This window comes from Bos javanicus, chromosome 5, assembly GCF_032452875.1.
Source record: "Bos javanicus breed banteng chromosome 5, ARS-OSU_banteng_1.0, whole genome shotgun sequence".
Classification (NCBI taxonomy): domain Eukaryota; kingdom Metazoa; phylum Chordata; class Mammalia; order Artiodactyla; family Bovidae; genus Bos; species Bos javanicus.
In genome coordinates, this window is record NC_083872.1 from 103892351 (window position 1) to 104027806 (window position 135456).

A 135456-nucleotide genomic window follows, 5' to 3' on the forward strand; every position below is an offset into this window, starting at 1 on the left:
GCATTCAAATGGGTATATCTTTCTTTTCTCCTTTGCTTTTTGCTTCTTTTCTTTTCACAGCTATTTGTAAGGCCTCTTCAGACAGCCATTTTGCTTTTTTCCATTTCTTTTTCTTGGGGATAGTCTTGATCCCTGTCTCCTGTACAATGTCACGAACCTCTGTCCATAGTTCATCAGGCACTCTATCAGATCTAGTCCCTTAAATCTATTTCTCACTTCCACTGTATAATCATAAGGGATTTGATTTAGGTCATACCTGAATGGTCTACTGGTTTTCCCTACTTTCTTCAATTTAAGTCTGAATTTGGCAACAAGCAGTTCACGATCTGAGCCACAGTCAGCTCCTGGTCTTGTTTTCACAGACTGTATAGAGCTTCTTCATCTTTAGCTGCAAAGAATGTCTGATTTCTGTGTTGACCATCTGGTGATGTCCATGTGTAGAGTCTTTTCTTGTGTTGCTGGAAGAGGGTGTTTGCTATGACCAGTGTGTCCTCTTGGCAAAACTCTTTTAGCCTTTGCCCTGCTTCATTCTGTACTCCAAGTCCAAATTTGCCTGTTACTCCAGGTGTTTCTTGACTTCCTACCTTTGATTCCAGTCCCCCATAATGAAAAGGACATCTTTTTTGGGTGTTAGTTCTAAAAAGGTCTTGTAGGTCTTCATAGAACTGTCCAACTTCAGCTTCTTCAGCATTACTGGTCAGGGCATAGTCTTGAATTACTGTGATATTGAATGATTTGCCTTGGAAATGAACAGAGATCATTCTGTCGTTTTTGAGATTGCATCCAAGTACTGCATTTTGGACTCTTGTTGACTATGATGGCTACTCCATTTCTTCTAAGGGATTCTTGCCCACAGTAATAGATATAATGGTCATCTCAGTTAAATTCACCCATTTCAGTCCATTTTAGTTCACTGATTCCTAAAATAGCAACATTCACTCTTGCCAGCTCCTGTTTGACCACTTCCAATTTGCCTTGATTCATGGACCTAACATTCCAGGTTCCTATGCAATACTGCTCTTTACAGCATAAGACCTTGCTTCCATCACCAGTCACATCCACAACTGGGTGTTGTTTTTGTTTTGGCTCCATCCCTTCATTCTTTCTGGAGTTATTTCTCCACTGATCTCCAGTAGCATATTGGGCACCTACAGACCTGAAGAGTTCATCTTTCAGTGTCCTATCTTTTGCCTTTTCATACTGTTCATGGGGTTCTCAAGGCAAGAATACTGAAGTGGTTTGCCATTCCCTTCTCCAGCAGACCACATTTTGTCAGAACTCTCTGCCATGACCCATCCGTTTTGGGTGGCCCTACACAGCATGGCTCATAGTTTCATTGAGTTAGATAAGGCTGTGATCCAGGTGACTATATTGGTTAGTTCTCTGTGACTGTGGTTTTCAGTCTGTTTACCCTCTGATGGAGAAGGATAAGAGGCTTATGGAAGCTTCCTGATGGGAGAGACTGACTGAGGGGGAAACTGGGTCTTGTTCTGATGGGTAGAGCCATGCTCAGTAAATCTTTAATCCAATTTTCTATTGATGGGTGGAGCTGTGTTCCCTCCCTGCTATTTACCTGGGGCCAAACTATGGTGGAGGTAATGAAGATAATGGTGATCTCCTTCAAAAGATCCCATGCATATCCTGCTACACTCAGCGCCAACCCTGCAGCAGGCCACCACCGACCCACACCTCCACTGGAGACTTCTGGACACTCACAGGCCATTCTGGGTCAGTCTCTTGTGGGGTCACTGCTCCTTTCTCTTGGGTGCTGGTGCACAAGGTTCTGTTTGTACCCTCCAAGAGTCTATGTCCCAGTACTGTGTAAGTTCTGGCAGCTCTATGGTGGGGTTAATGACAACCTCCTCCAAGAGGGCTTATGCCATACCCAAGTTCCTCTCAGAAGAGGCTGAATAATCCTAGAGAATAAACCCTCCACCTACTGACATTCGGAAGTTTCTCAGTCAAAAGGGGAACTCCCAGCCCAATCAATTTCAGGGAAATTCACCAGGCAACAAGCCCTATTCACAGCCCATACATCCAAACAACTTTGTAATGCCTTGTTTGTATATGAAAGGATGACCAGCATCTTAAAACAAACAAAGTGAAAGAAAGTGAAAGTCACTCAGTCCTGTCCGACTCTTTCAGACCCCACGGACTATACAGTCCTTGGAATTCTCCAGGCCAGAATACTGGAGTGGGTGGCCTTTCCCTTCTCCAGGGGATCTTTCCAATCCAGGAATCGAATTCAGGTCTTCCGCATAGCAAGCAGATTCTTTACCAGCTGAGCCACAAAGGAAGCCTTAGAAGACCTAAAAGAGATAAACAGAAAGCAAAAACCCAGAGGGAAAAGGAAAAATACTGAGAAGAAAAGAAGAAATATAAACATTTAAAAAATCCCCCCAAATCCCTAATTCATGTTCTCAGAAGGTTAATATAACAGAGTTCATCCATGAAATCAAGAATGCTGTTGGCGGGGGCGGGGGGGCAGGGAGGGAAGAATATGAGACAGGGAATTCCCAAGCAGTAAAATGGTTAGGACTCTGAGCTTTCACTGCCAAGGCCACGGGTTCAATCCCTGGTCAGGATTCTGAGATTACACATTGTTAGGTAGGTAGAATAGGGAAAAGGAGTCCAAAATGGCGGTGGCCAAAAGACAAGGAAGGTCTGAGGACCAGAGTGAAGACTTCAGGCAGAACAAACAGAACAAACAGCACTCCTGGCTAAGCCCAATTTGCATAGGGCAAGCCCAGGTGGAGGAAAAAAACATATAAAAGGAGGAGCCAAAGCGCTTTCTCATGGACTCTCTCTCCTACGTGCGTGTGCTCTTTTCTCTCTTTCTCTCTCTCTCTCTCTCTCTCTCACACACACACACACACACTCCTGCTATCTTCTAAATAAAATAGAGCTGTAACACTGATTTGCCTAAGAGCTGTAACATGGTTTGTCCAAGACCCAAGAGCTGTGATGCACCGAGGGCTTTAATGTCCGTTGCTCCAAATCTTTGTTGTGACGAGACAAAGAACCAAGGAACATACACTCGCGTGACAACATGATGTATGGCAAGGCCAAAAAATAAAAAAGTTATTTAAAAAATATGAGACAGAGAAGCTCGGCCTCTCTGTACATTGGTGCCAAATCAATCCTGGAGGCAGAGTTCTGGGTGAAATAGAAAAGGATAGCTTTATTGTTTGTCAGGCAAAGGGAGATACACTGGGGTTCTGCCTTGAAAAACCATGTGTCTCAACTCCAGAGAAGTTGAGGAAGCTTTTTATGAAAGTGGATCAAAGGTGGGGTGTCTGATAAAGATTAGAATGTGAGCAGGGCTTTCACTCCCTTAATCTCACCTCAGGTGGTGGGTCTCCTAATCCTGATGAGTTTCTCTGATCCCTTTGATCTGGCCTCAGGTGGTTTCCTTAATTGCTTCTCCCTCAATCAAGAAACTGTTTGAATCCACCTTTTGGAAATCAGGGAAGGTCATGGAGGTTAGGGTCTTGCCTCCAAGAGATGGGGGACAGAGCTTCTCTGGTGGCTCAGTGGGAAAGAATCTGCCTGCCACTGCGGAAGACCTTGGATTCGATCCCTGATCCGGCAGGATCCCACATACCGCGGAGCAACTAAGCCTGTGTGCCACAATTCTTGAACCTGTGCTCTAGAGCCCGGGAGCAACCAACTATTGAGCCCATGTGCCCTATAGCCTGTGCTCCACAGCTAAAGAAGCCACTGCAATGAGAAGCACGCACACTGCAACTGGACAGTAGCCCCTGCTTGTCGCAACTAGAGAAAAGTCCTGAAAGCAACAAAGACCCCGCACAACTGAAAATAAATAAATAAAATTATGTTTAAAAAAAGAAATGGGGGACAGAAAGGCCGCCACACCATGCCCGGGAGCCCCACAAGGTCTGGCTCAGCCTCGGGGGGAAAGTACACGTAACTACTAAGGAATAGTGGGTCTTTGAGTGAATAGTTTCATAAAAGAACACCAAGTTCTAATGGGGATAAAGACTGGTGTACTAATTCCATGTATTAGTCCAGGCAAGTTAAAGCAGTAACTTTAAATCTTCGGGCTTCACAGATATTTATTTTTCATTCAAGCTAAACATTGAGCAAGAAGCAGGTTGCGTGGCTTCTTCTATCTTGGAACACTTGTCCTCCATACGTGTTACTATCAAAAGAGAGAAGTTTCGGAGTCATCCTGATCCTTCACCTCCCTGACCAGGAAATGACACTTCATTTCTGCATACAGTCCATCAGCCATAACTAGTCACAGGGTCCCAAGCTTACTGCCAAGGGTTGAGAGGCTGTAAATCCATACCTGGATATTGAGTGAACTCCAAAAAAACAGGTTTTCCACAAGTAGGTAGGGAGGGAAAGGAAAAGAGGGTAGACACCTCAGGGAAAAGGAGAGTGTTTTAAGGTGGGAGGGCTTCCCTGGTAGCTCAGAGGAAGAATCTGCCTGCGATGTGAAAGACCCCGGTTTGATCCCTGGGTTGAGACTATCCCCTGGAGGAGGAAATGGCAACCCACTCCAGTAGTCTTGCCTGGAGAATCCCATGGATAGAGGGGCCTGGCGGGCTACAGTCCACGGGACCTCAAGAGTCGGACACGACTTAGCAACTAAACCACCACCAGTATTCTTGCCTGGAGAATCCCATGGACAGAGAAGCCTGGCAGGCTGTATATAGTCCATAGGGTCGCAAAGAGTCAGACACGACTGAGCCTGAGCGGCTAACTAACTTTAAGATGGGAAGCCTTGCAGATAGTAATAGATAATAGAGGTCAAGGAGCCAGAGGGAAGGGAGTAGAAGGAAATACTGAAATTGATTAAAAAAAAAAAAAGGGGGAAGGGGTGGGGGGGGTGGCGCAGGGAAAAGCAGTCATAAGAAATGAGGGATTTCACTAATACATTGCTTATTTCTACACAAACACTTCCACTCTGGTTTCTAATTATCTTTCCATGTCGAGACACAGAACTTCCTGTGGGCAGGGGCTGTCTCAGCCATCTTTGCATCAAGGGATCAGCACAGAACCTGACTTACGTACGAAGCCTCCCACGAATGTGCTTAATTATAAAGAGGTCATAGAATCCCAATCTTCTCCCAATCAGCAGCTCATCAGCCAATGTAACTGGAGGAACAGGTGCTTCCTTAGAACAGTAGGAAGAATGAAGGGAATGTGGCCAATCAAGTACCTGAAGGGGAAGGTAAACAGGCACCTGTTGTGTCAAAGGAGACACAGCCTCCTGCCACACCGCCCCTTGCCTTGGAACACCAGAGGTGTGAGAAGGGGCAGACATATTACTGAGTTGGATATAAGGAAGAAACTGACTCCTGTTTTTACACAGGGTCTAGCAGACTGGATGCTTTAACAAATATCTTTTACGTATTCAGAAAATCAAAGGTTTTAAGGGTCTTAACATTTAGCCAAACACTTCAATTAGGCAAAATCTAGTAAAATTGAAGGTGAGCAAATGTTACCACTCGTGATTCCTCTCCTGGTTATAAACCCTAGAGGGGTGTTTCTAACACTGAGAATCATGAACTACTAGCAAGTAATGATATCAAGTTGGTGGATCCTGATTATTTTTTTAATGAATTAGAACAGAAAGTATCAGAGAACATATACATAGCATGGCAGTGTGTGATGTGTGCATATAGTGTGAGTACTACACGTATATGTTATGTAGTGTATGAACACGTGTGCATACTGGATAGCAACATGTTTCCTACAGTAGTTGTTGTTTAGTTGCTAAGTTGTGTTTGACTCTTATGTGATCCCGCAGACTGCAGCACACCAGGTTCCTCTGTCCGTGGGATGTCCCAGGCAAGAATACTGGAGTGCATTGTCATCTCCTTCTCCAGGAGATCTTCCCAGCCCAGGATCAAACCTGCATCTCCTGCATTAGCAGGTGGATTCTTTACCACTGAGCAACAGATCTCAGTTAACAAAAAAAAAAAAAAAACTTTGGAGTTACAGTCCGAGAGAAATTTTCACTGTTGCTTAAAGGAGAATGTCCACAGCAGCAATGTTTGTAATAAAAGAAATACATCAATAGGAAACAATCCAAGTGTTCCTCAACTTGATCATGAAAAAGTGGCACAATCATACAAGGCAATGTTAAATCACAATTAAAATGACTGTATTACAGCTACCTATAAAAACATGAGTCTGCCTCAATAAAGATGTTAATCATAAAAACAAGTTTCAAAATGATACATTCTGCTGTAATTATAAAGTTTAAAAGCATGCAAAACTATATTACAATTGTTTCTGGATATATACATTGTATAAAGTATAAAAATAGGCATGGGATTGATAAGTACCAAAGGAGACAGCCTCTGAAGGACAGGAAGGAATACACCCAGACTCAGCCGTGCTTATGTTTCAGATTTTTTTGACTGCACTAGGTCTTTTTTGCTCCCAGGATCTTTCATTCTCGTTGGGACACACGGGACCTTTTAGTTGTGGCAGCCAGGATTTACCTTCCTGACTGGGGATGGAACCTGGGTCCTTTGCACTGGGAGGGCAGCGTCTTAGACACTGGACCACCAGAGAAGTCCCTCTAAGGGGGAAATTATATTATTCTTGACTTCTCCGATTTTTTTTTCTTTTATTTTGTCTCCCCCTGAAGAGGAGAGAGGTGAACTTTAACACTTTTAAACTTTAACAACTTTAGCAGGTTGCTTAATTTCTCCAAGCCTCTGTGTCTGTAAATAACCGATTTCATAATCAACTAGGTGAAATAATATGACTATTTGTGTTGCATAAAGTGCAAAGTGCTACAGAAGTATAAGTTGCACTTGTGCAAGAATGCTCCACGAATTCCAGTGATCACTAAAAACTTGGTGTTTCTTTGTTACATATTCTCACATCACAGAACATTCTTCTTTTCCTTCAGAGCTCTTGCCTTCCCTTGCAATTAATTACACGGTCATTAACACCTTATATGTCCGTGCACCATCTCCACTCCATAGCTTTGGGCTCAGAGCCCAGCACAGGCCCTAGCACATTTTTGTTAGTCTGATCCGAACACTGGAAGTAAGAATGCGAAGCAAGGTGGGACGAAAGGACTTTTGTCTCCAATTTCTATCCTCTTTGCACTTTGATCTTGAACCTGTATTACTTAGTGACAAACTAGTTTAATTTTTAATGAAAAGCCTAACGGTTAAATCAGCGTAGCTTAATATCATCGCCTCTCGGAGGAAGGCAACGTTTTAATACAGGAAGTTACACGAAATCAAAGGAGCAGGTAGAGAGTGCTGAGGGCACCGGGGTGGTCCTCTAGATTTGGGAGGGAAGGCGGCGTGTCTAACGGTTCAAGAACAGCCACGGCGCCGTTAGGGGGCGCTCGCGAGGCCGCCGCAGGAATTCGCGCCCTCCCGTTACATGCCCCAGTAACCCCGGCGCGCCTGCGACCGAGAGTAACCTCGCGGTCGGGTGACAGCCCCCCCCCGCCCCGACTCTCGCCTGCTCCGTCTCAGCCAATAGGGAGGCAGCGCACGAGCCGGCAGGACTCTCGCCCGCCCCGACTCCTCCCCCGAGCTGTTAGAACTGAGTTGTACAGTCCTCCGCCGCCGGCTTCTTACTTTTCCAATCGCGGATCTGGTTCCCGGTTCCAAGCCCCGCCCCCGGCCTGCCCCGCGTTCTTTCTCGGGCCGAGTCACCTTTGCCTTACAAATATGAGGCCCCGCCCCCGGCCTACCTTGCCGCGTGAGGCCCCGCCCCCGGCCCGGGCTGACCAATGACCGGCTGAGCCCGGAGCCTTTGGGCGGGTCCGCAGCCAATGCGCACGCCGTGGGCGGGCTCCGGGCCGGAATTGGGGGTGAAGCTCCAGCGCTGTGCCCACATTCGGGGCGCGCGGAGCAGAGGGGTCCCTGGGGGACGCCCGGAGCTAAGATGGCGTCCGCAGCCGAGGGGGACATGGAAGCGGAGCTGACGAGGGGGCTGCTGTGGGGTTTCCAAGACCTGAGCCTTAACAAGTTGGCGACGTCCCTGGGCGCGTCAGAACAGGCGCTGCGGCTCATCATCTCCATCTTCCTAGGTAAGGACCCCTCGCGGAGTCCCCGGGGGACGGGGACGTGACCTCGCCCTCTTCCCGGAGCCACGGGGAGGGCTTTTTGGGGTGCGGGTGTCAATCCTCACACATACCAACCAGCTGTGAAGAGGAAGATGACACTATTCTGGAGTCTGGGGACACTGTACCTTCTTCACCTTTCCCTTCGACCCCTCTTGTACCCTTCTGGCCCCTCATTGGGCGCCACCACCCTCATCTTGTCATGCTCTGCCCTGTGTCCCTACGACCTGTCCTTATTTGTCTCTCTCTTGAGTTCTACTCTCTGTCCATGTGTACTGCTGTTATTAATATCAACCCTCAGACACGCGCGCTTCTCATTGGCAGGTATAGGCTCCCAAACTTAGATATTTTAGTCCTATGGACCCGCTCAGCCCCATACTCCATGCTTGCATATTCTGTGTCTCTTGTGTGCATTGCCAGCTTGTATTACACTCTCATCTTTTTGTCCCGTTTCTAATTTCTTCTTTTAACCATACTGCTTTTTCTTGTCCTTAGCCACCCACCTGTCATTTACCGTGGAATATTATTTTAGTACTGGGCTTGGAAAACAGGGCTGGCAACCCCTTAAAAACTATTCACGCTACCCCAAGCGTGTTTTACACACGTAGTTCAAAGGATGTGGTGTATTTGCATTTATGTCACAACAAACCGTATTGTAACTGGTTTATGGGCTTTTTTAAATGCATCCTTCCTCTATGGTTTTTTTTTAATAGATGAAGCAGCATGGCACAGTAAGAAAAAAAAAGTGTGTGGACTTGGAGGGCAAACAAATCAGTCCTGCTGCTCACAAACTAAGATGCTGGGTGAACCACTTAACTTCTCTGGGGCCTTTAGTTTCCTTACTTATGAAATGAGATAATAATGCCTATCTGATAGGGTTGCTATAAAGTCTGGTAGGAATTCAAAGGTCATAAGCTGATATTAAATATTTGAGTAGTTGGAAGGCTTTATGAAGGTTATGGGACTTTAGCTAGGAGAGTAGGAGTGGTGAAGAATTAAACAAGACTTGTTGGGGAGGGTGGGTGCAGGAGCAGGTCTGAACCACAAGAAATTTGAGATAAAGTTGGGCAGATGTGGAAAGCCTTAAATACTGGTAAGAAATTTGGAATTTATGGAATAGTCGGTAGAGACACTGATATGTAATATCACCTAAAGGGTGCTAATCTGATCTAGATAATGGGAAAGGCATTAATTCATATTTAAACAACCTTGGGTAATATCATTATCATTTGCTCATCACACATCAAGCCAAGATACTCTTTCTTTCTTCCAGATAAAGATCACTTTTACCCTCCCTTGTAGAATTACAAAATTTTAGACTTGTCAGGAACCTTAGATTGTGGAACTTACTTGCTGCCACCCAGATCTAACCCAAATTTATCAGTACTTCAATCTAGGGTTCTTTGCACCACATCAGCTTTGAACTTCCTACTTCTTCTCCCTTTTTCCAGGCCTAGTTATTTGTTGGGATTATAATTGACAATTAAGAGTGTTTACATTTCATTCATTAAGAAGCCAGCTGTTGATGTCTCAACTATAAATGGAGATTGTAACACAAGGAGCAACAAATTATAAGGGACAACCTGTTAAACGGAGCTGCGGCTAGAATTAGGCTTGGAATCTGTCTTTTTAGTGATGACATAATTAAATACAGCCTGTGCACTTGTAGTGGGCTACTGTGTACTATCATGGGGCATACACCTGTCTAGAAAGTTGTTTTCTCCATAGCTTACCCCTCTAACCTCATCCTGTCATTACCACCAAGCATCAAGGTAATAAAAACTTGGTATAATACATCCATCACACTCTTGAACCCCCTTGCCCATCCTACCATGGCCCACATCCCCTCTTCCTAGCCCACATGTGTCGTTGCCTTCAGTAACTCATAGTATATCTCATTTTTAGGTCAGTTGGGGTTCACATTGACCCCTAAATTGATCAGGGCTAAGTTTCACACATGGATATATAGGATTGTATTTTCTAGGTTTAGGTTACATACATACACAGAAACATACATTGATAAGCTTGTTGACAAGTACATGGAAGAAAGGGTGCATTTTTCTGGTTGTAAATATGCTTCTCCTACAAAAGTATCATCACTTCTGTGTATTGTAACCTAGAAACCAGTAGCCTTTCAGCAATGGAGTTCCTGAACCACCTCTCCTGGGGAACTGGGATACTGGAGGAAATCCTTGCCTGAGGTACCGAAAGGCCTGTAGTTAGAAACAATTTCTGACTCACTTTCTACTAACGAGATTAATTTTGGTTAAAAGCACTGAAATGCAGGTCCCCTGAAGAGTTGGGTATATCAGACATTCACATCTTAAGGGGATAAAATATGAATGTCTCACTGTTTTAGTTAGATAGTCTCATTACTGGTTCCCTAACATCTTTCCCTGTTTGAGTTGTGTGTGGATCTTGGTCTCTCCAGCGTTAGCCTTCAAACCTTTTGAACTGGGGCCCGTGGTGAGAAATAACATTTTACATCATGACCCAGTAAACACACAGATGTATACTTGCATTGGAAACAGAAGTTTCAGGAAACATTACTCATCCTGAGTATAGGTAGTGTGCTTAGCTATTTTCTATTTTATTTTTTAGTATCATTTACAACCTACTAAATTGATTTCAAGACCCACTAATGGGTTACAGCAAGCAGTTTTAAAACTCCTGAGTTAGAGGCTGTAATTTTTTATATTAGGTGCTGCAAGGAAAGGGTAAGTTTATGAGCACTTTTGCACTGAAGAATTTCAAACGGGCAGAGGACGCTGTCAAGAGGGGCATGTGTGTGTCTGTCTTGCATCTGATTGCCAGGAGTTTGGTGGAAGATAAATTTTGCTGTGAGCTCTGGTGCTGGCAGATGCCACTGGAAAACATCTCCGGTTCAACAACTCAGGTCTCCTCGTTCCTTAGCATAATTAGCAACATGAATTGTTCCAAATAAATTCAGCAAAATGTACCTGTTGTGGGTGAAGCACTGTGCTTGGCCCTGCAAAGGAAAGGGCAGTGGTACAGGATGAGTAATGGGGCTGGGCACCCGAAGGTATGACCTGTGGTCTGTTGGGGGCAGGGAACAGGCAGGTGATAAGTTCTCTCGTAACCAAAATAACAGGTGGCACTCTAAGTGGCGGCAGAGATTCCCAGAGCTTTATGAGGTTTAACGACTGGACCTTTAATGAACTTTGAAAGTTGAATAGGGTTTCAGCAGACTGAGATGGTGAGGAATAGGGACCAAGGCAAGGACGTGTGGTGACACATTCCAGGAACAGGAAGTGGTCCAGTTGGACTGAAGCAAGACCTAAGTAGAGAAGTAGTAGAAAATAGGACTGGAAGGGACTTCCCTGTTGGTCTAGTGGTTAAGACTCCGCACTTCCAGTGCAAGAGGTGCGGGCTCAATCCCTGGTCAGCAAACTAAGATCCCACGTGCCCCATGGCACGGCCAAGAAAATTCAAAAAAAAAAAAAAAAAAGACTGGAAATGTAGGTTGTGGATCCTTGAAAGCTAGGGGAAGAAGTGTGTGCTTACTGAAGCAGGTGATCAGGAGCCATCGCAGATACTTGAAAGGAGAGCGATGGGCCAGCACTGTCCTGGGAGCGGATCCAGGAGTACAGAGTAGTTTGGAAGATAGATTCTGTGACTACTTTTCATCTACACAGCTGCACGCACCAGAAACCCAGGAACCAGCCTTATCACCTCCCCCTCTCACTCTGCTCTCACCCCAGTCACCGAGTTCTATCAGCACCACCTCTAAATTGTGCCTCAGATACACTCCTTCCCTCCATCATCACAGCCACTGACCATCTGTCACCAGAACTGCCCGAATAGCCCCTGGACAGATCTCTCTAGTTTCTTCCTGTCCACTCAGTCCGTTCTCCCCGGCGCAGCCAGGGTGACCCAACCCCATGCCTCTCTTGGCTCAGCCCCCACCAGAGGTTCCATACATCCCTGGGAATCTCCCACTCCAGCCTTGACCTGAGCAAGTTCACAGCCTTGTGGCCAAGTCCTGATGCCATCAGAAAAGGCATCAGGCCCTTCCCACCTGAGCCATGGTACCTGCTGATCCGACTGCCAAGAGTGCTCTGTGCTCATTACCCACCTCACCGAGCCTTTTGCTCTTTCGGGCCTTGGTTCAGATTGCCACTTCCTCACAGAGTCCTTTCCTGCCTCTCATTTTAAGTTATGTGCCATGTTGTACTTTCTCCTCTGGACTGAAATCCCCTTCCGAATGAGTACCCATGCCAAAGCGTGATTATATATGTGCAGATGAGGGCAGCAATCGTTTTAAGTTCTGTTCATCAGTTGAATACAGTACCTGGCTTGTGGAAGTAAAGTAGAAGTAAAGTAAGAGTAAAGTAAATGTCGCTCAGTCATGTCCGACTCTTTGCAACCCCATGGACTGTAGCCTACGAGGTTCCTCCGTCCATGGGATTTTCCAGGCAAGAATACTGGAGTGGGTTGCCATTTCCTTCTCCAGGAGATCTTCCCAACCCAGGGATCGAACCAAGGTCTCCCGTGTTGTAAGCAGACGCTTTACCATCTGAGCCACCAGGGAAGATTTGTGGAAAGGGCCCAATAAATATTTACTGAATAAGTGAAAGTGTGGATGAATGACTTGGCAACTGATTGCCTGAGAGAGAAAGAAGTATAATAGTTGAGGGGTGGAAAAAAAAAAAAAACAAGCTCAGGCCTTCTGCCAGGGGAGCTGAAAAGGTGATGGTGACTTTCACAAATGTGGAGAGGTCAAGTGAGGGTTAGATGTTGTTCAGTGCCAGGGAATGACCTAGTTTTGGGACTGGCTTTAGGTTCCAAGGGCACCTCCAGCTTGTCTTGTGAAGCCTAGTCTTGAGTTTGAAAACAGTTGATAACGATTGATAATAGCTGGTAACAGTTGATAAAGATAATGGTTTTAGAAGTCAATACTGGAGAAGGGAATGGCTACCCACTCCAGCATCCTTGCCTGGAGAATCCCATGGACAGAGGAGCCTAGGGGGCTACAGTCCATGGAGTCACAAAGAGTCAGACACAACCCTGCTAACATTTTCACTTTTCAGTGGTATCATAACTGAATCAGGGAGGGACTGAAATGCCAGAGAGAATCTAGAGTGTGGTAATAATGGCATTGGTAGCTGACATTTATAAAGCGCTCAACAATACCACGCCTGGCTTGCCAATTACCCCTAAGTTATATACAGTCCTCTTATTAGCTTCCTTGTGCAGATAGGAAGCTGAGACCTCCAGCTCATACCCGTTTCTGCCCACCTCTGAAACCCCTGCTCTTTACCACCTTGGGACTGGGAGGAGCGTGTGGGATGGGAAAGACAAAGGCCCTTGGTATCATCTACTCTTTACATGACTGAACCAAGATGTAATCAGCATGTTAGGTACCTCTCAACAGCCAAAGATGGCATCAGCCAAATGGAGCAGATGGTCACCCCACCTAGTGCAAGCTCCTCCTTCAGGCTTGGCCACGACTGCGGCTTGGCTGGTAGACTCATCTAAAGTGGCACTTGCAGGTGAGGACTCATTCCTTGGAGCTTCAGAATCAGCACCACTATGGTTAGCGACCTTTAAAATCAAAGGAGGTCCCACAGTTCAGCTCCCTTTGGACCAGAGTCAGGCCTGACCCTTCACAACTAAATCCATCATTCAGGGCAAAAAGCTTTTTTTTTTCAAGTAGCAAAATGAAGAGCCCTCAGCTAGGCACGGTGGAAACTAAGCAGCATTAATGAGACAAATGAGACTTCTGACCATAATACAAAGCATGGTCCAAAAATCCTATGACTGTGAAGTAAGGAGATTGTCCTAAAGACTTTCAAGGTCTCATCTCGTCCCAAAAGGCTAGGTCCATTCTTCATTTTAGACTTTTATCTTTATTCTAATTCATAGCCACAAATTTTATCATAACTTAAAGCTTCCTGTTGGGGATTTCTTTTAAATATATTTTTCCAACTTTTTAATCTACACTCCAATATCTTATATTGCACAAAACTTCATGTTTGAATGCCAATATAACTTTAATGTCAAACAGAACCATTTTTTTGCAGTGTGCATGAGTGCTCAGTCACTCAGTCGTGTCCAACTCTTTGCGACCCCACAGACTGTAGCCCACCAGGCTCTTCTGTCCATAGAATTTTTCAGGCAAGAATATTGAAGTCAGTTGCCATTTCCAACTCCAGGGAATCTTCCTGACCCAGGGATTGAACCTGCGTCTCTTGTGTCTCCTGCACTGGCAGGTAGATTCTTTACTCCTACACCACCTGGGAAGCCCATTTCTTTGCAGAGACGTGTAAAACAGGGCCCATGAGATTCTATCCACAGGGTAATTTAACAAAGCAATTACATGCCCACTGACATGAAATCTGTCTGGGCAGCCATGGGAATTCACTGAAGGAGTTCCATCCAGCAGCCTTTTAAAAATGGGGTTCGGTCTTGAAAAAGGAAATGGCATTTCAGCTAGACCTTAAAAGGCACGGAAGATTCTAGTCAGGTGGAGATGGAAAGGGGAACTTTTCAACAACAAAGGATAATGAGCATGTATGTGGAGAGCAGGAAAAGTGAGGAAGACCTGAGGAACAGCAGGCAGTCCAGCTTGGCTGGGACACCAGAGGTTCCATAAAGGAGCTGCAGAGGAAAGCATGATTGAGTCTTCAGGGGGCGGGGAATGGGCTGGGGGCGGGGGGATGTGGTGGTGGGGGTGCTGTGTGACAGAGTGAGCTGGCAGGACAAGCATCTTTACAGACCTGCAGGCCTAGATGCAGATTTCTAAAATTAATTAAGATTAAATTGGGGGATTTCCCTGTGCCGGGGTCCAGCCCTGGCTGATCCAGGGTATTCGAAGGAGAGACGGCATAGGCGACTTATTTATTTAAATATTTATCAAAGATATAAAGAGTAATAGAATGAGGATAGCTCAGTGAGGAAATTCAGTGGAGAAAAGAGGCTGAGTAGCTTGGTTTATGAGGGAGACCAATAAAACTTCAAGACAAGAAGTCTGCACCACTTACGTAGGCCGCAGGCGTCCTTCCGTTCTCCCGAAGGAGAGGAGACACTGAGGCCTCCCCGGTCGGATCTTAGAAGCCCAGGCGTAATTAGTAAGCATGGTGGGTTCTGCGCTCCAGATGGAGATTCAGCCAGAGTGAGAGAGAGAGTGACATGGGGAGACCAAGTTTCGGTGAACAAGGCCCGCACTTTATTTTCCAAAGTAGTTTTTATACCTTAAGTTGTGCATAGAGGATAATGGGGGAAGGGGTGGAGTCATGCAAGGACAGCAGTTCCTGGTTCTAATCAAAGCCAGGCTTTCAAACTTATCATATGCAAAAGTTCAGGTGATTTACATCATCTTCTGGCCAGGAGGCCTGTTAACATTTTAAGAAACTTATTTTTCTCTAAAGGTGATTATTCCAAAGTCAGGAGCCACCCTCCAAAAGCATTAGATAAAGTTGCATTCCTATAGGGTAAAGGTGTGGTGGGCTCAATCAAGAAAAGAATTAACTCAAGGGTCCAAGGTTACAAACATTAAAGCTACTACTTACACCAATTATATTAATCAATACACTGCCAGGGACACAGCAGGTAAGGGATATGGAGACTTAGCAGCAAACATTGGCCCAACAAGTGAAAAACCCTTCACCAATACAATTTCTAATCAATCTTTTAACTGCTCAAAGGACTCTGTATTTAGACAGTTTAGAACATCTCATGCCTCTCACAGTTGGGAGGCTCTGAGTGATCACATGTGGCCAGAAAAACCTATTCAGGCAGGCTAGAGGACTTCCAAAGGAGTTTGTAGGTTGAAACACTATCACACCCAGGAACTTTATTAACTGGAGCTATAAGTTAACTCTTTTTTCAGAGAGAGGTAGTGGGGGACAGCCCCCCCTCCCCCCGCCCCCGCCAGTAAAGTCAGAGGTGTAGGTGAGAGCACAAAGCAGAAAGTAGGCAGACTCTGGTTTTGGGGGTAGATGCTCGAGAATTTCCAGGAGGACGCCTGAGGCTCGATCCCGCATTTGCGTATGCCGAGCCTCCTTCCTCATGACCTTTGCCACGGGCGGAGTTCCTCATGCTGGCTCCTGGCAGTGATAGAATTCTAGTTGAGCTATTGCAGATCCTGAAAGATGATGCTGTGGAAAGTGCTGCACTCAATATGCAATATGCACTCAATATGCAATATGCTGGCTCCCGGCATCCCTGGCCATCCAGTGATTAAGCACACATGCACAAAAATAATTGCAGCCACAAAATAATTACAATAAGATTAAATATGTGCCAACTCTTTCACCATCGACCAGTTACTGAGCTTCAGCCATCCTTTTCCTCATGTTCCCAAAGGCCAATTTGACTAAAGAATTGAGGTTAAGAGTTAAGCGCTGTGTCTGATACATATTTTTAAATTATATTTAATTAATAACAAGCAGCAATATTTTGAAACAATGCAAAGTCGACCTGCATTTTTTAAAATGATATAGTCATCGAAGAGCTTGCCTGTTTCTAGAGAACTGCCTAGGCAGACCCTTCGCTCTCATTCTGCTCTGGCCAAGTGTGAGAAAGAAGCGTTGTTCTGGGGAAGCTCTGAGGACCAGGTGAAATAGACTGTATCGATCCTTGGCCAAGCCTGACCCAGGATAGTTTTAAATAATTGTTCTCTCCCTTCCCTCAGTAGATATTCATCTCCTTCCTTTCTAAGGAGACTCCAAGTGTGGTCTTGGGACCAGCAGCATCAGACCTGCTAGGAACCTGTTAGGCAGTCAGGTTCTCAGAGGGACTAAACGAGAGACTCTCAGGATGAGGCCCAGTGATCTGTGTTTTAACAGCTGTCCATGTTATATGCTTCCCCGCATGTCTGAGGACTGCAGGCTTAATGTGTGGCTTCAGGTCCCTTTTTTGTAACAGTTGATGTCAAACTTGTATCCTGCGATCTTTGGAATAAACAGAATGCTCTCAGATTCTTTATAGCTTTCAGTTCAGTTCAGTTCAGTCGCTCAGTCATGTCCGACTCTTTGCAACCCCACAAACCGGAGCACACCAGGCCTCCCTGTCCGTCGCCAACTCCTGGAGTTCACCCAAACCCATGTCCATTGGGTCAGTGATTCCATCCAACCATCTCATCCTCTGTTGTCCTCTTCTACTCTGGCCCTCAATCTTTCCCAGCATCAGGGTCTTTTCAAATGAGTCAGCTCTCCGCATCAGGTGGCCAAAGTATTGGAGTTTCAGCTTCAACATCAGACCCTCCAGTGAACACCCAGGACTGATCTCCTTTAGGATGGACTCGTTGGGTCTCCTTGCAGTCCAAGGGACTCTCAAGAGTTTTCTTCAACACCACAGTTCAAAAGCATCAATTCTTCGGCACTCAGCTTTCTTTATAGACCAACTCACACATCCATACATGACTACTGGAAAAACCATAGCCTTGACTAGACAGACCTTTGTTGGCTTAGGTTTCCCCATTTGCTAACATCTCCAAATATTATTACTGAATCATAGGGTTAATGTACTAATGGCATTATTATATCATTATCATCTCTTGTCAGATAGATAAGCTCAGATTTCTTATCAAATAAGAAAGCTCTTTGATGACTATATTATTTTTTAAAATGCAGTTAAATTTTGTATTGTTTCAAACTATTGCCACTTGTTATGAGTTAAATATAATTTTAAAATTTATCAGATACAGTGCTAACCTCATCTTTAATAAAATTGGTCTTTGGGAACATAAGATACCTGATAATCTATTATCAGATAGATAATAGAGATGATAATCTCTCCAGGCCTTCTGTTGTGACCTGTAGCTCTAACAAAAATTAGATGCCCTCATGCAGTTCTAGGTGAATTGTTCTCCTCAAGCAGAGAGTTTTTAAGGTAGGGGCTGAAGGGTGTTGACATTTTCCCTGCAGTTACTGAAGACAAGGGCAAGGAGACTTAGGGCCCACCTAAAGTTCTCTTGGTGAAGCAGTAATAGCTGCCTAGAGACCTCAAAGCTTAAGATCTGTGTATCCCAAAAGATGCTGTATACATCTTTATTTCTCCCTGTTTTCAAAGCTAGAATGGGGAAGGTGGCAAGTAAGAAACTAAAATTAAGGATGAGTAGTTTCTGGATAAGGATTTCCTTTTGGCTTAAAACGGATGGCTTTTTATTTTATTTATTTTTTGGCTGCATTGTGTGGCATGTGGAGCATGTGGGATCTTAGTTACCCAACCAGGGATTGAATCCACACCCCCTACATTGGGAGCATGGAGTCTTAACCACTGGACCACCAGGGAAGTCCCTGGATTGCTTTTAAAATCTAAGTTCCTCCCTGTTCAAGGAGTGGCTTTGAACATAAGTGAGATTCGTGAAACTCCGGACCCCCTGAACAAAGGATTCCATCTGAGAACCTCATGTACCATAATTGTTAGCGATAGAGACTTCTGATGGAAATGTCATTGCATTCTAATTGTAGGGACCGTTTGTCAGAAAGCAGAGAGAAGTTCAGGCCAAAAGTGGTAAGACTCAGGTTTTGTTCTTGATTCGCATGAAGTCGAGTGGACAGTTTAAATACCCCACACTAAGCACAGGCTAAGTTTAAATTAACAATAAAAAGCTTTTGTCGATTAAAGATGCTTTCAGTATCAAGTATCTATCATATTGCTATGGCATTTCGATAAGAAAAGCATACATGGTCATACCTGCTACACAAAATTATAAGTGGTAAGATAGTAATTTTGTAGACAACTAAGCTCACTATAAAAAAAAAGAAAGAACTCATGTGAGTACGTTGTGTGCAAATCTGAGGAGGATATGAGCTCCCAGAAGGCTGAGCTCTGGTCACTGTGTATTTGTATTGCTGTAATAAGAAGTGGCTTCCATGTAGACGTGCTCAGTGGCTTATAGCCCTTGAGGTTTCCAGTTTCTGCTGTGATAGCGATTCTAAACTCAGATGGGCTTGGACACCATTCTGGATTACTGTCCACAAATATAATACTTCTGTTTGCCAGCCAGCAAGCAGAGGCCAGCTGGAACAGCGCCCTTCAAGGCTCCAGTGGTGTATACCTCAGACTCTGGTGGAAAAGATTGATTATAGTTGGAATACAACATACATGGCCCCAATTAAAAATAGTGAACCAGAAGGGCTACTAGGAACCCTCAGTCTTTAGCTAAAGAATAATTTGAACCCATGTTTTAGTTCTTCTTTAGTTCTTCTGATAGAAGGAAACAAAAGTAAAGCCTAGGAATTCCTATGTAGCATGCGTGCTAAGTCACTTCAGTGTCCGACTCTGTGCGACCTTATGGACTGTAGCCCCTCAGGCTCCTCTGTCAATGGAGATTCTCCAAGCACGAATACTGGAGTGAGTATACCATGCCCTCCTCTGGGAGACCTTTCTGACCCAAGGATCGAACCTGCGTCTCCTGTGTTTCCTGCATTGGAGGCAGATTCGTTACCTCTGAGCCACCTGGGAAGCCCACCTAGACAGCATGCACTTGTATTATTTATTCTAAGAGCCTAACAGTAATTATAGGGAGCCAGGTCATCATCTCACCAGAAGCTTCAAACTTCTTCAAGTCTTAATCTCGTTTTATATTTTTAAGGTATATATGCTTTTATTATATTCTAAAATACCTAACTTGGGGACTTTGCCTTGGCGGTCCAGGGTTAAGACTCCATACGTCCAATGCAGGGAGTGTGGGTTTGATCCCTGGTTGGGGAACTAAGATCCTGGCATGCCGCAGGGTGCGGCCAGAATAAATAAATAAAATACAAAATTTTAAATAGTTTTTAAAGTTCTTCCCAAATCTTCAGGTAATACTGAGATGCTGATAAAGAAATTGGATTTTTTTCAGCATGGATGGTCAGGGATAATGTGAACTTCATCAGAATTTTAAACTTTTTTGCATGAAAGGATACTATAAAGCAAGTGAAAAGAAATGAGAAACAGAAAAGAAAAAGAGAGAGACAGAAAATACTTGTAAATCATTTATCTGGTAAGGGTCTAGTATCCAGAATATATCAAGAATTCTTATAACTAAACAATGAAAAGACAACTCAGTTTAAAAATGGGCAAAGAATACGAATAGACATTTGTCTAAAGAAGACATGCAAATGGCCAATAAGCACATGGAAAGATGTTCAGCATCTTTAGTCTTTGGAAATGGAGATCAAAGTCATAAGGACATACCACTTCACACCCACCAGGATGGCTGTAACCAAAAAAAGGAGTAAACAAATGTTGGTGAAGATATGGGGAAATTGGAATCCTCATGGGTGGTTGGTGGGAACGTCAAACAGCACAGCCCCTGAAGAAAGCAGTTTGGCAGTTTCTCAAAGTTAAGCACGTATTATAGTAGGACCCAGCAGTTCTGCCCCTAATTATGTTACCAAAAGAGTTGATGTATATGTTCACACAAAAACCTGTACACACATATTCATCACATTATTATCATTGACAAACAATGGATGACCCAACTGACAAATGGATAAACAAAATATTAATATTCATAAAAGGGAATATTCAGCCATAAAAAGGAATGAAGTACTGATACTTCCTATAGCGTGGATGAACTTTGAAAACATGGTGCTGAGCGAAAGAAGCCAGGCACAAATGGCCACGTAACGTCTGCTCCCGTTTATGTGAGATGCCCAGAAGAGGCAAATCCATAAAGACAGAAAGTAGATTGGTGGCTGGTGGGGATGAGAGGAGGGTTGAATTGGGGGTGACGGCTGAGAGGTGTGGGGTTTCTGGTTAGCGTGATGGAGGTATTGGGGCGTTAGTAGTGGGTGTGGTTGCACAACATTGTGAATGTACTAAAATTCACCAAATCCGCAGACTTGAAGAATAAAGAGTGAGTAGGTATGCTCACAAAGGTAGAGAAACAGAACCCAACAAATATCCACAGCCGCTCGGATTCATAGGTTCAGTTAGAGGGTGTGATGCCATTGTCTTTTCTCCTGTTAGAATCCCAGCTGGTTCAGGAAGAGTTTATTGTTTCACTTGCTGGAATACTTGTTGCGAAAAAGAAGTCTCACCTGCTTTGTTTGTACTTACAAGCCTAGATTTGGCAACTCTTCACAGGAGGGAGGGAGGAAAATTACCAAGACAAGTTATTCGAGAGGGTTGTGTAAAGCTAATTAGCCACTTGGCAGCCTTGGGGCAACCCCTGGCCAGATCAAGTCACAACAGGAATGAAGAACTCCAGTTTCTCCACTGAAAACCAGCGCCAGGAATCAAAAGGGGAAAAAACTCAGGCTGCCGCACACTAATTCAAGATTTTTGAGAGAGAACCATGAAGTGTAAAAGCTGAGAAGCGGGGAATAGAAGACTTCAGGCCGTTATAACAGGGAAAGAAGAGGAGGAAGCAGTAACACAAGACATGAAAGATAAGAAGTAAGAGGAGGGGCAGACTGGACAGAGCAGAGAAGATGAGGCTGGGAGCTCTGCAGGCCTGGCCAGCCCTCCGCCTCTCTCTCTGACCTGTGCTGAGCCTGTGCTCCCAGCTGATAGACCTCTCTGGTAGGTGACTTCAGCACTCCTTCCCTTCCTGGACTTAAACAGGCTTCCTGGGTCTGAAATACTGAGTTGGCCCGAATGTTCATTCAGGACTTTTTGTAAGATCTTATGGCAGAGGATGAGATAATCGGACGGCATCACAGACTCAATGGGCATGAATTTGAACAAACTCCAGGAGATGGTGAAGGACAGGGAAGCCTGGCGTGCTGCAGCCCATGGGGTTGCAAAGAGTCGGACACCACTTAGCAACTAACTGACAATGACAACAAATGCCTAGTTTTGTTGTAGTGGCTGATTTTTTTTTTTTTTTAATAATCCAGGATTTGTAGAACCTGAAAATTCTATAATCTTGGTGACTTTAAGAAAAAGAATATAAAAATATCTTACATGTTTTATAACAATGTATGACCACATGAGCATGTTGCTAGTTCCCACCTCCACACCTACACACACATACACACCCAGGCCTCAAACAGACCCTTGCAGAGGAAGGGCCTCAGACTGAATGAAGCTGGGTGAACTTCGTGGCAAATCGCCTTCTTCCTGGGAGTTCTGGGGGCAACTCAGAGCTTTATTTTTGAAACTTGCTATAGACTTAATTTAGTTAAAATAGGATCAAGATGGGCAAAGGCCAAAATTTCCCACCCCTAGCTCAAGGCTAGAGGCTTGAGCCTGAGAGTGTATGTCTTAAAACTGGTTAAAAGAGCTTACTCAGATTTTAAGAAGTTAAGTATAGATAGGCTTGTATAAAATATTTGCTCAAAAAAAAATAAAATAAAATATTTGCTCATATGTAAATATTTCTTAAGTGGCCTCAAGGAAGTACATGTTTGATGCTTTTTTATGGATATTTTCTCTTATAATCTGCGCAACAGCCTGCAAGATGGCTAGTATTTTGCCTCTTGACTGAAAGAAAAACACACAACCTAGAAATGGCAAGTGCAGTTTTATTCAGGGCCTTAACTGAGGAACATAGCCTGGAAGACCGCCTCTCGGGTGGCTCTGAGGAAGGCTCCAAAGAGATCAGGGACGTATTAATATGTGAATGTTTCTTGCTTGGAAAAAAGCATGTAGTTGAGCCTCAGAGAGGCTTCCCTGGTGACTCAGACAGTAAAGAATCTGCCTGCAGTGCAGGAGACCGGATTCAACCCCTGGGTCAGGAAGATTCCTCTGGAGAATGCCATGGGCAGGGCAGCCTGTAGGCTACAGTAGGTAGAGTCACAAAGAGGTGAACACGACTAAGTAGCTAACACATACTTTGAGCATCAAAAGATTACTGCCAGTCACAAAGAGCAGACGTCTCAAGTTAATGATTTTAGTGCCTTTCTGTGTATGTGAAGACGCAAGAATCTGGACTCATTGCATCTGTCCCTTAGATATACATCTGAACTATCTAGGCCAGTATCCAAAGCACAGAAGCCTTTAAGTTTTTCTCCATCCTGAATTCCCCGCTAGGTATGCCGTTGGTGGGCAGCTGCAGTGGCTGCTGGCATGGTCCTTGAAAAACTGGAATGGGGGGGGGGGGGCGCCTTTCTTTACATCCCTACCTTAGACGTGAAGAAATCAAGGTACAAAGAATCTTAAGTGATTTGCCCAAGCGGCAAAGCTGAATTTCTCAACCAGATTACTCTTCATTCCTGAGTCTAGCTCCAATCAGATAATCTGGCTAGAAGTTGCCACCAAGTGGTTCGCTAATTTACAAAGATTTACAATATGATTTAAAAAACCACTCTCTGAATGTAAGCCTCAGGCTGGTATCTGCTAGGAAAGGTGTTTCGGTGTGTTCAAGTGCCTGAGGGTCAGCCAACATCTGTTGTCCTGTTCCACTAGTCAGCAGTGACTAGCAACTAGCCTGCGAGTCAACAGCCTTAACATTCTTTCAGTCTATAAATTTTTGTCATAACAAAAGAACTATGTGACCATTTGCACAATCTGTAATAGTACAGAAAAGACTGTAATTGTGCAGACAAACATTCACAAATAGTTCTGAGCATCTGATCAGGCTTGAGATAGTCCTGAGGGCTGGCCCCTGACCCAGGATGGTGGGGTAGGGTGGTGGGGTGCTGACTTTTCCTAGGCTCAGAAGCCAGTGAGTACCTCTTCCCGGTGGGGTCATACAAGGGAACGTGGCTTCAGGGTCAGTCTGTTGTCTCATCATAACATCATAACTTCTCAGCCTTAGCACCAGTTTGCACACACGATTGCCAGCTTGTATCGTTGGCGCTAATCTTAACATGGCCTTGCCTGTTAACTGCTAAGAGCCCCTGGCTTGAGTGCAACAATAAAAAACTGACTTTTGATGGGACTTTGGGTGCAGTTCAGGTTTAGGTTGTTTGGGTTAAGTGACTAAAAAAACTAATATTTCCTTTTTTTTTTTTTTTTGGTCACACCATTCCACTCGGCTTATGAGATTTTAGTTCCCCAGCCAAGGTTTGAACTTGGGTCTCAACATTGAGAGCACCAAGTCTTAACCACTGGACCTCCAGGGAATTCCCATTAAAAGAAAAAAAAACTTTGCAACCTTCATAAGAGCCTTTTTCCTTTCTCACAGATAACAGCCATTTACTAGTTTACCCTTAAAATGCCCCCTCTGTTCTTATTCTGAGGACATTTTCATCATTTATCCCTGAATTCTATTCTACAGTCATCAAAACGTTTAAGATACTCAGCTGGAGGTCCCTTTCAGAAATGAATTGCACCCTAAGAAGATAGGCAGGGAGCATCCCCAAGAACTGATGAAGAAAGAAAGAACAAGGAGTACCTAAATTTAGCAGAGATGAAGTTTTCAAATGGTTTTAGATAGGATGATAAGCAGACGTGGGCATGCATGTGTCTGTGAACAGATAATCAGAGATTAACATAGCCATAGCTTTAAAAGTGCACAGCTAGTGACCAGTGAGGCTTCCCTGGTGGCTCAGTGGTAACAAATCCACCCGCAGTGCAGGAGATGCAGGTTCAGTCCCTGGGTCGGGCAGATCCCCTGGAAAAGGAAATGGCAATCCATTCCAGTGTTCTTGTCTGGAGAATTCCGTGACAGAAGGGCCTAGCGGGCTACAGCCCATGGGGTCAAAACAAGTCGGACATGACTGAGTGACTGAACAACAGCAGTGACTACTGATGTATTTGCTGGCCTCCGCCAGGTGCCAAAGCATGAGACAGGAGTATCAGCATAGAAATCAAGTGATATGGGTTCTAACTGGGGCTCTGCTCTATTAACCTGAAGCAAGCCAGTTAGTCCCTTTGGGCTTTGCTTTCTTCTATCTCTAATAAAGGGTTTGGAGTCAGTGATTTATAAGGTTTCATGGGTTCAAAGAATCTGAATCCTATGAATAACCATTCAGCATGTGACTCAGCCTGAGCCATAGAGGACTGTTGGAGTGGGGCAGGTGTGTTATCACCTTGGCCATACCATCAATAAGGCTTAATCTGCTGAATAGAGACAGGACCATTGTGAACAAATTCCAGAGGTGAGCGTCACCCCACCTCCAGGTCCATAATGTCCCAGTGTTCCCCCGTCTGACAGTGTGGTCAGTAACCAATCAGTTACCTATCACCACAAAGAGCCAGAGTCACACAGGGCTTCACTCTCCTTCCTATCTCCATCCGTCTTGCTTTCCTCTGTATAGTTCTTCAGTATGAGGAATCTCCACTTTGGTGAAAGAAAACAAATGTGAATGGCAGTTCTTCACAGTGGAAATAATCATGATAAAGCTAGCATGTGGAAATATGTGATAAAAAATAAACTGTCAATACCAAATAAGCCGTTAGATGGCCACTTCCCTGGCCATCTAGTGGTTAAGACTCTGCACTTCCAATTAAGGGAGCGCGGGCACTATCCCTGGTTGGGGAGGTAAGATCCCACATGCCACGTGGCCAAAGATAAATAAATAATACAAATAAGCCATGTTCAAAAGCAGTCCTGTTTTATATTCTAGTCTGTGATTCTTAGGAAAATTGAACTGAAACTTGATCCTGAAAGTGGCCTTCCATTGTGCAAAGCAAAATACCCATTATCTGTGGGAACATTACATGATTTAGGAAAATTTCAGCATCCAGATGATATAAGGCTGAAACAGGTTTTTTCATCCATCTTTTTCAGCTAGAAATTCCAGAGTTGCCATAATTTTGTCAGTGAACTATCCCTAAGAGCAGTGATGGACAGACATAGCCTTTTGGGGGGGATCCGCTGTCTCCCATCCCTTTACCTCCGACAATAAGCATGAATTTTGAGTTTGAGATCAGTTTCAGTCATTTGACTCTAAGGAGCCCATTGACCCTGTGAACCAGATCTTCTTACAAGAGGTGAGGGTGAGTTGGCCTGGGCTGGGGGTATGTTACCCCATTGCTGAGGGCCAAGGCAGAAATGAGTAGACCGGAAACAGAGGTGATGAGCTCAGTTTATTTTTGGCTGCATTGGGTCTTCATTGCTGCACGGGCTTTTCTCTCATTGCAGTGAGCGGGGGCTACTCTCTAGTTGCATTTCTCAGTTTCTCACTGCAGTGGCTTCTTTTGTGCAGAGCATGGGTTCTGGGGCTTTCAGGCTTCAGGAGTTGTGACACATAGACGCAGGAGTTGTGGCTCCAGGGCTCTAGAGCACAGGCTCAGTAGTTGTGGCCCATGGGCTTAGTTGCTCCATAGCATGTGGGATCTTCCTAGCCCAGGAATCAAACCCATATTTCCTGCATTGACACAGGCAGATTCTTTACCTCTGAGCACCAGGGAAGTCCAATCCTCTTGATTTTTTTTCCCTATTATATAAAATTCTGACTCTGTCTGGTTTTCCAAACCTTCCTGCCCCGTCTTGTAGTCAGCCCGGTCTTGTGACATGACTGCTCCATGCCCTCTCCTGCCTCTGGGTCTTTAGTACATAATTCTGCCTTGGAACTCCCTTCCCTTGTTTCTTCTCTGCTCATCCTGACTTATCTGTTCATTACTGACCTCTTGTCTTCTCCAACCTCTACAACATTGCCATTTCCATCACTTAGCATTTACACAACATCATTGCTTGGTATTCTTTTCTCTCTAAAATGCTCCTTCAGAGTCTGAAAGCATCTCTTACAACTCTACCATAGTCTCCTTTTGCCTAATGCATTGCTGACCACATAATGGATGCTCAATACATATTTTATTCACTCCCTAGGATACAGAGTATTTGTTCATTCATTCTTTTATTCTCTCATCCAGTCAACAAATATTTTTGAGAACTTTTTTGTACCAGGAACTCTACAAGGCACTTGCAGTACAGTGAGGGGGGGGAAGAGACAAAAATCTTGCCTTCAAAGACCAATAAGTAGAATATACAGCATGTGGAAAAGTAGTAAGTGCCAAGGGAAAATAGGAAAGATAAAGTAGGAAAGAAAAACAGGAAGTGTGTGTTGGTGGCATACAGGGTGGGGCAACGTGTGCAATCTCAAGATACCATGGTCAGGGAAGGCCCCACCGATAAGGTGACATTTCAGTAAAAACCTGAAGCGCTGGAGGTACTTGAGCTCATGGGTGAAAGAGCATCCCAAGCCAGGAACATGTTAATGTGAGGGCTCTAAGGTTTGCACAAGTCTGCCATTCCAGGAAGGGCGGCCCAGAGTCAGAGATGAGTCAGAGAGCAGTGGGGGAGGGGTGAGCAGCTCAGTTTGGCATTCTGGTTGGACTTCAGCTCCTGCTGAGCAGAGCGTGACTGAATGCACTGGGGGAGATGAGTCAGGAGATGACAATTATAACACAAGCCAGGGATGGCGCCAACATGGACCAGGGGCAGAAGTGGTCAGATTCTGGGTTCACTTTGCAGATAGAATAAACAGGGTTTGCTGACAGATAGGGTTGCCTGGGGGAGGGGAGGGGGTCAGGAGCAGGGGAAGGTGGCAGGGCCTCAGCCTTGTGTGAGCAGAAGGGCTGAGCAGAAGGCTTTGCTGAAATGAGGAAGCCAGGGGAGGAGCAGGCTAGCTGAGAGAAGGACATCAGCAGTTGAGTTTGGGGCCTGTTACGTCTGAGGTGTCCCGTTAGGCGGGTACCCACTCCACGTGGCACACGAGTGTGAAGTTCAGGGGAGAGCCTCAATGGGAGGTGGACGTGCAAGAGCCGTTGGCATTCACGGTGTTAGAAGCCAGTCGGTTGAGGTTGCTGGGCAGGCCTCTGTTAAAGGAGAGGTTGATGCCATCTCACGCTCACTGAGCATCTGATATGGACCAGGTTGAAATATGAGCCAGGACCTAGATACTCTACTAGTGAAACTGAGGACCAAAAGCAGTAACTCATCAACCAGCCGAAGGGGACAGCTAGTAAGTAGCAGAACTGGGATGCAGGCTGTCAAATCTCATCTTAACCTCAGAGTTGGTGTGCTTCTAACCATCCAGTGCTTTAATTTAACCGTATGTTGCATTTTAGAAAAAGTGCTCTTGGCAAGCCAGAGTCAGTATCTTTAAAATAAATACACAATGACTCTTCTTTTAAAGTTAAGATGGGAAGAAAATCCCTCAGTCATTTGATTGTCACATGGAAAGAAGATTAGATTTGGAACCCCTGATACCACTTGCATCAGAATTTCTCAGATAAGACCTAGTTTACAGACTCCCTCTATGTGAATCTGCATGTGTGTGTGTGAGACTTTGTGACTGCTTACAATATGTTAGGCTGTGCTGACTATTTTATATGCATTATCCCCTTTCAGTTCAGTTCAGTTCAGTCACTCAGTCGTGTCCAACTCTGCGACCCCATGAATTGCAGCACGCCAGGCCTCCCTGTCCATCACCAACTCCTGGAGTTCACTCAGACTCATGTCCATCAAGTCAGTGATGCCATCCAACCATCTCATCCTCTGTCGTCCCCTTCTCCTCCTGCCCCCAGTCCCTCCCAGCATCAGAGTCTTTTCCAATGAGTCAACTCTTCACATGAGGTGGCCAAAGTACTGGAGTTTCAGCTTTAGCATCATTTCTTCCAAAGAACACCCAGGACCGATCTCCTTTAGAATGGACTGGTTGGATCTCCTTGCAGTCCAAGGGACTCTCAAGAGTCTTCTCCAACACCACAGTTCAAAAGCATCAATTCTTTGGCGCTCAGCTTTCTTCACAATCCAAGTCTCACATCCATACATGACCACTGGAAAAACCATAGCCTTGACTAAACGGACCTTTGTCGGCAAAGTAATGTCTCTGCTTTTGAATATGCTATCTAGGTTGGTCATAACTTTCCTTCCAAGGAGTAAGTGTCTTTTAATTTCATGGCTGCAGTCACCATCTGCAGTGATTTTGGAACCCAAAAAAATAAAGTCTGACACTGTTTCCCCATCCCCTTTAGCCCTTACAATAATCACTGGAGCAGGTCCTGTCCCCATTTTACAGATGAGGAAACTGACACTCAAACCACTATTAAGTGTCAATTACTGTAGGTCAACCCATCAGAAAATGAAGTATGCAGGGATAGCATGCTATGGGAGATCCAAAGACACAGAAGAACTTTAGGAAAGGAGATTGTGAACTTGTGATAGTTTTAATACAAAACACTAGTGTAAGGAATGGCAACTTGTATTACATAATGATTTTGCCAAATAAGTCTTTGTCCTAAGCACCATGTATTTAAGGCAGGAGTCCATAATGTGCAGGGTCATGAATTAATTGTGGTCTATAGTAACCCTAAAGAAGGAGACACTTGAACTGAGTGTTTTTCAAGAATGGGTAGGACTTCACTTGTTTAGAGGGGCAGTTGAAGAAGATCCCACCCAAAGGGACCGGCATGAGTGAAGGTCTAGAGATTAAAGACATAAGACATGTTTTGTTTGGATTTGGGGGGAGGGGGGCATTGTTGTGGTTTGTGTGTTTGGTTGGGTTTTTCTTTTTTTGGCCACACCACATTCCATGTGGAATCTTAGTTCCCTGACCAGGGATTGAACCCTGAAGGGCCCTTGGCAGTGAGCGCGCAGAGTCCTAACCTGTGGACCACCATGGAATTCCCGACACAAGGCATGCTTGAGAAGAAACTAGCATAGCAGTTAGCTAGAGGAGGAGGGTGGAGGCTTTGCCCAGAAATTTAATTTAGAAGGTAGACCTTGAATCTTGGACTGGGGGGCTGATGCTGTGTGGAGTGGTCAGGTAGAGTCACTGATGGCTTCTGAGCAGGAATGGCAGGGAGAGCCCCCTGGTGGAGGATGTCAGGGGATGCAGCTACAGGCAGAGATGAGGTTGTGGCAAGACTTGAAGGGGGAGCATTTGAGGGCCTTCCCTGCAGATGTAGCATGGGAAAGAAGGGGATGCGATGGTGGCGCGAGACATTGGAAAGGAGGGATGGACAGGATTTTGTGGGGGAAATCCCTGGCGGTCCTTATGGCTGAGAACTCTGGACTTCCACTGCAGGGAGCATGGGTTCAGTCCCTAGTTGGGGAACTAAGATCCTGCAAGCCTTGTGGTGTGGCCAAAACAAAAACAAACCAGGATTTGGTGACTAGATATGGGCACTGAGGAAAAAGGGAAGAGGCGGAGACAACTTAAAGCCTTTGAATGTCGCTGTGTGGCCCGGAGCGCAGTAACATCATTAATCAACCAAAGAAGCTGAGAGAAGCCTGATTCAGGGGAAAGCCCATGTCTTATTTACACAGAGTTAGAGATGGTGCAAGATATCAAACTGAAAATGCCCCACCAGGAAGTAGGAAATGTGGAACTGAAACCTGAGAGGTCAGGATTAAAGGTGTGAGGTTGTCTTTGGCATAAAGATCACGTTAAATTACATGAGAGTAGATGGGGTTTCCAACGAGACGGTGTGGACAGCATAGCAGAGGGTCGGGACTGACTCTGGAGGTCAGCCATGTTTAGGAGTCAGAAGAAAAAGCCTTCAGTGAAAGAGGCAAAGGAGAGGTTGGTGCAATTTGTCACCACCCTTTGCCAAGTCAAAGCTCAAAGCGAGTGGAGAGTAAGAGTGAACATTTAGGGATTTTCACAGGAGTTCCATAGTGCCACATCATCCAAGCCCAGGACTTTGTACTTTACTGAAGTATGGTCCACGGCAGATGGGAAATTTTAAAAACTGATCTGCACCACCAACTGAGAAGTGCTGCTCAGCCAGTAAGTGAGCCAAACAGTCTGCTCCGAGGTACATACCCAAGAGAACGGAAAACATACGCCTCGGGAATGTTCACAGCAGCCTTCTTCTTAATACCCCCAAAGTGGAAACAACCAAGATGTCCATCAACTGATGGTTGAATAAATGACGTATGATCTGTCCAAACGAAGGAATGTTATTCAGCCATAAAAAAATAACGGAGTGCTGCTACATGGTACAACATAAACGAACCTCAAAAACATGACACTGAGTGAAAGAAGCTAGATACAAAAGTCCACATACGGTATGACTCCGTTTTTATGAAATAGCCAGAATAGGCAAATCTGTAGAGTCAGAAAGTGACTTTGTCACCAGGGCCTGGAGAGTGACCACTAACACAGATAGGGTTTCTTGGGGGGGGGGCGGGGGATGAAAACATGCTGGAATTTAGACACTCCAGTGGGGACATTATACAACCTTATGAATATACTAAAAACCACTGCATCCTACACCGATGAATTTGATGGTATGTGAAATACATCTCAATAGAATAAGAAAAAAAGAGGGAAACTGATATCTCAAAACCAAGGACAGAGAAACTTTCCAAAAAAGAAAAAGAATATATACAAGGAGGGACTTCCCTAGTGGTCCAGTGGCTAAGACTCTGCCCTCCTGGTCAGGGGGCCCGGGTTCAATCCCTTGTCAGGGAACTAGATCCCACATGTTGAAACTGAGACTCAGTGCCACCAAATAAATAAATTAAAAAAAAAAAATACAGAAGGAGCAGTTGAGGAAAGGAGGGAGGAAGAAAAGCCTGTTGATTTAGAGTGCTTTAACCAGGAAAATTAAGCCAAAACACCATTCTGTGTCAGCATTTCTCCAAGTGTAGTCCATGAACTCCTATGGGTCCCTGAGAACTTTAAAGTTATTTTTCAGAATAAAATTAAAATGTTATTTGCTTTTGTCATTGGCTCTTGACAGGGCAGAAGCGATGGTAAAAACTCTGCTGGTCCCTAAGCATGAGTGAAGGTGTGGACACCAAACTGAACCAGCATACCCTACATTCTTCACCATGCAGTCGGTCAAGAAAGGGCAGAGCCAGGACTTCCCTGGCAATGCAGTGGTTAAGAATCCGCCTTCCAGTGCAGGGCACATGGGCTTGATCTCTGGTCTGGAAACTGAGATCCCACATGCCTGGGGGCAGCTAAGCCCATGTGCCGCAAGCAGAGAAGGACTCGAGCCCCAACTACTAAGTCCAAGTGCCACAGCACAGATCCAATGCTGCCAAAAAATAAATGCTAAAAAAAACAAGGTGGGGGGTGCACAAATCCATCCACTGCCCACTCATTGGAAAAGACCCTGATGCTGGGAAAGATTGAGGGCAGGAGGAGAAGGGGGGCAACAGAGGATGAGATGGTTGGACGGCATCACTGACTCAATGGACATGAATTTGAACAAACTCCAGAAGATAGTGAAGGACAGGGAAGCCTGGCGTGCTGCAGTCCATGGGGTCACCAAGAGTCAGCTACGACTGAGCAACTGAACGACAACCGAAGAGTGTCCTGGATGAAACATAAAATCTCAACCCTGAGTACATGTCTTTTTAACATTCTGTTTGAAGAAATGAGACAAATGCATGGAACACCCTCTGTCCCAAAGCAGAAGTGTCTCAAGGCAAAGCACCTGTGCACTGGCTCAAACTGCACAATGAGCTGACAGCTTCTCTTTCACAGAACACCATTTTCACGTGAAAGAACGACTGGCTGACATGCTGGTTATTTAGACTGGGCATTTGGCAGAGAGTTTCTTGGAAATGCGCAAAGTAAGCCTGTCACTTCAAGGAACATAACTGACAGTGTTTGTAATCAATGATAAATTTCAAGCTTTCAAGTGAAAATTTGAATTTTCCAAAACTTGTGTTTGCTACCATGAGCTAGACAACTTCCCATTTTATAAAGACTTCTCTGCTGAAAATCAATGGTAATACTAAGAAATGTGATTTTTTTTTGATATTATAAGGATGTCTCAAGATTGAAAGATCTCCCTAACTCAGTGAACCAATATTTTACCAATGACCAATGCACACTGTTAAAAAACCAGACCTGGCTAAAAGATCTATTCATAGTTCACGAGAGACCTGTGGATTTTAATGTAACAGTGTGAAAAGCTCATTGATAGGATTTCAAATTCCATATTACAACTAGCCTTTAAGAAACTACTTATTTGCTGAGTTTTGATTTTCTGTATGTTATCAAAGACGGAATATCCAAAATTATCTGAAAAGGCTATTAAGATTCTTTCCAGCTGTATATCTTTGTGAAGCCAGATTTTTTTTTCCATATATTTTGGCCTAAATGACATATTACAACAAACTGAATTCAGAAGCAGTTTTGAGCATCCAGCCTTCTTCTATTTAGCAAATGCCAGATATCTGTAAAAAAAAAAAAAAATCCCATTCTTTTCATTAAATGGTTTTGTTTTTATGTAAATTGTTGACTTAGAAAATATAGCTGTTTTCATTAACAGTACATTATTTGTATTAACGTGTAATAGGTTTATTTTTTTTCATGAATTAATAATTTTAAAACTTTTAATTTTCTTTTCTTTTGCCTGTGCCTCATGGCATATGGGATCTTAGTTCCCCAAACAGGGATCAAACCTATGGCCCCTGCAGCGGAAGGCTTTTAAGAGTGTAAAGTGATGCTAATTAACAAGGACCACCTGTATAGCACAGGAAGATATATTTAATGTCTTACATTAATAATAACCTATAATGGGAAAGAATCTAAAAAAGAATATACACACACACACACACACACACACATATAACTGAATCAGTTTGTGTATACCTGAAGCTAACACAACATTGTAAATTAACTCTATTTCAGTTTTTTTTTTTTTTCATGATTTTTAAAACAGCAGTGCTGAGACCAAAACGTTTGGCAGCGGCTACTGTATATATGCTGAGGGTGTTCTCTGAACTCTTGGTGTGGTGTTGGAGGTGGTTGTCATCTTTTTGGTACAAACCAGTGTCAATGCCTGGCTAAGACAACACGTAGCAGTTCTAGTTCTGTCTTCTTCCTCACACCTGCCAAAACATGCTCTGTTTTCTGTTCATCAAGGTCACATGAACCATTGCCTGATCAAACAGGGTCGTATCATATTCCCAGAGAGCCCAGAAATAGCAAAACAGGATGAGAGGCCAAGAAATCCATCAGACATGAATGAAAGCAGTCCATTTCTATTTCTTCACATGGAACTTCAGGACCTTTTAGGATTAATGAGTAATTTCACAACTCTTAGATCTCAGAGAGGGAGGAACTCCACTAGCGATCTCAGTTAATAGACCCGAGTTTCTGACTCAGACGGCAGTGGGGCCTGAGGAGACGACCCGCGACAAGCTGGGGAGGCCAGCTGGGTACATACGTTCCATATACCGGGATCCTTGAAGCCAGCGGTCCCCAACTTTTTTGACACCAGGGAGCAGTTTCGTGGAAGACAGTTTTCTCCAAAGACCAAGGCAGTAAGGGGTAGAGGGTGGTTTCAGGCTGACTCAAGCACATTTATTGTGTGTTTTATTTCTATTAATATTATTATTACATCAGCTACACCTCAGATCATTGGATCCCGGAGGTTGGGGACCCCTGCCTGAAGGGGCCAAATTCAGTGCCTCCCAGCAGTCTGCTGTAGGGTCACAGCATAGTGAGTGCCTTCCAGTCTGCTCTTGGCATGTACCCATTCTAGTTTGGGAATCCCGAGTTCAGGGTGCAGATTTTATCTTCAACCTTCGTCTGCTAACAAGTTTCTGCAGGGTCCTCCTTTATTATTTTTTTTATATTTATTTCTTTATTTGGCTGTGCTGGGTTTTAGTCGTGGCATGCAGTCTCTTAGTTGCTGCTTGTGGAATCTAGTTCCCTAACCAGGGATCAAACCCGGGCCCCCTGAATTGGGAGCACAGAGTCTGAGCCACTGGACCACCAGGGAAGTCCCCAGGGTCCCCCTTTAAACAAACAATCAAATAGAAGAAACTGTTCCAGTGTGGGGGCCACACAATCTCTAAAAAGCCTCCATACCGGGTTTAGAGAGCAAACCTCTGCCTGTTGGGTGCCATTCAGGAAAAACAGCAGCCCCCAGTCATCGAGCTCAGGGTTTTCTCCCCAGGACCTGCCCTGCACGAGGGTTTAGGAAGGCAGAGCTTCTCAGCCCCGGCTGCCCATTAGGGCCACCCAGACCTACTGCGTCAGACTAACGGGCGGGTGGGCGGGTGAGAGCTGCTTCTGTTGGTTTCTTTCAGCAATTCTTTAGGTGACTGTAGCCACTGTATCAAGCATCGGCTCCCACACAGCAGCACTGAGACTCAGAAGCAGCTTGTAGGATGACACCCTCCCCCCCAAACAGCACATCCCCGATGGGATGAATGGCAGCCAGGCTCCGAAGCTTGCTGAGCTGAGCAGCAGCGGGGAGCAGGGTACCGTGTTGACAACCAGCTCCAGGTTGTCACAGCAACTCGCCCAGCACAGCTCCTTCCTCCCCTTAGTGGCTTCCAGAGCCTGGAGGCGCCACTGTTCTCTCTGATGATCTTCCTGTCCTTGGTAACCTGGACTGCTGCACTCTTCTTCTTTTTCTCCCAATTACTCCATCTCCTTATTGATGCATTTCCTGGTGCGCAATCAGACTTCACCTGCATGGAACTCCTCACCCAACTCAACGCCCCACAGATACACCCAAAAATAGGAGACAGCGAAAGGGCCTTGAATGCCAGAACAGCTGTTACGAGAGCTGGGCACTAAGTCTGCAAGGAAGACACCAAGGCCTTTGTTCTTGTCTTAGGTCTTGTCTGTCTGTTTTGCACCTTTAAAACAAAGTTAAGACTTCTAAGGCCTGCTGGAAATTAGAAGTAGGAAGAGCGATTATTCTCAGCACTGAAAGATCAAGAAGTGACTATAGATCCCTGAATAGCAAAGAAAGGGGCAGAAAAGTACGGCAAATGGACGTAAGGACTCAGAATGCAGGACAGTGTGCGCGCACCTGGTAGGTCCTAAAGCCATTGTGCCTTTAGAACAGTTATGACCCAGACCACCAGGGAAATGTCCAGTTATATTCAGTTTAAGGAGGCAGAGTAATGCGTGTTGTGTTTTTTAATTTCAAGCATCCCAAATGATGAAGGGTTTCAGTGATTTCAATTGGTTAAAGGTTTTTAACCCTTTAAGTGCTTTAAAGGGTAAACTCTTAGCTGTCTGGAACTTTTTTATGAGTACTCTAGGTAATTAAGATCCACCCTATTTGTTGTTTTTGTTCATTTATGCCCCATTCCTAAAACATTAAAAATAAAAGATAAAAGATGTAAGGCATTTGGGTGTTTATATATACTTTCTAGTACCTGGGTCTGGTTCTTAGCAATTCTTGCTGCTCAGTCCCACAAAATTTCTGCCCACGCGGTACGTATGAGGCTTGTCATATTCCTTTACTCATTCATCTGACTGTGAAAGGGTCACAGTTGCCTCCCTCCCCTCGACTAGCAGCCCTACATCACTTCACCTTAGGTGGCTAGAACATAAACCATTCCATGCCACCCGCTCCCTCATTCTGTGCTCCATAAACAGAATGCTTGGCGTGTAGTGGGCACATAATAAGCATCTGTTGGATTAATGAATGAGCAAAGGAGCCAGTCATCACAGAATTATCTACAGAGTCAACTGTTTGCATGAAGCTATATATTTGATAAAGAGCCTAGCCCATTATGAGAGCAGCATCCGAAGGACACCAGTAGATCCTGCCACCGAGAAGAAGATAAATGTCTGATACACTGCTGTGTGAAAAAACTAGGGTACATAAGTATACAGGTTGTGATCAGAAGTTGTTTTATTATTATTATTTATTTATTTATTTGGCTGTGCTGGATCTTAATTCCAGCACATAGCATCTTTAGTTGCGGCATGTGGGATCTAGTTCCTTGACCAGGGATCGAACCTGGGCCCCCTACATTTGGAACACAGAGTTTTAGCCACTGGACCACCAGAGAAGTCCCTGTGGTCATAAGTATTAAAAAAAAAAAAAAAAAGGTCATGGGAAAAATAATTAGGAGAACATCAGCTAATGTATAACATGATTATCCATTTACTCATTCACTTAATTCAACACTTTATGTATGACACTCATCTAAGCCTTGCAGTTAAGCAAACTCACAACTATATCACCAGTGATAAATTACCTGCAACTTACAATTGAAAAGTTAAGAATTGCAGGGACTTCCCTGGCAGTCCAGTGGTTAGAACTCCAAGCTTCCACTGCTGGAGGCCTAGGTTCAACCTCTGGTCTGGGAACTAAGATCCCACAAGGCCCAAGGTACAGCCAAAAATGCAAGAATTGCAGCAGCTATAAACCATGACTAACTCAAGAACACTAATTATGCAATGACAGACTGGGTAAAGCATCCTTCCAAACAAAAGGAGGGACCCCAGCTCTCTACTCATGCACTACAGGAGGAAGGTTGCCAAGCCCGTCAGCCAGGTTTCATGATGTGATGTGAGGAACACTGGCTGTGAGTCTGCAGTAAAACAAGGCAACGAATTAATTTTAGTTTAGGACTACCCAGTGTTGTTGACCCTGTTCGCTAAACAACCCTTGGCTGTGCATCCTCAGTTCACGGCCATCAAGAGATCCCCTGTAGTTCAGTCGTAACCCTGGGACCATACCTTGAATCGTGGCTTCAGAAGATATTTTTCCAGCATACCTAAATGGATTTACTAGCTTGGGCAGTGCCCAGACCTCAAGTGTGTGAAGAGTACCCACCTACTAACTGCTGTGCAGCTGTGTATGCCAACAGCAACCCCGTCTGTAGCCAGGGACCATTTGTATTTATCCTCTTAATAATGTGACTGACAGTACTCTGCTAGTAATGGAATTATAATAGATCATCAAGGTATAAAATGGCATTTCTGGGCACAGTTGGGCACTCTCAGCCCCTTATATCATCTAAGAAAAATGCAAGAGAAAGTTCCTAGCAATATTTAATAAGCGGTAAAGGAAATGTGGTCATAGGACCCAGTTTGTATTGCCTCAATATAAAATTAATATCTCCCATGTTAAATTTGTATTTACAAAGAGGCTTCTTTTGATAATTAGGGGTGCTGTTGCTGTCTTTGCAGACATCCTTAGTTTGCATGTTTTCGTTCCTCTCTGGGCTGGGTGTTATGCCAGATCAACTTCCAGAACAAACCCGGGAGGGCACCAGGCACGAGTAACCCTCTATTGCTCTTTCTCCCCATCCAGGTTACCCCCTCGCTTTATTTTATCGGCGTTACCTTTTCTACAAGGACAGCTACCTCATCCACCTTTTCCACACCTTTACGGGCCTCTCAATCGCTTATTATAATTTTGGTGAGTGAACCTAGTTAGCACCACAATTACAGGGAGCCTGAGAAGGAACAGACCCAGACAAAACGTCCTGGAGGGAATCTAATGGAGAGGGAAGTTGTGATGCTCTGGGAGCAAAGAGAGGGTTTTATGGGCAGGAACACAGCTTAGCTTCTCCCTTCATGTACATTTCTCTCCCAGATAAAAGCATTTTGAGAATGGTTACCCTTACCAGAGGGACTTCCCTGGTGGCTCAGCGGTAAAGAACCCACCTGCCATTGCAGGGGACAAGGGTTCCATCCCTGGGTCAGGAAGATCCCCTGGAGAAGGAAATGGCAACCCACTCCAGTATTCTTGCCTGGGAAGTCCCATGGACAGAGCCTGGCGGGCTACACTCCATAGGGTTAGTCGCAAGAGTCGGACACGACTTAGTGACGAAAACAACAAAGCAGCCCTTACGAGTCGCCATCCACAGAGAGGCACCAGTTGTCTCTGCTGGAGCTAGAACTGGCCAACAGACCCAAGCAGTTCCGCCAGGAGCATCCCTTAGGCCCAACATCCAGAAATACAAGCGCTCCCTGGCAGTCCTGTATTTTTATACAGTTAATTTCCTTCTCTTCCTCCAAATCAGGAGACTCCTTAAAAAGAAGAAAGATCCAAATACCAAAGTTTTTTTTTTTTTTCTGTATATATTCTTGTGTTCAGAAGTGTCAGGAAGGGTGGAAATGCAAGGGGGGTTGGGGGAAAACAGGCAACAGTGTGCTTTCTGCTCCACACCCAGGAACCCAGCTCTACCATTCCCTGCTCTGCATCGTGCTGCAGTTCCTCATCCTCCGGCTGATGGGCCGAACCATCACCGCCGTGCTCACCACCTTCTGCGTCCAGATGGTAAACGTGTCTCTCCCAGGGCAGCTCAGCTCACAGCCGGCTGGGCTGGGGGCGGGGGAAGGACAGGGGCTGGGGTGGAGAAGAAGCCGTGGACCAGGAGATCCACAGCGACCCTCAGCAGCGAGGCTCTGGGTCAGTGTCCAGAGGCCCTGGGAGCGTCCCTTGCAGGCCAGCCCTCTTGACCCCGCCGTCAGGGCTCTTGAGCCTGTCGGGATTAGCGCAGCCATCTGTCCACGAGGGGAGTCCCTCAAAGTCAAAGCGGGAGACCCACTTGGAATGAGCTGCAGAATGTGAGCATCTACATTGTCAGTTTGGGGAAGTGCCCGGTGGTCCCGTGGTTGGGGCTCTGAGTTCTCACTGCTGAGGGCCCTGGGGCCAGGGTTCAATCCCTGGTCAGGGAGCTGGGATCCCACAGGCCATGCGGTGAGGCAGAAAAAAAAAAAAAATTAAAAAAAAATTTTTTTAATCCTTTAAATACTCAGTTTAGCCCTCACTTTGCTGAGAAACCTTGAGGACATCCCTTCCCCTTTACAGGTTCAGTTTCTAGAGCAAGAGAAAGGAAAAGTGAAAGAATACCTTGGATTTCAGAGCAGTGGGAGATGCACTGTAGTGATGGCGGAATAAATAAATACTTGCCCCTCTCCTAGGGCTACCTTCTGGCCGGATATTACAACACAGCCACCGGCACCTACGACATCAAGTGGACAATGCCACACTGTGTCCTGACCTTGAAGCTGATCGGTGAGTGGCAGGTCCCCTCTGGCACCCACGCCCCTCCCATCCTCCCACCCACCCTCAGTCCACTGGCCAATCCTGTGCCCCCTCCCTCTGCTCCACCCACACCTTCTCTCTCTGCTCAGGTCTGGCCATCGACTACTATGATGGAGGGAAGGATCAGGTAAGTACCCTGCCTCGGCAGAGAGGTGAAGGAGTTTAACCCAAAGGGAGGAGGATGGCTGTTATCATCAGGGGCGGGGCCTCCCCTCCCGCCCTCGGGCCGGGTGGTGTGATCACCATTTCTGACTGCCTGAGTCCAGCTCTTGCTCACAGCCCAGAGATCCGGCCAGGGAGGCCCTCAGAAGGGGGCAGCAGCCGGCCATGGCTGAACTTACCCCCCACACACCTACTTCCCCCTGAAGCACCAACTCCTCTCCATATTGTCATCCCCTCAAAGAGGTTCTGTTTGAAGAACCCAGTTCAGTGGGGCCCCAGGGCGGGGAGCCCTCACACTGGCTCTGAACACACTGAACTCTTCGTTCTCTTCTCGGCGCAGAAATCCCTGACCTCCGAGCAGCAGATATACGCTATACGGGGTGTCCCCTCCCTGCTGGAAATCTCCGGCTTCTCCTACTTCTATGGAGCCTTCCTGGTGGGGCCCCAGTTCTCCATGAACCACTACATGAAGCTGGCGCGGGGAGAGCTGACTGATGTCCCAGGGAAGATACCAAACAGGTAATCGCCCCCTTCATCAAGACCTCCGTCCAGGCCTCTCACCCAACAAAGCCGCTTCTGAAGTGACCTCCCAAAGGCCGGCCGCATTCTCTGCCGTGAGTCAGGCTCTCGCCCTGTGACCGGCGGCACTCCGTGCCTACTCACTGCAGGGAGTGGGCACTTGTCAGCTTGGGTCACTTCCCACCATCCCTCCGGACCCTGTGGTACAAACGTCAAAATACACTTTTATGCCATAGGATTTTGCCTGAAGCAGTCATGTCCCTGCCTTTAAAACCCACCTTCCCAGTTTAAAAAATGTTGATAAATACATCAAAATCTATGTATTTCACAGTCCCGTGGACTGTAGCTGGCCAGACTCCTCAGTCCATGGGATTCTCCAGGCAGGAACACTGGAGTGGGTTGTATTTCCTTCTCCAGGGGATCTTCCCCACCCAGAGATTGAACCTGGGTCTCCCACGTTTCAGGCAGATTCTTTACCATCTGAGCCACCAGGAATCAGGAAACTGATCAAGTTACCAGGCAGATCCCTTTGCTGAGAACTTTGGCCAGCCTGTCTGAGCATTGATCCAGCCAGGAGAGAAGGGAGCAGATCCAAAGCTGGGCTCTGCATCGGGCTTTCAGTCCCCACATAGCCCAAGCACACCGGGGAGACCCAGAGGTCCGCTGGACCTGAGGGGAAGCACCCAGACTCAGGGTTTGCATGCTCCATCCTCCTGCCCAGCTGAGGCAGTGCTCGCCCTCTAGAAGGCCAGAGGGAGGGGCCTCTGCCATCACCCGCCGTGACCCTGCTTGTCCCTTTCCAGCACCATACCTGCTCTGCGGCGCCTGGCCCTGGGCCTGGTCTACCTAGTGGGCTACACCCTACTCAGCCCCCACATCACCGAAGACTATCTCCTCAGCGACGACTACGAAGTGAGTGCTTTGTCAGCAGCAGCGGCACAACAGCACCAGAGATATTCAGTGGCCAGGCCAGGACCCCCGTAGATAGCTGAGAGGTGGGAGCACCACCCACAGTTGCCTGTTGGTTTTGCTGTAGACCTGAGAGTTGGCGTCCATCAGCCAGCACTGCACAGCCTTGCGGGCACAGGGCCATGCCAGGTGCGTATTAGCACCTCGACCTCCCCCTGCAGCTCAGCTTGGGCTCATTTAACAGCCAGGCGACCCGGCCAAGCCCCTCCAGCCCTGGGCAGACGGGCATTAGGAGCTCAGGACCCGGGGAGAGATGCTGGCTCGGCTCCATCTCCTTAAAGCCCCCAGCGCCTGTGGCCCAAGTGCCCCCACTCTAGGAAAGGAGGTGAGGCCCCGCTATCTCGGGGCGTCTCCGAGGGGTTCCCCTTGGCCTATTGCAGAGTAGTCAGCCGCACATGTGAGGGAGAGCAAGGCAGGGCTCCTGGCCTGGCGGCGTTCCTAACCCACCCACGTTTTCTTCTCTCAAGAACGGCAGCTTCTGGTTCCGCTGCATGTACATGCTGATCTGGGGCAAGTTTGTGCTGTACAAATATGTCACCTGTTGGCTGGTCACGGTGAGGAGAGAGGGGTGGGGTCACAGGGGACCACCTGCCAGGGGTGAGGGGTAGAGGGGGTGAGGTCACAGGGGATGAACGTGTTGGGGGATAGAGGGGCGGGATCACAGACCACCTGCCAGGAGTGGGAGCCAGGTGGCGGTGCGACACCCATGGCCTGGCTCCCTCAGGAAGGCGTGTGCATTCTGACGGGGCTGGGCTTCAATGGCTTGGACGAGTATGGGACAGCCAAGTGGGATGCCTGCGCCAACATGAAGATGTGGCTCTTTGAAACCACCCCCCGCTTCACGGGCACCATTGCTTCTTTCAACATCAACACCAACACCTGGGTGGCTCGGTAAGCACCCGGGGCAGGGATGCATCATCACTTCTTCACCTTTCCCCACTTCAGACGGACCCCTCCAGGCACTCTGACACCCCCAGCCATGCCCACTCTTGTCCCCAACTCAACGCCCCCAAAACCATTCCTGTTATGTTTCAAAAACAGAAACAAGGTAGTTAGCGGCCTGGGTACAGGGCTGGCCCACCCCACTCTCCGCTGCAGCCTCGCCACCAGGCAGGCCATCCGTCATCATCCATTGTACCAAGCAGGGCCCCCAGCTGAGCCTTCGTTCAATTTGTTCTCTGTCTAAACTGTGACTCATCAGCTTGGCTGCCTTTCATTCTAAAGTGACCGGAGCACACTGCCTTCCTGCCCCACTGGGGGCGCCAGGAGGCAGGATGGATCTGAGGCTCATCCTCTCTCACCCTTCTCTCCAGCTACTTCTTCAAACGACTCAAGTTCCTCGGAAATAAAGTTCTATCCCAGGGCCTCTCGTTGCTATTCTTGGCGCTCTGGCATGGCCTCCACTCAGGGTACCTGGTCTGCTTCCAGATGGAGTTCCTCATTGTTATTGTGGAGAGACAGGTGAGCCTTCAGGATGGCGGGCAGAGGGGGCCTGAGCAGAGGAGCAAGGTTGAGTGAGCCCGTTCCTTCCTCCCCAGGCTGCCAGCTTGATTCAAGACAGCCCAGTCCTGAGCAGGTTGGCCTCCATCACCGTCCTGCAGCCCCTCTACTATCTGGCGCAGCAGACCATCCACTGGCTCTTCACGGGTTACTCAATGACCGCTTTCTGCCTCTTCACGTGGGACAAGTGGATGAAGGTAGCCAGGGGCCTACCCGCCAGGAGGGGAAGGGACTGCTGAGAGGTCAGACAGGCGGCGGGGATGGGGACAGTTCCAGGCTGTCATCTACCGCGGAGGCTGCGTGTCCCCACAGGTGTACAAGTCCATCTATTTCCTTGGCCACGTCTTCTTCTTGAGTCTACTATTCATATTGCCTTACGTCCGTAAAGTGATGGTGCCAAGGAAAGAGAAGTTAAAGAAAATGGAGTAATTCCTGGTAAGTACACCTCCCTACAACTGAGCGTCAACTATCAGGTCACAGAAGACAGCCACAGACTGGGGTAGGGCGGGGGACGGGTAGTCCTGGGAAGATGGGGTGAACCTCACAGGGCCTGGCTCCCAGAAACACAGTATGGGGCACTGACTGCTCTGAGAGGTGCCCGGAGGGAGCTGGAAGGGCTGGGGCCCGGCGACCGGGAAGTGATGCCAACGCTTCCCGCTTTCTCCCCACAGGTGGCCCACCGCAGGACTGGCACACCAACAACCCGCCTCCCTTCGCAGCAGTCCTCCGCCCTGGAGCACAGAGAACCAGAAGCCCGGGTGTGGGAAGACGGGGCTCCCCAGCTGTGCCTCTGCCGCCGGCCACGTCTCCATTTGGGGCCAAAGGGGAAACTCTCGTGGGAGGAGCAGAGGGGCCCACGTCCCTCCTCTGGGCTCCCCCATGCACGTTGCCTTATCTCTTCCCCCTCTAGCCAGGAACTTGTGTTTTTCTTCTGCCAATTTACTATGATTGTATCCAAGCCGCTGCCTCCGCGCCCCCATGGGGGGAAGGGAGGGGCAAGGCCCCGCCTGCTCCACTTTTCTACCTTGGACTGACTGTACCACATAAAATCACTTCAGTTTGTTTGTTTTTTCACGGCTGGCGCCCCGGCTACTTTCTTTCAAACGCCCTCCAGGCGTGCCATGGCTGAAACAATCAGGGCTCCCTCGTTTAGGGCACCAGACTGCAAACACCGTAACCTCAAGGGTCTTCCTGAGGTCTGAGGGATTACACCAGGTCACAGCATTGCTGCCGAGTTTAGGAACTCTCAGAGGACAACCAGGTTTACAAGAACAACGTTTATAAAATAAACAGCAGGCTACAGCCTGGACTTCCGCAGACCCCGGTCTGGGTGCAGGGAGGGGGTCTTCCAGCAGTCGACTGAGGACGGGCGGGAAGCAATGTTCGCAGTGTCTGTTGGGACCAGGCTCTGCTGTCAGATGACCCCCCACGCTTCTTCAAAGGCAGTGGTGACTTTTGCACAGGTGAGGGCGGCAGAGAGCGGGTAGTTGCTGATGGACACCATCTTCTCTGTGTACTCCACGTCCACCTGAGGAAACAGCATCCGTCAGCGGCTCGGTCGCTCCGTCACAGGTTCAGCCCTTCTTTAGGGCAGAAAAACTGCCATCTCATAGCGCTGTTTACCACCAGTGTGGGCAAAGGATGGAGAAGGACTAGTTCCATGATGCACACCCCAGCGTTCCTCACAGGATGCGCCGGGGGCAGGAGGTGCAACCCCCTCAGCTTTTTCCTTACCCTCTACCTCCCAACTCCTAAGGATCATCAAAGATGCTGAGTGCTCTCGGGATTTTGTGCTAAGCTTCAGCTCCGTGAAGAATCTGAGAGTTGAGCCCAGCCTTACCTTGCCATGGGCAAAGGCCCCCACCACAAAGACAATGGGGTCACTGCTGGGCGCCAGCTCTCGCACATCACTGACGACCGGGACAGAAAAAGAAGTGCCAATTTTCATACACCCAACTGGGAAGTGGTCTGACACTGGATTCTTAATCACCTAAAGAAAATAAATAAATAAAAATCAGCCCCAGAAACATTCCCAGAACACCACCTCCAACCAGTAGGTAACAATACCTCACCTTCAAGAGCTTCTGGGGGCCATCAGCCGCTCGAACGCTGAGTTTGTGTAAAAGCTGAACTAGGACAGAAAAACAGAGTTCAGAGCTAGGTGGAGACGCAGCTTCTCATGCCAGAAAACCCTTAGGTGAGCTGGGTTCCACGTGTTCCGTGCATCCACACAAATGAGATGTTCTCAACAAGTAGCTGCCAAGCACGAGGCTGGTTGTGCAGTGACAGGCCCCCCTCCCTTCTCTGCAGCCGGGAACCCACGCACATGGGAAGAAAGTGCAGACCCCTGGTTCTGGAGTCACTCACATGACCCCTCCCCCACCTAAAAAACTCCACACTTTATTCCCCTTCCTCTTCCTCCCTCCATCAATTCTGCCAAGTTTCTCTCTCACCCATGAGGCCACAAAAGCGGTCAAAGGTTCTGGGAATTCGAGTCTGGGGGTTCACTTCAATCAGCACATTCTTCTGCGTGTGGATGTAAACCTGGAGCAAGCCCGCCCGGTTCAGGGGACTGTCCATCAGCATCAGTAAACTCTGAGGGAGGTGGGATGGAGACCAGGGCACAGTCAGGACAGAAAAGAAGCCCTACAGCTGCCTTACCTTCTGTCCAGAGGCCCCAGGGCCTGAGCTCCGCCCCCTGGAGTTACCTGGTGAGCTATGTCCGGCCTCACTTCCCCAGGGTCCCGGCCATTCTTCAACAACATGGACTTGTGCTTGTCACAGTTGAGCAGCTCATATGTCTTCCCCACCTGAGAACAGGGAACAAGAGCTGCATAAGCTGCTTTTCCCTGGAATGCCGGTTCTCAAAGAGGGGTCCCCAAACCAGCAGCATCTGAAAACTTGCTCAACAGTCAGATTCTCAGGCCCACCCCAGATCTATACATAAGACACTTGGGGTGGGGCGCCCAAATCCTGCAGGGGATCCTCTTGCCCACATCTTCCCCACGCCTACTCCCATCACTGATCTTGGAGGGAAGAGGGAGGAAGAGGGCAGCCTATGATTCCACACACTCTAAACTGGATCTAATTTTAAAACCTATGGGTATCAAGCAAAGCCAGTGAGGGGTTCTGGAACCAGGCAAAAGTTAGGTTAGTGAGCAAAAGCATTACATGCACACTGGGCAAAACATACATGGTCACTACCCTCAGTCTGCTTAAAACAAGCATGCACAATGTGAAGAGCTGTAAATCTGAACAGGAAGAAGTGTGAAAACTCGAATGAGGCCAGAGGTAGTGTAACCAAGGAACATTCTCAGAAGTAAAAGAAAAGGGGGTGGTTCCAGGTTTAAGCTGTGTGAGCAACAGCTAAAAGAAACAATTACAAATTGGAGCCCTCAGGAGCATTAGGGTGGTCAGTAAAAAGTTTTAAGTACAAATATAGTTTTGAAAGGCTAAGTTTTTATGTATCAATACAACATTTGTATGTCTGGCAACATTTTGAGCTATGACTCCAAAAGGTTTAGGGGAAGAGGCATATAGATTTTGAAATTAACTGAGTAAGTGACATAAAAATGTCACAGAGAACAAAAACAAAGGGCCAAGAGTTAGGTCCACGGAACACTCTTCTATGCATGTGCGTGCTCAGTTGTGTCCAACTCTGTGACCCCATGGACTGTAACCACCAGGCTCCTCTGTCCGTGGGGCTTCCTAGGCAAGTATATTGGTGTGGGTTGCCATTTCCTATTCCAAGGACAGAAAAGAACCTCTTGAATAGATGAATCTAGTTTTGACTCATTAGTAAGTTATAACCAAGGTTTTGTTCTTTTAATGGAATAGAACAGAAGACATCAGAGTAATTCAAATGCAGTCATGGTAGATAAAGGACTGAAACTTTCTCCTTCATATAGCTGAGTGTGCACACTGGCTCACCATGTAATTTTTTTCTTTTTATTGTGGGCTGTGGTTAATCTTGTAAACCACTAATTAGAATAATCAAAGAATGAATACCATGTGTATTCTGTAGTAGGTACTGGAGATATAAGAATTTTAAAAACCTTATTCTCTGTCCTTATTATAGCCTTGTAGTGGAAAAGACAACCAACCACATGAATATTTAATTCAAATTGTGATAAACATGAAGGAAAACTAAATGGTTCACTAAAGGATTATGAGGACCTGATTTATACCAGGAAGGGAATCATTTCTATGAGAGAGTAACACTTAATAATTGAAGAATGAGTAACGTAATAGACTCAATAATTGTCCCATGAATAAACATTAAGTAGGAATAATGAGGCAAAGAGCTGAGTAAAGGGTGCTTGCAGTTACACAACATTATCTGCAATGGCCTTACGGTCTAAGAGAACTTAGTGTTTTCAAAGAGCTTAGAGGAGGCCAGTGAGGCTGGAGGACAAAGAACAAATGGAGAGGGGACTTCCCTGGTGGCCCAGTGACTAAGACTCTACACTCCCAATGCAGGGGGCCCAGATTAGATCCCTGCTGGGGGAACCAGATCCGGCATGCCACAGTGAAGATCTCATGTGTCACAACTATGACCAAGCACGGCCAAATAAATATTCTTTAAAAAAAAGAAGAAACAGAGCAGGCTGATGAGGCTGGCAGAAGCACGAGGGACCAGCACAGGGGAGACAAAAGCTAACGGTACAGAAGACTTCCACCTTCGGCTTCAACTTCCGCAATGGGTTTTATCACCCTTGGAGTATCATTAATGACAACTGGCCTAATTTACTCTGGAGTATGTTCTAGAAACTTTAAGTTACCTACAACCTTTTCAGCTTCTTAATAAGTAACCTGAATCAGTAACAACTAATTCCAAGTGACAAAAGATTATTCTAAATCCTTTACACACATTAACTCCTTTAATCCTCCCAACAATCCAGTAAAATAGGTACAAATACCATCATCCCCACAGAACATACCAGGAAACGAAGTGGTTAAGTGAATCTGAGAACTAACAGGCTGGAGGGATGAATATGTGAACCTATAATTAGGTTAGAAATATCAATTATAGAAGAAAATGAAACCTGATTAGCTGGTCATTTAAAAAGTTTTCTAAACTGCAACCTTAATAAAGTGCCATGGTGGCTGAGGAAAGAAAGGTGGAAAAGAACTGCACCTAGATTACTATGGAAATGTACTACTTTTAAAGCACTTTCATTACAACCCCCCTGCAAACTATTAACTGAGTTCTACAAACTGACTACAAACTTTTCTCAAGAATCAGACGCTTAAAATAAGTGTAAGACCCTGGGTTAAAATTAAAGTCTGACTTCCCAACTTGTGCTATTTCTTCTGGCTCTACTCAATGAACAAGTTTAGCTCTAAAGGGCAAGAGAAACAATGTCAAAAGGAATGAGAACACTGCATAAAGATTTAAGACAGGGAACTGCCGGATTTATTTGGGAGAAGAGCCAAATGATAGGTAAAAATAAAGACGTATTGATAACCTGATCCACACAGTGTTTTGAAATGTATAGTAGTAATAAAGGAGAATCAAAACACTAAGTCCTTACAAATAAAAGGGTGGGCCGACTGAGCTAAAGGGCCTCTTGATGAAAGTGAAAGAGGAGAGTGAAAAAGTTGGCTTAAAGCTCAACATTCAGAAAACTAAGATCATGGCATCTGGTCCCATCACTTCATGGCAAATAGATGGAGAAACAGTGGAAACAGCAGCTGACTTTATTTTTCTGGGATCCAAAATCACTACAGATGGTGATTGCAGCCATGAAATTAAAAGACGCTTACTCCTTGGAAAGAAAGTTACGACCAACCTAGATAGCATATTGAAAAGCAGAGACATTACTTTGTCAACAAAGGTCCGTCCAGTCAAGGCTATGGTTTTTCCAGTACTCATGTATGGATGTGAGAGGTGGACTATAAAGAAAGCTGAGCACCAAAGAATCGATGCTTTTGAACTGTGGTGTTGGAGAAGACTCTTGAGAGTTCCTTGGACTGCTAGGAAATCCAACCAATCCATCCTAAAGGAGATCAGTCCTGGGTGTTCATTGGAAAGACTGCTGTTGAAGCTGAAACTCCGGACTGCTAGGAAATCCAACCAATCCATCCTAAAGGAGATCAGTCCTGGGTGTTCATTGGAAAGACTGCTGTTGAAGCTGAAACTCCAATACTTTGGCCACCTGATGCGAAGAGCTGACTCACTGGAAAAGACCCTGATGCTGGGAAAGATTGAGGGCAGAAGGGGACGACAGAAGTGAGATGTTGGATGGCATCACCGACACAATGGACATGGGTTTGGGTGGACTCCATGAGTTGGTGATGGACAGGGAAGCTGGCGTGCTGCGGTTCATGGGGTCGCAAAGAGTCGGACACGACTGAGCCACTTAACTGACTGAGCTACAGTAATTACCTTTCCCCTTTGCCCAGTAAATTTGTCTTAGGATGAACCGAGGAACGACGCGAGGGACGTAACCTTTCCTCTAAGACGACTTTTGGGGTTAGGGTTATCACAGAATCCTGGTAAATCAATCGGAAGCAAGGATGTGAGCGGCACAGAGATTCAAGAGCAAAGAAAACGAGTACTGCCAACCCAGGATGTTAAACGAAGAGGCAGTCGATTAGGCCACTCCTTCTCCAAAAGCATGTTTCACCCGTCTCTGCTTTCTCCATCCATCACCCCCTGAGCCCACCACCCTCACCACACCGGATCCCATCCTATCGATCCACTAGCTCTCCATCTCCTAGTCCGAGTGTACCTTGACTGTCTCCAGACTGGCTCCTTCCAGCACCACAATGAGCCTACGGCCTCCGATCTTGCTTCCCGCCCCAAGTCGGGGCCGCTTAGGTGCCACAGCATCCCAGTCCTCTTCCTGCTCCGCAGCCCGGCGCTCACGAGGTTGGAATGCACCACTGGGCGCAGCCATCTTGCATCCGGATCGGAAATTGTGTAACGTCCTTAAACCGGCCTCAAGCTCGCCCCAATCGCCAGCTTCCTTCCGTCTGCCATTTCGAAAGTGGGCGCTCAGAAATGGCGACGACTCCGGGTCTAGCGCTTGCGAAGCCTCTCTGGGAGGGCAGTGTTCCAGAAAGGGGCTAGACTTCCGTATACGTACTTCCTGTGCGCCAGCTCCGGTCCGCCGTGGGCTGCGGGAAGGGTTTAGAAAGGAGCACACTTCCGGTGCCCTTTCTCCCGCGAGCACCTGGGGCCCGGACCCTCGTGTGAAGGGTGCCATCCCTAAGCGGGAGCGCGGTAGAGACGGACCGGCACCCCCTTCTTACCGCCGGCCTCAGGACCGAACATGGCCCAGAACTTGAAGGACTTAGCCGGACGGCTGCCCTCCGGGCCCCGGGGCATGGGCACGGCGCTGAAGCTACTGCTGGGGGCCGGCGCCGTGGCCTACGGCATCCGCGAATCCGTGTTCACCGGTGAGCAACCTGCGCCCGCTCTCCGGACTCCCGCCAACCTTCCCTGGACCCCTTCCCAGCCCCACCGGGGCCCCGCGCTCACCCAGCCCCTCACCCCGCCCCACCAGAAGCTGGCACGTACTCTGAGCCCGGCCTGGACTGACCCCCACCCCTCTCCCTGCAGTGGAAGGAGGGCACAGAGCCATTTTCTTTAATCGGATCGGAGGGGTGCAGCAGGACACCATTCTGGCCGAGGGCCTTCACTTCAGGTAATGGCGGGCAGAGCTGACTGACCCTGACCCATCACCCTTGAACGTCGACCCACCAGTACCTGTAGTTAAGACTGACAGCGAGATTCAGCGCTGCCCTTTCCCCTTCTCACCCCATCTCCCCGAACAGTGGTGCTGCCCAAATCTCCAGCAGCACATACTGTTGTTTTCCGAAGGGAGAAGAAAATTTCTCCTTGACCGTGGTCATTAAGAGGAGGAGCAGGTCAAGAAACACGTGGTGAAGGAAATCCGGGCAGAACTAGTGAAATCGCAGCTTCCTAACCCCTATCCCTGTTCCCTCCCCTCCAGGATCCCCTGGTTCCAGTACCCCATCATCTATGACATTCGGGCCAGACCCCGAAAAATTTCCTCCCCCACAGGCTCCAAAGGTAGGTCTGGGCACTGGGGCGTCCCTGACAGTAAACACGGGAGCCTGGTCAGAGACTGGGGAAGATGGTTGTGTCAGATCTCTTGGGCTTTGGCTTCCACTTCTGCAAACAAGGTGCAATAAAAGCACCTGCTCCAGGGATTAAAGCAATACATTCTGGACATGCTGTGCATTTGCTCGTTTTCAACTGTTCCTCCCCCCTAGTGTAAACTGAGTAAGAGCATTATTTGTCTTTTGTCTTATTCACTACCTAGGTCAAAGCCTCGCTTTAAAACTTTTCTTTAGCTGTTTGATTTATTAATCTACTGGTACATTCTGTTCTGGGGAAACTTGGTCCCACCTATCCCCTAGGGCACCTATTCCCTCCTAGACCATTCACAGATGTTGTGCCTTTGAGATTCCCCAGATCAACTCTTACACAGACACACACACACACAATGAGGCAAGTAGCTCACCTGTAATGTACTTTTTTGCATTATCTTCAGTGAAGGTTTCTTAAATTCCCAAAACCCTAGGCCTTAAAAATGAAGGATTCACAAAACAGTCTTTGTTCTCAAGTCCTTACTGTCTAGTTCAGGAGACCGGTGGTAACGATACAGTGTAACAACTTTCAGTGAAGCATCAAAAAAAAAAAAAAGTCAGCATTTCTGGAGGAGGGGCCATGGGTAGAGAAGATTTGACCATGGACAGGTATGCACTTGGCCTGTGCTGAGTCACCTCTCATCAGCCTCCTCACTCTCCTCCGCCCAAGGCTATTCTGGGCCACAGGGCATTGCCCTAGGTAGCCAGGGAAGCACGCACAGGAGAAAATGCCTAGGGAGGGCGGCTTTGCCGAGAGGCCAGGTGAGCCCCCATAGCCTCGCCCAGCCACTTCTGACCTCTTTCTTAGACCTGCAAATGGTGAACATCTCCCTGCGGGTGCTGTCCCGACCCAATGCCATGGAGCTGCCCAGCATGTACCAGCGCCTGGGGCTGGACTACGAGGAGCGAGTGCTGCCGTCCATTGTCAACGAGGTGCTCAAGAGCGTGGTGGCCAAGTTCAACGCCTCCCAGCTGATCACTCAACGGGCCCAGGTCTGACTCCAGCTACCCTTCCCTCCCACAGCATCAGCATTTCCCTCCGAAGCCCCGCGTTTGAGCTTTTAGGAAAGGCAGCCCATTAGGAAAGGACTGTAACCTGAGGTCCCATCCACCCAAAAAGCCGTGCTGATGGCCCGTGTGGGGAACGAGGGCCGGGCCTGGTTAGTGTCAGGCAGGGAGGGAGAACCATGGTCTAGACCCGCACACACGGTTTTGGACTGACCGAGGCCTCTCCAGCTCGGCGGGCCCAGTGAGGAACTCTGAGAGCATCAGTGTGCCCCTGCGGTGTTCCAGAGATCTGGGATTCCCGTGGTCACGGCAGCACGCCTTCCTTTCAGTTCTCCGGCCCCCTCAACGCCCCTCTCCTGTCCGCCCCCGCCCCCCAGGTGTCCTTGCTAATCCGACGGGAGCTGACCGAGAGGGCCAAGGACTTCAGCCTCATCTTGGACGACGTAGCCATCACCGAGCTGAGCTTCAGCCGCGAGTACACGGCCGCTGTGGAAGCCAAACAAGTGGGTGAGTCAGGCGAGGGCGTCCGAGGAAGCAGGCAGGCGCGACTGGGTTCCCACCGCCTCACATCCCTGTGACCCCGATTCTCTCCCGCCACAGCCCAGCAGGAGGCCCAGCGCGCCCAGTTCCTGGTGGAGAAGGCAAAGCAGGAACAGCGGCAGAAGATCGTGCAGGCGGAGGGTGAGGCCGAGGCGGCGCGGATGATATCCTTCCCCAGAAGCGCCGCCAGCGCAGCTCTGGCGCACACCGCTCTGCCTCCCCCGCTGTAGGCTGGCTGATGAGACTTAAGGCGAATGCGACGCGTGCCCTTCGACCCCTGGGGGCGGGGGTTCCGAGTGGGATCTGAGAGCTTGGTGGGGCACCTGAGGGCTGGCTCCCCGCCATGAGGCAGATCAACAGCGCAGCTGGCCTTGCCTCCACGTCCACTGCTGCCTCCAGTTCCCGGCAGCTGCCTGCAGGGAGGCCGACAGGTGGGGCTGGGCACGAGCCACGTGAGCGCAACCTTGGATCTGACAGCCCAGGGGAGGGCCGAGCAGAGGGAGTAGGCAGAACCGGACCCGATTGAGATCTGGCCTCGTGTGGCCCCTTAACTGCATCCTGCTCACTTGGGAGAGGCCCTGAGCAAGAACCCAGGTTATATCAAGCTACGCAAGATCCGGGCAGCCCAGAACATCTCCAAGACGGTGAGTGTGCACACGTTGAAGGGAGGGAAGTAGAATCTTCCTTGTTCAGATTTCTGTTCAAATTGGCTTGTCTGACACTCTTCCTCTCATCAAAAATTAGTCCTCTGGGCTCCCCTGACCTTCTGTTCATGCCTCTTGTGGACCTAACCCGTCACCGTTGCTCGTTGCTTTGGTTCCCTGAGTGAGCACAGAAACCAGGGCGCTCATCCCGGCATCCCTATTCTAACCCCCAGGTGTTCCGTCAGTGGTTATTGAATTGCAGGGGTAGGAATCAAGGTCTTTTTTGCAAGACCTTGTGCAAACATTTGTCTCATTTCCTGCCCTGTAGATTGCCACCTCACAGAATCGTATCTATCTCACTGCTGACAACCTCGTGCTCAACCTACAGGATGAAAGTTTCACCCGGTGAGAGACAGGGCCTTCCCCTGGGTCCTCCACACAGATCAGGGGCCGGAGTCTGGCTGCTCGGGTTCTAGAACCTGTTCTAGCCTACTCATATGACCCTGGAAAACACCATTTCTCTGGATCAAAGTTAGAAAAGTGGGTGGTTGATAATTCCGACCTTGAGTCTCACAGGATTTTATGAGATCAAATAGGATTGTGTAAAGCGCTTTTCACCGAAAAGCAGTGAAAGATGATATTCAGTCCTTGTCCTGGGGAGCTGCTCTGGGGCACCGAAGCATGCTAGGAAGACAGAGATGAGACCTGGCAGTGGCTGAGGGAGCAAGTCTCTTCCTTCCCAGAGCCCGAGACTCCGGCTTCCAGCAGGCTTGCCTTTTTCTCGGGATGGAAGAGGGGGTTAGAGCTGGGTGGGGCCTGAAACTTGTCAATCACATGTACCTTTCTTTTGTCTTTCTGTGTTTCCTGTTCATGTGGTGACCTGGTGTTCTCAGGGGAAGGTAAGTAGTGGACAAAACCTTGTTGCTTGTGGGTTTTATCTCCCAGTACCTGCCTTTCCCCCACCAGCTCCCCTTTCTCACCATCCCACCCACACACCCGTGGCTGGGGAGGAGTGGGTGGCCTGAGATGCTCTGCCTCTCACAAGTGTGTTCCCTAATCATGTCACCATCTGTCTCATTTCCACAGTGACAGCCTCATCAAGGGTAAGAAATGAGCCTGGTGACCAAGAACTCTGCCTCCAGGGAGGAAGTAGATCTGTTTCTGCCCTGGTGTTTGAGGAGTCACTTGGGGCCCACCCCACCCCCACCCTGCTATCATGAGATGGTCCCTCTGCATCGCTCCTCCCAACCCTTCTGATGAACAAAGACTGACCACTTCTGGGACAATGACTTTCCTCCCTGTGTTGGCCAGGGGTTTGGGGACAGTGTGATTTCTCAGTGATTTGCTACGGTGTTGATTCCTCCCTCGTGGTCCGGAGGCGATAACCACCACCCCAGGAATTCTCAATAAATTTTTATTACTGAAGCTGAAGTCAAAGCCTCCCGGTGTTTGTTTGAGTGAGGTGTTTGAGTGTGGCCGGGCAGGCACGCATGAGGAAGCAAACATGCGCACGCGCACACCGCGCACTCCCGGGTCCTTCTCCGTCTTTGCCAGCAGGGGGCGCGAGGATGCTGGCGGGGGCAGGTCGGGAGAGCCAGGCCAGCTGCTCTCACCCTATAAGCCCGCAGAGCAGGATCCAAAACAGGACCAGGGTGGGAACCGCGGGCCTTGGGGTCCGGGCCCAGCTGCACTCCCCGCCCCGCCCTCCTAAACCGCATCTCCCCTTTGTTTACCAACATCTCCTTTTCTAAGGCCGGAGCAGCTGTGGCTTTGCTGAGCTAGACCAAAAATCTGATGATCCCAACAGGAGTTGCTTCCTTGGTAACAAGGCTCCACGCAACTATGGAGAGACCACTTGATCTCACCAGAGGGCTTACGTGCTCAAACCCCCGCCCTAAGGATCATGTCACCTGCCCAGGCTGCCCGCACTTCTCAGCCAGGGCTTGCCCTCTGGAGGTGGGCTTCACTCCCACAGCCCGGCCCCCACCCCCACCCCGCAGACCAGGCGCCTCCTTCTTCCTCGATGCTGCCCTCACTGAGTGAGCAGAGAAAGGAGCCCACTGGCTATGCCCACGTGCCACCTCACCCGTGTCCCATCCATTGTATTAAGGGAGACAGGGAAGAGTGGGAACCGGAGGATGGTTGGCACCTGGGGCAGAAGTGTGTGCACAAGTCAGGGAGGTCCTGGTGACCGGGTTAGAGAGCCGGGGCTCACCTTCAGCTGCTTCGCGGCTTCTGAAGAAATTAGATTAATTGCCCCCTGCTCACTGTCATGAAAGGGACAAGGAGACAGGGAGACAAAGCCCTAAGGAGCTGGGAGTTCCAGGGGAGAGGTGAATGAGCCAGAGTCCGGTCCACGCTTTCATTTCCCTCACATCCCCGAGGCAGGAAGGGGATGGAGGTGCCTGGAGTGTCCAATCCCCTGGGGCTCCGAGGCAGCCATTTTGATTCTTCCTATTGTTTCCCTTTCCTAGTGACTTCCCCCATCTCCCCAAGGGTAAAGGTCAGAGGTTGCTGGTCTGGAGGCCTCCGTAGTCTTCAGGCCTCCCTGAAGGTCATTGCCGAGGGCACCAGCCGGGGGCCATCTTTACCAGACAGTGTTAGGAGCTTCACCATTAGACCATCCAACACTGTGCTGGAAGATGGACCCAGAGCCGGTCACAGACATCCACGCTGGAGCTGGCCAGTCTCTCCAGGGACCCTGGCCTCGGGCCAGCTGAGGTCTCTTGAAGGTCTACCAGCCAATCCTAAACTCCAGGTCAGCTGTGGGTCCTAGATCCTCCAGATGACAAATCTCTCTGGGTTCGGGGAGGGGCTGGGGCCACTGTGTCCCTTCTGTGGGCAGCCAGCCAGCCAAGAGCCGCCTCTCTCAAGGCACCCTCCGCTCAAGAAGAAGGGGCCTCCAGGGCTGGGGGTGGGGGGAGATTTGGGAGTGGGGATGCCAGCAGCTGTGCGCAGGGAGCCCCTGAGGCGGTGGACGTCGCTGGCACTGAGACAGGGGCCTCCATCATTACCCGGCAGTATTAGAGACTCCCAACCAGCACCCAAACACTGCTGGGTAAGACGGGGGCCCCCACCCCGCCACCCATCCAGAGCCAGTCCTAGGCCCAGGCCCCCATCCCCCACCACCCGCGTCCCTGGGGACACTTCCGGGTGAGCCTGCAGTGGCCACCAGCCCCACCCTGGGTTGTTGATCCACTGAGGCCCGAGCAGAACTTCGGAAGCCCCCTCACCATCTCTTCTCCACCCGGAGCCCCTTCCCCACCACCCCCAAAGCCAGTCTCTGCCCCCACACACCAGCTCCCCACCCTCAAACCCCCTCAGCAGTCCCTAGCCTGGCCCCAGGACCCCTCTCCCAGTGGCCTTTACCTGTCACCAGGCCGCCTGGCCCCCAAAGAGCATGGGCCACGGAGAGCAAGGGGAATCAAGGCCCAGGATTCAAGGCCTCGGAGCCGCCCTGGCCTCCACTCTTCCTTCTTCCTTCTCTCCTGCCGGGCAGCGCAGGCTCCTCACCTGGGCCCCGCCCGCCGCCCCTGCGCACAGGTGTGTCCGCCGGCCATAGGCTGCACCCCGCTGCCTTAACCCCTTCCCTCCCAGTGCCAGCCACAGGCACCTCCTCCGAGGCCTAGTCACCCCACCGGAGGCCCCCAGCTTTTGCCACAGTCTCTCCTCTGATTCCTGCCTCCTTGGATCCGCGGCCTAGGCCAGGGAGGCCTTGTCGCCAGAACAAAGGACAGGGCTGCCTTTGAGCCCCTTCGCCTTCCTCCTTGGGCCTCACCCCACAGCCGCTCCTGCCCCCCGGCCAATCCTTTCCCCTGAGTCCTCTGCCAGAGATCCTGAGGTCAGAGGGGACTCAGCTCTGCAGGGACTGGGTTCAACCCCCACCCAGAACATCCCAGCCTGCGGAGGGCAGGGGGGTCTCCGAGGGGCACCTCCCTGTCCTCACCCTTAGTGTTGGGGCCTCTGCCAAGAGTCCTGAGTTCCTGGCCAGGAACCTCTGCACTGACCCGGCCAATTAGAGTTCTGAGGGCTTCTGCAGCCCTGGGCGCAGTCCCCCGCTCCACTCTTCAGAAGGACCAGGCACCTCACCAGGGAGAGCCACCCCTGGGCCCACCTCGAAGCCCAGGAGAAGCCAAGTCCCAGCCTCCGGCAATTAGCCCAGGGCGGTTCGAGGGTGTGGGACCCGCCTTTCTTTTGTGCAGCTCAGTTGGGATGAAAGGGTTGCTGGGAGAGGGGCCCTGAGGCGCACAGGTGATGCTCCACCCTCGCACCCCCTGGAGGGTGACGGCTCCAGGGAGCTGAGCTGCCTGCCGAGTTGCCCAATCCCAGCTCTCGGCCTCCACCTTTGTTTGTGTGCCTGCTAAGTTGCTTCGGTGGTGTCCCACTCTTTTGTTGCCTGCCAGGCCCCTCTGTCCATGAGATTCTCCAGGCAAGAATACTGGAGTGGGTTGCCATGCCCTCCTCCAGGGGATCTTCCCGACCCAGGGCTTGAACCCAAGTCTCTTATGTCACCTGCACTGGCAGGTGGGTTCTTTACCACCTGGGAAGCCCACCTTTGTTTGTTTCCTTCTTAATTCTTGTCTACTTATTCTCTGTTTGTGGACTGTTTCTGGGTTTGCCTTTCCCACCAGTCTCCTCAATTCCACAATGACAGGAACAATCAGATCCACCATCTCGCCCCACCACTGCTCCAGTGCTAGGGACATGGGGACACTCAGTACAGAAATTGTCCACTGAGCAAATGACCACCCAGTCTCAGCCGGCCCAGCAGCAGGGAACCGGGCATTACCGAGTGGGGTTCTCTCAGGCTCAACTCCCCAGGAGACCAGCACTTTCAATCAACATAAAGCCTTAACATGAAGCAGGAATCATTGTTGTCCACTGCGGACACACAGAAAGTGATCAAAAATAAAACTAGGGAAGCCTGGTGGCTCAGTGGTGAAGAATCCACCTGCCAATGCAGTGGACACAGGCTTGATCCCTGGACGAGGAAAATCCTACATGCCACAGGGCAACTAAGCCCATGTGCCACAACTACAGAGCCTGTGCACTAGAGCCCAGGAGCTGAAATTACTGCACTCACACGGTACAACTACTGAGGCCCAAACGCTTTAGGGCCCACGTCCCGCAACAGGACTGTCACAATGAGAAGCCCACACACAGAAACCAGAGAGTAACCCCCACTCGCCACAGATAGAGAAAACCCCTAGCAGCGATGAAGACCCAGCACAATCAGATATCAAATAAATACATTATTTTAAAAACTAAGACTCTGACCAAGAGCCTAAAGGTAGCAGTGGCCCCAGGAAGGGAGGAGCCAGGAGGTCCTGAGAGCACCAGGCGTCCAGAGGGCAGGGACGGCAGGCGGGTTGGCTCTGAGCCTGTGCTAAATGGCCTTGATCCATCTTCTTAGCGCTTGGACCTAGAAGTCAGGCCAGAGAATGTGGTTGTGTCCCCCTCAGTGTGACCCCGGCTGCATTTCCAGGAGTGCAGGCTCTGGGGCCCAACGGCCTGAGTTAAAATCTTAGTTTCACTGCTCAACAGTCCTGTGGCCTCGAGCAAGTTATTTAATCTCTCTGTGTCTCAGCTTGTCCCACTGTAAAATCGGAATGATACAGGTACCTCGATTCAATACTTTTAGTCTTGGTTTTGTTCTTTTTTTTGGGGGGGGGGGTCTTGTTTTTTACATTTTTTTTTGACCACGCCACATGACCTGTAGGATCTTAGTTCCCTGACCAGGGATCTAACCTGTACCTCTTGCACTGGAGGCTCAGAGTCTTAACTACTGGACCACCAGGGAAGTCCACAATGCTTTTAGTCTCTTAAACCGCACCTGACACATGCCAAGGTGTCCCAAGAATTGGGATTTCCCTGGTGGTCCAGTGGTTAAGACTTCATACTTCCATGGCACGGGGGCCCAGGTTCCATCCCTGGTCGAGGATGTAGATCTCACTTGCTGCAATTAAGAGTTCACCTGATGCAACTAAAGATTCTTCAAGACCCAGTGCAATCCAATAAATACAATGTGTTTAAAAAAAAAAGTGTGATGAATTATTGTTGCCAGTTATATCGTCATCCCTGATCTCAGTGATCTTCACAACCACCCTGGCAGGATCACCCTCCGCTTTAAAGAAAGGGAAGAGACAGCCAGACCAGGCCCGTGCTCACACTGGCCTGTTAGACTGTGAAGGCTCCCTGCCTGCCTCCCCCTCCCGCCAGGCACACAGAGTTAGAGACCCACACACAGTGACCTAGAGGCTTTATTTACAAGAGGAGACCGGCCTGGCCCCACCTGGGGCCTTGCTGGGCTATATACAGGATCCCAGGAGAGGGAGGTGGGCACACGGCCATTTAAATTACAATAGAATGGGGGAGGGGTGTTGCTCCAAGGTTCAGGCTGTGGGTCATCCACTGGAGGCCTCTGCAGAGACCGGGCTGAGGCTGCAAAGGGAAGGGAGGAAGGGATAAGGCGGGGCTGGACCTGGAGTGGGGGACAAGACGCAGGTCTGGTGGGGTTGGGAAGGCAGGGTGAGGCCACAGCTGCCCCCTCTATCCAGGGCAGAAAGACCAGCTGGGAAGCCCCAGGGACAGGCCAGGGAAGGGCCGTACCATGGCCGCCCCAGGATGAGCCCGGCTCACTTCCTCTTCAAGGAGCCCTTGTTCTTCTCCTTGTCTGCTGACCGCTGTTTCTTCACCTTCTCCTCCTTCTTGTTCTTACTGTGCACATTCTCATACACGTCCTCCCTGTGTCTGCAGGGCGGGGCCAGCGGGTCAGGAGACAGGGGCAGGGTTCCCCAGCACCAGCCTGGGGTGACATGGGGTCAACCCATCTCACAGGTGAGCAAACTGAGGCCAGGAAAGCAAGGACACCAGCCCTGACTGTGTCCTAACACTAGATTAGAAGCTCCTCGGGGCAAAGGCTCCACCTCACACATCAGTGTACTCAGCTCAGGCCCCACGTGGAAGGGCACTCAGAAGACACTTGTGAATACAGGTTGTAAGAACTAAGCTTATACTTGAACCCGAACCTCCCTGGGAAGGAAGGTCCGGCTAGGCAGGAGCCACTCACTTAGAGGAGGTGCGGGAGGCCTTGGCGTGGGCGTTCTTCATTGCTGGCGGGTAGGTGATGTTCCCGTATTCCGATTCCCGGCCCTTCTGGGACTGCGGGGAGAGGTGTGGTTGGGAGGCCGGTGGTCCCAGCAGCACCCCATGACGCCCACTGGCCCCCTCAGCCCAGCCAGGCCCCTGCTCTGCTCGCACCTGCATGACCTCCAACTTCTTCTTGGTGGTCTCGATGAACTGGGCGATGGCCACGTAGATGAACTTGTACTGAGCCTCCGTCTGCACCATGCCCGAGCGCTGGGCCCGCACCATCTGGATGGTCTTCTGGATGTCGATGTCACAGTCCAGGCCTGGCCGAGAGGGCAGCCGGATGTCAGGCCCCAAGCGGAGGCGAAGGCGGGGGCTGCTCTCCCACCAGACCCAGCGTCCCCAACCGGTCACCCTCACCCTTGGTGGAGATGCTCTCCATGAGCATGTCGATGACAATGATGGTGCCCGTGCGGCCGATGCCGGCGCTAGGGAGAGAAGGGGCGCGTGAGAGGCCCAGCCCTCATAGGCCGGGAACCAGGGGCTTAAACGGCGCCGGCAGGGGCGGGGCTTAGGGAGCGGGCAGAAGGCAGGGGTGGAGCTTAGGGAAAGGTCAGTGATACAAGCTGCTGGAACCTGACTGGGTCAGTGCGGTGGGGGTGGGGCAGGCAGGGTAGGGGTTTGCCCAACTCTGCACCCATGCTCATCCCTCCAGCCAAGGGATTTGGGGGGAGAGCCTTGCACACAAGTGCTAAGACGCTGCTCCCCGATGTCCATCCCAGTCCTTCCCAGCCCCACCGCCTGCTTCCACTTCTCCCTCTTGCCCCCACCACCTCAGGAGACCTGGGACCCCATCCCACCTGTCCTGCCTACTACCCTGGCACCCTGGCCTCCCGGGCCCTCTCCCACAGCTTTGGCCCGAGCCAGGCTGCCCTCTTCACATGAGGACCATCTTTCTGTAAGGCTGCATCTCCCTTTTTCTTCAGATCCTGACAGCAGGGTGAGGACAGTTCTCCCGCCTGCGGGCCACGAGGCCACTGGGCTCAGGAGACTTGGGGAGCAGCTAACAGGAGGTCTCCCCTCCTCCCCACCCTCTGCTGCCACCCCCTGGGCACACAGACCCCAGCAGCCTCAAGACCCCACAGAGACCCCAGTTTCACCTCCACCACTAGGCCAGTCAGGCCGATGCCCCAAGTCGCACTGTCTAATTTCAAACCCAGATTGTTAAAAATAACACCCTCTCACCCACTTCCTTCCTGTAACGTCTAAATTAAGGCCATGGGGATTTCAAGAAGGTGGGGGGGGCGGGCACAGGCAGCCGGGTCATTCTTGGCGATGGGCCTGTCCCTGGAGGTAGAGTCCCTGAGACAGCACGTGGGGGGTACCTCCAGGCTCACCCCACCCAGCCCTGCCCCAGGACACACAAGAGCTGGTGGACAGAAGGAGGAAGTCCTTGCCCTCAGAGCCTGGGTCACATGGAGGGAGCAGGAAGGGAAGGGAAGGAAACAGACCCCCGTCCCCACCACGGGAGATATAAAAACATGAACGACCCCCCTTCTGGAGCATTTACTGTACTCCAGACACAGTGAGAGGGTTTCACGTTTGCCACAGCCCCATGAAACATTGACTTTACAGATAAGGAACCTGAGGATCAGAGACATGAAGTCATTTGTCTGAGATCACACAGCCAGGGAGTGGAGGAGCTGGAATTTACAGAAGCTACATCTGTCCAGCAACCCCTGCCTATCCCCTCCCCTCCACCCAGACCAGGCGACCTGCTGGGGCCCCTGCTGCTCATTGCTCCCTCAGCTCCCCAGCTTAGCAGGGTCTCCCGAACATGAACATGGGGAGCTCCAGTGGACCTAGTGGTGCATGAGCCGAGGGGCTGAGCTGGGGGCACTGGCAGGAAGGGAGAAATAGGAGTGGCATGAAGAGGCCTCGGCACCCCTCCACCTCATGGCTGCAGACGGTAAAGAGAAGAGTTGGGAAGCCACACCGACCCCAAGGAGAAACACCGTGGGTAGGCATGTGTGAAAAAACAGTAGTGACCAGGACCTGGGTCTACCGTGAGCCCTGCTCCAGGTTCCCCCCACGGACCAGCAGTGACCTGACAAGAGGCTTGGCCCATTTCCTCATTTGCACATGGCAGGTTGAACTAGACTGGACCGGATGCCATATCTCTATGGAGACTCCCCATGCCAGGCACAGGCTCAAGCCATGGGCTTGGTTCAAGCTAAGTTCCACCCGTGGGTCTGGAAGCCATCAGGGAACCCAGAAGAGGTGGAGGGCCTGGGAGGCTTTAAATGCATTCTCGTGTAATTCGCTTACAACAGTGCAGGGCGCTTGGCAGTACTCACTTGCCAGCTACTACTTGGATTATTATCACCGATATCATATCATTGTCACTCTCACCTGCAATGCACGATGATGGGCCCTGCGTGAGGCAGACTCTCCTGCCGCTGGTTGATCTGGTCCAGGAAGCTGAGAACACCCCCAGGCTCACTGGGGACCCCGTGATCAGGCCAGCTCAGGTACTGGTAGTGCCAAATCTCCCGAATCAGGTTCTCCTGGGTGGAGGACATAGGGTCAATGTGCCCTGCTCCCCAACGTGGCTTCATTCTATCCAACCCAGAAGAATGAGCGTGAGCAGGGCCCCCAGCCTGGGGCAGGAGCAGGGGACACTCACATTTTCCAGCGGGGAGACCTGTAAGTTTCGGAGTTTGTACTCAGTTGTGTCGTGTTCCCCGCAATTGGTTACGGTGTAGGGTCCGTAAACACGCTGACTGCCCACTTCTGGCCAGTATGGAACACATTTGTTCTGAAAAGAGAGGGGGCTGGGGATGTAAGGCACAGAGGCAGGGCCTGAGTGCCCGGTGCTGGCCCCGTAGCATCTGACAGATGAATGGATGACCTGGCCAAGAGTCAGAGGCTTAGGTCTTGTCTCAGCATGCTCCAGGTGGTGAGACCTGATCAGCCGTTCAACAAGTCATTCCGCGCATGCTGGCTGGTATAGGCCTCGCACCTGAAGCCGCACCAACCAGGCTGGAGTGCCAGACACAAGTAAGACACAGCCTGGTGCGCCAGTGCCTCCAGGAGCTCACAGAGAGAAGGGTGAGCCAGGGAACTGAGCTGCTGAGGAGCCCGGGGTAAGGGGGTGCAGGCAGAGACTAATTCTCTCTCTAGGTAACGGAGGAAATCAGGGATGGCTTCACAGAGGAGGGAGCATGTGAGCCGGGTCTTTAAAAACAACGAGGAGTCTGTCGGGCAGAGATAGGGAGGAGAGAGGAAGTCACTTCCTAGGAGAAATGAGCTGCTGCAGAGGCACAGAAACCTGAAGGAGCCTGGCAGGTCAGAGGTGAGGGCTGGAGGGTAGCCACCGAGCCTGAGTACCAGGGTCCTCGGGGGGACAGCCTGACGCAGAGGTTACATACTTCTGCACAGGTCACAGCCACTCCAGGGCAAAGGGTGCCGTGCAAGGGGGCAGCCTGCCCATGGGGGTGACAGTTTGGGACCGACTTCAGAGAGAGTAATGAGGCTGAGTGGAGAGGAGGGATTACTACCCTGAGGGGGATGGTGGGCACAGGGCGGGGGGACACTTAAGGGATGGAGGCCTCTGGAAATCTGGGTCTGGTGGTCAGGGGAGTCCCACATGGGAAGCAGAGACCCAGGAGTTATCGTGTACTCAGATTTCTTTCTCAGTTCCCCAAGGAGGTCGGGCCCTTGCCCTCCGAGGTGCCCCTAAGTGTCTCTCCAGCTTAATGGTGGTGGAGTCGTCCTGGGGGTGGGGGCAGCGCGGGGCTCAGCCTACCCGGCCCTTCTCCACCTCCCGGGTGGTCATGACAATGACGCAGGTGTTCTCCTGCCACACCATCTGCCAGAAGTCGTTGACCGTGGCCTCCAGGCAGCCCTGGCTGGCGATGTAGGTCTTAGCGTTCTCATCAGGGCCTAGCAGCTGGTTCTGGACAGAGTGCAGAGACGAGCAGGGCTGTGAGCCCCTCATCCACCCACCCACTCACCCATGGCAACAGCTCTGGCTTCACCCGATGTCTCTGGACCCAGTATCCCCAGGAGCCGGGGTCCATTTCCCGTCCCCACCCCACCATGACCGGCGAGCACACCGACCTTCACATAGTTGGCGTTAATGTAGTCAGACCCAGGGATGTTACTGTCGCGTCCCTGCAGGACCACTCGACTGTGGTCAACTGGGAGTGGGCAGAAAGGATGCAAGAAGGGCCTGGGTCAGAAACCCTTCTTGAGCTCCCAAGCCATCCTTGCCCAGAAGCCCTGTGGGCAGGCCGGTGTGGGGGACCCACATGGGTTCTCAACCCATGTGGGCTGGAGGTTTCAGAGGAAGAAGGTGGTGGGGTGGGGTATGAGGGGATTCTCTGGGAGCCTGGAGGAAGGGGGGATGCCCTTGTGGGTGGGGGTCCCTCATAGAGCTGGGGAAGGAGACCGTCTGAGATGGGGGGAGGTCAGCTAGGGGAGAGGCATCTCCTGGGTGAGTGGACGCTGCCTGAGTTGGGCGCGGGCTGGAGGCTGCCCAGGGTGCTCACACGGAAGGATGTTCTTGTAACGGTTCTTGCTCTTGTTTTCTGGCCGCTGCCCTTCCAGCCGCTGGTGCAAGTTTTTCACCTCCTGCTTCTGCAGACTCTGTGGGACGAGTTGGGGAAATGGAGCCTCAGGCCCAGGAGAGGGGCATCCATGGGTGGAGAGGTCATGGGGCAGACTAACATGAGGATGGGGAGCGAGGAGACGGGATCTGTCTGGGACCCCACGCCCTTCACCCTGCTGGTCCCATCACAAACCTCAAACTCCTCCCAGAAGCCGGCCTTGGCTGTCTCCTCTGACTCCTGCTTCTTGTTCAGTTCCAAGACCCGGTTCTCAATGTCAGCCGCGTTCACCCTCGTGGCATAGTATGGCTGGGGTGGGGGAGGCCAGAAGTCAGCCGCTTATAGAGCTCAGAGGCTCAGGGAATGGGAGGAGGCAGCCAGGCCTACCCCTCACCTGCCGTAGGTAGACGAAAGCGCCGGAGGCCTCCTCGATCCCCGTCCTCTTGAAATGCTCCACCAGGTCAGTGAGGCTGTCGAAGGTCTCCGAACCCCCCACTGTGTAGCGTCCGCCCTGAGGGGCTCCAAGTCAGGCCACCTGTCTGCCTGCCTGGACCCCGAGCCTTGGACCAAAGCCCAGGCTGCCCCTCCCCAAGGGTACGGCTGTGGGCACAGAGGGAACCCCCAGCGGGGTGCCTCCCTGGTGCCCAGAGGCCTTACCTCACACATGACTTTGATATGGGTGACTCTGAGCGGGGAGCCGGGGCCAGCCTTGGGCTGGTCGCTGAGCACGGACAGCACAAAATCTCCAGGCTGGCTGAGGCTCTCACGCACAAGGAAGGTCCAAGGCTCCCCCTTGGCCTGCAGCAAAGTCTCTGCCTGCCCTCCAGACATGTGGCCATGGTACCACCTAGGGAAGACGGCATCCGGGGAAATGAGACTGAGGCCGGGGGCGGGCGCTGGGCAGACGCTCAGGGAGGGGGCAGGGAACTTGGGCCCCTGCCATGTGCTGAACTGAGCTCTGCTACATGCTCTCAAATCCGCCACTATGAGTAGGTCCGTCACTCTCACAGAAACCTGAGAGGTAGGTACTACCCATTCTGCAGATGAGGAGACTGAGGCTGGGCAGTTGCACACTGGCCCAAGGCCCCAGCTGATAAGTGGCAAGCCTCAGGACTTCTAAGCAAGCCCACCTCTGCAAGTTTAAGACACAGGCAGAAAGGCAGCCACATCCAGAATGTTCAGAGGGGAGAAACCCAGGAAGGGTCTCCATGAAAGACAGGGCTAGGAGAGGGAAGCAGAAATGCAGACGGAGGCCAAACCACAGACAGCAATGGGGTTGGGAGAGACGGAAGTCACAAGGGAGGGGAAATGGGGAGAAGTCCCCCTGGGGGTCGGGAAGGTGGACAAGCCTGCGGGGTGAATAGTGGTTTGGGGGCTTTGGGGTTCCCCAGGTGATGTCACTGAAGGGGCTGCTGGGGTTCAGTGTTGGGGGGGGAGGCTCGAGGGGCTCAGAGGGGCAGAAAGCAGAACTAGGACCTTTCCCCACAACACACCCCCTTCCCAGGAGGAAACTGTAGCCCCACAATGCCCAGCCCCACAGGAAACCACGTGATGGAAAAAACACAAAACTCCTTCTGGGGAGAGAGTGAGAAGTGAGGTTGTGAGGTTTCCTCAGCCCAGGGACAGGGGAAGGGGGGGCATTTTCCAACCGCAGGAATGGGGGGAAGGAGGGAGGGGGCCAGTCTGTCCTACCCCGTCGTACTTCAGCCCAGAGGAGACTGCAGCTCGGAGACCTCCAGAGTCCCCAGCCCGTGCAGGACCCCTGGGCCACCATATCCCACCACTCAGGGATAGATCAGGGCCCTCAAGCAGTGGGGAGGGGGCTAACCCTCTTCCCCCAGGCCCCACAGGATGAGGAAGTCTCCATGCAAATGTCAGGCTGACCACAGGCAAAGAGCTAGCCATTGAGGGGACAAATGCAAATTCCCCCCAGAGGAGGGGCAGCTGCCAAGGCCAAGAACCAGAGCAAACCAGAGCAGAGGTTGGGATAAAGAGCGTTCCCCACAGGTTCCCAGGGTCAAGGGTGGATCCAGGCCTCCTGGCGTGGGGAACCAAAAGCCCCTCTTTAAGTCAGCTGCCCTGGTCTTGAGTCCCTCTGTCCCTGACCTCTTCCAGCCACAATTTGAACCCTGACCCCAGGCCCCAGGGGGTCCTCTCAGCTCCATCCCTCTTGCAGTTCCATCTTCAACCACCCCTGTATCCACCCATCCTCTGGCAGCAGCCAGTAGGCCGGACCCTGGCTGTGGACAAGGAGGAGGCCAGGTCATGAAGAACCTAAGAGGATCTGGGCAGAAAATCCCCATGAATGTGGCAGGTGGGGTGCAGGAAGAGGGTGAGAGGCAGTGAACACCAGGGAAGGATAGACACCAGCAAGGGCATCCAAGTGCTTCCCTCCTAGGGGAGGCGGCTTCACCAGAAATGGATCTTTGGCTGCATGTTCATGGGGAAAAGGGTCTCCAGGGGTGGGTCTGGGGCCTTTTCCCCAGCCTCATCCAGTTCTCAGTCTTAGCCAGTGACTTGAATAAAATACGGTGCAAGCTGGGAGGCATGCATCTCAGAAAGACCGAAAGCTGAGAGAATCCAGGTTCAGAATCATTCCGACAATCGATGCACAAATACAGGACAAGGACAAGTGGCCTTGGCCCTAGGAGTGTGCAAAAAAATCCCCCATAACAACCCAGAGTTGTTCAGCTGCCCTTCCCCTAATTATAGGAGCTATCATGGAGAAACAACTGGAAAATGAGACACCTCCCAACCCGCCCATAAAATGCAGAGTCTTTGGGTCTGCGCACACTTTGGGGAGACCACCTGGGGAGTAGCCAGCCCAGTTCTGGGGACCATATCTTTGAAACCAGAAAGATGGGCGGGAAATGCTTAGAGTATTGTCCTGTGCCCAGCTACAAGGCCCTTGCACCCCTATGACAGTTTTCAATGATGTGGGTCTGGTCAAGGGACTAGTCCAGCACTAGCCAGCCCCAGAGGGCAGACCCATTCTCAGGGGACACTGAGATGAGGCTGCGTGTCCTCATACACGCTGACCCCTACGCTCCTCCTCAACCATAGGAACCCGTGCTGGGGAGGGAACAGTTACAAGAGGTCAGATTCCATCTTTCTAACAACAGAGCCAGCCATTTGGGAGACACAGCCACGAGGAGAGGCCTCTCTGGCAATGGTAGGGCCTGGGGCGCGGGTGCACAGGGACCCTGGAGAAGGGCCAGGCAACCTTCTCTTGCTTCCTAGGAGTTGATGGAAAGGGAGCCCATGGATCACACGGGGGGAAGAGGCCCAAGGCGAGGAGGACAGCCCACTTCTCGGTGGGGCGGGCCAGGGAGCGAAGACCCTCACCTCTCACTGGTGGGGTCTGAGCAGTTCAGCGGGTACTTGAGGTGGATGATAGTGCCGTCTCGGTCCTGTAGAACACCCTGCTGCTGCGTGTAGTACTCCACCAGCTCCGTCAACGTTGCGAACTTCTCCCCTCCATACAGATCGTAGAAGTCCCCAGAGTTCTGGATCCGAATATGAGTCACCTGGTCCCCAACCCTGCAGGGCACCCAGTGGAGGTAAGGCCAGTGGAAGGGAGAGTGGAGGTCGGGTGGTGGGGGGCGGTGGGGGTCCCGGGCAGGGTTGGGGTGGATACATCCAAGGGCCTGGGGAAGCGAAATGAGCAGCCAAGGGCTGGCACCCCACCCCTGGCTGGAGCCGCAGGCCACCTACCTGACGGAGAGGGAGAAGTCACCCTGGTTCTTGCGGCTGGGCCGTGCCAGGAAGCTTCCGTGGACCCCTCGGCCCTTGAGCAGGGTCTCCGCATCCAGCCCACTGAGGTCTCGGTGAAACCACCTGGGGGCCGGGGGGCTGGTGAGGAGAGGCCCCAGGGCCCTGGGGCACCCTGCCTCCTGCCTACCATGGGTGCCCGGCCCTTACCTCACCATCCTGGGGTGCCCGGGGCGGGGAGTGGGGTGAAGGCTTGCAGGCAACGGGGTGGTGCCGCTGAGTCTGGGCAGGCGGGGGACGCTGGGGCCAAGCTCTGGCAGCTATCAGCACCCGGGCCACCTCGCCACCCAGCCCCGTCCTGTCCTGCTTCTGGGGCTGCCACTCCACTGGCCTGGGGCAGCCGGCAGGGCGGGGACAGGAAGGGGCGCGGCCGACCCCTTGGGGGAACTCACTCACTTCTCGTTTTAGGGCAGAGCAGGGAGAAGCACGGGGTGGCGGTGGGGGTGGGGACAGGACCCGCTTCCCACACGCCTGCCATCGAAGGCCTGAGGAGGGTGGCCCTCCGCACACGACCACCCGAATAAGAACACACGTGAGCCTCCAGCGCCCTAGGCCAGCTCATGCTTGGTCCATAGGAACCCACACAGTCACGCGCCATCTCTTCCTGGTCCATGCAGCCTTCCCTGGTCCAAACCAATAATAATGGTGAGGGTGGCAACTATCATTAGTAGAGTCTGCCCAGACAACAGGCACTGTGCTGGGCAGTATTTACCTGCCTTATCTGATATGTCCTCACGGTAGCCCTGTGAAGCAGGTACCTTCATTATTCCCATTTTCCAGACAAAGAACCTGAGGCTCTGGGCTTGAAGGCAGCTCGCCCCAGGGCCACACGGTCAGTAAAGCAAACCAGAGTGCAAACCAGACGGCCTGGCTCCAAAGCTAGTGATTTTAGCTACTATATGCCAGGCCTCAGGGCTTCAGAGAACAGAATAAGAAGTTAAATAAAAAGTTAAGGGACTTCCCTAGTGGTTCAGTGGTTAAAAATCTGCCTTGCAATGCAGGCAGGCATCACAGGTTCGATCACTGGGCAGAGAGCTAAGATCCCACATACTTTGGAGCAACTGAGCCTGTGCCACGACTAAATCTGTGTACCACAATGGAAGATCCTGTGTACTGCAACTAAAACTGGACATAGCCAAATAAGTAAGTAAATTTCAAAAAAGAAAAGAAAAAGTTAAAAAGGTTGGGGAGGGTGGCACTTCCCTAGGGGTCCAGTGGCTAAGACTCTGCTCCTAATACAGGGGGCCCAGGTTTGATCTCTGGTCAGGGAACTAGATCCCACATGCTGCAACTAAGACTTGGTGCAGCCAAATAAATAAATAATTTAAAAAAAAAACTAACAGAGGTTGAGAGACTCTTCCAATCAGGCCAAAGTGGGAGCGGGCAGTTTCCTAACTGTTTAGGCTGGGCAGATGCCTCTTAGAAGGATAGAAACCCTCCCTCGACACACACATCTGAATAGGTGCCCTGGGACAGAGGGCTGGACAAAATGACCCTGGAGCAGCCCTGTCCAACTGGCATCTTCCCTACTTCTTGTCCTCGGCCTTTGGGCCATCCACCATTCCCCAACCCTGCAGTCAGGTGAGAAGCAGAATGGGAAGCAGGTGGGGCCAGAGCCCCCAGCCCTATGGATGGATCCACTGGAGTCTGAACTGTAGGTTCTTGCTGAGGGGGTCTGGTCTGAATCCAACGGAGCTCAGGACTCTGACCAGGGGCCTGTCTCCTGGGCTGCAGAGGGGCACCCAGATCTGGCCATGGCCTATTCTTAGGGCCCATTCACCTGGGGAGTCCCTAAACACTAAAAGCTTGTGATACTCCATCTAATTCCAAATACAAACATACCGCCAAACCAAAGCAAGAGGAAAGAAGCCCAGTGCAAGATACACAAGAGAGGACTTCCCTGGGAGTCCAGTGTTTAGGACTCTTCCAGTGGTTAGGACTACAGACTGCAAGGGTTCAATCCCTGGTAGGGGAACTAAGATTCCACAAGCCCTGGGGCACAGCCAAAATTAAAAAAAAAAAGATACACAAGAAACCCTGTGAGTGGATTCCCTAGGGAAGGGACCAGAACGGGTAGCTGGAGGAAAGCGCTGGGAGGGACCTTTCCTTCTCCCTCCTTCCACCGTTTTTTTTTTTTTTTTTAATATTTTTGTATTTATTACTTATTTAATTGGCTGCACCAAGTCTTAGTTGTGACATGCACGATCTTTGAGCTTCATTGCAGCCTGCAGGATCTTTAGTTGCTGCATGTGGGATCTACTTCCCCGAGCAGGCATCTCTCCCAGGCCCCCTGCCTTGGGGGCCTGGAGTCTTAGCCACTGGACCACCAGGGAAGTCCCTTCAGTCCACCTTTTTGAAGACTGTAGCATAGGCATGTCATCCCTTCATTAAAATAAGTATACTGACTGGGAGATGGCAATTTCTGGGATAGCAGATCTGAGTGGTGTGTACACAGATGAAGTAAATGTGATGTTCAGTATTCAAGCACATCATGTATGCTATGCCTCAAAAAAGAAGGAAAAATAAATAACAAACTATTCAAGCCCAATGAAAGTCTATTTTCTTATGTTGGCTACTTTATCATTTTTTGAATATCAATTCACCGCCCTCCCCACCCCCAGAAAGGATTTCTGGAGACCCTGCTTGATCTGTTTATCTCATGGTCTAACACTGACTACCTCTATCTTAGGCAGTAGCCCTGAAAGACTATGAACTCTCCCTCACAGCAGGGGGCAGGAAGAGAATGGACACCATCACCTCCACTACAGGGGCCCCTCACCTCCAGCACAGGAGGTCCACAGCTGGTATGGCTCACCTCCAAGTGGTTAAAACTTAGCACCATGTCTCACACAGAGCATGTGTCAAATGACCACATTCATCCAGACCCATGTACATACATGGTCACAAGCCCAGGTCCAGTCCTACCCATGCACACCCTGCTTGTCACGTACAGATGAGTATACACACACATGAGTGCACGCACGCACACACAAGCATCCACTTAGGCACACCCAGTCCCACTAAAGGCAACCTCATCACCCAAGTCCATCTACACATGCACATAGTCAGGTGCAAACACCCACACGTGGACACATCATCCCAACCACCCACAAAGTTGCAGGTCCCTACGTAGCACCCAACACCCACTGTACAGTGGCCACAAGCCGCTCTCCCTCTGGAATTTTAAAAAAGAAACTAACTAGGTACCCAGAAACTCATGAAAGAGACAGGAATTTCTCTGAAGGGTGTCAAGTCAGAAGGCAGACAGACACTGGGATGGTATGTACAGTCTCTACTGTCCCTTGGCAGGAAAATAAAGAAGAAGCACCACCCTTCCCTTGGCGTAAGTGCTCTGGAGTTCACAGAGCGCTTGCACACGCACACACACACACTCCCATTTGGGCCTCAGACATCCCTCAGGGCTCAGTGGTTGTGGCCCACGGTCTTAGTTGTCCCTCTGCAAATGGGATCTTCCCGGACCAGGGATCAAATCCATGTCCCCTGATTCTTAACCACTAGACCACCGGATCTAGGAATTATTTTCCCCATTTTTTTTTTTTAAAGGGAGGTAAACAGGCTCAAGGAAGCTGAAAGTTAAAAAAGTAAGGGCCTACTAATTCAGAAGAGAAAATTACTCACTTGGGAAGCAAGGAGATAAAGGCAGAGATGAAGATCAACGGGGATGCAGAAAGACAGGCAGTCTGGAAGAGCAAACAAAGTAATCTCTAGAAAGCTCTTGAAGTTCCCTGGGCCTCAGTATCCCTACCTGATAAATGGGTTTAACAATATTTCCCAAATGCTGATATAAAAAGCCAATATGAAGTCAGCTTTTAGTATGAACAGCATTTATGTGACATTATTAATGTATATGCCAACCCTATTTAGTAGGTCCTGTTAGCCAATTTTATTTTTATTTATTTATTTTTGGCTGTGCTGGGTCTTCCCTGCTGCTTGTGGTCTTTCTCTAGTTGAGGTACATGGGCTTCTCAGTGCTGTGGCTTCTCTTTTTGCAGAGCACGGGTTCTGGGGCTCAAAGGCTCAGTAGTTGTGGCCCAAGGGCTTAGTTGGCCTTCAACGTGTGGAATCTACCCAGACCAGGGATCAAACCCATGTCCCGTGCCTTGGCAGATGGATTCTTAACCACTGGACCACAGGGAAGTCCATGTTAGCCCAACTTTAGAAACAAAAACTAAGGCTCAGAGAAGTAACTGGACCAAGGTCACAAACTAGGAAGGGGGTAGGCAACAAACCAAGGCCGTCTGACGTCTGACAAGTCCACTGTCCTTCCCACTGCACCACTCACTGTGGGAGGAGGAGGCAGGGTGTGGGCACAGCCCACGACGAGGCCGGGGTGGAGGGGCTCCTCCCTCAGAGGCCTCTGGGGAGCTGGCACGGGACCCACGAGCATAGTGCTGGCTGTGAGCCGGGCCCTATGGCTGAGCTGAGCTGCTCTGAGAGGCTGGGACCCTTGGCAGAGGGTCTCACAGGGCTAGCCTGAGGAACCAAGGAAGGATTCTTTCTCAGGAAAGGACTTGCCAACCATCTGGCAGGAAAATGATGGAGGCAGGAGCATGGAAGGGATTGGGGACCAGAAGACCCAATGAGAACCTTGACAGCAGGGATCTCCTTGGCGGTCCAGTGGTTAAGACTCCTCCCTCCCAGTGCAGGGGGCTCGGGTTCAACCTCTCATCAGGGAACTAGATCCCACATGCCACAACTAATAAATAAATATATTTATATATAAATAAATCTATCAATAAACAAATTATTTATAAATAAATCTACCAATAAATCATTTGTTTACACATAAATTAATAAGTAATTTAATTATAAATAAATCTATCAATAATTTATAAATAAATATATCAATAATTTCTAAATACATTAATAATTAATAAAATAAATTTTTAAATAAATTTTTATTTTTTTAAAAAAGAATCTTGACACTGGGGCTGAAGGAGACAAGGGGTGCACTGAGAGCAAGTGAATATAAGAAGCAAGAACTTATTGGACTTGGGGTGACCAACCTACCAACTCACCAAGACGCCCAGCAGGTCCTCACTGTAGTATCCAAACACCAAGAAGGCCCCACGTGACCCAGCCCTCCTCTGTCCTCACTGGCCAACTCTGCCTCCAGGCACCATCATTCAGTTTATTCCCACAGTAGGGTCTTTGCACTGGCCATTCCCTCTGCCAGCAGCACTGGAGCCTGATTCTTCCTCCTCATCCAGGTCTCACCTTCTGAGTCACCGACTCAGGAAAGCCCTCCCTGGCCCCTCCAGCCAGTGATGCCACTGGCACCCCAGTCCCTTATTAGCATGTGAAGCTGGTTTATTTTCTGGGTAACACTTCTGAGACCCGGCAATTATCCTATTTAATGGGTTCCTTGGGCAGTCTGTCCCCTTCCACCTGCGTGAAGCTCCGTGAAGGCAGGAACTGTGTCTCTCTTGTTTGTTACAGTATTGGCAGCACCTTAAAAAGCACCTGGCAGAACTTCCCTGGCTGTGGTTAGGACCTCACCTTCCAATACCCAGGGTGTAGGTTCGTCCCTGACTAGGGACCTAAGATCCCTCCCACATGACTTGGGGCCAAAAAAGCAAAACATAAAACAGAAGCAATATTGTAACAAATTCAATAAAGACTTAAAAAATGGTCCACATTAAAAAAAAATCTTTAAAAAAATTTAAAAACTAAAAAGCACCAGCATACAATAGATACTTAACAGTATCTGAATGAATTGATGCAGAGGAGTGAAGGAAAACTGAGGGAGATAGGAATGAAGGATTTGGGACATTTAGTGGCAACAGGGCATCTTTCTCAGGTCTGCCTTTCAGATTTGTAATGTTTCAGGTGACATTCAGCTCCCTAGGGAACGTGTCCTTAGCAGAAGACAGAAGCAGGGGACCAGAAGGCAGAGAAAGAAATTTGGTGAGAATAAATATGCATCTGTCAGGGAGAAAGTACTAGAGAAGGGGGGTGGGTCAGACGGTCATGAACAAGGCTGGAGTTCTGGCATCTTGTGGGGGAAAAGTGACCTGGGGAGGGGGCAGGGGCAGGTCGCACTCATGGTCATGCACCTGTCAGGAATGAGCAGGATCCCCGCCCCTCCCTCCCGAATGAACAGGAGCCCCCGTTACCCAGATGGAGCAGGGGACTTACCCATGGGACAGCATTTCCCCAGAGGGGTGGGGAGTCCCAGGCAGAAGGCACAGGGGGCGGGGTTGAGCCCCGTGGCGCAGCTGTGCAGGGGCCCAAGCCAGGTGAGGAAGAATGCTCAGAAACCAGCCACTTTCCTCTCGATGCTGCCCGCCAGGCCACAGGCACCGCGGGGACAAGCCCCTGGACTAAATAACCCCGGAAAAGGGACAGGTGGGGCGGAGCTGGCCTCAGCAGCTGGCTTCTCCCTCCAGCCCCACTCAGCAGTCTAGCGCCAGGCCAGCACTGCCTGCCTGTCCCCCGCCTCCCTCCCTGGGGAAGGGAGGAGCCACCTGGAACTCCACCTGGCCCGCCAGCCAACCGAGCCGCAGGAAGCTGGGTGCTGCGGGCAAAGCCCAGGAAGTCACCCTGGCCAAGAGGGAGCACCAGCCAATGGGGAAGTCTCCAGGAGCACAGAAGCCCAGGGCCCTCAGGAAAAGTCCAGAAAGCCCCACTGCTCAAAGGGGGTGAAGGCTGTGCAGGCCACCCCACCCAGGGAGGTTGAGGGGCCGGCCCATCCTCCCACTCTGCAGTCTACCCTGGAGCGGGTCCAGCCCTGAAGGAACACAGGAAAGATCTGGACAGGGAAATGGGACAGCCTGAAAGGCAAGAGAGAATAAGGCGGGACATAGAGGTTGTCAGGGTCACAAAAAACAGACATCAACACTAAGTCACAGGCACATTTATTATACTGCGGTACAATTAGGTCTTCCCTTCCCCAGCAGTGTTATGGGAGGGCCAGCCCTCAGGAGGCGGCCACGCTGCCACCCGAAGCAGGCCCGTGGGGCGGCAGGGTCATGGGCGGCAGGAACAGAGCCTTCAGCTTCCCCGACAGGCTGGCAATCTCGGGATCCTGTGCTTCGTAAGACTTAACAAGGCGGGCAAACTTAAGAACACCTGCAAAGGGGAACGAAGCATCAGTCCACATCCACAAGGGACGGATGTGCCCAAGATGGCAGGAGGGAGCAGCTTGAGCTGGAGTGGATGGCTGCTTCCCCTCTGGCCAGGTAGCTGTCTTCAAAACAAGACCCAGGCAATGCCCTGCGTGGTCCGGATAAACTATTTCCTGGTCTATACCAGGCACGACCGGATGGCATGCAGTGAATGAATACATCCCAGAGCAGTGTGCTTCCCAGGATCAGATTAACCATTTTAGCAGTTTAGTCACAAGAGCCCAAAGGATGCATACCCACCAGAACGAGATGGCCAGTCTATAACCAGGACACAGGAGGATCATGGGCCAGCTGGGCGGAATCGATAAACATTCTTGGAGAACTCGGTGATCTCACCCAAGAAACTGAACCCTCAGATTAGCCAGCCCTCAGATTAGCTGAAACACTTTGGGGCGGGGGCTGCATAAGTGTGTGGTCATATAGACATCTCACTAAAAGCCATCAAAATGGGGCTCATAGGAAGTTCTCCTGTGGCCTCCAGCACTGGTTTACTAGCAGAGCCTGATTTCTCATTTTAAAACGGAATAACAGTATAATTAATGGTAACGACAACATGCACTTAACCTCTCGGCTCAAGTTCACAGCAGACCCTGGGCTCTGAGCGCCAACACTGTTAGACTGTGGCTGCCGCCGTGTGGCGAGAAAGGGGACGACGGCTCAGGGACCCAACAGATCCATCGTCCTCTCCTCGACCCAGTTCACCGCCGACCCCCGTCCGACCCACCTTCCCCATCGCAGCTGAAGCCGTAGGCTTTAATAACCTCCTGCTGAATCTGCGTGGCCACGGGCAGCACGAATTGCAGCATTTTGCCCATGTCGTTACACGCGTTGTCCCGAGCCTCGTCCATGCGAACGGCATTCTCCGGCGCCGAGAACGCCTGGATCACCTCGGCCAGGACCACTGTGCACGGATGCAGCCCAGGGAGGAGTCGCCGCCGCGAGTGGGAATCCGAGTCCGGCCGACGCGAGCGACAGCGCAAGGAAAAGGGCAGCGGATTAGTGAACTGAAGCCGTAATAACCCGATAAATTCGGCCCCCGAATTCCTCGCTGAAGGCAAAGAGGCCCCTCTAAAAAGAGGATGGTCCCCGCGCGCCCCCACTTCCCAGCGAATGCAGTCACACCTCTCGCCCAGCGCCCTTCTCGAGAAAGGAGCCCACCCGGCAAATGGGAGGCTTCTCACCCTTGGCCTGCTCGGCGCTCAGGGCCGCGGACTGAGCCGAGGCGGACGCCATGGGACAAAAGATGCACGTGCAGCAACGACAAGCTGGCAAGAAACGAACCAGCTCCTAGCGCGGCCCTCGCAGCGAAGAAGGGAGGCGAACGGGAAACTACATCAGACAGAGCCGGAAATTTCCAGACAAGAATCCCAACCTCCCGGGTCTTCTCCGCCAAGAACGGACTAAACACGTAGACCAAAAAAAAAAAAAACCCGTATCAAAAAAAACACCAAGTTTCTCACCCAAATATTATTCTATTGTTCATAAACACTTGTGTGGGAGGGGCTTTCCGGTGCAAACCGGAAAGCCTGCTAGACAAATTCTAAAAGAGCTGTAACACTGCAGGCGTAGCACCCGGAGATCGCACGGCATAGCCACCAACCCCGCTGTCAGTGAGGGTGAGCCCCGACGGCCGGTTCCTAGCTCCTATTGCTCTACAGATAACGAGGCAGACTGCGACTTTCGGAGGGGAAGACCGTGTTCTAAGGAACTCTCTTAAATCCTTCGCGGCTCGAGTTTACGAACGGTGGATGGGGCCCTATGCAAATGACCCGATGCCGATTGGCTGATAAGGAAGCCAGTCACGCCCCCTTTAGTTTTTAAGAACGCAGACAAGGCTTCGCAGCAAGAGCTCGGCGGCTCCTGCGCTTTCCTAAAATGGTCTTGCGTCGAGGTGTGAGGTGACGCCCTCTAATTTCCCTTCCCTTCTGGGCGTTTGAAATTGTCCCCCCACTCCCTCTCCCCGCAACCTTAGGGTGGTTAAGACACCTGGGTTCTAAACTTATTGCAGCCACGCCCCCTGCACCTCCGCTGTATCACCATTTCTAGCTACTCAACCGAAAGGATTCGGGTCCCCGGAGGCTCCTAGCTGTGGGACCAGTGGCAGAAACGCCTCCCGAGTCTGCGTAGTTCCCTAGAGCTGTCCTGGGCCGCCAGCATTCTGACTGCCCAGCTTTGGGGAAAAGGGTCGGGACTTGCCCCGGCACCCCCTTATGGCGGAGCCAGGGCTCCAGGACCCCGGGTTCTTTTTGAGTCCCCTCTCCAACTCGCCAGGGTCCCTACCCACTTCCGGGCTGGTCTCTGGGAGGTCGCACGGCTTTCTCTCAAGGTGTCACTGCGCGGAGACCCACACCCCCACCCACGCCCCACAGCCCACAAAGAAACAGCCACAGACATCTTCCTGGGGAGTCGTGAGGATGTTTTTGTTTGGTTGGTTTCGTTTGGGATGTTCTTTAAAGAGCGTCATATAGATATTTATATATATAAATTATTAATGTGGGGGAGGGGCAAGGGTCATACATCGCAGTGAGGGGGCGCACACGGGGCGGGGGGGGGGGTGGCGGCTGGGGATGGGCAGGGGCGGCACACGATGCTACGCAAAACAGCCACAGCTAACAGATGAAATAATCACACCAGGGGTGGGGGGCGGGCAGCGGCCACGGGTGGGGGCGGGGGGCTGGACGTAGGGGAGGAAGAAAGTCGGGGGTCAAGGGAGAGGGACCCGGTCCAAGATACTGTGCGCTTTCTGCCCCCCACCCACCCCCTCCCCGCCTCCGCACACCACAGGAGCCTCGGCCTTCCATCTGTCCCTTCCTCCCTCCTGCCCAGAAGCCCGAGGCCCGGGGCCTGAGCCGCACCCCGGAGGCTCTGAGTGGCAGGCGGGGAGAGAGGCCTCCTTGGTCGAGGCAGGGGCACGGTGCTCTCTCGATCGCAGGTCCTACAGCGGCTTGTCGCTTTCCTTCTTCAGGTGACTGGGGGGAGAGCGGGCAGAGTAGGGGGTGGGGGGGAGAAAGACTGAGGTCCATCCTGACCCGGCCCCGCTCACTGATGGGTCCCCTCCCGCGGGGGCCACACCCACCCCTGGCAGGCTGGGGTGCATCCCCTCCGCCGGGCCCCCTCCGGTGGGTCCCAGGCACCCTGTGGTACCTGTAGTAGTCCTCCTGGGCGGGCAGCGGCACACTGTGCAGCGGGTGATGGGCGTGCAGCCACTGCTGCTGCTCCAGCGCCAAGCGCTGCAACTCAGCTGACTGTGCGTGCATGGCCTGCAGCTGGTGAGCTGCCGACATCGGGGCAGAGAGGGAGGCTGGCAGGTCCCGGTATGGAGCAGCTGTGGGCAGGAAGGGCAGGGGCCACATGACTGATGAGGTACTCAGGTGGCCAGACACTGTACATACAGAAGAACCGCAACTAATCAACTTAGGTGACAGCCAGTCCTGCAAGCTGCCAGAGGTGGTTAGGATCCAGGCCTCTGAGCCTGACCCTAACATCTGTGCCTCTCAGCCAGGGCCTCCGCCGTCCAGTTTCCATTCCCAGTTCCTCCCGCCACCTCCTCATCTCTCCCCAAGCCCAATCAGACTGATTCCAGCACCTAACTTCCTCTATTCTTTCGAGAGACTGTTCCCACCCCCAACCTCCATCCTTACCAAAGAGCTGGTGACGAAGAACTTCGTTCTCGTGCAGAGGGTGAGGAAGAAGGGGGTTGGGGAGGGTCCCAGCTGGGTAGGGGATCCGGGTAAGGTGAGACCCTGAGGCCAGGGGATCAATGAGAGGGTGCACCGAGGCAGAGGCTGGAGGGTAGAGAAGAGGAAGGTGTCAACAGAAGGCAGGTTTGGGGAAAACCATGCATTTGGGTGAAGGGCTCCATGCCTGGGAAGAGAGGTGGACGATCAAACACAGGGTGATCCAGTGAAGCAAAAAAGGCACAATGGAGGGGCTAGGGGTCTGGGAGATGGACAGGGGAAGACCCTACTGCAGGAGGGACGGACGGACGGATGGCAGAGGACAGGAGATTCCAGTTCTCAGAGGGACCTGAGGAATAGGGAGTGGACTACCGAGAGGAGATGGAAGAGAAAAGGAAGTTTAGGAAATGAGACAGAGAGGAACTTAAAAGACAGCACAAGGAGCCTGGAATGAATGTGATTGTAAGGCTAGATGGGGGCAGTGTTCTGACAATTAGAAAAATGGTAGAAAGACTCATTGTGGGTAAAGCTCATTGTCACTTGTGATCCCACAACCTGAGCCACAGGGCTTTCTAGGTCACAGATCTGTAGATTCGGAGAGGAACATGAAACACCTCTGCCTGGATGGAGAAAATGGCAAGAAACAATAGAGCTGAACCCAGAGAAGCAAGGAAATAGTTATGAGAAGGGCTCAGGGACAGAGGCTGTGAGGGGAGGAAGGTCGCACTCCTTTAAAGGTTTCCACCTCTGGCTTCTACCATGGGGTGTGGGGGGAGACGCCAGACCTGAATGGGGCTGAGGTGTGGGGCAGGGTCTCTGCAGTAGGGCTGGGGTAAGAGGAGACAGGCTGGGGAGGCAAAGACCAGGGCAGCAATCTCAGGAGAGCGGCTTAGGCCAGACGTGGGGTGCGAAGTCCAGGCCTGAGCAACAGAAGCGCCCAATGACCTGCCAGGGTGCAAGGTGATCTCAAAGGGCCTGGCCAAGGACAAAGGAGTCTCACCTGCGTGGATGGCATCCTGCTGGTGGAGGTGCAGGTGCGAATGGATGTGGGAGTGCTGGTGGTGATGGGGGGTCACGTTGAGCATCTGCAGCCGCGCCAGTGGGTCATTGCCCAGGGCGGCCACCCTTTCTGCATGCTGCCTCTCAGCTGCCAGACGCTCCGCGTAGGACATGTCAGGCCGCAGGGCGGGCCCAGCTGCCAGAGCTAGACGTTCTCTCTCCAGCGGCCCCAGGCTCGGATGGAAAGGAAAAGGGTGCAAGCCCGGGGGGCCAGGCTGCAAAGCCAGGCCCCCGTGTCGGGGGAAGGGATCCAGGCCTGGCCCAGGGACCCCATGTAGGGGTTCCAGCTCGCTGGGCTTCACCTCAAAGCCAGGCTTGAGGCGGTCACGCAGGTCTCGTTCACGGGCTTCCCGCTCCCTCTCCCGGGCTGCTGGGTCACTGCTGTACAAGGCCGGGACATTGTAACCCAGGAGCCCCGGGTCCACTGCCCCCAGGGGCACGTAGAACGGATGGTTGCGATTGCCAGGAGACATCACGTGGGGCCGGGCGTATTCACTGAGGGTGCGTAGGGCTGGAGTGTCGGGGCCCAGGTAAGGGGGCACTGTAGCCACAGCACTGCCCGGCTCAAACGGAGGGCGATGGGGCACTGGGCCGAGAGATGGGCACTCCACTGGAGCACGGCCCTCCTGAGCCAACTTCTGTGGGACACAGGGAGACGCGGGGTCAACAAAGCAGGTCCGGGTCCTCAGCTGCTAATTTGTCTCAGCACCTGAATGCCTAAAGCCTCAGCTTACTGTAACTCGGCCTACCAGGGATTTCCCAGACCCTTCTCTTCCTGCGGAGGAGAGATGCTCTTCCTACGATCCACGGGTACTCTGACCTGAGCTTGCCTTTCTTTTCTTCAGCCCAGGGATGCAATTCCTGCCGCTGGAATCCTCTGGTCTCCATTTCCTGGGTTGCCATGGCTCCTCCTGTCCGACAGGTGGCGCATGGCCCCACCCCCTTGAAACTCTCTGAGTCGCGTAGAGGGCGGCCCCGAGGCGGGAGGCGCGCACAGTGACGCACTCACCACGCTGCGTTCCAGCTCGCGCTCCTTCTCGCGCTCGCGTTCCTTCTCGCGCTCCCGCTCGCGCTCGCGCTCCTTTTCTTCGCGCGCGCGCTGTTCGGCCTCGCGCCGCACCTTCTCTACCAGGTCGGCCCGTTTCTTGGCCAGCTTGGACCCCTCCAGCGGTACGAAGTACAGATCGCTGCGCGCGCACGAGTTAAAGCCGCGGTCCAGGTGTTTGTTGAACCTGCCGGGCGCCGAGGTAGCGCGCGCTCAGCCCTGCGAGCAGCACCCCCACTGGCGGCCGAGAGCAGGGCCTGGAGTACTTTGATAAGCATCACACGAACGGGGGACCCATCCCGCGCTCGCCACCCCCAACCCCCGCCCCGGCACTCACCTGGCCGACTGGCTGGCGTGGCTGGGCACATCTACCACCTTGGGAGGGGGCGAGGGGCTGCGGGCCGGGGGCACCGGGCTCTCGGGGGTCTCATATTCCTCCGCCGGCTCCTGTTTGATCTGCGTGGCACTCAGGGGCGGCCCAGAGGCAGGGGCCGCAGGCGGTGCGGGCAGGGACGACAGGCCGGAGGGCCCCGCAGGCGGCAGCGGCCCTGGCCCCACGGTGGGCGACCCCGGCTTGAAGGTCCCTGGGCCTGCGGGCGGCGAGGCGCCTCGGTAGCCCGGTGGGGTCCCCGTTCGGAAGGAGGGCGGCGACCCCGGCTTGTATCCAGGTGGAGTGGCTGTCTTGTAGGCCCCTGGGGACGGGGCTCGCTTGCCATACGGCGGGGGCCCAGGTGGGGAGGCTGTCTTGTAGCCTGCTGGCGAGGAAGCCACTGTGGCAATGACCGTGGAAAGTGTGGCCGAGGAAGTGGTGACCGGAGGCACCGGTGGAAAGGGGTAGGGCGCCCCTGAGGGGCCCTGGGAAGGAGAGGGGTGTGAACCCGGGTAGGACCCTTGAGAGGAGGAAGAGGAATTGGAAGAAGAGGAGGTTGGGGGTCCATTAGGACCTGCTTGGCTGTAGGACACCTGGCTGTGAGGTGGGGGCAGGTGTGCTGGCCCTGGTGGATAGGGTCTCAGAGACCCCAGGGAGGGAGACATGGCATAGGGGTGTGCATGGTGGGAACCACCGCTCTCCAGGGGGTGAGGATATGCTCCAGGGGGAGGGGGCCCAGAGCCCCCATGATGTGGTGGTGGTGGTTGCTGCTGCTGCTGCTGTTGCTGGTGGTGGTGGTGATGTGTTGGGGCTGATGGGTGGGCTGTGGACTGGCCTCCAGCTGAAGGAGGGAAGGGACCTGGGTGGGCACTGCTGTTGGCTAAGAGGCGGCCATAGGGAGGAGGTGGAGGGGGACCCTGGCTCCACACAGCCTGGGATGGAAGAGAAGGCTGCGTATACTTGGGGGGCTGATTAGAGACAGAGAGACTGGTCGGGGGAGGGAAGGAGTGGGGATAACTGGGCAGTGCCTGGGAAGCGGGGTACTGGGAGGCAGAGGCAGAGGCAGAAGAATTGGAAGAGGCGGCTGCTGCAGAGCTGCTAGTAGAGGATGAGTAAGGATACCTCATTGTGGGGGCAGGGGCTGAAGAGGACGCAGGGGGCAGAGGATGGGGTGAAGGAGCCAGAGTGGGCCCCTTCTCCGGGCCAGGAGGAAGTCCACCCATGCTCTGCCCCATGGCATGGGGGGAAGGGAGATGCCCAGGTAGTGGCTGGGCCCCCAGGCCAGGAGGAGAGGCCGATGCATTGTTAAGGGGTCGCAGAGCAGGTGGGGGAGGCAGGTTTGGTGTCACGTGGGGGAAGGAGGCTGGTGGTGGCGCAGACGGTAGGCTTCCACCACCGACTGGAGTGTTAGGTGGCTTCGTTGGGGGAGCACCACCAGCCCCAGAGCTTGATATTGAAATGGGGGTGGTGGGTGGGGGGTGCTGCTTACCCCCACTAGGGGCCCCCACTGAAGAGGCAGCCCCACTCCCCTTGGGACCCAGTGGGGGTCCAGACAAAACTCCCCCACCAGAGCCCCCAGGGTAGAGCTGTGGATGAGGGGGAGGAGCCCCTGGAGGAGCCTGGAACATCCGAGATGTGGGGGGCTCCATGGGAGCATGATATCCGGTGGGTGTCACAGAAGGGTGGGGTTCAAAGCCAGGCTCTGGCTGTCGGGGGGTGCTGTCAGGTGGTGGAGGGGAGGGAGGGAAGAGTGGAGGTGGGTGATAGGGGCGGGCTGGGCCCTGGGACAGGCCAGAAGACGAGTCGGAGTCATTCTCCACGCTTCCAGGGCTGTAGATGCTAGGAGACGTGCTCCGGTTGTCCTGGTCGATGTCCCTGGGGTCACTGCTGCCATCGTCATTGAGGCTCCGCCCATCCAGACTGTCCAGATCGGAGGGAGACTGGGGCCGGGGCAGCTCCTGCTGCACAAGAGGGAGAGCCGTGGTGGCCTTTGCTTTTCCTGCCTCCCCTGGATTTGGGGCCTTGCTGGCACAGAATGATTTCCCATCCACAGCACACCACTGCACCACAACAGGAAGAGTACTTTTGCTAAGCCCACCGCCTGGCCTTCTGGGGATCCTCCATTCTCGCAGTCTCTCCGCTGCTCCCTAGCAGGCATTCGAGTTCCCGCAGGGCAAACCAGTTCCTTCCTCAGACATCCATCTCTAGCATCTCCTCCCATTCCACAGCTGAACCCAAATCCTTATATTCCACCAGCCCATCTGCCATCCTCTCATCTCATCTACCCTTCTAATTAAACATCCCAGAAACCACTGGTTCTTAAAAAGACTGCTTCTGCATGCTCTACTTACTCGTTCCTCCTACTGAGACTTCTCACCCTGGATCTCCTCCCCAGACCCTGCCTGAAAACCAGGCCCTAGAAAGGGAGAGGCTAGAATCCCCCGTGCTCTACCCATTCCTCTTTGGCACTGCCTGGTCACCTGACACTCTGACCAGAGCCCTAAAGATCTGACACATCCAGACAGACCACTTCCATAAGCACTCGGATAAGACTATTCTCTAATATTGCAGACAAAATTAAAGTAAGAATTGTGAGTGAAAGAAAGTTTGAGTGAAAGAATGTCAAGAAAATGGGTCATGATGGCGACATGGGTCTCCCACCTCAGTTTTGGTCTTTTTTGGTGCATTGGTCTCCTCACTTTCGCTCTCTGAGATCTCTTCACTCCGGCCCTGCTTGCTGACCTTTGGGGTGGAGGCTTCCTCTACTCGGGCTTTCTGTTAGAAAGAAAATTCCTATCTTGTACTTCCACCGGTGCCCTCGGCCAGACAGGAAGCTCCCCCCAACACACACATACACCATCAGCCCCAGTGCCCGGGCATCCTGTGGCAGGACGTGGGGACAGAATACCTTGGCCGTCTGCCTAGACTTCTCGGCTTTGCCATCACTGCTGGACGTGCTGACCCCGCCAGGGGAGGCCCGGCCCCTCGGTCTCAGCTCTTCCCGGGGCCCAGGGGCCTCTTTCTTCCGTCCACTCCTCATTGACATCTGAAGGAGAAGGAAGTGAGCAGATGATGTGGTTTTCTACATTACACCTCACTTCATCCTGTGCCTTCTTTCTATTCTCCTCCAGTGGCTGTCGCAGAAGGATGGGGTTCAAAGCCAGGCTCGGCTGTCAGGGGAGGAAGAAAGGAGGGAGGAAAGAGTCGAGGAGGGTGGCTGGGGTGAGCGGGGCACGGGGACAGGCCAGAATCTTCCCTGACCGTGGCCTTGTGTCTCTCATTTTTCCTCCTACTCACTGAGTCTTTATTCTGTCGTGTCTTCATTCTTCAGGCTGTGGAGACCCCATTCTCCTCTGCCCGGGCAGCTGGATACAGAAACTTCTCTGCTTCACCCTAAGTTCCCCCCAGCTACGGCCTGGGAAGCAAGAAGCAGGCTCTCCGAGTTTTCAGCACCTGGAACTTGCAGGGCCTGTCTGCAGTGAAGCCTGTTGGAAAAAGACCATCAGAGTCTCCAAACTGGTGAACAGAGTCTGAAGGGGGTACTGCTGCACTTGTCAAGGGGCTGAGTGGGCAGCCCAGCCATGACACACTGCTGGCTTGCCCATGGGCCGCTCCAGCTGTCTGTAAGTGAGGGAACCTCTGCTGGCCATGTCATCCCCTTCATCTCTCTGGAAGGCAGAAAGCGCAGAAGTTTCTATGCGCCCCAATTCAGGAGATCACACTACTTCCCCCTTGGAAATACATGCGCACACGGAATTCCACAAAGCCTTACAAAAGGAGCACAAAGAGATGTACCTGAAATATAAGCTGATTTATTGAGTGCCTTATGTCAAGCCCTTAGTTGACATAAAGCCCAATTTCATTTCATGTTTACAACCATCCCTGAAAGTGAAATTCATTCAGTCGTGTCCGATTCTTTGCGACCCCATGGTCTATACAGTCCAGGGAATTTTCGAGGCCAGAACGCTGGAGTGGGTAGCCATTCCCTTCTCCAGGGGATCTTCCCAATCCAGGGATCGAACCCATGTTTCCCACATTGCAGGCGGATTCTTTACCAGCTGAGCCACCAGGGAAGCCCAACCCTATAAAGGATTTAGTCATTATTCCCATTATATAGGTGAGGAGACTGAGGATCAAAGATTGTGATTGTGACTTGCCCAACTTCACGCGATGAGTACACAGTGAGGAACTAGAGACAGTGCCAGAATCAAGCCCCATCCCCCTGACTTCCAAGCGCATGCTCTTTTTTCAGTATTTAGCTATACTCTCATCAGAAGTTGGTGAGGAGAATTCTCAGAAGGCCTAGATCAGTCTCTGAGATATGAAAAGAATCTTTCTTCACATTAGAGTAGGTGGGAGAACAATGTCCCATTCAACACTGCAAAGGCGCGCAGCCCTACCAATGCCAAGACCAAACTGAGGTGTCCCCAAAGTGCTGAACTTCAATTCTGAGTCTCATAAGCCCCCGCTCCAGTGCTTAGGTCCCCTAAGCCTGGAGGAAAACTCAGAGCTTTCACTTTACCAACCAAATCAGTGGAGATCACTGAGCAAACATTCTGAGTTTATACATAAGTAAGCCTGCCCTCCCATCTGGTTTAGACAGGGGCTCCCAGCTCCTCATAGCCCATCTATATACATCTATATGTTTCCGTATATATCCATATCTACACAGTCAGCAATTTTCATTTACACTTGTGTTTCCTGCTAAGTGTCACATCTCTCCATGTTACTTACCATAAGAGCTTTTGAGAGCAAAAGTACTATCTTCTTTTTAGTTATTTTTGGTTGCTGCAGGAGGGCTGTTGTGCCCCGGCTTCTTGTCGCATTGGCTTCTCTTGTTGTGGAGCAGAGGCTCAACAGTTGTGGTTCACAGGTCTAGTTGCTCCATGGCACGGGGGATCTTCCCAGACCAGGGGTTGAACCTGTGTCCTCTGCATTGGCAGGCAAATTCTTAACCACTGGACCACCAGAGAAGTCCCCAAAAATACTATTTTCTTACTGTTTTCTTCCTTTCTATATCCCTCGCAATGTCCAGTACATATGGGTTTTCTGGTCTCTTTTTACTACTGACCTTTAAACCCACTGACTTTAGCAGGTCTTCTCGAATGAAGTGCTGCTGGCCTCGGTGGGAACGGAGCAGGCTTAGCCACCTACTCTGAGCTGAAAGCCCTGGCTATGGAAACAGTATTTCCACTATGCTGTATAGTGGAAAATACACTGTATGCTATAGTGTATTTTCCCAAGGAATACAGAGTAATTCCTTCTCACTCACCTCCACTGAACCCTCCTGAGGCATGCAGTGAGGGGTGAGCCTAACTTTTCCAGGAAACTTACTAAAAATCTACTTAAAGTCACAAAATAGCTGGGTCAGAGCCCAGGTCTGAGCTTACAACTGATGCTCTGCCCAGTCTCCCAGCCATTTCTCTTCCACTACAATTATTACCACATTTTTGAGCTGCTGTGTAAATTGATTTTCTAATACTGTCAACCCACCCCCACCAAAACCCAAAGAACAAAACCCAACATAACAAAAGGGGGAAACAACCTTAACAAAAGCACAAGAGAGATGATAGTGACTTGTGTGTCTTTTGGCAGCCCCTATAAAGGAGGGTACTTGTCTTCCTATCACAGAACCATCTTCACTGTAGGTGAGTCAGGGAAAGGCAGGAATGGAGGTACCTGAAGAACAGAGCAAGCCCAGTGTGCCCCTCCCTCAGCTCAACTTTTAATCAGTTATCTGATAAAATTAGCAATGGGTAGCTCTGAAGAAGAAAAGCAGTCATAAAAGGGTAGGTGACCCTGGGGAGGAGGAGTGGCAGAAGAAAGGAGGAGATAGGGTTGGGTTATACATAAATTCCTGAACAGGGAGCCTGTTTTAGCACCTACAAGCTGAGCTAACTACCTTCCTTCCTGCTCTAGTAGTCTGTCACTGTAAGTCCAATTTATAAAGCACCTACTGTGTGTCTGCAAAAAACTAAGCACCTTCACCTTCAGCACCTTACTGCAAAAGTAAAATTATAAAGGCCAGACTGGGGAGGGGGAAATATGAAAAATAAGGAAAAAGAGCTCTAAGTAAGAACAGGAAAAGAAATTAAGGGAGAAATGTAATAGAGGTCAGAAGGAATACACTCGAGGCACAAGGCTTTCTAGGATGGGCTTGCAGGGTAAATTTCAGGAACGCAGGCCCAGCCCCCACCATCGTTCCAGAACTTCCAGACTAACAAACCAGTCCTAGATAACAGTGCAGCCCAGACCAGCAGATAATAAGGTAGGGCCTAAGCTTCAGGATCTACAGTTGTCACTGGGACCTCAGATACCATCTTATCTGTGACCCTTCGTCAGTGAGGCCAGGGCTCAAAGAAAGAGAAGTGACTTGCCCAAGGTCACAGTTACTCAGAGGTGCAGCCAGGACTAGACCAGGAACCACATCTCCTGGCTCCAGTCCTGAAGCCCACCACACCAGCTGTTCCACAGCCCTCTCCCCTGGGCCACTCTCACCTGGGACGGGCATGGAGGGCCTAGCCATGCTTACAAGGTGGGAGAAATAGAAGGTCGAAGGCTGGCTGAGGGAAAGGGTCACTATGGACACAGTCTGGGAAAGAGGAAAAGGAATACCTGGGAAGGAAGACTCAAGTTTAAGAAAAGGGAGAAAAACCTGCACGAAGAAGCAAAAAGACTACTGTATACAAAAAGTCCCGGGACTTGCCTGGTGGTCCAGTGGTTAAGAATCTGCCTGCCAATGCAGAGGACACAGGTTTGATCCCTGGTCTGGGAACTAAGATCCCACATGTTGTGGGGCAACTAAACTTCATATGGGGCAACTAAGCTTCGTATGCCACAACTACTGAGCCTGAGCACCCTAGAGCCTGTGCTCCACAACAAGAGAAGCCAGCAGCAATGAGAAGCGGGCACACTGCAACTCAAGAAAGCCCGTGTACAGGAAAAAGAGCCCGCACGCCACAAAGAAGGCCCAGCGCAGCCAAAAATAAATAATATATTTTTTTAAGTCTCTAATAACGAACTGCCAAGGGTGGTATAACTAGGACCAAGAGCGTTTCTATCCTCCCACCATGCCTAAGAGGAAGGACTTGAACAAACACACATGATCTGCAAGGAATATGTCTACTTGTTCCCAAAGACACCTGGATGGAGGATGGTGGAGGCCCCGAGGAACCTCCTCTCCACCAGCAGCACCAGAAACATCCTCCAGAACTCAGCCAAGAGTCCCAAGGACACAGTAAAAACCTGAGGCCCCCGTCAAGATTCTGAGCCCCCATCTCTTGGACATCCCACTGGATCATTGCCATGGCAACAAAATGGCAGACCCTACCCCTCAAGAGTCCATCCCAGGGGTCCATCTGTCAGCCACTCCCCTTCCAGTTGCCAAAGCAACTCCAGTCCTCCGATGGCACCCTCAGGGAAGGGAGCTTAGAGTACCTACCCCAGTAGAGAGAAGTGCGTGCACAAAGGGAAATCTTTGAGCACAAAACAGTAATCAAGATCCACCCCCTCTTAAAGAAACCACAGCTAGAGGGGCAGTGGGTGCTCTGGGGATCTGTGGGGTGGGGGTCACAACTTGTTTGGAGTGCCTGTAAGATTGCCCAGTTCACTCCAAGCCACCCTCCCAGAAACCGTTTCCCTCCAAGTCTCCCTCCAGGGGTCCTGTCTTCCTCATCACTTGCAGGAGGAACCACACTGCTGGGGCCCCACATGCCCCTCTCCAAGAAGTACCTACGCCTGGAATTGGAAAAACAGGGTCAGAGGTGACCCGGAGTTGGGGAAAGAAAACTGAGTCACAAAGGCATCACCTTCCCACTTCTACCCCAGAATACGCCGGGTTTTTCTTCTCAAAGGCGGCCCTCTCGGAGCGAGTCCCGGTTTCCCCAGGTTCCAATCTCCTCCCTCAATCAGCTACAAACCCTTTCTATCTATCTACCACACCCCTTCCCCATTTCCCACCTCCCTTCTATACCTGGCACCCCGAACCCCGGGCTCTGACACCCGGGTTCTGGGCCTTCGGGGCTTCTCCTGGAGTCCTCATGCTCCACCTCGCTGCCATCTCTCCATTTCTTTTTACCTTCGCCCAAAGCCCCCTACCAGGCACCCCGTTTTTCCTCCGCCAAACTCCAACCTCGGCGTTCCTCTTTGGGTCTCGGGGTCCTGCCTACCCTCCTGCCCCATTGGCCCTCCTCCTGAGACCCTCCCACCTCCCCCTACCTTCCAGATCCTCCAAGTGCCCCGACCCCCTTCCCTCCTCGGGGGCCGGCCCCACCCCTTGAGCCCCCAGCCTCAAGCCGGGCATTGCCCGCAGTGGGGGACCAGATCGGAAAAATAACAAATGGAGGCGGCGGCGGCGGCAGCGGGAGGGGGAACTGGGAAGGGTGGGGGTGGGGAGCCGCGGACCAGAACCCCGGCGGGCCCGAGGCCCAGGCGGCAGCAGGGCTTACCTGGTTGTAGCTCGGGACGGCTGGCTGGCTCCGAGCGGATTCGGGGCTCCGGCGCCTCCGGGGGGCGGCGGCGGCCGCTCCCCCGCCCCCCTCTCCTCTTCCCGGCTTCAGTCGCCGCCGCGACGGCGGCGGCGGCGGCCCCGACCCCCCCGGAGGGCGGCCTCCATCCCCCCTCTTACCCCACCTGGCCCCGGTCGCGCGCCGGCCTCCGGAGCAAATCCCGATCCCTGCTCTCGCTCGGCCCCTCCCCAGGCCCGCCGCCTCCCCAGGCCACCCGGAACGCCCGGGCCGCGCCACCCGCCCCCGCCGCGCCGCCGTCCGCCCCCGCGGCCCGGCCGGCTCTCCGCGCGGCTGCGACCCGCCGCCTCCCGCCCACCGCCCGCGCCCGCCCGGCGCAGCCCTCACCGCCGCTATCCCCGGTCCCCTCAGGCGGCCTCCGCCCGCGGCCTCCGCCCCTGCCCGGCGGTCGTCTCCCTCGCCCCTTCTTGGCCCCTCCCCGAGGCCGCCGGTACCCCCGAAACGGGTCCCGGCCCCAGGCCCCTGCCCGATGCGGGGCTGCGGGCGGGCGGGCTGGGCGGCGCGTCCGGCGACTCGCACAGGAAAGCGGACGGCGAAGGGAGGGAGCTTGGGAGAGGGGGATGGGAGAAGGGAGGAAGAGGGAGAAGGAGGGAGCGCGGAGGAACGGAGGAGAGAGGGGCCGGGAGGGAGCCGCGAGGGAGGGAGCGCGAGGCGAGCGGCGAGGGGGGAGGGGATCCGGAGAGGGGGAGGCGCCGCGCTAGCTGGCCGAGACCGAGGCCGAGGGGCCCGGGGCGCGGGGAGGGGTGCGCCGAGGCGGAATGCGGGGAGCCCGCGGTCCTGGCGCGGAAGAGGGCTAGGTGGGGAGGGGGCCGCGGGCCGTTATGGGGGAGGCTGGAGAAGTTTGGGGGGCCTAGGGGTGTGTGGCGGAGGTGAGGGGGGAGGCTGTGGGTGTGTGGCAAAGCCGCGGGGATGGGGTGAGGTTGGAGGGATGGAGCTTCTTGGGGGCAATGAGATGTGACCAGGGGAAAGAAGCTTGGGGTGACAGCATCTGTGGCAGACACATAGCGGAAGAGGTTTGTTGGTGGGGGGTGGAGGCAGTTGTGAGAGAATGGGATGAAGTTAGGGGTCCTAAGGAGGGGAAGAAATCGACAAGATGGAGACATATACGAGAGGATGGGTTTCTGAAAGAGTGAAGAGTCTGTGGGTGATGGGTGTTGGGGAAAGAACAGAGAACATAAGAATTTGGGGGAGTGACAAGTCTAGAAATGTCCTGTGGAGAAAGAAGGAAAACTACAGCCTTAAGAAAGGATGAAGGAGGTGGGGCTAGATGCAGATTCCAAGGGGCACTGGGTTCTGGGTGGGAGAGGAAGGTGGGAGACTGGGATGGCCGGATTCGGGGGTGCGGAGCGGGTTCTGAAAGAGCTGGGGAGAGTTTCTTGGGCAAGACAAGGGCGATAGAAGGAGGGGAGGAAGTAAAGACGATTAGGAGGAAATTTAAAAGAGCAGTCTAGGCCTTTGGTGGCCCTAAGAGGGAAAGTCCGTGAGGAGGACAAGCTGGTGGACATGGGAAGGGAAAGCAGGAGAAGGCAACGGTAGGAATGAGTAGGACAAGCTGGCAGAGGGAAGACGTTCATTTATGGAAGTGGGACACCCTCCCCAGGCCCGATGGCTGGCGGTAGCTCCATTTTCCATCTCAAATCTGTCCGAAGTCATCACTCACGGTACTTGGGGGTGGGGGGGTCGGGTGGGGACTAGGCTCCGTGTGGAGACAACCTCAAGTGCCTGATTATTCTAATGTGGAGACCATTCCAACACAGACTCTCTCCAGGGAGCCTCTGCCCCTGACAGTCCCCAGCCACTCCCAGTCTTCAGCCAGGAGGCTAGCACCCCCGGTCCACACACACCCCCCAGGGTCTCCTGGGCTCTCTCCCTGCCCCAGGCCAAGCAGCATCATCTCTCAGGACAAAGGACACCAAGACGCTGGGTGATTTTTGGCAGCAGAGATTGGGAAGGCCAGAGAATGGGAGGGAGGCAGGCTGGGAACCGGGAAGAGCTGGAGCTGGAGTCAGGATTGGGAGCCCTCGCTAGCACTCCAGATTTGGGGCGGGGATGGGGTAGTTGTGCCAGCGGGCTGGCTTGAGGCTGAGGGTGGGCCCTGAAGGTGGGATCCCCACCACCACCCAGCCTCCAGAGAAGGAAGGAGACTGGTTATGGAGCAACTGGTAGATTTTACCTCCTATTTCCCCAGGCCCAGCTCAGCCAAGCTCTAGGAATACCCAGAAGTGCTAAATAGATTCTGTGCACCCGGAGCCTGAGCAGGAAGCCTTCCCTGGCCTAGGAATGAATTCCCACTCTTCAGACTCTTGAATCAGCTGGCACTCGCTCTATTACCCCAGGCCCACCTTATCCCTCAGGGTTTTCTAGACAACTCCACCCCGCCCATCCACTGCCCACTGCACCCTAGGAGGACCCCAGCTCCTTCTCCCCACCCCCAACTTTGCTCGAAGACTCCTCCTCTCCCCGAGGTCCCCCCTCCCCATTGCTTTTCCTCTCTCTCTGCACTACCCAGCTCAGTCCCCCACTGGGCCCTGGCCCAGGCTCTTCCCAACTCCCTTCCAGGCTAAGCCGTTCTGCTTCCTTTTTTAACCACTAAGGGATCGGCTAGGATGGTGACATGTTGTTGTTGCGTCCCTAAGTCGTGTCTGATTCTGCTACACCATGGACTGTAGCCCTCCATGTTCCTCTGTCCGTGGGATTCTCCAGGCAAGAATACTGGAGTGGGTTGCCATTTCCTTCTCCAGGGGATATTCCCAACCCAGGGATGGAACCTGTGTCTCCTCCTGCATTGCAGGCAGATTCTTTACCACTGACCTGGATGGTGATATATCTGAGCCTAAAAGAAAAGGAGAGTGAAAAGAGAAGCCAGGGCCTCTCCCCTCCAGATCCTCCCCGACCTGAGGACTGGATTCAGTTCAGCTTCAGGGAGCATCACACACACCCCACCATCATTGGTCACCCCAGCTCCCCCTCTCTGGCCCCATCTCCCCACAATCCACCAGTTTCCAGGCAACGGCACATAAGGAAAGTGGAGAGAGGGGCCTGGGAGGCCCAGGGAGGGGGAGATGTAACACAATCCACCCCAGTACCTGAGGGGTTTTGGTGGGGAGAGGGGGAGCCGCTGAGAAGGTGACAGATCAAGGTAAGAGGGCAGAGCTTGGGAAACATGGCTCCAGCCAGGAGTCAGCCTAGGAGTTACTGAAGAAAGGTGCATACAATGGGCCCCAGAGTAAAGCGTGGGGTGCCCCAAGGGAAACAGAAAGGGGTACCAGGGGACATGGGAGCAGGGAAAGCTGAGATGCCCCCGCTGGAACGAAGAGGCACAGAGGTTGGGGCAAGAAACCCTTTGGCTGAAAAGGGCTGAGTTGTCAGCGATACGGGAAAGAAAACAGAGAAAAGGGTCTTGCCCATACAGAGGTGGAATCCTCTTCCAGTCCCGGAGCTGGGCAGAATGGCAGAGGGGGCCCAGGACCAGAACTCAGAGTAGAAACCGAGTGGGAGGCCCACAGAGGGAGCAGCCTTGCAGTTCCTCCCACCCTCGCTTTGGCTCCGGTGCTGTCGGCCTCCTGCAGAGCCCTGGCTCCCTCTAGTGGCCGCAGCTCGCCACCACTCGGGCCAGGTAGCCGAGCCTTAGACGGTGGCTCAGTGGTAAAAAAAAAAAAAAAAAATCTGCCTGCCAATGCAGGAGATGTGGGTTCAATCCCTGGGTTGGGCAGATCCCCTGCAGGAGGGCATGGCAACTCATTCCAGTATTCTTGCCTACAAAATCCCATGGACAGAGGAGCCTGGCAGGCTACAGTCCGTGGGGTTACTGATTCAGACACCACTTAGGCACCAAATAACAACAAAGAGGGGGCTCATCCTCCCCCTGCCCCCAGGTAGTTCCTGCGTTCCTGTCTCAGAGCTGGGGCTTTGCTGGAGCCAGAGTGTGATAGTGGGTCTCCAGTCACACACTGGCCCCCTGCTCACAGGCTCACCCAGCCAGGGGCCTGTTGATCACCCCAGGTCCTGAATTTCCAGTTTACTGGAAGTTACCTGTCCTCAGGCTTCTGCAGCTTGCAGGGGGCGCTGCCCAGACAGTGCTGGCCCATCCCAGGAGCTCCAGGACTCAATCTGGGAGAGGCCTTATACACTGGAGGAGCTCCCGTCCCCAGCTCCATCACCTCTCTGGTCAAGGGCCTTGGTGAATCTGCAGACACTTTGGATCCCATTCTCCAAAAATGTGCACACACACAATGTTTGATATTTTTAGGAATTCTTGGACCCCAGCCTAAAAATCCTAATTCCCCCCTGGGGAGGGGAGAGGGGGGAAGGCAGGCCAACAAGCTCCCACCTAGCCAGGGAAGTATAGGCAGTGCCATCCTCCTGACCTTATTTGCTGGATTGCTTCCTCTTTCTGTGCCCTCTCCAGCTTTTTTTTTTCTTTTTGGCTGTGCTGAGTCTTCATTGCTGCTCGGGCTTTTGGGGGGGCTACTCTCTACTTGCGGTGTGTGGGCTTCCCTTGTTGCGGAGCACAGGCTCTAGGTAGGCGTGTGAGCTTCAGGAGTTGCGGTTCCCAGGCTCTAGAGCACAGTCTCAGTAGTTGTGGTGCACTGGGCTTAGTTGCTCTGTGGCATGTGGCATCTTCCTGGATCAAGGATCAAACCCGTGTCTCCTTCATTGGCAGGTAGATTCTTTACCACTGAGCCACCAGGGAAGCCCAGCTCTCAGCTTTGCTATCCAGTTTTACCACTTCTAGGAGCTCCATGTTCTCTCCCTCTTTCTCTCTTACTAGAGTAAGACTCCTCAGACACAGGAATGCACGGTGACTCAGACTTTAATGGAAGTGTTCATTTCAGCGCCACAGAGGTGCTGGCAGCTGTGAAACATGGCACGGGGGCAGCTGGAGGAAGAACGGGGAAGCTAGGGCTGGGGGGAGAGGGACAGGGGACAAGTCCCCAGGTGCACAGCCCCACCTCTGGCCCAGGAGCCGTCGCTGAGGCCCCTTTCTGCTACCCTTCCAGTTCCAGCAGGACCCCCACTCCAGGCCATCTCAGAACCTACAGTCACGTGAAATACAGACACGTGGTTCCCCCTCCAGTCAGGCCAGTTTTCTGGCACCGGAGTTATGGCGAAGTGATTCATTAACAAGATGAATGAAAAATAAATAAACGAATAAATAATACAGTGGAGCCTTAGACCTGGCCTGAGCAGGCAGCCAGCCCTCCCCAGCACTCACACTCAGCACTGCCCAGTTCCTGCTTCATAAGCAGCCTGGAAACGTGGACTCGGCGCAAAGCACACACAACACACGGCCCCTCTACACACCTCGACAACCAACCCAGACGCTCCACACAGACCCCAGTGAGTCTTCTGTGAATCCCCTTACGGTCCTCAGTCCATGGCCAGTTTTCAAGGAGAGAGAAGAGGAAGGAGGGAGAGGCGGAGAGCGCGGAACCCAGAGGGTGGGAGCGCGGAGACAGCAAGGCTGGACCAGCCAAGGCGCAGCACAGAGGGTCAGCCGAGCAGGACCGGAAAGGAGGATCCAGGAAGAGGACGGAGTGAGGGGGGTCCAGATCTCCAGGCAGGGAGGGGGCTCACAGCACACTGGGGTTGCGGAAGTTATGTCCCGCAAAGCGAGCTTCATCCCCTAGTTCTTCTTCAATTCTGAGAGAGGCGAGTCAGAAAGGAAACAGTCAGCGAAGCAGAAGGACCCTGCTTCTCTTCCCAGGAGTTCCCCTGCCACATCCTCCAAGCCCCTCGCACTACCTCCTCCTGGGGCCTGGCCTGAGGGAGGGCATTCCCTGGCTTTCCATGGGCCGTCAATCAGGCCATCTGTAAACCCATCATTCAAAACCAAATACTTTCTGGATGTCTACTGTCCTCCAGGCCCTGGGCACTGGAGACAAAACGGTGGCCAAACATAGCTTGTGACTCTCTGAGCCCTGGGTTTCCATTCCCTGGACTCCCTTACCTCATGAGCTGGTTGTACTTAGCCAGACGCTCAGAACGGCACGGGGCACCAGTCTTGATCTGAAATATCCCAAAAGATAAACAGCTCAGCAGCCACCCCTTCACCCCATGAAGGAGAGCTCACACTCCTTCGAAATTGCCATGATGCCCACAAACACCCGGAAGGAGAGCAACCTGAGCCTAGAACCCCCCCAACTGCACAAAGGGCTCCCTGGCGCTCACCTGGCCTGTGCACAGCCCCACCACCAGGTCAGCGATGAACGTGTCCTCAGTCTCTCCGGAGCGGTGACTCACCATGACCCCCCAGCCGTTCTCCTGGGCCAGCCTGCACCTGCATTCGGTGCAGCAGCAGTGAAGCCCAGCCCACACGCTCTCCCCAGCCCTGACATTGGTCAAGAAACATCTGGAGGGAAGCTGTCCGGGGTGGGGGTGGAGAGAATCAGGGGGCATGGAGGGAGGAGAACCAGGAGAGCCTCAGGGCTCCCTGCCTCCTCCTGCACTTGTGGGCAAGGCTGGAGTGGGGTGCTGGCAGGACACATCCTGCAGAAACGGGTTGAGTGGGGGAGGGCCCAGAGGCACTCACGCTTGGATGGCTTCGGTGACTGAACCGATCTGGTTGACCTTCAGCAGCAGACAGTTGCAGGCCTTCTCCTCCACCGCCCGCTCAATTCGCTTGGGGTTGGTCACTGTCAGGTCATCACCCACAATCTGGATCCCCACATTGGCTGTGAACTTGGACCAGGCCGCCCAATCGTCCTGGTCAAAGGGGTCCTCAATGGAGACCACTGTTGGGAGAACAGTGAGGGGGCTCCGTCAGGTGGGAACGCCCCCGCTTAGAGTCCCTGCATGGACAGATTGGATTCCCTGGCCAACTCAGCCTCCTGCCCTCTGAAATAAGCCTCCCCTGACCCATTCTTTTTCTTTAATATTTTTTATAATTAAATTTATTTATTTTTAATTGAAGGATAGCTCAAACAGTGAAGAATCTGCCTGCAGTGCAGGAGACCTGGGCTCCATCCCTGGGTCGTAAAGATCCCCTGGAGAAGGAAATGGCACCCACTCCAGTATTCTTGCCTGGAGAATTCCATGGACAGAGGAGCCTCGCGGGCTGCAGTTCATGGGATCACAAAGAGTTCGACATGACTGAAGGACTAATACACACTGCTCTACAATATCTAGTTGGTTTCTGCCAAACATCAACATGAATCAGCCATAGGTATACCTATGTCCCCTCCCTCTTGAACCTCTCTCCCACCTTCCTCCCCATCCCACCCCTTAGTATTTTATTTATATTTATTTTTTATTTATTTGGCTGTGCCTGGTCTTGGTTGGGCCCCCTGCATTGGGAGCACCTCGTCTTAGCCACTGGATCACTAGGGAAGTTCCCCCTGACTCATTCTTATCTTGATTTTTTCACAAAACCTTTCAAAAAAAACAAGGGTTCAGAAACTTTCTCACAACCTTTCTTTGCATTTTCCTGTTTTCTACCAGGAGCCCCTCCTCATGGCTATTCGAAACCTTTCATTCTGCAGTTTATGCCTACTTTCTCTTGCTGTGTCTCAGGAAATGGAAACCAACTGCTTCCATTCCAGGGATAAGAGTCACTGGCAGACCTGGGGAGGGTGCTTCAGCTCCTCCTCACCCATACAACAGTCCAGCCCTGTTCAGCATCAGTTTTGTTTTGTTTTCTTTTTTTTTGCTGAGCTGGTGACTTGTGGGATCTTAGTTCCTAAACCAGGGGTTGAACCTGTGCCCTCGGTAGTGAAAGCACAGAACCCTAACCACTGAACCACCAGGGAATTCCCCAGCATCCGGTTTTATCAACTGAACATCCTGAACTGTGCTCGTTCCAGTCACCCTCTCACCGTGCCTGTGCTGTGCTGTGCTTAGTCGCTCAGTAGTATCCGACTCTTTGTGACCCCATGGACTGCAGCCCCCAGGTTCCTCTGTCCCTGGAATTCTCCATGCAAGAATACTAGGGTGGGTTGCCATGTTCTCCTCCAGGGGATCTTCCCAACCCAGGGATCGGACCCAGGTCTCCGGCATTGCAGGCAGATTCTTTCCTGACTGAGCCACCAGGGAAGCCTTACTATGCCCAGGTCCTTCCAAACCCGCCCCATGACCCCAGCAGCTTCAGAGATTGTGACTTTAATCAGGATTCAAAGCAGATGGAACAGATTCATCATGGGTTCCTGCCCATTCACAGGACATCCAAAGCCCAGCCTCTGCAGGAGACCCCTTCACGCCATCCCTGGTTCTCAGGCTCTTCTCAGGACATCTCTACCAAGCACCTGGGTCAGCACTCATCAGGTCCAGAGTTGCCCCCAACACACCCCTGCCTGCCCCCTACCCTCCCCCGGCCACAGCCCTTGCTCTCACCAGGATAGTCCCTGACAAAGTCCTGGTAGAGGGCCCCCAGCTGGTCCCCGGTGATGTATCGGGAAGGATCAGCAGGAGACTTGAAATCCAAGTCATATTTGCCATCGCGGTAAAACTCCGAGGCGGCAACATCCATGCCAATGACGATCTTCTCTGTGTAGCCAGCCTTGTCAATGGCTTCCTTCACCAGTTCCAAGGCTGGGGATGGAATACAGCAAGGTCATCAGCAGGAAGGGTGGCCAAGGAGGAATGAGAGGAAGAAAGAAATTCAGAGCAGAGGTGGAGGGCTGTTGCTGGGGAGAGTTCTGCTTAAGGTTGTTTTGGGGTTATTCCCAGGACTGCGATGAGCAGGCCACCTTCTAGGAAGGCATGGGAATGGAATTCTGTTAATAACAGTTTGTTTTCTTTTTTAATAGCTATCATTTTTTGAGGGCTAACTTTGTCACCTCAGCGCTTTACACCTATGATCTAACCTCCTCACAATGAGGCTAAGAGGTAGATGCTGTTGTTATTCTTGTTTTACAGATAAGAAAGACAAGCACAGAGACTGTTCAGAGAGCAAGATCACCAGAAGTAACTCTTCAAGTCAAGGTTCACATCCAGGCAATTTGGCCCCCAAAAGTTAACTCTCAGCCACGACCTGCCTGTATAGTTTCTCTTCACTCTAAAGTTTCTGCCAGGGCAGGGAAAAAATTAGGGATCCTAGAGGCCTAAGAGGTTGGGGTGGAGATGAGATAGATTTGGAGTTCAGGGTATCTCATCAAACTAGAATCCATGGTGAGAATGGATCCCACAGGTCACCTGGACCACCTCCCAAAATCCTCTAGGGCTCCCATGGGAACTTGCAGATACTGACACATCTGGCTGGGCAGGTAAAGGTGATCCTCTTAGGCCTGCACATGAATTTGTTAGGCCCTCTGTTACCCACTCCAAGGACTGGGACCTTGTAACTCAAGGACCCTCACACGGTCTCCTGGGGACCCAGTGAAGCATGTGGCCCTTCCTGATGTCCTGGAATGGAGCAAGACGGAGCTGGGAGTAGGGTCTTGGTCTCACCCTCACTGTTCTCCAGGATGTTGGGGGCAAAGCCACCTTCATCCCCCACGTTGGTGGCGTCCTTGCCATACTTGTCCTTGATGACGCCCTTGAGTGTGTGGTAGACCTCTGCCCCAAGTCGCATGGCATCCCGGAAGCTCTCGGCCCCCACTGGGAGGATCATGAATTCCTGCATGGCCAGCTTGTTCCCAGCATGAGAGCCACCATTGATCACGTTGAAGGCCTGGGAGCCACAGGAGGACAGAAAAAGTCACAAAGCTCTTCCCTCTCCACCCCCAGGAGTGTAAACCCAAGAGCCCAAACTTCCCCCAGCTTCCAGACTCAGAACCCTCCATCCCGTGGTCCCTGTCCTCTCCCTACAGCTGCCCCAATCACTCTCCTCCCATCAGTCCTCCCAAGGCTTCATGCTTCCTCCTCACCCACCCCTGGGAGAGGCACGGTGCTCACCGGCACAGGCAGGATGAGGTCTGAGTTCCCGGCCAGCTGGGCAATGTGTCGGTAGAGGGGCAGTTCCCGCTCGGCAGCCCCTGCCTTACACACAGCCAGGGACACACCCAGGATGGCATTGGCCCCAAACTTGGCTGGGAGATTATAGAGGAAGGCACTGATCAAACATGTCCCCTTCCCCTTCCAGCCCTCAATTTTTTTTTTAATAGCTAGCATTTATTGAAGGCTAACTATGTCACCTAAGCACTTTACACATGTGATCTCATATACTCCCCAAAGGAGCCATAAAGGAGACCCCCCCCCCAGTCCAGTAACACCTCATCCATCCTATCCTGCAAGTAGCAGGGGGCGGGGTGTGATCAGAAAGGGCAGCAAGCTGCACTTCTTGTAACCATCCCTGAGACCAGACTTTCTGCCACCAACTCCCCCCTCCTTATGCTGCAGAGTTCTCCCTTCTGTCTCATGTCACTCCCTCCCACTGGAGGAGGCTACGAGAAGGGCTAGTCCTCGGGCTCTCCTTCCTTCCTTCACTTCTCAGTCTGTTCCACGCCCCTCTCCGCCCCCGCCAAACCCACTCTCTCCCAGCCCCTGCTTACACTTGTTCTCAGTCCCATCCAAGTCCAACATCAGGTTGTCCAGCTTCTCTTGTTCTACCACAGACAGACCCTGTGAGCAGAGGCCCCATCACCAGGAGCCAGGATGGAGGCTGGACCCTAAGACACCTAATATAGGCACCCCTCCCCCATCCACACACAGGCTCACATCCACCAGGGTTCCCCCAGGTTCCTGTGATAGCGGCCTGTCTGGATTAGGGGACTCAAGCCCCCATGGGAGCGGGGCCCCCTTCCCTCGGTAACCATAACTCCCCAGAGGTGGCCCTTTCTCCCTCTTCATCCCCTTCCCCTAATCCAGGGCTCCCTCCAGGATCCAGTCCCCACCCCCAGCAAAGAGCAGGCCTCACTGAGCTGATGAGGACTGGGGCAATGGTGGTGTTGATGTGGTCCACGGCCTTCAGGACACCTAGGGAGAGGCGGAGAGGTCAGGCCAGGAGGGACCAGGTAGAGGAAGGCATCCAGGAAGAGGGCTGGGGATGGGCATGAGGCCCCCAGCAGAGAGACAGGGAGCCCAGAAAAGACAAAGGGACTCACCTTTGCCCAAGTAACGCTGTTTGTCCCCATCCCTTAGCTCCAGGGCCTCGTAGATACCGGTGGAGGCTCCACTGGGCACGGCAGCCCGGAAAAGACCTGGGAGGGGAATGCCGCAGAAAGAGAAGGGAGAGAGAGGACAGCACAGGGACCTGGGATTCCTTCAGCTTTGCAGCTCTGCACTCCTGTGGTACATCCAGCTTGCTCCCCACACTGCTCCTTAACACACACACATACACACACACGGAGGCAGATACACAAGCCGTGGCCTCCTCATCCACCCAGTTGAGGTCCCACACACACAAGGAGGATACCAGAGAAATGGAGCTTTGCAGGCGGCACACACGGTGTACACACAAAGAGCACACACACATGGTGCACACACACAGCACACATGGTACACACACACAGAGCACACACACACACAGAGCATACACATATGGTGCACACACACACAGAGCACACACAATAAACCAGCACACAGAGACTGGCTTATCTCGGCTCCCCTGGACAAGGAAGGTCTGCTCCCAGACTCTAGGCTCCTGAGCCTGGCCCAGCAGGGCACCCCCACTGGGAATCCTCCCATCCCAGGCCCGTACACCCAGCTCTGGGGCTGTGGGAAGGTGCCCATTACCTTTGGCAGTGTGGAGATCCACCTCCACCGTGGGATTCCCACGGGAGTCCAGGATTTCCCGGGCCCAAATCTTCTCTATGGACATGATGGCTAGGATCTCCTTGGGTGGCAGGGAAGGAAGGAGAAAGATAAGAGGCTTAGAGGGGTGGAGCCTGAGATCAGTGGGAGGGGCCAGAGGCTGGGAAGCTGGGAGCGACAGGAAAGAGGTTACTGCAGTGGGTGGGGGGTGGGGAGGAGTTGGGTGCAGTCGCCGGCGGTAGAAGGGATCCCCCCGCCCGTAGGGAGAGGAGAAGGTCAATGCAGTGAGGAAGGGGAGGTCACTGCAGTGGGGGGCGGGGTATGATCAAACGACGAGATGGGAGGACACCGCAGGGAGGAGGGGAGAGGCGCGGCAGTGGCTCCCTTGCCCCCTCAGCAGTTCGGCCGCCGGCTGGAGGGGTGCCCCCAGCTCTCCTCGCGGCGGTACGGCCGCCAGGCTTGCACTTCTCCTTTAGCGTCAAGAAGAGCACGGGTCGTCTGGGCAGCGTGGGGGGGCCTCTCCTCCAGAGCCCCCATCCCACCCAAGCTAACACCCCAGCCCCCACTCCGAGGTCCCAATCTCCCTCCAAACGTGTGTCCCGCCTGTTCCCGAGAGATGTAGACGAGTCCGGGGCGAGGGTCCTCCGTCTCTGGGGTTGCCGTGGGCAGGGAGAAGGAGGGGAGACCGTGCGGAGGGGCAAAGCTGGGCTGGTCCTCCCTCGGGCCCTGGACAGACTCTCGGCTCCAACCCCCCTTCCCCGTGCGGAGGAGAGCGGCGCTGTAACGGGCGATGAGAGGGCGATGCAGGGGAGGAGGGGCCGTGGGGGTCTCGAGGAAGTCTGGGGATGCTGAGAAAGGGTGAGGGAAGACATCTCCCCGATGCGCGTCTAGGGATGTGCCAGGGGAGAAACGCACAGTCCCAGGAGACCCCGAACGCTTATCTTCCACGGAACCGGAGGGGCAGAGGGACACAGGGAGGGGGCTGCGAGGGTGGAGAAAGGCGCAGTGAGACACACGCAGGTGCGGAGAGGCCTGGCGCCCGCATGACTAGGGGGCGACGGCCTGAAACCGAGAGGAGCCGCCCGGGGAGGACGGGACAGGAGGCGCCGGGGAGGCGCGGGTGGCGGAGCAGGTGCGCAGAGCGGCGGGGCGAGGGATGCGCGAGGCCCGGGAAGAGAGGCGGGGGCGCGGCGGCGAGGGGAGGGGGCCGGAGGGGCTTCACCTCGGGGCTGCGGACCCAGCCGGTGGCGGTGGCGGCGGGCCTGGCAGTGGTGGCGGCGGCGGCGCAGAGAGAGCGGGAGTGGCGGCGACGGCTGCGGCTCCCGGGCGGCGGGCGGCGGGCGGGCGGGGGGAGGCGCCGATAGGGCCGGGCGGGCGCATGTGACCCGGAGCCCCCGATGAGTCAGGAGCCGCCGGCGGAGGCGCACGCAGGAGCGCGGATGGGGGCCCGATGGGATGGGGCGCCGATGGGATGGGGCGGGGAGGGCTAGAGGAGAGCGACGTGGGAGGGGCTGGGGACCACCCAGGACCTGGCCCCCCACCGCCCACGCGCGCTCAGACCTACACCCAGTACCCCCTGTAAAGTAACAGTCAGCTTCACGCCACTGATCAGCCAGGAAAGCCCACAAAGGACTCAAGTGTCTCAAAAACCGAATTAGACACCAAAGTATCCCAATGTCTCTTTATTGGAAAAGCGAACTGTTCCTCACACCCAGGCTGCCGCCTCCACAGCTCCTCCGCAGATTCTTCACGCAGCACCCGGGGCCCATCGAGGCCTGGCTCCCTCCAGACCTGCCCCCCCGGGGCTGCTTGCCGCCTAGTCACCGCTGCCCAGATGCCTGTGAGGAGCCTGGGCGGTACGCTGTGATGAATTCCCAGGTCTGGGACAAAAGTGGGCATCTTCTGTCTCCGGATGAGGGTGGGTGTAAGTGTGGGGCGCCCCCTGACTGGGGTCTTCTCAGTTTTGGGGGCCAGCGTCCCTAGATCGCCTGGAGGAAGAAGGTAGAAGCCAAGCCTCTGGCCACCCGCACCCCCCCACGCCCCCCACCTGCACACCCCGCCTCTGCCCCACTGAAGTGCCAGCTGCCACCCTTCCCTGGGCTCACAGCCTCTGTCTCTTTCCACCTCCTTCTGCCCTCCTATCCACCTTCTGCCCCTGTCCTGTCATTTTTAGCCTCGGCTCTTTAGTGCAGGATTTTCCTCTCCCGCCTTCTTCCCTAGGCCCAGTCCTCAGATGCTGCCTCCAACCCACCCCACCAAAGCCCCTGACCCAGCCTTTCCGTCAGGTGTGGTTGCCCAGCCACACCCTCATCTCTGCCTGCTGCCCCATTCTCGGGGCTTACTCCTCAGGCTTTCTGATATATCACCTCTGCCTCTCTCAGCTCCTCCCAGGCCCTTCTGGTTCTTTCTCCTCCCCGTGAGACACCCATGACTCCTAACCCAGGTCTCCCCAAGTCTTCTTGCCTCTGCCTTCCCCAGCCAACTCCTCCCTACAACAGCTCCTCAGCCGGTTTTCCTGCCTCCCCACCCCCTTCCTTACTGTCTTTGGAGGCCAGGGGAACTGCTAGGTGGATGACTGGTCCAGTTCTGACTCAGGCTCGACCTCAGCCTCCTGCTCCTGCTCCTCCTTCATCCTCTGCCGGATCTCATCGGCCTCAGCCCGCTCCTCCTCCTCATAGAATTCCTTGTCCAGGCGCTCCAGATGAGCAATCTGCACCAGGGCTTCCTGGCGGTAGTCGTTCTCATCGGTGCATGGGTTGTCCAGCAGCACCAAGGCTCGCAGCCTGGGTAGGTCCCGCAGCTTGGCGAGCTCCCCCAGGTCGGCCACCATATTGCCCCTGCCGGTGCAGGCAGGAGGGGTTCACCAGGGAACGTGGGTGTCAGAGGCCAGCTGCCAGGCCTGGGGCCTCGCGGGGGAATCTCCCACGGGACTCCGGTTCCTCTAGAAACATGGCCTCCGTGGACTGGCTGGATTTGCTGCAGACAGAGGTGCTAGGCAACCCTGCTCCAGTCTGTTCCGCCCTGGGGAACCCTCAGTGCCACGGTCTATTCTGTAATGTCTCATGTGTCTCCTTCTGGAACAGCAAAGCTAGGTCTCAACCCTGTCTTGTAGCTGGGGACGAGGGAGGAATCTCCCTTGCAAGGATAGGCTTCCGTCTAATCAGAGAGGGTAGACGATGGGACCAGAACCAGCGGAGAAGAAACTGGGCTCTAAGCTCATGGAGACGGTGCTGTCTGGGTGCTCCCACAGGAAGAAGCCCAAAGAATAAGCTTCCCCCCAAAGCGCCTCATTGTACTGTGCATGCATACATGCTCAGTGGCTTCAGCTATTCACCCCTCAGTGGTCCACCATCCCTGTTTCAGCTACAGACATTTTCACGATCACCCTGAGGGGTAGGTCTTAACCTCAGCTTCATTTTATAGGAAACTCAAGTGTGTGTTAGTCACTCAGTCGTGTCTGACTCTTTGCGACCCCATAAACTATAGCCCACCAGTCTCCTCTATCCATGGGATTTCCCACCAAGAATACTGGAGTGGATTGCCGTGCCCTTCTCCAGGGGATCTTCCTGACCCAGTATCGAACCTGTGCAGATTCTTTACCACTGAGCCAATGGGGAAGCCCCCATTGTATGGTACTCTGTTTATGTTCATGCTCTTGGCTCACAGTTTTGTGAGATCAGGCTTAAATGTTTCAGCCCTATCTCAAGGGAGGGGCTGAACCATGCACGGTGCTTCTCGTGTGGAGTGTAACATGCCCTGTGTGCTGGACTGTCCTTGTTTTCAGGTCTCTGGCCCCAGAGGCACCTTCCAGTCACTGAGACAAACCCTCCGTCCTACACTTACTTCCAAATACCCCTAGTTAATAGCCACTGAGGAAGGTCCATTATCCCTATCTATATCATTAACTGCAGAAGGAAATGGCAACCCACTTCAGTATTCTTGCCTGGGAAATCCCATGGACGGAGGAGCCTGGAAAACCATAGTCCATGGGGTCTCAGCTAAACCAGCTTAGCATGCATACCATTGACAGGCAAACAATACGCCCTCCACTGTACCAAGATGGCACAGGTGGCACAGACCAAGATGGCAGAGCTAATTCCAGGAGTCAGGGCAGGACTCTGGGCTTCAAGGTACATCCACCACTCCTTACTCAGAGACTCTCTTTCCACTGCCATCCTCGAAGAGGATTTGGCCTTGGTGACTAAGCAGGCAATTTCCTTACATCTTTGCTTAAAGATTACACACATAAAATCCCCCATCAGACAGGAGCTGCTGCAGTAAAGTCTCGCCTGATCCTCAGTGCTTTTCCATCTATTCTTTTTTTTTTTTTTTCCATCTATTCTTTTAATGACTCCCCTTGCCTCAAATCTGAGCACACCTTGTGTTTGAAATCAGTATGGGGCCATCCCTTACAGGGGAGACTCAGGAAAAGAGAGGCTGGAAATCGAAAGGGGAATTGGGGCCCAGGAGATGGAGAAGAGCAGTAGAAACTTATATGGGATGGAGCTAGACTGTGAGTCCCTTGAGAACAGGAACCATCTCTGATTCCTTCAGACGGTTCCCAGCACAGCACAAGGCCTGGCACATAGCACCTTCTCAGTATGTGAGTGGAATGAATAGGATTCTGGAGTCTCGGGCTACAAAGTGCTGCATGCAATTAAGGCTGATGCAGAAGACAGTCAGGAGAGGAGGGATGAGGATGGAGGATGAGGGGAGAATCTGTGAGAGGACTGGAACTGGGGGACTAGGACCAGAGGACTCCAGGGGTAGGGGCGAAGTGGGCCTGGAGGGATGCATACCTTAGGTTGAGGTACTGCAATGATTTCATTTCCTTGGAGAAACCACTCAGAGTCTCAATCTGGTTGTCTCGAAGATGCAAGGTAGTGAGATTGCTTAGGTTCTCCAAGCCTTCCACCTTCTTCAACATGTTCTGGGCCTAGACCCAGGATACAGTAGATAGATTGGGAAAGGGGGGCAGCGGGGAAAAGGAAGAGAAATCAGAGAGACGTGGCAGGGCTTCCCTGGTAGCTCAGTGGTAAAGAATCTGCCTGCCAGTGCAGGAGACATAGATCAGAGAAGACCCCACATGCTGCAGAACAACTAAGCCCACCTGCCACAGCTACTGAGTCTGTGCTCTAGAGCCTGGGAACCACAACGACTGAGCCCAGGCACCCTAGAGTCTATGCTCCACGACAAGAGAAGCCACCACAATGAGAAGCCCTTGCACCACAATTAGAGAGTAGCTCCTGCTCACCACAACTGGAGTAAAGCAATGAAGACCCAGCACAGCCAATAATGAATTATATGTGTGTGTGTGCGCGCACGCGCACATGCCAGTCACTCAGTTGTGTCTAACTCTTTGAGACCCCATGGACTGTAGCCCACCTGGCTCCTCTGTTCATGAGATTCTCCAGGCAAGAATACTGGAGTGGGTTGCCATGCCCTTCTCCAGGGGATCTTCCCAGCCAGGGATCAAACCCAGGTTTCCCGCATTGCAGGCAGATTCTTTACTTAGATTTGCAAAACAGCAAATCTAAGAGGTAGAGAGGGTGAGAAAGGGGAGTGGAGGTGAGTAGAGTTCCATGTAAATAGTAAAGAATACAGGAGAAGCTTTCAACCAACAGAAAGGTTAGCAGTAAACCCTACTATCCAGCCCACCACAGCCACCTCTGATGAAGAAAATGCTTCAACCCACCCCCACTACCTCCCAGCCCAAGAGCCTCACTGCTCCACCAAGGAGACATGGCTTCAGCAGCATTTTGGAATGAAGAAGCTCAAGGGCTTAAAAGACTAGACACAGGACCTTCCCTGGTGGTCCAGTGGTTAAGACTTCCAGCACAGGAAACATGGGTTCGAGCCCAGTTTGGGGAATTAAGATCCACATGCCATGTGGCCCAGCCCCCGCCCCCCAAATTAAAAGACTAGACACCTAAGTGGCCTCCTTAGCCTGATGCCTGTACCTCAGTTATGCACATGGTGTCCCAACCTATATCAAAGCAAACTGTCTCTATGTCATCCACACGTTGTGTACTATTAGCCCTGTTAATTGGTGAACACCTTGTCTATTTGGATTTTGCATCCTCACAGCATTGGGCACCAAGCAAATGCTCGGTGTTTGGAAATAATGCCAATTATCATAAGGATGATGAAGTTAGTAGGTGAGTCCACTAGAAGCCAGGCTTCCCTGGTGACTCAGTGGTAAAGAATCCACCTGCAGTGCAGAAGAGGGTTTGATCCCTGGGTCGGGAAGGAGGATATATCTCCTGGAGGAGGATATGGCAACCCACTCCAGTATTCTTACCTGGAAAATCCCATGGACAGAGGAGCCTGGCGGACTCCTCTGTCTATAGAACTGCAAGAGTCAGACACAACTTGGCGACTAAACCACCACCTTCTAGAAGCTGGTATCCTGGCCCCCAGGACAGTGCCCCCTTTCCAGCACCCACCACCCTGTGACCCAGGGCGCTACCAGGAAGAGGTTCTTCAGCTTAGGGAGGTTGATTCCCAGGGTGCTATTCAGCTGGTTCCCCCGAAGCTCCAGCGTGTGCAGGCTGATCAGTTTTTGGGGATCCAAACCTGTCACCATGTGGATGCGGTTCCCTGAGGAGAAGGAGGGTGTGAAGGGTTCAGAGGGCCACCCCGAGTTTTCAGCAATAGAGCCTCTGCATCATCTTCTCTAATGCCAGGTGGATACGAGGAGGGCCAGCTCCAGATGTAACACCCACAGGGCCTTGGGGCGATGGTCTGGTGGCCCAAGGGTCTGAGGGATGTGCCCACCTAAGTCTTTGAGGCATGAATGAGGGGTGCCCCACAATCCATACAGTTAACTCCCTCTCCTCCTTCAAGTCTTCACTCAGGTGTCAACTTCCCAATGACATTTGTCCTAGCCAACTTGTTTGAAATCTCCACCTCCCCCCACCCATTTCCTTTACCCTGATCTATTTTTTCCATTGTACTTTTCCCTTTTTTTGTTGTTCTTTTTTAACGCTTATCTCCTTTTAACACGCTTTATAAAAATTTACTTATTTATTGTGATCGTTGGGACTTCCCTGGTGGTTCAGTGGTTAAGATGCCACACTTCCACTCAGGGGCACTGGTTCAATCCCTACTTGGGGAACTATGATTCTGAATGCTGCATGGTGCAGCCAATAAATAAATAAAATTAAATATTGTGATCATCGATGATTGCCTGCCTTCCCCGACTAGAACGTAAGCTATACAAGAATAGGGAATTTCTTTGTTTTGTTCACTCCTATATCTCCAGCACATAGAACTGTCATTGTGAACTGCCACGGGTGTCTGAATGAGTGAGTGAATAATGTAGGTTGCTATGTCGCATAGCCAAGGTCCATGCTGCCCACTGCTATTGGCCCCAGGCGAGGAAGGAATTGTGGGAGGCCCATCCTAAGGCCCCACCTTTGAGATCCAGGCTGGCCAGACGAGGATGAGAGATGCCCTCTGTGTCGGTGATCTGGTTGTAGGCAAAGCTGGCAATCTGCAGGTAGGGCAGTTCGTTCAGCCGGGCACTCCGAAGCTGGTTGCCATCGGCCTTGAGCCAGAGCAGGTGGGTGAGGTGATTGAGTGGGGACAAGTCTGTCAAGTGGTTTTCAGAAACATCCACGTAGCGCAGATGGATGTAGGAACGCAACAGGTGGATGTCTGTCAGATCCCTAGGAGGTAGTAGAGGCTGGCTCAGGGTTAAGAATCCAGCAAGGGCTGTTAGAGGTGCTAAAGCAGAGGGCAGCGTGAAGATGGCTTAAAGTGGAGAGAAGAGCGACTGACAGATGGGCGAGGCGGGGAGGGGAAGGAGAAGGTAGGTGGGTTCTCAGCCGTAAGCAGGCACCTCGTGTCTGTGAAGGGCTGAGAACCGGCACTCTGGAGGACAAGTGAGGGAGTCCAGCTGGAATCTCCACCCCACCCTATCCCCTTTACAGCCTCCAATGCCGCAGGCCAGCTCTGATGCAGGGGGTCACAGTGTCCTGAGAGGTAGACTCTCTCCTTCCCTCCTAGCTGGCCCAGGATGACAGAGATCCAAACTCAGCCAAAACACCCAGGATGGAGGGTGAGAAAGGAGACTAGGTCCCACAACGCTGGCCTGCTTCTGGTCCCCCATAAACACACCTGTCTTTAATCTCCAGCTTGACGTAAGCATGAGCCAGTCCATTACCCGTCTTGCAGAGCAGAGAAAGCCCTTCTTTCATCATGTCCTCTGTGAGGGGCGTGGATATCCACTGCAGGAGGAAGTGGACTCAGGCATGCCTTTCCAGCCCAACCCCAGCCCCTAACCCCAGACCCCTCCGCTTCCAAGTTCTCACATCCTCAGACTCCTCTCCCTCCTTCCTGTAGTCCTCCCACTCCTCTGTCTCCTTCTCATCATCTTCCCTTTCCAGATCATCCTGGTCTGTTTCAAAGTCTTCCAGGTCATCTTCATCTGACATTTGTCTTCCCTGCTGAAGGCTCTGGAGTCAGATCAGGCTGGGTCCTTGCCCTGAGAGAGATGATCACGGTGTTAGCCAATGCTCCCTCCTTCACCTCCATTAATGGGTACCCCTTCCATCACCCTATCACCCCCTAGATCTCTTGCCAGCCATGCTTCTTTCCTCATCCCTGTGAACATCGCATTTTGACTCCCAACCTCCACTTTATACTTCCCACCAAGGATCCCTTCCCCTTGGATGCTTTCCCAGACCCCCACGACCTTTTCTGCCCCTCTCAGTGGCTCCAATTCCTCCAGCAGCTAGTTGTCCAGCTTCCTGGGCTCCCCTTTCGCCAGTTCTTCCCACTTCTGCCTGAAGCCACCTTCTTCTCCAGAATCCCCTACCGACATCTCATCTTCCCTCCCTTTCCATCCCTGACCCCTGCTCCAGTCCTTTCTTCTAACTCTTCCATCCCACGTTTCCCTGTCCCTTCCTGGACACCAGCCGGTCATGCAGGCTCCAACCCTCCCACTCAATCCTCTTTGGCAGAAGGGACACAGACCCTGGTTCTGCTCAACCAGAAGCTGTCGTGGAGAGGTCTGGCCCCGAGAGAGAAGAGCTGTCTGGTAGAGGACAAGGGAGAAGGAGGCGTTGTATACTGCTGTTATGGCAACGGGGGACCGGGCACTAGGCTCCCGCAGCTGGCAGCCGTTGAGAGGACCTGCGAACTGAAAATCCGCCGAGAAGCCTGTGGGCCAGTGGTTGCCTGGTGACGAGCCCCGGTTCCCAGTCCTAGGAACCCGGATGGGGCGCGGTAATTGGCCCAGGGCTAAAAAGCCAGTGGGCGTGACTTACTTAGTATACTGAGGGGAGGGGCAGAGGGCGGGGCTAGCCAGTAAGTCACCTGAGACCTTAAGGAACGAGACTACCTCTATGCAGGAGTATTGTGAATTCAAAAGCAACTCATTCCCTGAAGCAAAAGGTGGACAAATACCAAGAGCTAGAAATACCCAATGCCAAAGAATGCTCAAACTACCGCACAATTGCACTCGTCTCACATGCTAGTAAAGTAATGCTCAAAATTCTCCAAGCAAGGCTACAGCAATACGTGAACCGTGAACTTCCTGATGTTCCAGCTGGTTTTAGAAAAGGCAGAGGAACCAGAGATCAAATTGCCAACATCCACTGGATCATGGAAAAAGCAAGAGAGTGCCAGAAAAACATCTATTTCTGCTTTCTTGACTATGCCAAAGCCTTTGACTGTGTGGATCACAATAAACTGTGGAAAATTCTGAAAGAGGTGGGAATACCAGACCACCTGACCTGCCTCTTGAGAAACCTGTATGCAGGTCAGGAAGCAACAGTTAGAACTGGACGTGGAAAAAAAAAAGAACTGGACGTGGAACAATAGGTTGGAGTACATCAAGGCTGTATATTATCACCCTGCTTATTTAACTTATATGCAGAGTACATCATGAGAAACGCTGGACTGGAAGAAACACAAGCTGGAATCAAGATTGCCAGGAGAAATGTCAATAACCTCAGATATGCAGATGACACCACCCTTATGGCAGAAAGTGAAGAGGAACTCAAAAGCCTCTTGATGAAAGTGAAAGTGGAGAGTGAAAAAGTTGGCTTAAAGCTCAACATTCAGAAAACGAAGATCATGGCATCCAGTCCCATCACTTCATGGAAAATAGATGGGGAAACAGTGGAAACAGTGTCAGACTTTATTTTTGGGGGCTCCAAAATCACTACAGATGGTGACTGCAGCCATGAAATTAAAAGACGCCTACTCCTTGGAAGGAAAGTTATGACCAACCTAGATAGCATATTCAAAAGCAGAGACATTACTTTGCCAACAAAGGTCCGTCTAGTCAAGGCTATGGTTTTTCCTGTGGTCATGTATGGATGTGAGAGTTGGACTGTGAAGAAAGCTGAGCACCGAAGAATTGATGCTTTTGAACTGTGGTGTTGGAGAAGACTCTTGAGAGTCCCTTGGACTGCAAGGAGATCCAACCAGTCCATTCTGAAGGAGATCAGCCCTGGGATTTCTTTAGAGGGAATGATGCTGAAGCTGAAACTCCAGTACTTTGGCCACCTCATGCCAAGAGTTGACTTGTTGGAAAGGACTCTGATGCTGGGAGGGATTGGGGGCAGGAGGAGAAGGGGACAACAGAGGATGAGATGGCTGGATGGCATCACTCACTCGATGGACATGAGTCTGAGTGAACTCCGGGAGTTGGTGATGGACAGGGAGGCCTGGCGTGCTGCGATTCATGGGGTCTCGAAGAGTCAGACATGACTGAGCGACTGAACTGAACTGACAGAGAAATACCAAGGTCTGGTTCCCCCACCTTCTCATAGGTCCCACCCATTGATTATTTTCAAGTAGACTTTTGGCAGATGGCTTCATGGAATGGAAGGTTCCCAGGCCCAATGTTATTTTAAGCTCTGTGTTGGAGTCTTGACAAATCTGCAATTTACTAGCAATTTATCAGCAATTTACCTAAGACTCCACTTTCCCATCTGTAAAATAGGCTTACGGGTACCAACTGATAGAGATGGAGTAAGAGTATGACTTATGCTGAAGCGCTCTATGGATTGCTGAATCCAGCGTGGGGCCATTCTATCCTCATCATTTGATGCAAACCTTTTGTGTGATATGAAGGGAGAAAATCCAACAGGAGCCTAGGATAATAATCCTCATCCAACACAGTCATATAAATAATAATCGAGAGATTTCCCTGATGGTTCAGTGGTTAAGACTCTGCACTTCAACGGCAAGGGGCACAGGTTTGATACCTGGTTCGGAAACTAAGATCATTAACATCATCATCATCATCGACAAGAACCAATACAGCCACACCCAGGCACTCAAGCCTGTGTGACTTGAAGGAGATTGCAAAGAGAGGTTGAGATGCAACAAATATTTCTGGAGCGCTTGTGCCATACATCACGCGAGATGCCTTTGCAAGTGCTACTGAATCTCCACCCCAGTCCTGTGAGATAGCTACTTGGGAGAAGAGGAAACTAAGGCTAAGGGAGATTAATATTTATGACACAATTCCTACCTAGGGGGAGGGGGGATGTTATCAATCCTGTAGAATCTGATGTGAATACGGCAAGGTCACAAGGTAAGATGCCATGTGATTGTTAACTTACAGACTATAGAACAGGAAAAGCGTCTGATGGAGATTGTGGTGAGTTGAAAATCAGGAAATATCACCTCCTGCCCTGGCCTGTTCACTTAGTATCATGGTACTCCTTGTTGTTGTTGTACAACTCTTTGCGACCCCGTGTACTGCAGCACGCCAGGCCTCCCTGTCCCTCACCATCTCCCAGAGTTTGCCCATGTTAATGTTCATGGCATCAGTGATGCCATCCAGTCATTTCATCCTCTGATTCCCTCTTCTCCTGCCCTCCATTGTTCCCAGCATCAGGGACTTTTCCAATGAGTCATCTGTGCACATCCTATGACCAAAATACTGGAGCTTCAGCTTCAGCATCAGTCCTCCCCATGAGTATTAAGGGTTGATCTCCCTTAAGATTGACTGGTTGATCTCCCTGCTGTCCAAGGGACTTTCAAGAGTCTTCTCCAGCACCACAGTTTGAAGGCATCAATTCTTTGGCATTCTTCCTTCTTTATGGTCCAGCTCTTAAAACTGTATGTGACCACTGGGAAGACCATAGCCTTGACTACTTGGACCTTTGTTGGCAGAGTAATGTGTCTGCTTTTCAACATACTGTCTAGGTTTGTCATTGCTTTCCTGCCAAGAAGCAATCATCTGATTTCATGGCTGCAGTCACCAACCGCAGTGATTTTGGAGCCCAAGAAGAGGAAATCTGTCACTACTTCCACCTTTTCCCCTTCTATTTGCCGAGAAGTAATGGGGCCAGATGCCATGATCTTAGTTTTTTTTAATATTTAGTCTTAAGCCAGCTCTTTCACTCTCCTCCTTCACCCTCATCAAGAGGCTCTTTAGTTTCTCTTCGCTTTCTAGCATCAGAGTTGTATCATCCACATATCTGAGGTTGTTGATGTTTCTCCCACCTATCTTGATTCCAGCTTGTAACTCATCCAGCCTGGCATTTCTCACGATGTGCTCAGCATATAGGTTAAACAAACAGGGTGACAGCAGACAGCCCTGTCGTACTCCTTTCTCACTCGTGAACCAATCAGTTGCTCCATATAGGGTTCTAACTGTTGCTTCTTGAGCCACATACAGGTTTCTCAGGAGACAGGTAAGATGGTCTGGTATTCCCACCTGTCTAAGAGCTTTCCACAATTTGTCATGATCATGGTACTAGCAAGGTTTTAAAGTCAAAGTCACCAGGTTCCAAACTTACTGTACCACTCAATAGCTGGGTGCCTCAGCACATTATATCATTCTACTGAGATTTCATTTTCACATTTATGAAATAAGGATAAACATGTCCACCCCCAAGGAGTGCTGCTGTTTAGTTGCTCAATCATGTCAGACTCTTTACGATCCCATGGACTGTAGCCCTCCAGTTTACTCTGTCCATGGGATTTCCCAGGGAAGAATACTGGAGTGGGTTGCCATTTCCTTCTTCAGGTGATCTTCCGGACCCAGAGATGAAACCCATGTCTCCTGCATTGGCAGGTAGATTCCTTACCGCTGAGTCACCAGGGAAGACCCTTTTTGATAATAGCCATTATCAAACAGCCACAAAATTATTATTTTAATTTGTATTTTTGATTGTCAGTGACTTTTTTTTATTAATATATGTCTATGTATTTGTTTGTATTTATTTTACAAAATTCCTTTTCATGTCCTTTCTCATGCTCCTGAGTCATTCACTAATTTTTAAAATTGCTTTGTAGGAGCTCTTTATGATTTGAATAATAATTGTGGTGGAAACTGCCAGTTGCTTACCTGATATGCTTTCTTCGCTTCTTTCTTACTAACAGAACTGTTCTTATGGAGAAGGAAAGGGCAACCCACTACCATCCATGGGGTCGCAAAGAGTCAGATACAACTTAGTGACTAAGCACGAACACCTAACTTATAAACAATACTTGGTCATAAAAAAATAGCCTTACCTGTGTCAAAATGTGTAATTCTTCAGCTCTGTGGTGTCTGCTTTACTTAAAATTGATTGGAAAAATTGTTTTAGTCTTTTTGTGTTTAATCATATAAAATGTTTTTTAATGTGTGCAGATATGAAGCACATAACTTAATTATTTAAATATTGTTTCAATCCAGAATATTTAGGTAATATGGTTGTCATTAATGATAAATCTTGCTGAAATAAGTTACAATTTACTGCCACTAATAAAACATCATAGCAATATTAAAAAAAAAGAACTGTTCTGAAATAGTTTATATAAATGAAGTTTTACACATGCAGTTCTTTGTGTTTGGCTTCTTTCATTCATGTTTTCAAGGTTCATCTGTATTATAGCTCATATCAGTACTTCAGCCCTCTTAATTGCTGAACAATATTCTATTGTATATCTGGTTTATACGAGATTTTATTGTATTTCTTCATTCATCAGTTGATAGACATGTTCTTTCAATTTTTTGGCTATTATGAATAATGCTACTATGAACATTCATGTAGAAATTTTTGTGTAGCTGTATATTTTCATTTTTGTTAGTTATATACTGAAATAATATCAATACAAAAATAATACTGAGTATCAAAATATTGAACTCTATGGCAATGGCAACCCACTCCAGTACTCTTGCCTGGAAAACCCCATGGATGGAGGAGCCTGGTGCGCTGCAGTCCATGGGGTCTCGAAGAGTTGGACACGACTGAGCGACTTCACTTTCACTTTTCACTTTCATGCATTGGAGGAGGAAATGGCAACCCACTCCAATGTTCTTGCCTGGAGAATCCCAGGGATGGGAGCCTGGTGGGCTGCCACCTATGGGGTCACACAGAGTCGGACACGACTGAAGTGACTTAGCAGCATGGATGTGAGAATTGGACTATAAAGAAAGCTGAGGGTCAAAGAATTGATGCTTTTGAACTGTGGTGTTGGAGAAGACTCTTGAGAGTCCCTTGGACTGTAGGGAAATGCAACCAGTCTATCCTAAAGGAAATCAGTCCTGAATATTCTTTGGAAGGACTGATGCTGAAGCTGAAACTCCAATACTTTGGCCACCTGATTCAAAGAACTGACTCATTTGAAAAGATCCTGATGCTGGGAAAGATTGAAGGTGGGAAGAGAAGGGGACAACAGAGGATGAGATGGTTGTATGGCATCACCGACACAATGGACGTGAGTTTGAGTAAATTCCGGGAGTTGGTGATGGACAGGGAGGCCTGGTGTGCTGCAGTCCATAGGGTCTCAAAGAGTTGGACACGACTGAGCGACTGAACTGAACTGATGCTGAAATTAATGGATTCCAAAGGAGGACATGATTCTTTGCCACATTAAATATTCATTCATTCATTCATTAAATATTTACAGTTTTGGACTTCCCTGGTGGTCCTTTGGTTAAGAATCTGCCTGCCAGTGCAAGGGACATGGGTTCAATCCCTGGTCCAGGAAGATTCCTCATGCTCCTGGGCAACTAAGCCCATGCACCACAACTACTGAGCCCGTGCTCTAGAACTGGAGAGCCATGACAAGAGAACAGCCCCACTTGCCACAACTAAAGAAAGCCTGAGTGCAACAAGAAGGACCTAGTGAGGCCAATAATAAATAATTTAAAAAATTTTTAAAATATTTATAGTTTCAATATATTCATTCATTTATTCAACTATCTATATTGAATGCTTACTATGTATCAGGCATTTTGCTAGGAGCCTGAAATAAAATATTACATGAAAATCCCCAGGAAGAAACTATTTTCATTTGAAAAATCTATTACAAATAGAACTGGACCTCAGATATTTTAGCTTAGTTTGTTGGCAGCTTTTCCCCTATAAGTGGAATTGTAAGTGGATCGTATGTTAACTCTATATTTAACCTTTTGAGGAACTTGCCAAGCTTTTTCCAAAGTAGCTGCCCTACATTACACTTCCACCAGCAGTTTTTAAGGGTTCTAATTTCTCCATATCCTGTCAACATTTGTTATAGTTTTTGATTGTAGCTATCCTAGTGGATGTGAAGTGGTATTTCATTGTGGTTTTGATTTGCATTTCCCTGATGACTAAAGATGTTAAGCCTCTTCCACAAAAGTGGAAAGCAGACTAGAATACTGAAATATTATGAAGCTATCATACCAGCTCTGAACTGTGTATCTCCAGACTTATTTTTTTAATATTTATTTATATTTATTTATTTGGATGAGCCAGGTCTTCGTGGTGGTAGGCAGGATCGTCCATCTTCGTTGTGGGATGCAAGATCTTTACTTGTGGCACGCAAACTCTTAGTTGCAGCATGTGGAATCTGGTTTCCTGGCCAGGAATTGAATTTGGGCCCCCTGCATTGGGAGCACAGAGTTTTAGTAACAAGATCACCATGGAAGTCCCCAGACTTATTTTTTATATGAGAGAAAAAATGGTAAGCCACTGGATTTGGAGGATCTATGGTGCAATTCTTTTTTTTTTTTTTCCTTTGGCTGACCACATGGCTTGCAGGACTTTAGTAGCTTGTGGTGAGACACTCAGTTGTGTCTGACTCTGCAACCCAATGAACTGTAGCCCGCAAAGGCTCCTCTGTCTGGGATTCTCCAGGCAAGAATACTGGAGTCGGTTCCCATTTTCTTCTCCAGGGAATTGTCCCAACCCAGGGATCAAAGCCAGGTCTCCTACATTGCAGGTGGATTCTTTACCATCTGAGCTACCAGGGAATTTATTTTATTTTATTTTTTAAAATCAATTTATTTATTTTAATTGGAGGCTGATTACTTCACAATCAGTTCAGTTCAGTCGCTCAGTCATGTCCAATTCTTTGCAACCCCGTGAACCACAGCACACCAGCCCTCCCTGTCCATCACCAACTCCTGGAGTCCACCCAAACTCACATCCATTGAGTTGGTGATGCTATCCAACCATCTCATCCTCTGTCATCCCCTTCTCCTCCTGCCCTCAATCTTTCCCAGCATCAGGATCTTTTCAAATGAGTCAGTTCTTCAAATCAGATGGCCAAAGTATTGGAGTTTCAGCTTCAACATCAGTCCTTCCAATGAACACTCAGGACTAATCTCCTTTAGGATGGACTGGTTGTATCTCCTTGGAGTCCAAGGGACTCTCAAGAGTCTTCTCCAACGCCACAGTTCAAAAGTATCAATTCTTCGGCACTCAGCTTTCTTTACAGTCCATCTCTCACATCCATACTTGACTACTGGAAAAATCATAGCCTTGACTAGATGGACCTTTGTGGACAAAGTAATGTCTCTGCTTTTTAATATGCTGTCTAGGTTGGTCATACCTTTCCTTCCAAGGAGTAAGTGTCTTTTAATTTCATGGCTGCAATCACCATCTGCAGTGATTTTGGAGCCCAGAAAAATAAAGTCAGCCACTGTTTATACTGTTTCTCCATCTATTTGCCATGAAGTGATGGGACTGGATGCCATGATCTTAGTTTTCTGAATGCTGAGCTTTAAGCCAACTTTTCCACTCTCCTCTTTCATTTTCATCAAGAAGCTCTTTAGTTCTTCACTGCCTTGATGTACTCCTTTCCTGATTTGGAACCAGGCTGTTGTTCCATGTCCAGTTCTTTTTTTTTTTTTTCCATGTCCAGTTCTAACTGTTGCTTCCTGACCTGCATACAGGTTTCTCAAAAGGCATGTCAGGTGGTCTGGTATTCCCATCTCTTTCAGAATTTTCCACAGTTTCTTGTGATCCACACAGCCAAAGGCTTTGGCATAGTCAATAAAGCAGAAATAGATGTTTTTCTGGAACTCTCTTGGTTTTTCGATTATCCAGCGGGTGTTGGCAATTTGATCTCTGGTTCCTCTGCCTTTTCTAAAACCAGCTTGAACATCTGGAAGTTCACAGTTCACATATTGCTGAAGCCTGGCTTGGAGAATTTTGAGCATTCCTTTACTAGCGTGTGAGATGAGTGCAATTGTGTGGTAATTTGAGAATTCTTTGGCATTGCCTTTCTTTGGGATTGGAATGAAAACTGACCTTTTCCAGTCCTGTGGCCACTGCTGAGTTTTCCAAATTTGCTGGTATATTGAGTGCAGCACTTTCACAGCATCATCTTTTAGGATTTGAAATAGCTCAACTGGAATTCCATCACCTCCACTAGCTTTGTTCATTGTGATGCTTCCTAAGGCCCACTTGACTTCACATTCCAGGATGTCTGGCTCTAGGTGAGTGATCACACCATTGTGAATATCTGGGTCGTGAAGACCTTTTTTATATAGTTCTTCTGTGTATTCTTGCCACCTCTTCTAATACCTTCTGCTTCTGTTAGGTCCATACAATTTCTGTCCTTTATTGAGCCCATCTTCACATGAAATATTCCCTTGGTATCTCTAATTTTCTTGAAAAGATCTCTAGTCTTTCCCATTCTGTTGTTTTCCTCTATTTCATTTCATTGATCACTGAGGAAGGCTTTCTTAACTCTCCTTGCTATTCTTTGGAACTCTGCATTCAAATGGGTATATCTTTCCTTTTCTCCTTTGCTTTTTGCTTCTCTGCTTTTCACAGTTATTTGTAAGGCCTCCTCAGATAGCCATTTTGCTTTTTTGCATTTCTTTTCCATGGGGATGGTCTTGATCCCTGTCTCCTGTACAATGTCACAAACCTCCATCCATAGTTCATCAGGCATTCTATCTATCAGATCTAGTCCCTTAAATCTATTTCTCACTTCCATTGTATAATCATAAGGGATTTTATTTAGGTCATACCTGAATGGTCTAGTGGTTTTCCCCACTTTCTTCAATTTCAGTCTGAATTTGGCAATAAGGAGTTCATGATCTGAGCCACAGTCAGCTCCCAGTCTTGTTTTTGCTGACTTATAGAGCTTCTCCATCTTTGGCTGCAAAGAATATAATCAATCTGATTTCGGTGTTCACCATGTGGTGATGTCCATGTGTAGAGTCTTCTCTCATGTTGTTGGAAGAGGGTGTTTGCTATGACCAGTGCATTCTTTTGGCAAAACTTTATTACCCTTCGCCCTGCTTCATTCGGTACTCTAAGGCCAAATTTGCCTGTTACTCCAGGTATTTCTTGACTTCCTACTTTTGCATTCCAGTCCCCTATAATGAAAAGGACATCTTTTTGGGGTGTTAGTCCTAAAAGGTCTTGTAGGTCTTCATAGAACTGTTCAACTTCAGCTCCTTCAGAGTTACTGGTCGGGGCATAGACTTGGATTACCGTAATATTGAATGGTTTGCCTTGGAAACGAACAGAGATCATTCTGTCGTTTTTGAGCTTGCATCCAAGTACTGCATTTTGGACTCTTGTTGACTATGATGGCTACTCATTTCTTCTAAGGGATTCCTGCCCAAAGTAGTAGATATAATGGTCATCTGAGTTAAATTCACCCATTCCAGTCCAGCTTAGTTCGCTGATTCCTAGAATGTCAACGTTCACTCTTGCCATCTCCTGTTTGACCACTTCCAATTTGCCCTGATTTATGGACCTAACAGGAGAAGGCAATGGCACCCCAACTCCAGTACTCTTGCCTGGAAAATCCCATGGATGGAGGAGCCTGGTAGGCTGCAGTCCACAGGGTCACTAAGAGTCGGACACGACTGAGCGACTTCCCTTTCACTTTTGACTTTCATGCCTTGGAGAAGGCAAAGGCAACCCACTCCAGTGTTCTTGCCTGGAGAATCCCAGGGACGGGGGAGCCTGGTGGGCTCCCGTCTCTGGGGTCGCACAGAGTCAGACACAACTGAAGCGACGCAGCAGCAGCAGCAGCATGGACCTAACATTCCAGGTTCCTATGCAATATTGCTCTTTACAGCATTAGACCTTGCTTCTATCACCAGTTCCATCCACAACTGGGTGTTGTTTTTGCTTTGGCTCCATCCATTCATTCTTTCTGGAGTTATTTCTCCACTGATTTCCAGTAGCATATTGGGCACCTACTGACCCGGGAAGTTCATCTTTCAGTGTCCTATCTTTTTGCCTTTTCATCCTGTTCATGGGGTTCTTATGGCAAGAATACTGAAGTGGTTTGCCATTCCCTTCTGCAGTGGACCACATTCTGTCAGACCTCTCCACCATGACCCATCCATCTTGGATGGCCCCACACAGCATGGCTTGGTTTCATTGAGTTAGATAAACTGTCATCCATGTGAGCAGATTGGCCAGTTGTCTGTAATTGTGGTTTCAGTCTGTCTGCCCTCTGATGCCCTCTCGCAACACCTACCATCTTATTTGGGTTTCTCTTACCTAGGACGTGGGGTATCTCTTCACGGCTGCTCCAGGAAAGCGCAGCCACTGCTCCTTACCTTGGCTACTTTACAATATTGTATTGGTTTTGCCATACATTGACATGAATCCACCACGGGTGTACATGTGATCCCCATCCTGAACCGCCCTCCCACCTCTCTCCCTATCCCGTCCCTCAGGGTCATCCCAGTGCACCAGCCCCGAGCACCCTGTCTCATGCATCAAACCTGGACTGGCGATCTGTTTCACATATGATAATATACATGTTTCGATGCTATTCTCTCAAATCATACCACCCTCGCCTTCTTCCACAGAGTCCAAAAGACTGTTCTTTGCATCTGTGTCTCTTTTGCTGTCTCACATATAGGGTCATCATTACCATCTTTCTAAATTCCATATATATGTGTTAGTATACTGTATTGGTGTTTTTCTTTCTGACTTACTTCACTCTGTATAATAGGCTCCAGTTTCATCCACCTCATTAGAACTGATTCAAATGCATTTTTAATGGCTAATACTCCATTGAGTATATGTACCACAGCTTTCTTATCCATTCATCTGCTGACAGACATCTAGGTTGCTTCCATGTCCTGGCTATTATAAACAGTGCTGTGATGAACACTGGGGTACACGTGTCTCTTTCAATTCTGGTTTCCTCAGTGTGTATGCCCAGCAGTGGGATTGCTGGGTCATATGGCAGTTCTATTTCCAGTTTTTTAAGGAATCTCCACACTGTTCTCCATAATGGCTGTACTAGTTTGCATTCCCACCAACAGCGTAAGAGGGTTCCCTTTTCTCCATACTCTCTCCAGCATGTATTGTTTGTAGAATTTTGGATAGCAGCCATTCTGACTCCCTTGAGATGGTACCTCATTGTGGTTTTGATTTGCATTTCTCTGATAATGAGTGATGTTGAGCATCTTTTCATGTGTTTATTAGCCATCTGTATGTCTTCTTTGGAGAAATGTGTGTTTAGTTCTTTGGCCCCATTTTTTGATTGGGTCATTTATTTTTCATACCAGGGAATTTATTATATCAGTTTCTGTGAATCCGGAATCTAAAACTATCTTAGCTGAGGCTACAGTTATCCAGTGGATGGACTGAGGCTGGAGATGGTTCAGTGACATGGCTGTTGAAGGGACTGTTCCTTACCACATGGACTTCTCCATAGGACTGCCTGAATGTCCTCACAGTTAGGCAACTGGCTTCTCCCAAGAGAGAAAGAGACTAAGATGGAAGCCCCTATACCAAAACACATACATCGCTTCCACTTTATTCTCTTTTCAGCATCTAGTCACTAAGTCTAGGCCACACTCAAGTAGAGAGGAAATAGGCTCCACTCCAGGAAGTGAAGAATATCAAAGAATTGGTGGGCATCTATTAAAACCAACACGCAGATACATTAACTTTTTGTTCTTTATAAATACTGAAAATGTTTTCCTTTCCACTTTGTTTATACAGCATGTCACCTTAAAGAAATAATTAATCCCACCCTTACCTACTGATTTGAAATGCCATTAAAATCCTGGATGAGTATTTTCCATTGATCCATATATAATATATTCAATATATAGCTATTTCTACTCTAGTGCCACATCACCATAACTATTGATTTTTCTCTCTATATAATTGATCCTATCTTATTAGTTCTAATAACTAAAAGGTCTATCTTTTGTATGTGTGTTTCCCATTTTTCACATTCAAATTATATTCTAAAAACAAAATAACATCTACAGCTGTGATGTTCAGTTAAATCTTTAACAACAGGCTCTCCAGGGAGAACAAAATGCCCTACTTTTTAGCATGTACTGATTTTTCTCCTATAAATACTGGTTTTAAGCTAGCAACTCACAATGTGGTGTTTCCTCCATACAGATATAATTGAGATAAATAATTTCAGAGCATAAATAACAGTAAAACAGTTAAGGGCTGAACTGTGTGTCACCAAATTCATAGGTTGAAACCCTGCCCCCAGTATTTCAGCATGTGACTCTATTGGGGATCGGGCCTTAAAAGAGATGATTAAGTTAAAATGAGACCACTGGGGTGGACCCAAATCCATTCTGACTGGTATCAACCTAAGAAGAGGATATTTAAACACGGGAGGCAGGCACACAGAGAAAAGGACAGTGTGAGGACATAGAAACACGCAGCCAGCTACAAGCTAAGGACAGAGGCCTCCCAGGAAACCAAACCTGTTGACACCTTGCTCTTGCATTGCCCCCAGAACTGTGAGAAAATAAATTTCTGTCACTTGAACTACTTAAGCCTTTTGTTATGGCAGTCTTAGCAAACTACAAAAGGCAGTACAGTAATTAGACTGTGATGAGTTTTCAGTACTTTTTAAAAATTCTCTTTAAATTATGCTTGCACAATTTTTATGTGTGACCACACGGCACGGCGTGAGGGTTCTTGGTTCCTGGACTAGGAGTCAAACCCTGGCTCCCTGCAGTGGAATCTCAGAGTCCTAACCACTGGACCACCAGAGAAGTCCACCATTTTATTTTCCTAAATAAGTTTTTTAAAGAAACTTTTAAAGCTTTCTTTATTTGCTGTCTTAAGCCAGGTTTGTGCACAGCACGCAGGATCCTAATTCCCTGACCAGGAAATTGAACCTGTGTACCCCGCATTGGGACCACACAGCCCCAGCCACTGGACCGCCAGGGATGTCCCCAGAACTAATAGTAAATGTGCTTTTCAAAAGTAATTAAGGACACCTTGCCCTCAGTTTGGATTTACCTTACAGATAAAATCCCCTCTGTTCCTCCCTCCACTTTGAGAATCCCTGACGAGGCATAAGGGAAGGACCAGCCAGCGGGTATCCCCATTCACGCGTCACTGTAAAGTGGAGGCCTTAAAGGACATAAAGGTGAAGAAAACCTAGACAAACTTGAGCCAGTCTTTTAAAAATTACCAATGATAAACAAACGGGCATTGCCTTGGCAAGCAAGACTTTTAATGACAGGCTGACGTAGGCTGGCAGAGTTTGAGAGTGGTTTTTATAACAGGCGAGCTCCTTTAGGCTGCAGTTTTTAGCATAACCTGGCTGGCTGCGACTTGTGGCCTCGCACCTCCCAGGTGGAGGTCACAGACTCTCTTGTGGTGAGGATCCCTAGACAGAGCGACACTAACCACAGGAAGAAGAGAGAGATGGCGAGGTAAGGACAGTTTTTTGAGGGACAGAGGAAAGGAGCCCTTTATAGGTACGGAAACTCCGGGTGTTAGCCTCGACAAGCGGATCTGAGGAAGCACCGGCTCCTTCTACTCCTCTCTGAAGCCCAAAGGGAACAGCCGCGGCTTAAAGGCCCTCGGTTCCGCCCTGGGGCCTTTGTTCCGGCGCTTAACGTTCCAGAGTCAAACGCCTGAGGGATGTGGGCGGGGGCGGGAACTGCAAAGCAGCAAACCCGGGGCGGGCGGAGCGGAGACCGCGTCACCGCTGCGGCCGCTAGGGGGCGCGCGAGCCCTTGCAGCCGCCCGGCCCCCGCGCCTGCGCAGATAGCCGCGCACGTGACCGTCGCCCCCGGGAGTCCGCGCCCCCGCGTGTTACATAACCCGTGCCCTGGCGGCGGCGTGGGTGGCGCGTCTGGCTCGGAGAGCTGGGAGCGTTACCAGCAATCGCCATTTGGCCACCACCCTTGGGTTTGGCGCAGTGGCTTTTCATTTTTTGAATCCCGACGCTGCCATTTACCAGCTCTAGTCACAGACAAGTTGGTTAGCCTTTCCGAGCCCCAGTGTATGAACCTGTAAACACTGGGCCATCTTAGTTGTGTGGATTAAATGAGAGGTGATGGGGTTGCATCAGGCACACTTAAAGTGAGCTCAACAATTAGGGCTTCTCTGGGGGCGCAGCGTTAAAGAATCCTTCTGCCAATGTAGGAGACAGGTTCCATCCTTGGGGAAGCTTCCCCTGGAAGCTTCCTGCGGCAACTCACCGCACGCAGTACTCTTGCGTGGAGAATTCCATGGACAGAGGAGCCTGGTGGGCAACAGTTCAAGGGGTCGTAAAGACTTGAACGCGACTGAGCACGGGAGTGTGCACACAAACACACCAATTCTCAGATTAAATAGGGTGGCAGGTCTCCAGGTACTGCTCCCCACCAACGGTGGGACTGGACTCTGCCCTTGGCTCTAGGCCTGAGCCTGACTGTGGTTCTAGTGTTTTGCTTTTCAAACTAGTGTTTTAAGCTGCCCCTTTTCTGTATAACACGACCCACCTTCTGAAGGCAGTCTTAACAGTTTCATCTGGCACCCACCCAAAGCAGCAGAAGTCCCTTCCTGCGCTGGGAGGAAAACAGGCTTACTTACCGAGGGCTATCTCCAACGTGGCACAGGAGTATGACCTTAAGAAATCACACATGCAATTGAGATTTAATAGATGTGTGAAGCCAGGTCATCAGGTTCTCCTGTAACTGTTACAGGGACAGCAAAGTACATGTGATAAATCTTTAATGAGGAATGAGAAAACACTAAACTTATTCCTAGAAGAAATGAAGCAGAAATAGGTGCCTCACAATGGCCATACATGGCAGAAAAGGAAAAAGAAAAACAGTCTTGTCACAGTTCACACTTCGGCCAGACAAGAGGGCGTTGGGATGGAAGGATTTCACAACTAGCCAAGGATGGCATAACAGGTTTAGAAACCAGATATGTTCCAACCGTTTATGAGGCTGTATCTGTGGTGGAACCTACCCAGATCTACTAAGAAGTATTGGCCAAAGCGCTGTCCTCCAGAATATAGCGAGGTTGGTATCTTCTGAGGGGGACTTGCCTGGCTGCTTTTATGTTTCCAAACTAGAAGCCCAAGACCCTGGTATAAAAGTAAGGAAAGACTTTGTGGGGGCTTCCTGGTGCCTCAGAGGTAAAGAACTCACCTGCAACACAGGAGAGTTGGGTTCAATCCCTGGGTCAGGAAGATTCCCCGGAGGAGGAAATGGCAACCTGCTCCAGTATTCTTGCCTGGGGAATCCCATGGATAAAGAAGGCTATGATCCACGGGGTCTCAAAGAGTCAGACACAACTGAATAACAACAAAATGAGCTCGTGACCACCTCTTCCACCTCCTTTCCTGGAGGCAGTGCAGCAGAGTGTTTAATAAAGCCAGAGAGTTCTACAAAGATACAAATCCCAGTGTCCTTAAAAAAAAAATTTTTTTTTTTCTTCTGTACACCAACATTTCAAATGCAAAGTCCTGGGTAGTTGCAGTATTTTTCCTGATTTGCTTTTACAGCTTACATCCTAGAAGCAAAGTTGGACATCAGAGAGAAAGGCCTTGGCTTTGTCATTGCTACTCACAGGTGGCAGTACCACTCTGCAGTCCCACACACTTTATGAATGTGCTCATAAAGGCATTGAAGTCTTCCTCCCCCCAACATCACCCCTGTCCTTCGCTCTGCTGTAAGCATGAAGTTCTATTTCGAAGTCACATGCATGAGGCTGAGATTCCTCCTTGAGAGCCAGGGAGAGCTGATCCTGGGCTTAATGTGGTCATGAATTGAACGATTTGAAGATGCTCCAATATTTCCAGTTGCATCCTTTATATTAAGTAGGCATGGAAACAAGCCTCAAACAGTTCTTGCATGTTGGGAAGAATGTGTTTAGAACTTTAAGGGTTTTCTGTTGACAAAGAAGTGAAACTCACTGAGCAGCCATATCAAGTGGATCATGGTGGCTCTGTGGAAGAAACTGAAAAACATGAAGAACAGAAAAACAGTAATAAAAAACTGAGGAACTGATAAAGAGGAAGAACTGAACAGCTCAAATTTTCATAAACTTGTTACAGTGTTCCATGCTGTAAAATAACTGAACAATTTCATTTCTGAACAAAATCCCTCTGTGTAGAGAAACCTGAAAAGTGCATGTGGTTAAATCTATACATTGTAATTCCTTGTAACCCAACAATTCTGCGCATAAGTATGCCCCCGACAAAAATGAGCTGCCTAGGTCCATCAAAAGACTCCTGATAACTGTACACAGTAGCTTTCTCCATAGTACCTAAAAATGGAAACAGTTGTGGTATATCCATACAACCTGCACATGCTGTGTGCTCAGTTGTGTCTGACTCTTTGTGACCCCCTGGACTATAGGCCGCCAGGCTCCTCTGTCCATGGAATATTCCAGGCAAGATTACTGGAGTGGGTTGCCATTTCCTCCTCCAGGGGATCTTCCTGACCCAAGTCTCCTGTGTCTCCTGCATTTCAGGTGGACTCTTTACTTGCTGAACCATCAGGGAAGCCCACTCATACAATGGAAAACTCAAACAACTATCATTTCATGCAACAACATGGATGACTCTCAAAGACATAATGTTGAGAAAAAAACAGGTCAGACACAAAAGAATACAAAGAATACATACTGTATTGTTTCATTTGCAAGAAATCGATGAAGTCAGTCAGTCCGTCAGTTCAGTCGCTCAGTCATGTCTGACTCTTTGCCACCCCATGGACTGCAGCACACCAGGCCTCCCTGTCGATCACCAACACCCACAGCTTACTCAAACTCATGTCCATTGAGTAGGTGATGCCATCCAACCATCTCATCCTCTGTGGTCCCCTTCTCTTGCTTTCAATCCTTCCCAGCATCAGGGTCTTTTCAGATGAGTCAGCTGTTCACAGCAGGTGGCCAAAGTAAAGCTAATCTATAGAGCTCAAACAACCAGTCCATTCTAAAGGAGATCAGCCCTGGGTGTTCTTTGGAAGGAATGATGCTAAAGCTGAAACTCCAGTACTTTGGCCACCTCATGCGAAGAGTTGACTCATTGGAAAAGACTCTGATGCTGGAAGGGATTGGGGGCAGGAGGAGAAGGGGACGACAGAGGATGAGATGGCTGGATGGCACCACCGACTCAATGGACGTGGGTTTGAGTGAACTCTGGGAGTTGGTGATGGATAGGGAGGCCTGGCGTGCTGCAATTCATGGGATTGCAAAGAGTCGGACACGACTGAGCAACTGAACTGAACTGAACTGAGGAGGTACCTTTAGGGGTGTTGTGTCAGGTCAAGAAAGAGCTGTCTGGAATGCTGGACATTTTCTTCATCTTTTTGCTATATATAAATATGTAAAATTCCCTGAGCAGTTTCAGGTTAGTGTACTTTGTATATGTTCAGTTCAGTTCAGTTGAGTTCAGTCGCTCAGTCGTGTCCGACTCTTTGCAACCCCATGAATTGCAGCACGCCAGGCCTCCCTGTCCATCACCAAATCCCAGAGTTCACTCAGACTCACGTCCATTGAGTCGGTGATGCCATCCAGCAATCTCATCCTCTGTCGTCCCCTTTTCCTCCTGCCCCCAATCCCTCCCAGCATCAGAGTCTTTTCCAATGAGTCAACTCTTCGCATGAGGTGGCCAAAGTACTGGAGTTTCAGCTTTAGCATCATTCCTTCCAAAGAAATCCCAGGGCTGATCTCCTTCAGAATGGACTGGTTGGATCTCCTTGCAGTCCAAGGGACTCTCAAGAGTCTTCTCCAACACCACAGTTCAAAAGCATCAATTCTTCGGTGCTCAGCTTTCTTCACAGTCCAACTCTCACATTCATACATGACCACTGGAAAAACCATAGCCTTGACTAGACGGACCTTTGTTGGCAAAGTAATGTTTCTGCTTTTCAATATGCTATCTAGGTTGGTCATAACTTTTCTTCCAAGGAGTAAGCATCTTTTAATTTCATGGCTGCAGTCACCATCTGTAGTGATTTTGGAGCCCAGAAAAATAAAGTCTGACACTGTTTCCACTGTTTCCCCATCTATTTCCCAAGAAGTGATGGGACCAGATGCCATGATCTTCGTCTTCTGAATGTTGAGCTTTAAGCCAACTTTTTCACTCTCCACTTTCACTTTCATCAAGAGGCTTTTGAGTTCCTCTTCACTTTCTGCCATAAGGGTGGTGTCATCTGCATATCTGAGGTGATTGATATTTCTCCCGGCAATCTTGATTCCAGCTTGTGTTTCTTCCAGCCCAGCGTTTCTCATGATGTACTCTGCATATAAGTTAAATAACCAGGGTGACAATATGTTACATTTCAGTAAAAAAAAAAAAAAGTTAAAATTACTTGTAGCACTATGGGATATTTGAGCTATTACCAGCAAATTGAGCAGTTCAAGAGTCAGCGGGAACAATTGGTGAAGAAGCATTGAAATCACCAACAGCTGAGCAGGTGCAGCTTCTCAAACTGAGCTAGAGTTGGCCTTGGATTAGGCTTGATATCCGTCCGCCAAGACATATCTTTATTTTTGTTGTCGCACTGGCAAGAATATCCAGGTTGGGTGGATGACAAGTGTTCAGGTTCACATCTTTCTTTCTGTTTATAATTTTTTCTTTTTCTTCTTTTTTTAGTATTTATTTGGCAGCGTCATCTTAATTGAAGCATACTGGATCTCTATTGCATCATGTGGGATCTTTCTTTTTAATGTGCGTTCTTTCTCTTTAATTATAATAATATAAAGGACTTTCCTGATGGTCCAGTGGTGAAGACTCCATGCTTCCAGTGCAGGGGGTGTGGGTTTGATCCCTCGTCAGAGAACTAAGAGCCCACATGGGGCATGGCAGAAAGAGAAAAGAAAATTATATTCTGTACATCATTGTATGTGTACTGCCCTGTATTGTGTTTTACATGAAGCTAACATATGCTGCAAAGAGTCTGACACAACTTAGCAACTTAGTGACTGAACAACATCTGCTGTACCTAATAGATGGGGTAAGTAAGGGATGTTCAAGGGTAATTTTAACTATGAGACGCAATTGGCCCTTTGCTTCTCTACCCTCTAAAAATGTGAAGCATGTAGCACAGTGTCTGGCATCCAGGCAGTACCTTCAACCTGGACCTCCACCTCCTACAACACACACGTGCTCTCTCACTAAAGCTGCCAATGACTGAAAACATTGTGTATGTAATCAGACTTGAATTGTCTGCTGTGCTGTGTCCTCCTTGTCTTCTAACTCTGCACACTCACACTCTGCACACACACTCCAGGGCCCCTCTTGATTCCTGGAATTCAACTCCTGGCTGACACACTTCCCAAATTTATATCTCTAGTCCAGGCTTCTCACTACTCCACCCCCCATCCCCAGGCCTTTCTTTTTCTTTTCCAGACTTGCCATTGTCAAGCATGTTCTGGATGGTTCCACTGAGTTGTTCCGGCACCTCAAAAACCTGTCCTAAAGTGAACCCACCATCTCTTTCTCCCACCCTCCTGCCCTGTCCCCATTGGCTCCTCTTTCGTCATCTCCACCTTCACTTGTGGCACCACCTTCTAACAAATTCTTCCTGGCTAGAAACCTCCCTTTTGGATTTTCCTGGTGGTGTAGTGGTTAAGTATCCATCTTGCAATGAAGGGGAAATGGGTTCCCCTGGTCTGGGAACTAAGACCTCACATGCTTCGGGGCAACAAAATTCTTGCGCCACAACTACCAAGTGTAAGGAGAGCGTGGAGAAAAAGACAGCGACCCAGGCATTCAGGCAGAGAAAGATTTATTATAGAAGAGAGAAAATGACCGGCTTTAGAGAGAAACCAGTGCCCTCCCTTTACAGCCAACCCTTCTTATACCCATTGGTGGGAAATTGTGCCCTGAAGGGAGGGGGCCTTAGTTTATCTTTAGCCCACACCTGGGGTCTTGTGATCATGTAGTCTGAGGGGTCTCACAGCTGGGTTGTCACGTAGTCTTGAGAAACTGGCACCAGCAGGGAAAAACAGGATATCTCCTTAAGGGAAAAATAGGATGCCACCAGGGCAATGTGGCCACTGTGACTTCGTCCCTTGTTGTCAGGTCGCCACAATGGGTCATTTTTAAATTATACCCTATGAGCCCCTTGTGGACCCTGACACTGAGCCCACAAGCTCTAGAGCTGATGCTCCACAACAAGAGGCGCCCCCCCCGCCCTCCCCCGTGCAGTCAAAATGAAAAAAGGAAACCTCCCTTTCTCTCGTTCCTCCTCCTGGCCTTAGCATCTAATCAGTCACCAGATCTTGCCGTTTCATCAGTGTTTCTTGAATTCTTTTCATCCTTATTTCAACTGCCCTATTCCAGGCTCTCAACACTTTGTCAACTGGGCCACTGGAACCAATCTTCTTGCTCCCATCTATGTCCCTTAAAGCCTGCTTTCCATTGCTGCCAGGGTGATCTTTCTAAAAGGAGTTTTCCGCCATGTTCCTCCCCAGTTTCTTTCTTATGTGGCTCCCCGTTACCCATCTGTCCTACCAGTTAACGTTTGCATTCTTAGGCCTCCTGATCTCACACCCACTTCCCTAGGCTTGTGTCTCAAGCTTCCGTTCTTGCTACAGAAACCCTGAAGTCTTCCAAGCGCTACTGCTTCTGTTTTTTGTTTTTTGGTTGCACTGGGTCTTCATTACAGTGCACGGGTTCCTCAGTGCAGTGACTGCTCTTGTTGTGGAGCACAGGCTCTAGGCACGTGGGCCTCCGAGGTTGTGACACACGGGCTAAGTGCTCCGTGGCATGTGAAATCTCCCGGGACCTGGGATGGAAGCCATATCCCCTGCACTGGCAGGGAGAGTCTTATGTACTGTACCACCAGGGAAGTCCTGGGTTTTTTTGTTGTTGTTGTTGTTGTTTTTTGTTGACCACTCAGTCTGAATGTCTTCTTCATGCAGTGACTCTAATCCAATCTCTGTCCTGCAGAACCACTTGTCAGATAAATTCCTTGTCTTTTTTTTCTTTTTTGGCCGCACTGTGTGGCATGAGGGATCTTAGTTCCCTGACCGGGGATCGAATGTATGCCCCCTGCAGTGGAAGCATGAAGTCTTAACCACTGGACACCCAGGGAAATCTCCTCCTGTCATTCTTAAAGATTCAGTCCACTGTCATCTCCTCCAGGACACTTTCCTTTCTAAACTGCTTGATCCCTGGTTAGCAGTCCTATCCTTTTTACTCCCCTAGTACCTTCTAGATACCCAGAATTTTATCTAACACATGATAAACTGTTTTATAAATGTTCTTGTAACTTCCTTGAGGATTCACTGCTTAGTCCTTAGTGCTCAGCACACATGATTAAATTTGAACCAGAAATTGTTCTAAGTGCTTTACTGAATAATCCCACCGGATCCTCACTAGAGCTTATGCAGTAGATAAACCAATAGTATCTCCATTTTACAGACAGAGGAACAGGCATGAGGAAGTTAGTATTGGCCCAAGGTCCCCTGCCTAAAAGCCTTCAGGCATTCACATCCAGTCAGCCTGTCTCCACAGCAGGTATTGCCACTATCTTATATTGTGCTAAATCGCTCAGCTGTCTCCAACTCTTTACGATCCCATGGACTGTACCCCTCCAGATGCCTCTGTCCATGGGGATTTTCCTGGCAAGAATACTGGAGAGGGTTGTCATTTCCTCCTGCAGGGAGTCTTCCCAATTCAGGGATCAGATCGGTGTTTCCCTCATTGAGAAATTATTTACTGCTGAATCACGGATATTGCATCTCTATAAAATGGGCACTTGGGACTTTCCTGGTTGCCCAGTGGTTAAGAATCTGCCTTGCAATGCAAGGGACGCAGGTCTGATCCCTAGTTAGGGAACTAATATCCCACATGTCTCAGAGCAACTAAGCCCATGCGATGTAACTAGAGAATCTGTGCTCTGCAGTGAAAGATTTCTTATAATGCATCTAAGGCCTGATGCAGTCAAATAAATACTTTTAAAAAGATAAAACGGGCCCTTAGTAAATGTTATGGAAACAGAAATAGCTATGCTTAGTTGAGTGCATACTACTAGCAGACTTTGCCTGGATTGTCTCAACCCTGTGAAGTAAGCACCATCATTATTCCCATATCACATAGGGGAAAACAGCTCTGGAGATGTTTGGCAACCTCTCCAAGGTCACAGAGCTAATTAGTGCAGTAGCTTCTCCCACAAGCAAGGTCTTAACCACTGCACTACCAGATGAGGCCACTAGCTCAGCAGTGGATTCATGTGTAGGGTGATGCATGCAGAGCCAGAAACTCAGATTTCAGAGCCCCAGGCTTACAGCCGGCTGACTCACACCCCAGGTCAGAAAAAGATCAGCCCAGTAACATGACCTAGAATCAGCAGCACCCGGAAATAGACGGCACCACAATGGAGGTCCTTCCTTGACCTCGTGTCCCGTATCCCGAGGGGCTCAGGAGCTGGTTGCCCAGGCGACTCAAAGTTTTTGAAGAACAGACCTCCAGGGACCTCAAAGCGACGATACCATGAAAGGGTTAATTCTGAGCTTGGGCTGCCGGGGGCGGACTCCCTAGTGGCCAAGAATGGGTTAAGCGCCGGGCAGATGGCCTCGGGGGCGGCCTGCACGCTGCCCAGAGGTTAACTGCCCGTGAGTGGCCTCTACGCACCACGGGGCCCCGACGGCCCCCGCCTCAGCCAAGTGTTAACTACCCTCTAGGGCCCCCACGGGGGTCGTGGCCTCGGGGCGCGACTCGACCTGGCGCAGCAGCGAGAGGGTTAACCGCCCCAAAGGGCTTTGTGGGCGGGGCCTGGGGGCGCGGCCTGGGGGCGGGGCCGAAGGCGGAAGCGGCAGGGGTTCTGCCCCCTGCGCGCTTCGGTAACTTTCGGCTCGGCTCCTCCGGAGGGCAGGCGACCTCCGGGCACGCGAAGCCGGGCGAAGCCGGGCGAGGTTCGGGGGCGGTGACAGGGGCACGGAGCGGGTGAAGGGGACGGTCCCTGGGCAGGTTCAAAGGCGGCGAACTCGCGAGTCTCGAGAGGCCCGGACAGGTAGGTGAGGGCAGGGTAACGATGGGCCTAGGAGCTTTGAGGGGAGCGAAAAGGGAGGAGAGGATCGGTGAGCAAACCTGGGGACAAGGATGGATGCAAACCTGAGTGACGAGTCCCCTCCAGGATCCCTCGGTTCACACCCTCTTCTCTCCCAAATCCTCGCTAGGTCGATCCCGACCCGGAGCTCAACTTTCAGAAGAGAGACGCCGCAGCAAACCTCTCTCGGGGAATCGTCCAGCTCCTCATCTCCATGGGCCAGACGGCCTTGGCAGGGGGCAGCAGCGACCCCTCCACCCCACAGGCCCTGTACCCTGACAGGTCTCGTCCCGAGGGCTTGGAGGAGCTGCTGTCTGCTCCCCCTCCTGACCTGGGGGCCCAGAGGCGCCACGGCTGGAACCCCAAGGACTGCTCGGAGAACATCGAGGTCAAGGAAGGGGGCTTGTGCTTTGAACGGCGGCCCGTGGCCCAGAGCACTGATGGGGCCCGGGGGAAGAGGGGCTACTCGAGGGGCCTGCACGCCTGGGAGATCAGCTGGCCCCGGGAACAGAGGGGCACCCACGCCGTGGTGGGCGTGGCCACAGCCCGCGCCCCGCTGCAGGCTGACCACTATGCGGCGCTGCTGGGTAGCAACAGCGAGTCGTGGGGCTGGGACATTGGGCGGGGGAAACTGTACCATCAGAGCAAGGGGCCTGGGGCCCCCCAGTATCCACCTGGACCTCAGGGTGAGCCGCTGGAGGTGCCAGAGAGGCTGCTGGTGGTACTGGACATGGAGGAGGGAACTCTGGGCTACGCTGTCGGGGGCACCTACCTGGGGCCGGCCTTCCGCGGACTGAAGGGCAGGACCCTCTATCCAGCAGTAAGCGCGGTCTGGGGCCAGTGCCAGGTCCGCATCAACTACCTGGGCGAAAGGAGAGGTGAGGCCTGGGACGGGTGTGGGGCGAGTGTTCGGTCCCTGGTGGCTGTGGTTTGGGATGGATGCTCAGCACCTTACAACCAGAGGGAATGGGCCATCATCTGACTGGTCTGCTACTCAGTTCAGTGCCAGGATTGGCTAAGGGACTTCACAGCTGTTACCTAAGTTCATCTTCCTAAC

General features: G+C 50.9%; 9 protein-coding genes, 1 long non-coding RNA gene and 2 other non-coding genes across 15 annotated transcripts in view; 5 read left to right on the plus strand and 7 right to left on the minus strand.

Moving 5' to 3' along the window:
* The first annotated feature begins 7782 nt into the window (after positions 1-7782).
* Positions 7783-43813, plus strand: LPCAT3 (lysophosphatidylcholine acyltransferase 3). The gene is made up of 13 exons (XM_061418065.1): positions 7783-8038; positions 37847-37954; positions 38712-38818; positions 39466-39559; positions 39679-39716; positions 40092-40270; positions 41074-41182; positions 41707-41793; positions 41964-42130; positions 42553-42700; positions 42778-42936; positions 43052-43174; positions 43411-43813. Exons 1-12 carry the CDS (start codon positions 7894-7896, stop codon positions 43166-43168), a joined length of 1458 nt encoding a protein of 485 aa, XP_061274049.1. The 5' UTR covers positions 7783-7893; the 3' UTR covers positions 43169-43174; positions 43411-43813.
* A 188-nt stretch (positions 43814-44001) lies between these two features.
* EMG1 (EMG1 N1-specific pseudouridine methyltransferase) lies at positions 44002-49801 on the minus strand. 2 transcript variants are annotated; one of them, XM_061418060.1, is made up of 6 exons: positions 49474-49801; positions 45448-45549; positions 45193-45334; positions 44812-44870; positions 44580-44729; positions 44002-44267 (listed from the first exon to the last, which is right to left on the minus strand). In XM_061418060.1, exons 1-6 carry the CDS (start codon positions 49639-49641, stop codon positions 44154-44156), a joined length of 735 nt encoding a protein of 244 aa, XP_061274044.1. In that variant the 5' UTR covers positions 49642-49801; the 3' UTR covers positions 44002-44153. The 2 variants fall into 2 exon arrangements, with proteins under 2 accessions (XP_061274044.1, XP_061274043.1); XM_061418059.1 differs by lacking the exon at positions 44002-44267 and having other exon boundaries at positions 44274-44729.
* A 93-nt stretch (positions 49802-49894) lies between these two features.
* On the plus strand, positions 49895-54483 carry PHB2 (prohibitin 2). The gene is made up of 9 exons (XM_061418063.1): positions 49895-50143; positions 50307-50391; positions 50701-50780; positions 51669-51853; positions 52246-52375; positions 52469-52572; positions 52975-53052; positions 53381-53951; positions 54139-54483. The coding sequence occupies exons 1-8, from the start codon at positions 50017-50019 to the stop codon at positions 53459-53461; spliced, it is 870 nt and encodes a 289-aa protein (XP_061274047.1). The 5' UTR covers positions 49895-50016; the 3' UTR covers positions 53462-53951; positions 54139-54483.
* On the plus strand, positions 52640-52884 carry LOC133249016 (small nucleolar RNA U89). Its single transcript, XR_009736831.1, has one exon. It is a non-coding gene; the product is annotated as a small nucleolar RNA U89 (small nucleolar RNA).
* Positions 54484-59294: 4811 nt separating the features above from the next.
* PTPN6 (protein tyrosine phosphatase non-receptor type 6) lies at positions 59295-74992 on the minus strand. Of its 2 annotated transcripts, none has more exons than XM_061418056.1 (16): positions 74682-74992; positions 68466-68588; positions 68097-68291; positions 65409-65598; positions 65146-65262; positions 64947-65060; positions 64695-64791; positions 64264-64343; positions 63950-64099; positions 62828-62959; positions 62554-62708; positions 60562-60629; positions 60313-60464; positions 60122-60213; positions 59662-59802; positions 59295-59493 (listed from the first exon to the last, which is right to left on the minus strand). In XM_061418056.1, exons 1-15 carry the CDS (start codon positions 74693-74695, stop codon positions 59688-59690), a joined length of 1794 nt encoding a protein of 597 aa, XP_061274040.1. In that variant the 5' UTR covers positions 74696-74992; the 3' UTR covers positions 59295-59493; positions 59662-59687. The 2 variants fall into 2 exon arrangements, with proteins under 2 accessions (XP_061274040.1, XP_061274041.1); XM_061418057.1 differs by lacking the exon at positions 74682-74992 and adding an exon at positions 68673-68862.
* A 391-nt stretch (positions 74993-75383) lies between these two features.
* Positions 75384-77385, minus strand: C5H12orf57 (chromosome 5 C12orf57 homolog). Its single transcript, XM_061418064.1, has 3 exons — positions 76852-77385; positions 76395-76571; positions 75384-75614 (listed from the first exon to the last, which is right to left on the minus strand). The coding sequence occupies exons 1-3, from the start codon at positions 76901-76903 to the stop codon at positions 75463-75465; spliced, it is 381 nt and encodes a 126-aa protein (XP_061274048.1). The 5' UTR covers positions 76904-77385; the 3' UTR covers positions 75384-75462.
* Positions 77169-77230, minus strand: LOC133248984 (U7 small nuclear RNA). Its single transcript, XR_009736802.1, has one exon. It is a non-coding gene; the product is annotated as a U7 small nuclear RNA (small nuclear RNA).
* A 680-nt stretch (positions 77386-78065) lies between the features above and the next one.
* On the minus strand, positions 78066-85209 carry ATN1 (atrophin 1). 2 transcript variants are annotated; one of them, XM_061418055.1, is made up of 9 exons: positions 85119-85209; positions 84730-84867; positions 84483-84596; positions 81789-83779; positions 81416-81638; positions 80348-81044; positions 79312-79455; positions 78815-78995; positions 78066-78639 (listed from the first exon to the last, which is right to left on the minus strand). In XM_061418055.1, exons 1-9 carry the CDS (start codon positions 85143-85145, stop codon positions 78606-78608), a joined length of 3549 nt encoding a protein of 1182 aa, XP_061274039.1. In that variant the 5' UTR covers positions 85146-85209; the 3' UTR covers positions 78066-78605. The 2 variants fall into 2 exon arrangements, with proteins under 2 accessions (XP_061274039.1, XP_061274038.1); XM_061418054.1 differs by having other exon boundaries at positions 81789-83782.
* On the plus strand, positions 81565-85688 carry LOC133248226 (uncharacterized). The gene is made up of 2 exons (XR_009736640.1): positions 81565-81653; positions 85153-85688. It is a non-coding gene; the product is annotated as an uncharacterized LOC133248226 (long non-coding RNA).
* A 9453-nt stretch (positions 85689-95141) lies between these two features.
* Positions 95142-103307, minus strand: ENO2 (enolase 2). The gene is made up of 12 exons (XM_061418058.1): positions 103197-103307; positions 101957-102056; positions 101326-101421; positions 101139-101197; positions 100774-100843; positions 100178-100311; positions 99731-99953; positions 98675-98872; positions 96879-97080; positions 96518-96626; positions 96297-96355; positions 95142-95989 (listed from the first exon to the last, which is right to left on the minus strand). The coding sequence occupies exons 2-12, from the start codon at positions 102039-102041 to the stop codon at positions 95920-95922; spliced, it is 1305 nt and encodes a 434-aa protein (XP_061274042.1). The 5' UTR covers positions 102042-102056; positions 103197-103307; the 3' UTR covers positions 95142-95919.
* A 334-nt stretch (positions 103308-103641) lies between these two features.
* LRRC23 (leucine rich repeat containing 23) lies at positions 103642-111169 on the minus strand. The gene is made up of 8 exons (XM_061418061.1): positions 110954-111169; positions 110290-110462; positions 110096-110205; positions 109391-109644; positions 108444-108574; positions 106774-106910; positions 104514-104811; positions 103642-103962 (listed from the first exon to the last, which is right to left on the minus strand). The coding sequence occupies exons 2-7, from the start codon at positions 110410-110412 to the stop codon at positions 104538-104540; spliced, it is 1029 nt and encodes a 342-aa protein (XP_061274045.1). The 5' UTR covers positions 110413-110462; positions 110954-111169; the 3' UTR covers positions 103642-103962; positions 104514-104537.
* Positions 111170-134204: 23035 nt separating this feature from the next.
* SPSB2 (splA/ryanodine receptor domain and SOCS box containing 2) overlaps positions 134205-135456 on the plus strand; it is a 2419-nt gene continuing 1167 nt past the window's right edge. The window contains exons 1-2 of the mRNA XM_061418081.1: positions 134205-134363; positions 134530-135277. Coding sequence (XP_061274065.1) covers positions 134614-135277 — 664 coding nt within the window. The 5' untranslated portion in view covers positions 134205-134363; positions 134530-134613. The remainder of the gene's footprint in view (positions 134364-134529; positions 135278-135456) is intronic.

What these genes read in the sequence shown, in the direction of transcription:
- EMG1 (XM_061418059.1), bottom strand. Translation starts at nt 49,641, where the DNA reads ATGGCTGCGCCCAGTGGTGCATTCCAACCTCGTGAGCGCCGGGCTGCG. An exon ending in CCAGTCTGGAGACAGTCAAG is followed by an intron (nt 45,550 to 49,473) that starts GTACACTCGGAC and finishes CCCTGTTCTCAG; the next exon opens with GTGGGGAAGACATATGAGCT. An exon ending in GCCCCCAGAAGCTCTTGAAG is followed by an intron (nt 44,730 to 44,811) that starts GTGAGGTATTGT and finishes TATTTTCTTTAG; the next exon opens with GTGATTAAGAATCCAGTGTC.
- LRRC23 (XM_061418061.1), bottom strand. Translation starts at nt 110,412, where the DNA reads ATGTCAGATGAAGATGACCTGGAAGACTTTGAAACAGACCAGGATGAT. An exon ending in AGCTGAAGAACCTCTTCCTG is followed by an intron (nt 106,911 to 108,443) that starts GTAGCGCCCTGG and finishes TCCTGGGTCTAG; the next exon opens with GCCCAGAACATGTTGAAGAA. An exon ending in TTGCAGTACCTCAACCTAAG is followed by an intron (nt 104,812 to 106,773) that starts GTATGCATCCCT and finishes CTGCACCGGCAG; the next exon opens with GGGCAATATGGTGGCCGACC.
- ENO2 (XM_061418058.1), bottom strand. Translation starts at nt 102,041, where the DNA reads ATGTCCATAGAGAAGATTTGGGCCCGGGAAATCCTGGACTCCCGTGGG. An exon ending in CCCCAGTCCTCATCAGCTCA is followed by an intron (nt 100,844 to 101,138) that starts GTGAGGCCTGCT and finishes CTCTGCTCACAG; the next exon opens with GGTCTGTCTGTGGTAGAACA. An exon ending in CATCCTGGAGAACAGTGAGG is followed by an intron (nt 98,873 to 99,730) that starts GTGAGACCAAGA and finishes TTCCATCCCCAG; the next exon opens with CCTTGGAACTGGTGAAGGAA.
- PTPN6 (XM_061418056.1), bottom strand. An exon ending in TCAGACCCCACCAGTGAGAG is followed by an intron (nt 65,599 to 68,096) that starts GTGAGGGTCTTC and finishes CGTCTTCCCTAG; the next exon opens with GTGGTACCATGGCCACATGT. An exon ending in ATATCAAAGTCATGTGTGAG is followed by an intron (nt 65,263 to 65,408) that starts GTAAGGCCTCTG and finishes GGAGCCCCTCAG; the next exon opens with GGCGGACGCTACACAGTGGG.
- ATN1 (XM_061418054.1), bottom strand. Translation starts at nt 85,145, where the DNA reads ATGAAGACACGACAGAATAAAGACTCA. An exon ending in GCAGGATGCCATCCACGCAG is followed by an intron (nt 79,456 to 80,347) that starts GTGAGACTCCTT and finishes TCTACCCTCCAG; the next exon opens with CCTCTGCCTCGGTGCACCCT. An exon ending in TCTTCGTCACCAGCTCTTTG is followed by an intron (nt 78,996 to 79,311) that starts GTAAGGATGGAG and finishes TCCTGCCCACAG; the next exon opens with CTGCTCCATACCGGGACCTG.
- PHB2 (XM_061418063.1), top strand. Translation starts at nt 50,017, where the DNA reads ATGGCCCAGAACTTGAAGGACTTAGCCGGACGGCTGCCCTCCGGGCCC. An exon ending in CTCCCCCACAGGCTCCAAAG is followed by an intron (nt 50,781 to 51,668) that starts GTAGGTCTGGGC and finishes CCTCTTTCTTAG; the next exon opens with ACCTGCAAATGGTGAACATC. An exon ending in CCCAGAACATCTCCAAGACG is followed by an intron (nt 53,053 to 53,380) that starts GTGAGTGTGCAC and finishes CCTGCCCTGTAG; the next exon opens with ATTGCCACCTCACAGAATCG.
- LPCAT3 (XM_061418065.1), top strand. Translation starts at nt 7,894, where the DNA reads ATGGCGTCCGCAGCCGAGGGGGACATGGAAGCGGAGCTGACGAGGGGG. An exon ending in ACCAACACCTGGGTGGCTCG is followed by an intron (nt 42,131 to 42,552) that starts GTAAGCACCCGG and finishes CCTTCTCTCCAG; the next exon opens with CTACTTCTTCAAACGACTCA. An exon ending in TTGTTATTGTGGAGAGACAG is followed by an intron (nt 42,701 to 42,777) that starts GTGAGCCTTCAG and finishes CTTCCTCCCCAG; the next exon opens with GCTGCCAGCTTGATTCAAGA.
- C5H12orf57 (XM_061418064.1), bottom strand. Translation starts at nt 76,903, where the DNA reads ATGGCGTCCGCCTCGGCTCAGTCCGCGGCCCTGAGCGCCGAGCAGGCC. An exon ending in GAGCGCCGAGCAGGCCAAGG is followed by an intron (nt 76,572 to 76,851) that starts GTGAGAAGCCTC and finishes ATCCGTGCACAG; the next exon opens with TGGTCCTGGCCGAGGTGATC. An exon ending in CTTCAGCTGCGATGGGGAAG is followed by an intron (nt 75,615 to 76,394) that starts GTGGGTCGGACG and finishes TCCCCTTTGCAG; the next exon opens with GTGTTCTTAAGTTTGCCCGC.